Below are 107,426 nucleotides of genomic sequence, written 5' to 3' on the forward strand. Positions count from 1 at the left end.
GGACAAATTCACTTATGTGTATTTAAGTATTCAAAAGATAGGTATTTGTTCCGGTAGCTTGTGACTCAACAAATGTGTTGGATGCATTTGCTGTTTGTTTTGGTTGTGTTTCAGATTATTTTGTGTCCAATAGAAATGAATGGTAAATAATGTACTGTCATTTTGGATCAAAAATCCAAACTTGGAGTATAGAGCCAAAAGAAGAACAAATGCTTCACTGTCCCAGTACGAAGGGCACTGTATATCAGTGGTGGGAAAAGTACCCAATTGTCATACTTGAGTAAAAGTAAAGATACCTAGAAATACTGTGACTCAAGTAAGAGAAAGTCCTCCAGTAAAATACTACTTGAATAAAAGTATAAAAGTATTTGGATTTAAATATACTTAATAAGTATCAAAAGTAAATGTAATTGCAAAAATATACTTAAGTATCAAAAGTAAAAGTATAAATTATTTCAAAGTGCTTATATTAAGCAAACCAGACAGCGCCATTATATTGATATATATATATATAACATATAGCCAGGGGCACACTACATGTAACAGTACTTTTGGGTGTCAGTGAAAATGTATGGAGTAAAAAGTACATTATTTTCTTTAGGAATGTTGTGAAGTAAAAGTTGTCAAAAATATCAACCGTAAAGTACAGATACTACTTAAGTACTTTACACCATTGTTGAATATGCAGCCCCTCATGAGCTACATGTTTCCCATAAGGACATAAACTACGCCCATTAGATGTTCAGCAAATTACTCGTTTTGTCCCGCACCAAACATATTTTTTTTCGGTGACCATTTTTTGATTATTATATTTTTTTCACTGTCGGATCAAGCATAAATCGTATTTTATGGTCAATCTGGCTTCTGTATTGGCCCTACAGCATTTACGGAGATGTGTCCTTTGCAGAAGTCAGGTAAATCATACTTATTGCGACTCGTGGATGTATTTTCAGCATACCCCTATCTATCGTGAAGGAAATTGTCAAGGAAGGGATTTTCTGTTTATACAGGACGTATCGCCTCCACCTACGGTCAAACAATTATCTCAATGCGGAGCTACATGTATATAGAGCCCTCCGCATCATTCGTGGGGTACGACATGTTTACTGTTGCCTTACTGTTGCCTAAAAAAACAAACGGGTGTGGTAGCTCACCAAACTCAACACAGAGATGTATTATGCAATGATTAATAGAACATTGCATTACTGTGCTAATAGATCAGCCTCCACTACATTACTTTGTAATGTCATATTAAGATAGTATGGGTTAAAATACGTGCACTATTTGTATTCTTACTTTATGGGGTTTTCACAAGGCAAATAGTCACAAAATGTCTGTCTTAGCATGTCAAACATCCCAGTGCTTTTCCTATAGATCATTTCCCCACACTCTAGAAGGCTCTGCATGGTTACTGTGATACAGTCTCTGCAGAAGTCAACGCATTCATACTTCTTGCAATTCGTGGAGCAGAGCAGCGCTGTTGTCAAGGAAGTGAGTTTATGTTTATGCAGGACCTCCCGTCCCCACCTAGCGTCACCCACTCATGTCAATGCGGAGCTATTGACAACAATTCACTAGCTTCGATTGCAGTCTGAGACCAATGTGTCCCAGGGGGGAGACTATACATTTTCACCACTAGTTTGCCTTCTCTATCAATAAGATGAGCATTTCAGTGACATGCATTTTGTTCTGGATGTTACATCAGGTTGATAAAGAAAAGCTTATTTGATAGTCACCGTGTCTTTATGATTTTCAAAACGACAGATGAGAATTCAATCTAACCTTGTTCTTCATTAGGGTGGTTGTGGTCCCCAGATACCCAAAGAAGTGAATCCTGAACAAACACCAGATATTTACCCACTCATCTGTCAAGTAAACAAGCCCTCTGTGTTTATAGTTTAATAAAGGCGTGAAAACCTCCACCACCCCATTTTAATAGTAGGAATACAACCGAATTGGCACAGCTATTAAAGCTGTCTGTAACCTTATCTACTGTCTATGGAGCCCTTTCCAACCTGCCCTAATTTTAGCTTTACTCCTACTGTGTCTGAGCTGACCAAGTCATACAACAGTGGAGAGGGTAATGGCAGCAGGTTGTCACCCTTCTAACAGTGGGAAGGGCTGTTTTATAGGCTAGTGCATACAGTATGCGCCGGGTGCTTCACTACACATCAGAGAAAAGGACCATTCTCAGGGAACGGGGTTGTATGTCATTTCCTTTCATGGAAAACATCCCCCTGCTCACAGCTTTCATTCAATGATTTATGCATGTCTAGGACTATACTGGAGGTGATAGTGAGTGCAGCTTTGTTCAATTGGTTTTGTACTGACTTACCATCAATTCTCCATGGTCTTCAGTGCATGTATACATTATAGAGCAACATTTATTATTACATTTGCTGCTTGAAATAACTTGACAATGCATAAATATGCTTGATATCAATCCCTGTGCTAGACGTCGACCCTTGGGCAGGGGAAAAAAAAGAGGGAAAAAAGGCATTGCAAATGAATATCATAAAAAAAGGGTAATTTATTGCTCAGAGAATTTCCTCAACGATGGCTCCATTTCACCAGCCTTGGCTGCAACACTGAGCTAGGTCCTCCAGATGTTGGCTTAATTATCTGTTAATAATCTCACTGTCAGTATGGAGATCCTTAATGCCATGACCGGACACCTAACAGGCTCCTTCACATCGCAGATATTAAGCGATCCATTTAAAACGGTTTCTGGCAACACTAACTCCCACAGGCTCTAGATGAGACATGGGGCAGGTGGTTAGATTTTTCTTGCGGTAAATTGCTTTATTGTTATTGGAAAGGAAAAATATGACAGTGGAGGAAGGAACTGTGTGGCATTGGGTGAGATGAGGTTGGTGGGAGGTTAATGTAGCAGACAAATTACCCTATAAAACCTGGATTGAGATGAATAGCACCAACCAAAGACCAAATTAGATAATGCCAAGTATAAAACCCACATCCCCACCAATAGCAAAATAAACCACTATCTGCTTACACTGACATCTGAGGTAGGACTATACTTAGTGTTGATGAAAAATAATAATTTTATCATAAGTTTAAACATCATGAAAGAGGCCATCCAAAGCGGTTCGGTGATGGACAGAAAGAGAAACCCAGAGGACCCTCATCCATTTCAAAGGACTTCTTGTGATCTGAAAAAGCACATATTTTGGTGTAAACATTTATTGGTTTCAAACTGAAATAAAAATGACTTGCACCAGCACTGAACAGTCTTTCAGAATCCACACATTTTTATCTTTGGAGAGAAATAAAAAGGATATATATATATATCTCGTACCAGTCAAAAGTTATGGTACCAGTCAAAAGTTTGGACACATACTCATTCCAGGGTTTTTCTTAATTTTTTGCTATTTTCTACATAGTAGAATAATAGTGAAGACAAACTATGAAATAACACATGGAATCATGTAACCAAAAAAAGCGAGATTATTCAAAGTAGCCACACTTTGCCTCGACAGCTTTGCACACTCTTGGCATTCTCTCAATCAGCTTCATGAGTTAGGTACCTGGAATGCATTTCAATTAACAGGTGTGCCTTAAGTTAATTTGTGGAATTTCTTTCCCTCTTAATGCGTCTGAGCCAATCAGTTGTGTTGTGACAAGTCAGGGGTAGTATACAGAAGATAACCCTATTTGGTAAAAGACCAAGTCCATATTATGTCAAGAACAGCTCAAATAAGCAAAGAGAAATGACACTCCATTACTTTAAGACATGAAAGTCAGTCAATACAAAACATTTCCTTCAAGTGCAGTCGCAAAAATCATCAAGCGCTATGATGAAACTGGCTCTCATGAGGACCGCCACAGGAAAGGAAGACCCACAGTTACCTCTGCTGCAGGAGATACGTTCACTAGAGTTACCAGCCTCAGAAATTGCAGCACAAATAAATGCGTCAGAATTCAAGTAACAGACATCTCAACATCAACTGTTCAGAGGAGACTGCATGAATCAGGCCTTCATGGTTGAATTGCTGCAAAGAAACCACTACTAAAGGACACCAATAAGAAAAGACTTGCTTGGGCGAAGAAACCCGAACAATGGACATTTGGTCTGGAGTCCAAATGTGAGATTTTTGGTTCCAAATGCCGTGTCTGTGAAACACAAAGTAGGTGAACGAATGAGCTCCACGTGTGGTTCCCACCGTGATGCACGGAGGTGGTGTGATGGTGTGGGGGTGCTTAGCTGGTGACACTGTTGGTGATTTATTTAGAATTCAAGGCACACAACCAGCATGGCTACCACAGCATTCTGCAGCAATACGCCATCCCATCTGGTTTTGTGCTTAATGGAACCATCATTTGTTTTTCAACAGGACAATGACCCAACACACCTCCAGGCTGTGTAAGGGCTAATTGACCAAGGAGAGTGATGGAGTGCTGCATCAGATGACCTGCACTCCACAATCACCCGACCTCAACCCAATTGAGATGGTTTGGGATGAGTTGGACCACAGAGTGAAGGAAAAGCAGCCAACAAGTGCTCAGCATCTGTGGAAACAAACTGTTGGAAAAGCAATCCAGGTGAAGCTCGTTGAGAGAATGCAAAGCTGTCATCAAGGCAAAGGGTGGCTATTTTGAAGAAACTAAAATATATTTTGATTTGTTTAACACTTTTTTGGTTACTACATGATTCCATGTATTATTTCATAGTTTTGATGTCTTCAATATTATTCTACAATGTAGAAAATAGTCAAATAAAATAAAGAAAAACCCTTGAATGAGTAGGTGTCCAAACTTGACGGGTACTGTGTATTCAGTTTAAATGTGCAAACTGTCTCTTTTCCCCAGTGACCCAGTAGGTATATAATTTAAAAAGACCTAATGAAAGATTTTAAACCATTGGCCTTGTAGGAGGAGAGGAGAAAGAGGGAGAACAGTGGTGGAGAGAGGCCATCCAAGCAGAGGATTGCTAAAATATGTAGTTGCAGTGGAGGAGTGTCATTTTTATCTCGACTTTTAAATTAAGTTAAAAACTAGGCGTGTCAAACAAAAGCCTTTCTTTGCTGCACTCATCTGTGCCCGCCTGTGACCAACACATACAGAACATTCACTGTGAAATGACAAGTGATTGAGATATTTAGTTACCAATCCTATATAAATTATTTACAAGGTGCAGGTCTTTTCATTTAACAATAGACTGACTGGGGTGTCATTTTGTGTTTCTTGGAGAATAAATCAGTAGACTCTCAAGAGAAAGGCACAAGAGACCCATTGTGTAGCTAAGGGCGACTCCATGATGTACTGGCCACAATATGGGGCTGGTGGCAGGGTGGCCGATAATCAGCTACCCTGGGGTGTGGGGAGGCTTTGGTTGTGTTAAACGGATCCAGGACAGACACTGCAACTGGGCTGGGGGAATAATAATGAGCTTTGGGTCTGACTCAAGATTAACAACTATAAAACAAATTAAAAAATAAAACAAAAATACAGACTGCCCTTTTGATATGTTCCGGCTGGTTCTCAAAACAGAGAGCAGACGGGTTTATAATATTTGGAACTTCAATAATCATGGTTTTTAAATGTTGGTACACGTTGGATCAGTGTTACGTTTCGCTCTTTTTCATCAAATCGTTAGTAAGAACATTACAAAATACAACACATTCCCCCGAAGCAAGTCTCTAGTGGAAAAACAACCCTTTACAACAAGCCAACTTAATGATTGGGGCTGGGGGGAGTGATGGCAACAGGAAGTGACTGGCGGTGCTGGTGAGGGGTGAAAGGTCAAGCCAGGGGTCCTTAGCGCCCTCGACTGGGAGCTGGCCCTCTCCAGGGGGTGTCTGTGGCCCCTGCTCATAGTGAGTCTGAAGGAGGCTTGGGGGCCATTGTGGTGGAGGAGGGCGTCCTGCGCAGTGTATCCGGAGGGGAACATGGCCAGGATGGTGTAGACGAAGGCTGGGTCAGCAAGGGCTTGGGTGGGGGTCACCGTTAGCCCCCCGACTGCCAATCTCGGAGGCTGTGGTGCTCTGGGAGCCATCCGACTACAGCCCCGGCTCTGGAGAGCTCACCCAGCAGAGAGTCCGCCTCGGTCCTGCTGATCTCTCCCGGCAGGCCAGTCACCTCCAGGACATGCCCACTCACTGTCACAGACAGAGCAGCGAGAGACAGAGCAGCGAGAGGGGGGAGCAAGAGAGAAACTGTCAAAACCAACTTGGAGACAACCTTAGGCCCATGACCTAATTAGTTAACGTAGTACAGACTAACCCTAGCGTCCTTTGCAATCAGTTTTGTTCTATGTACAAATCTGTGGGAATTCAAATCAAAGAAAAATGTAAGATAGATCTAAGAGTGAGATATGAGGGGGTTTTTTTTAGGCTTGGAGGTCCACATCTCTGTCCTCTAACAGACAGAGGGTGTTCCCTACCATTACCTGGATCACCTACACTGAGATCTGTAGACAGAGCTTTCCTTGTCTGCTTCCTCCCTCTGCCCCCTCCACCGCTGTGCCGCATCCCCATGGGTACCTGGGTGCAGAAAGAAGGACAAGAGCATGTTCAGATTACCATCTCTCGCAACTATACTTTCTTTGGACTCCAGCTTAAGGTATCGGAATGATATTGATTCAATTGGAAGACAAATGAGGAACAAAAGAATCAGAGACCAATGTTTGACTTCATCTTTTGTTTTATTTGCACAGTACTAAAGAGATGTTATGTTTCCAGGCTTTGCCAAGCATTTCAGAAGGGTATATCCCCACATAATTCCTCCTATAAACAATAGGTAGCTTCAACTTAAGTGGATGATCTGTCTTGTGTAGACTCACCTGATGGTTGGGGACCATGGGTGGAGCGTGTAGAGGAGGACGGATCTGGGGGTTGTACTGGAGGGTCTGCCCTAGTAACGGGTACCGCGCATCTCCTGGGAAACACAGAGATGACAACACGCTTAGTTTGGCTCAATTTCATTAGGGTTACAATTTTCCATAAAGATGGAGCAACTGAGCTGTCCTCAGGGACCCTGAGCATTCCACACATTTGTTGAATTTAGTATTAGCACACCTGATTCTTCTAGTCAACTAATGACAGCAAGCCCTTGGGATATCATATTCCTATATAATTGGAATAGATTAAATATGTAGAAATATCTGGTTGAAGGTCCCCCAGGACTGGGTAGAAAAACACTGGGTGTCTCCCTCACCTTGCCCTGGCATAAAGGGTCTGGAGAACTGGGGCATCATGGGTACGGAGGCGAGGCCTGGACGGATGCTCTTCACATTGGTTAGGTGGTGTGGGTGGGAGGGAGTTGGCGACTGGGCGGGGGAAGTTGAGGGACTGCCCAGCTGGGGAATGCTCTGTACACAGTTGGAGAGGACAGGGGCGGGTTAGTGGGTGAACACAGACCTCACAGACACCATTACATTTAGTCTCAGGGATACTCCCTTCTTAGAAAATTACAGACCATGGTCACGACTGTCCACGTCATCAAACCAAACCTCATTACTACATTTACACTCAGCATGTGATACTGATAAATATATATTTTTTAATTAAATTGTTTTTGTTTATATATATATTTTTTTTTATCTGCAGGTTCTCGCTGGGTCCCTGCACTCACCTGTGAGGTGTCTAGGGTGGAGAGCTCTGTGGATTTCTGTCCTCTCGTGTGGTCCAGACTGTAGTACTTGCTGTGTTTCCACTGCGGGGGCGAGTGAGGCCGTGGTTGCTGGCCGGGGGGCAACGTCAGCTGCATCATCACCATCCCACCGCCTGGGGGAGGGGGAACGCCTAGGGGGGCACAAAGACACCAAGAACAGACATTAAAATCTCATATTAAATTCAATAAACGTTTATTTATCCCCTCAGGGGCAATTAAAGATTTAATGTGTATAAACATCTTGTCCGCCTGTTAACATGAGAATTCCAGTATGTTCATCCTGTGTGTGTAGCAGGTTTACCTTAAAGATATTTATCAAGTTCAATAGGATCAGCGTATGTCAGTGTGACTTAAATTATTTCCTTGTTTGTATTTCATTAGTGCATTATGAAGAAAAATAAAATGTCCACGTTTGCTGTCTCACCATTAGAATCCTTTGTAATCTATTTGTGTGACATTAAATGAGTGGAGGTTAACATGTTATTAGTAACTAAATTCCATGTTTGAACAAAGTGTTTGTTGATATGCGTATTATTCTTGTCTGGTCGCGACTTTCCAAGGACAGCGCCGACCACTAATACATAATCATATCTAAAACCTTCAGCCGTCAAGCATCCATTTAAAGTTGTTTGCCCAACAATGAAGGGTTAGTGAATTTACTAGACCTGCACTTGGCCTTATTAAAAGAAGAGTTCTGACTGCACTTAGCCTGTCTAATTATTTTTGGCGGGGGTTTAAAAGTAAACAGTGTCTATATAATGCTCTTATCCTGACAGGGTGTAAACCACTGTATATGGCTAACTCATGCATGAAGGAAAAAAGTCTTCAAAGTGTGCCAAAAAAGCTGTACTTGTAATAGAAAACCAGGCAAAATATTAAATCTTTAGGCCCGTCTTGGTGCAATATGATGCAGTTTATTGGGATTTAATTGCAAATGAAGAGGCCACAGAGAAACAAAGTTGACCATAGAGCAGCTTAAGGACCAAAACACAATTCCACATTTGAACAAAATTATAATGGCATTCTCTAACTTTAAAGGACTTATCTAACTCCTTGTAAGCTGTTTCATATGAACATTTTGAATGATGCATCCTGTACACTGTTACCTTTATACACATAGTTTAGGAATGCACTCGTATCTATACTGAACAAAATAATAAACGCAACATGTAACAATTTAAGATTTTACTGAGTTCGTTCATAGAAGGAAATCAGTCAATTGAAATAAATTAGGCCCTAATATATGAATTTCACATAACTGTGCGGGCATCAACCACCAGGCCCAGTCAATCAGAATGAGTTTTCCCCACAAATGGCTTTATTACAAACAAAAGATATCCTCAGCAGAACTTTCCCTCCTCAGATGATCCCGCAGGTGAAGGAGCCGGATGTGGAGGTCTTGGGCTGGCCTGTTTACGTGGTCTGCAGTTGTGCCAGATTCTCTAAAACGACGTTGCGAGGCGGCTTATGGAAGCGAAATGAACATTACATTCTCTGGCAACAGCTTTGGTGGACATTCCTGCCTGCAGTCAGCATGCCAATTGTACACTCCCTCAAAAATGGACACATCTGTGGTATTGTGTTACAAAACTGCACATTTTAGAGTTGCCTTAATGTCCACAACACAAGGTGCACCTGTGTAGCGAGCATGCTGTTTAATCAGCTTCTTGATATGACACACCTGTCAGGTGGATGGATTATCTTGGCAAAGGAGAAATGCTCACTAACAGGGATATAAACAGATTTGTGCACAAAATTTTAGAGACATTTCTGGGATCTTTTATTTCAGCTCATTGAACATGGGACCAACACTTTACATGTTCCGTTTTATTTTGGTTTAGTATATATTCTTGGATGAAGTAGCTTTGATCTTGCCCACTCTGATGTCTGAAAATATTCCTGCATCTCCTTTCGTTTTACTTTTAAATTATTAATTTCTTTGTCAGTGGCACATTCTTCTTGCTGTTCTAACGGCTGCAAAGACAATTATTGCCATATGATGGAAGCCTCCACACACTGTCAATGGAATCCTCACTTTTTTGGATGTAATTTATATGGAGCTGTCTACCTCTCGCATTCATGGAGCTAAAGAAGTCACTTTGAACCAATGGCTTCTTGCCGCTGAAACACTTTGTGATGTGTTGCTTTGAGTTTCTCTTTTCCTATCATTTATTTTGATCCATGTATGTTTATTTAATTTGATACCTTAGGTCCTCGGATGGGATTGGGATGGGGAGAGGGAGGTGTAACTTCATTTTGTATGTATGTATTCATGTTTGCTGACAATTATTATTACTAAATTTAAAAAAAAATTAATCACAAAAAAAAGAAACAGAACGCAACAAAATACATATTTTAATTTGATAGTATTTGCTACAAAAAAAATGAATGGGAATTATTTTTCACTTGGTAATCCCTGCATGTAATTAAAACATTTACCACCTCACTTCTGAACGGAGCAAAATCTAATTTCAGGATTTGAAAGAACATTTCCCTTTCCATTTTAATTAGATATTCAAGGAGAAAAGACAAAAAGAGAGGGAGAGATGGAAAGGAGAGAGAGATGGGGTGACTGACGATGGCTATACTGATTCACAGGGGCTTCGCCACAGAGAGGAAATTCACATTAACTGAAATTAGAACACCCATGAAAGCCCTTACTTTCTTAAGATGGCCATAACTGGGAACAAAGCAGCAGAGGAATTACTTTTTAATTACCAGCCTATATCTGTTCAATAATTAGATCGTTAAGACTTGGAGTGTCATTTCAATTAGCACCTTAACGCTTCACAGCTAACAATCGAGGGGGGGTGGGAGGGAAGGCTGGCAGGGTGTTAAGGCGTCTACATGACTACCTTTCTTTTGTTGTTGCCACGCCGTATAATTATAGCTTTGGCCCTGGGAGATGAGAATGCTGCCTGCCTGTCTGTGCCCCCTCACCCTTTTAGAATCGATTCAATTCCATTTTGAATAGCCAGAGAATTCAGTCTGAAGTAATTTCTCCTGATGACACCTGCCTCTATTAAGTGGGGTTCTAATTCCAGGGTTTGGTGAAAGGTTATTTTAGGCTATTAGACTCCAGTGTTTCACACAGGGGGGATTGGATTGAAGAGAGTATTAAAGCACAAAAAAATAGAGGTAGCAGAAAGGTTTAAAACAGGGTGCGAAGAGAAAGTCGTACAGGGAAGCTAGTGATCTGTTGGTTTTGTTCCAGAGACGACCTATACGGAAGCTAATTTTATTGACAGTGATTGATATTTACTTCCTAGTTGAGACCTGGTTGTAATGGATGCTGTGGCTCAGGCTGGCTCTGTGCTGTGACTGGGCTGTGTACCTGAGCACTGCTGTGCCTGATGGAGGGGCTGCTGGGAGCTGCAGGGGGAGGACGGCCGAGGGAACTGCATCTGCTCTGATCCAGGAGGCGGCAAGAACCCAACAGAGGAGCTGCAGAGAGAGAAACACACACACACTTTTTAAAGCTGAGCAGCAGAGAGGCAAAGCTCTGGCAGCGCTTCACTCAATGTAATCAGAATTTGGCTCATCAGTTTAAAATGGGATAAATTACTGAAGTGGAACACTGTACACAGGGGCATTAGAACTACCACTAATATCCTCAATCAGAAACGAGTAAAGGCTGGGAATCGCTACGGACCTCATTTTCTACCAAATCAAAACAAATCAAAGGCAATCATCATTTTTTACTGTGTCTCCGTAACCGAATTGCGGTTGCAGTGTGCAACTTTGGGTTTTCTGCTTTCCAGGCTCTTCTTTCGCTCATTTCAGTTGTGATTTAATAAGGATAAAAGCAAAGCGAAGGCAGGCAGGAGGCAGGGTGATGCGTCAGCCCAAAGCACAGAGGCAGGCAGCTGCTGCTGGAGACAGTCGGCTCTTCGCTCTGCTCGGCACCCTGAGGAATAGTGTGCGTCTGCACAGCGGACCAGAGGGCTGGCATGAAGGATGGTGTAGAGAGAGCAGCTCACCACATGGGACCAGCAATGTTATATTAAGACTCAGTAGATATCTGGCCTTATAAATCATCTTGAACATGGCCTACTAAAGAAGAGGCCCCATGAGGGGGAGGGAAGAGGGAGGTGAAAAGTGACCCCTTTCTTTGCCATGCATAGCCCAGCGTGAAGCATCACAGAGACGGGCTAGTTATCGGTTAAAACTAAAAACGTCTCACTGTAAAATCAGGAATATATTAATGGTCTGTAATATTGTAATTAGTCTAAATTCAGAGTATTTGAAACATTGGGATTTCCTACTACATGGTGTTTTGTTAAACTGGGAATACATTTAGAACCGGTATTCAACAATATAATGGGTCTACAATAAGTGTAATGGGTATAGGTATTTCCATGTTAAAACAGTGTGGTGATGATGTCCAACCTAATGGTGTTCTGTTGATTGGGTGTGATAACACTGTAGTAGACCTGGACACCAGAGCCAGGCATGGGCCCCTGGTTGGACTGGTTGTGGTTGGGGATGATGATAGGCTGCTGGTATGTCTGCTGTGGCACACCCTGTGAGCCTTGGGGCTGCATGGATACCTGCCAAGACAGACCCAGATTACACATGGTCAACATGGGATGCCAAAAAATATACAAGATCGTTATTGTAAAAGAGAATGGTTCTTAATGACCAAGATACTTGGCTAAATAAAGGATTAAATAAATATACTTTTTTTAACGTCTTAATAATGTTCATCATTGACAATTGTGTTTTGATATTATAGACTTACACTGACTTAGTGTTGGTGAAATACCAAGTACTCACCTGATAAGATGGCATGGAGGGATACTGGACCATCATGCCTTGCATCTGATTTCCCATATTGCTATGCAGGCCACTGACAGTGTTCTGACTCTGTGGCACTCCAATCATACTCTGATAGCTCTGTGGTTGATTTGGCATCACAGTTTGGTAACCTGGAGAAATAAAGAGAGCGAGTTGAAGTTGATACAATCAAAAAGTGGACACAAATGACTTGAGATTCTTAGATTTCAGCAGACTTGCATTGAAATGAAATGCAAAGTTCCTTGGCACAGGACAAGCTGTGTGCTTATTTATTTGAAAAGTGATCAATGAATGAAGTCAACATTAAATTGGCTCGGTGAATAAACAACCTTTAAGAGCCAAAGTAATTTCGATAGGATTTATCCTCCGCTGGTAAGATTATGGGAGACACGAAGAGAGAGAAAAAAACTTTTCATAGAGTACGTTAGAGAAATTATCCTCTTTTTTTCACTGGGTAAAATACATCAGTGTCAAGGTTACCAGAGTGCGTGTAAAGCTCTGAGAACGCCATTGAAAAACCCTCCAAAGCAGGCGCCCCGAGGAGAGGTATGGGGGATGGAGGGGAGAAAACTGCAGGAGGTAAAAAGGAGGAAGGGAGTGAGGTGGGGGCCTGGGCAATTTTCAATTTCTCCTGGCTTTTGGCCAGAGCGACAGCAATCAATTTGGTCCAGATGAGAAGAGAAGTGGGACAAAAGGAATGGATGGCCCCCGGCGGGGAATGAAGGAGAGGCAAGCGACGAGAGAGGCTGGTCGCTATTTTTAGTGCCATTCTCCCACCTCCACTTACAAACTGAGCATGAAGCGAATATAATATTAAACACTCTCTGCTTCGGCTGACTGAGCAGAGGAAGGAGAGGAGAAAGGAGACGCTTTGCACTATGGTACCACCCAGACCCTGAACCTGGACCTAGGGACTCAAAAGGCTTGAATTGCTTGCCTTGCTGCTTGCAGACAGTGTTGCCTGCCTGGTTAAAAAGGCACTGACTGTCAGGCGGCTATAGCAGATAAGATGAAACAGGCACGCCACCCCTCTCCTTGTTACAGCAGATGAGAAAGGCAGCAGAAGCCTCAGTTTAAGTTCAAAAGCTTAATCTTTGCTTACAAGAATAAGGGAAAGGACTAGGCTTTCTCAGATGCCTGGGGAAAGGAGTTTTCAGACGGTACTGGTGTCCTTCAACTCAGATCTACCACAACATTTTTCTTCCTCCCTCTTTTCACCAAAAAACATTTTCCTTCGGCTATATTTGACCACATGTGGAGAAGTATAGTACCTTTTCACAGACAATGTCAAGTTTCTGCTGATATTTTATGATTACAACAATTGCACATATTATGAATATAATACTTTGTCTTCATAATTGCAGTTGAGACTCTTGCACAAGCCTTTTATAGTTAACAGAATCAGCTAATAATGAGCAGTATAATATATGTTAACAGAATCAGATTTTTATTATGAAATAATTGTAGAAGTGGAGCACACAAAAAAGTTGAAGTCTGATGTACAAGTCAAAACCAAAAATGAGGGCACTTTTTATGGCAGGAACATCGAGCATAAAAACAAAAATACACTGAGTCTTCACAAATATTCACGGCGAGAAACATTTAAAGTCTCAGTCAAGTCATAAGGCCTTCTGATTCAATAATCAAGAATACCCAGAAGACAGGAGGGTTTTAACGTGTGAGTTTTACAGCAGTTTGATTGATTGCGTAATCGTTAGTGCTGAGCGATTAACCAACATTTCTGTTATTTTTCATTTTTTAAAACAACTATTGTCCAACATCGGTTCAATTATTTGGATTCCATTTCATTCAGGGTTTTTTTGCGAGCTCAATGCAAATTTTATCACTGCAGATTCTCTAAAGATAAATATTCTATAGTTTAGCGCAGTGTTTCCCAATCCTGGTCCTCGAGTACCCCCAACAGTACACAATTTCGTTGCAACCCTTGACAGACACACCTCATTGAGGGCCTGACTTTTTAAAATTTAACTAGGCAAGTCAGTTATAAGAACAAATTCTTATTTACAATGACGGCCTACCCCGGCCAAACCCCAACCCGGGCGACACTGGGCCAATTGTGCACTGCCCTATGGGACTCCCAATCACGGGCGGTTGTGATACAGCTTGGAATCGAACCAGGGTCTGTAGTGACGCCTCTAGCACTGAGATGCAGTGCCTTAGACCATTGTGCCACTTGGGAGCCTGATGATTAGTTGACAAGTTGAATCAGGTGTGCTTGTCAAGGGTTACAACATGTGTATTGTTGAGGGTACTTGAGGACCAGGGTTGAGAAACACTGGTTTAGCGCAGAAAACATAGCAATTAACTACAATGACCATAATCCAGTGCACGCCTACTTATCTCTACCTGAAAATACATTATCTAACTGATTAATAGTTGGTATTCAGCAGTCAAAAGTATGCCATATTTACTTTGATGAACAAATAAAATAGATATTTTGTCAGACAGCATAGACAGCCACTCTATAGAGATGAGATGACTAGGAATTTAAAAAAGTAATCAAATAAAACAAATGTAATATACACAACTGAAATATTAAATTAAAGTAATGTGAATAAAAGATGGGATTAAGTGATAAGCAGTAATTGTTAGTCACTACCATCATGGGACTTTTAATTGTTTTATTCTGTGTTACAGCATAATGCGGTGTGCTTCTGCTGCCTATCATTAAAAATGTCTACAAAAATTCTATGAACTGAAACCGACCTCAAAAAGCACTGATCGCTCAGCACTACTAGCGGTAGAGTGTGGTTGCCGAACAGTTCTGTCTGAAGAGGTGAGAGTGAGGGGCTGGAAAAGAGACCGGTTCACTGTGAGAATCATAGGCCTCTCAGACAGTGCCCCGGCCCCGTATCCTGAGCCTCTGGTTTTACCACGGAGGGCCAATACCTGGTTCCACCCATGGAGGGTCAAGATCCACCAGTATCCAGGACAGGCCTTTCGGTTATAACCCAGTCTGGAGGACTGATATCCAGGTAGGACACCCATCTAAACACCTGACTTTGGACCCACAGGAATATAAACTTTGACATTTCCCTGCTGGAATTCACCATCATGTGATCATTTCCCCATTTGAAATCCCCATCCTTTTCTCCACTGCCAACCTGCATGACAGATGCATGTACAAAGGCTGGCAGGTAATTAAAACAAAATTCCCCATTTCCTTTTAGAGATCAGATTGGCTTCTGGATTTCAGTGGTGCAGCGGAGCATCTGTTTCTCTAGACAGGCCAGTGAATAATGCCTCAGCGATACACAGTGGGGGGGAGGGAAACAATGCTAATAGTGTATTTGATTGGGAATTGTTATTATGGGGTAAAAGAGTAAGGCAAAACAATGGCCAAAACTGCAGAGAAAAGCATTCCAACACAGTAGTTAGCTTTTCGCTCTGCCCCAGGGGCACTGTCTAATTTCCCCTCTGCAGTTTACTTAAATTAGCCTATTGTGTACCCGCCATAAAAGCAGATAACCGGAGAGAACAAAGTGCTGAGTGTAATAGAAAAGAAGTGTGAAAAGGGAGGGAGGAGCGGTAACAGCAATCTCCCCGCAGCTTGATATAAACTGTATTAAAATAAACACACAAGGAGGTGTGGTATAGAGTATTTTACCCCCCATGTAGATATCTTTAATGCAAACCACTCCACTGATGGTATTACATATATTACACCAGAGAAATAACACACACCTGAAAGTAACACCTGTTTTTAATAGAAGAACTTGGCAGCTGAGATGGATGGTTGAGTTACTGGTTCAGCCTGTGCTAGATACCTACCTGTCTGTTGTGTGGGCGGGGGCATTGGCTGACTCTGTGGGGCGCTGTACTGCACTGTGCCCACAGGCCTGTACTGCTGGTTGGACAGGGGGTACTGGCCTGGTGCACAGTAACATGCTGACATCTGTAGGCAGAGATAGAGCAGTCTAAAATGGCATACCATTAATACCAACACAGCGATCCATCTCTCTGAGGTCTCTGAACATACAGTACAGTACCTCTGCTGGTGTGTGGCATAGTTACCAAGTGCCATTTAAATGCTATTTTAAGTAGAGAGAAAGTATTTATGAACAAATGTATTGTACATAGTAATGATGGAACATTACAATCATGTAGTTGAGGAAACAAAGATACTGGCCAAGCATTGATTAAGATAGTCAGTTAGATGGAACAAAAGTATATTAGTACTAATGTAACAGAATAGTGTAAAATCAGGTTAGGCTCAGATGTACAGAAACTACCTGCTGCATGGGCTGCTGCATGTAGCCCTGTTGCTGCATGACCGGCTGGTTGACAGGCGGAGGGGCGGGGGTGTTGTAGGCCTGGGGGGCAGGGACGGGCTGGACTGGAGGGGCCACCATGTAGCCCTGCTGCTGCGGGGGGGTCTGGAGCACGACGGAGGAGGGGTACATGGCAATGTGGGTGTCCCGACCTGGGCCCTCCCCAGAGGCCTGCCGGGTCAAGCTCATGTGGCTGAAGTGGGCTCCCAGGTTGTTTTGCTGTGGGAGCACACAGAAACGTGTTAAATTGATACATTATATTATTACATGTCTTTTATATATTTATTAATATAATGTGAGTTCAGGAATGGCTCTACTTGAACTACAACAGAACCTTGTATATAATTAATAATATATCATACTTTTATATAGCGATTTTCTGAAACCCAAAGACTTCTATAGAAAACTATAGGCTAGTACTACCGAACTACTACTGCTGGCTCCTTGTGTCGTCACAGTGTTCGCCGAACAGCCTACAGCAATTCAGTTGGATACAGCCAACCATGCAAAGCAAAAATCCGAAGGCCCTAACACTGAATTCCTCCTGACCTGTTTAAGTGTGGTTTGGTTTACTTTACAGGGTGGCGGGTGGTTAGGGACTTTCAGCATTGCTATTCATAGAACATCAAATTCCATCATCTGCTGTGAAATTAATTATTCAAAGCAGCCTTCCACAAATGTAAAAATGTAATTAGTCATTAAGGGATGTTTATTGGTAGAGGGAGGTCAGGAAAGAGGTTAACGGAACACATGATTTGCATCAATGGATGGAGTGTGGTAGAAATACACAACACATGAAAATAAAACTGATTCCATTTAGCATTAATTGGCATATTAAGTCTTACTAAGGGGGAAAAACACTAACCATTAACTAACTGCATTCGATTAGCCTCGAGAAGTAACGCTAAGCAATGCCTGACACTAGTGAATATAAGTTAATTAAAGGAACTTTTGCAAATTTGAAATTCTGTCCTTGTGTGTATTATTTCATGAACATTAGCCTAAATGTTACATTCAGATCTTAATGTGGGCATATAGCAAGAACAGAACATTAGCTCCATTAATTTTGCTGTAGAGAATTTCTATATTTTATTAATCACAGTCATCTATCATATAACTGGAAAATGACCCTATAATATTCCCAATTCGCAGTCTCAGGCACCTACAGTAGCAAACACCAGTTTGGCTCTGTACTAAGTTCACTATGCATTTACAAAAGTTAACAGATTTTTGGGCTCTGTACTAAATTCACTACACATTTACAGATTTTTTAAAACAAGCCATAAGAGGGAAGATGGGATAGAACTCAAATAGGTTGAAGGAAGAGTAAAGAGATGAAAGTCAAGTACCACAGTGTATTGTTGGTTAGGGGAGACGGAGAGCAGCTGAGGTGGGTAAGAGACAGATGAGTACTGGACAGGCTGAGGAGAAGGCTGGAGGGGCCGGACCGGCTGAGGAAGCGATAGAACAGACTGAGAAGAGGAGGAGAGGAAAAGAGGTAGAGGAAAGGAAAAGAGGTAGAGGAAAGGAAAAGAGGTAGAGGAAAGGAAAAGAGGCAGAGGAGAAGAGGAAATGAGGCAGAGGAGGAGAGGAAAGAGGCAGAGGAGAAGAGGAAAAGAGGCAGAGGAGGAGAGGAAAGAGGCAGAGGAGGAGAGGAAAAGAGGCAGAGGAGGAGAGGAAAAGAGGCAGAGGAGAAGAGGAAAAGAGGCAGAGGAGAAGAGGAAAAGAAGCAGAGGAGAAGAGGAAAAGAGGCAGAGGAGAAGAGGAAAAGAGGCAGAGGAGGAGAGGAAAAGAGGTAGAGGAGGAGAGAAAAAGAGGTAGAGGAGGAGAGAAAAAGAGGTAGAGGAGGAGAGAAGAAGAGGTAGAGGAGGAGAGAAAAAGAGGTAGAGGAGGAGAGAAGAAGAGGTAGAGGAGGAGAGAAGAAGAGGTAGAGGAGGAGAGAAGAAGAGGTAGAGAAGAGGCAGAAAAGACAAGAGGTAGATTAAAGGAGAGAAGTAGACGTAGAAGGTGAAGAGGAGGAGAGGTAGGAGGAGAGAAGTACAGGAGAGGAGAAGAGGAGAAGCGTTAGAGGGCAATGGGTTTAGTCAAAGACATTAGGCAGAAGATGCAAACACTGCAAGAGGAGAAAGCATTGCCATCTCATAAACAAAATAATTACAGTAGGGGAAAAGGATATTAGTTTAGTGCTAGCTCCTGGGGAAATACAACTAAACAGTAATGAAGTTAATTAAGACAAAGAGCTAGGTCAATAGATGACCATGGATATGAATATCCTCTATCCTCTACCAAGGTTGACTGGTGGAAATCAATTACAAGACATAAATATGAACACCATGGGACAGCTCTTAGTTCAATATAAATATCCTCCAATTTGCAAACCCCTCATCAGCCTCATCCCCTGTGTCTATAATGATGTCTTTATTAGAAAGGGACATTGCTGCTTCGCGTCATCGGAAAGTCATCCTTGTCTGACCCCTGGGTTGTGCACCCACACTATCAGAGGTCAACTCATTTTCCTGCCCTGGTATTTTCACTAATGAAGCTCAACCCCTCCGGCTCCGTTTTTTTTAAAGGACCTCTCCATGACAGGTTGTGTTGATGGGGATCTTGCTATTAGAGATTGCTATTCCTACCACCGAGGGACTGTATAAATTCTAACGATTACCGTTTGGGCTGTGTGCTGCACCAGGGTCACAGTGTTTAGCCGACACTCTGAACTCAATTCATTTACTCTTGACAGGGGTGGCGACTAAGGAGAACGGCAGGTTGCAAAATTTCCTCAATGAATTACACCGTACGAATGTCAAGCACCGCCATGGTAATGTTTTGAAATGGGGGCCATGTCAATCACCAGGGTGTTTTAGGATGACTGAGTAAGAATTAAACATGTGCATCAGTTGTTTTCCTACTTTCCCTTGCCCTGCTAGGGATTAAACAAACACGTTATGGTTTGTAATGTGTAGATGTTATGAATACGCCGGTGACATCTACATTTTCTCCTAGGCTTCAATTGAATTGAATTACATTTCAAATTAAATTCAGTGCCCTGCTAAAGGGTGTTAGCGGACCTGTGAGAGGACGTGGTTGTGATTGGTGGGCTGGTGTTGGTGGCGGCCAGGAGGGTGTGGAGGAGGGAGCATGGGCTGCTGGGTCCTGCCCTGCTGATTATGATGCTGATGATGTTGATGCTGAGGAGCCATGCTGTGGTTGGGGTTGTACACCACAGCACTGCCATCCGGGTTCACAAAGGGCTGGCCTGTAGGTAGAGAGGAGAGGGGCAGGGCTGAAACACACTAGAAAACCACCAGCACTGGTATCTCTTTTAACACATTAATGATCATAATTTTCAGCATTATAATCAACACGAACCATCTTTTTAAATCACATCAATCATTATTGTCAACATTCTCTTCATCCCTATTGACATTGGCCCCATTATCAACATTAAACATATTCTTCAACGCTTTGATACGAATTTGCCAAATTGCTAGGTATCCAGAAATGTAATTTGGCTAGCATTATCCTTACAGCAGTTGTAGACAGTATAGTGTCCAAAGGGCTTCATTTACATAGCCTATTTCTGAATTCACACAGTGAAGTGAGTAAATATTTATAAGAAATGTGTACCTTTGCATGAGCAGGAAAAAGACGAAGAATATTGTGTGCGGAGGCACCTTGTGTAGAGAGAATATGAAAGAAACATCTAGGATAGATTTCTGCTCTCATTCTTTCCTAGGGCTCATTTCTCCTCTGAATCGCTGGTGAAAAATGCATTGATGGTTCTATGGGGGTTTACTGTGAAATAGGCTGGCTCCGAATGCCGAATATCCTTTTGTGAAGGTATTTTTTAATGCAGAAAGGAGGTTATTGCCACGGAGCAGTGCAGAGACACTCAGCTCCAGTGTATGACTTATATATCACATTACCTGGTAAAATCTTGGGTGTTTATTCCTTACATTTGTATTCTACACACATCTAATGAAGTGCCTGTTGGTAATATACATTATCATAAGGATCACACTTCACAGACATGTTTGCTTTGTGAGCTCTACAGTTACTCATATACTACGAGGATTAGAGAGGGTTTGGCCATGGTCTTATTTTACTAAATCTAATATCGGTGAGTATCTACTATAGTTAGCATTTTTCCTACACATTTGGATTCATAATAAATTGAGAAGAAAATATATAGGCTATACATTTGCACTCTGGGCTCATTTGCCAGTGGTGAGAGGATAGGTTTTCCTCGATTTTTTGCACGTGTGACGCCCACATGGACCTGAAAATAACTCCTCTTGAGTTTTGAACTATCAGGTGGCTAAATTAATTCCTGGGTGCTACACAAGACATTTTCCAAGTCCTTAAGAAAGGTCAATAAGCAATTACACACCCCTGGCTGGCTCTTGAAAAACATATTAGTGCCAGCTCCATATACCCAGGCTTATCAGCCAGACCCATGCATATTTAAGAACTAACCTTCTCTACGTCGGCCGCTGAACGAGCAGACTGAAGAGGAATGCATTATACATCAGAGCGCCGACTTAGACTCTCCAGTTTTTCTATATTCAATAACACCGTACAGTATGGCTCCATTATCCCTTGTCTCAGCAACACTTTAGGGAATTTGTTTTGACCAACGTCGGGAAATATTGATCTTGCGAGCGCGCTATCGTTTTTCAAAGTGCTTCTTCATCTGCGGGCGGCAGAGAGATGGATCCTCATTTGAATGCAAGCCGGCTAAGACAGCGACTCCCGTGTCAAATCTAAATAATTTGAGGAAAGCGATACACATTCTGTCGGTTGGGTTTACTATTTAAAAGGACAATCAAAGCAAGTTCTAATTTTCACCTCCCCCAAAATACTCAGCAGCATCAGAACTCAAATACATCATAAATAATGCATGAAGAAATGCCTTGTGTTCTGCTGTGGCGTTCCACCACCTTGCTTCCAGATACACCCCACACCCGAGATACACCACCCTCCCCAGCTGGCTCCAACATTAAACAACAGTACGCTGTCTGTCTCTCTATGCACCACAAGAAGACAGCAGTCAAGGAATAAGCAGCAAGTTGTGAGAGTTTGTGAGTCGTGTTAGTTTGAATGAGAAGATATCGGTTTGTGAAAGAAACCCAATGGCAGGACACAAGACACATTTTACATCCCCCACGGCAAGCCCCTGTACTGTACAACTAACTTACACCTAACCAACCTGGTCCGATGGTAGGGTTAGAGGGTACCAACCTGTGTGTGGGTTGACCAGGATACTCCCTGGCGGTATCCCTGTGGCTTCCAGGGGAAGCAAATAGTAGCTAGTGTTAGCTGTATTTGCTGGTGGTGGCGGCACCGGGCCGCTCCTGCCTCCCGCCTCATAAGTCACAGTACTACTAGTGCAGGTGGCTGGGTAAGCCACTGGGCAGGGGGGCGCGGCGTGGTTGTGAGGGTGGCCAGCCTGGGTTAGAGCTGGGACGGTGAGGGGCAGCTGGGAGCGAGAGAGCGAACCCGTGGAGGACCCTACACTACTAGAAGACTCTAGGGAACCTAGGGAAGGAAGGAAGGAAGGTAGGAAGGAAGGTAGGAAGGAAGGAAAGCCTTAACCTACAGACACAGCAGAGTTAACACACCATGCTTAGAGTTGTTGTATGGGGATGGACAGGGAGAGTCGTAAGATGCATGCCAAGGGTCAAAGGAGATACTGATGGTATCTACTGGAGGAGAAGCTGCTTGAATTCATTGGGTATTTATATTAGTCTGGCTTAGACAATCACCTATAACTGTATAATGCATCAATGGTTGAGGCCATTGCCATAAAAACCTTTAGTTGACCCAAGTAGAAATCTAATGTTTTTCATTAAGAAATGCACTTCTTTGAAAGGTCAGTTTTGAAATTCCATACCTACACAACCTATGATCTATTCTAATTACCTGTGGGACTGATGCGGTCATAAAATAGAAAGAGGATGATGATATCGTCAGCAGCTCTAAATGACAAGTTAATTAATTTCTTGATTTAACGTCTTCGTTTAGCTATTCACTTTGTGTGTCCAAGCACCACCACCATGTCCATGGTGGGCAGAACAGAACACAACACTTAATGAAACTAATAGATTCTTGAACTGTACATAATTAGATCATTAAGACTGGAATCTAATCACTGTCTGGTAAACAAAATAAAACATGATTGACTAAGACATTCTACTACAATTCTAAAAGAATAAGAAACCACTGATAGCATATTACCATAACATTTGTAGAACTATGGTTCAAAGAAAGGAAGAGAAAATGTATAAACGCTAAAATAATGCGTTGTTGAATTGGCTAGCTACTTCCCCTATTAAAATGACCATTGTATGTTTGAGATGGGGCTCTTCTTTTTTGTGAACGTAATAACCAATGAATTCACACTCCAGATACCAAATGGTAGTAATAAAATGAGAGGAGGAGCGGCAAATGTAATAAGAGGAGAAAGTATGCTAGAAAGGCACACATTAGAAAGCACACTGTCAAAAATGTACACACTGTCAATATGTGAGTGGTATGTTAAGTGCCAGCAAGGTGTGACAATGCACTAAGACCTGCATCAATGTTGCCAAATAGAAAATAAGTGCTCCGTCAATATCTTGATCAAATCAAATGAAGGGGGGGGGGACACACAAAAAGCATCCATTTCACCTGGCAGGAGTCTTCATAGGGAATTTGTCTCTTTAAAGACTAAAAGCATTCAAACCCTTTGACAGAATGATGGGCATTATTCTAGAATCTGCCTTAGGTCATGTCACATGGCTTCTCTGATTGGACGCTCCTCTAATGGACAGGCCGTTTTGACAGGTGCTGCACTGCTGATTGGCCAATATAAAGGTGGAGATTTAGAGTGAAGTGAACTGTGATTGGTGGTTAGTTTGGTTAAACCAGACTGAACACTGCACTCACCATGGAGGGTGGCATTCAGTCTGGTTTAACCAGGCTAGTGGATAGTGGAAGTGGTGGTTATTTCTTTACCAGTCTTAGAGAGGCGACCCATGCTCTTGCTGCTGCCCGAGCTGTCTCCCCTGATGAGGACAGAGATGCCGCTGAAGCTGCTTGCCTTGGTCATGGCTGGCCTCAGGTTACGGTTGGAGCTGTCAGAGTCTGTGCTGCTCCACGGCCGAGGGTCAGAGTACTTGGGTTCGTTCTCAGAGCTGCTCTGGCGACTGTTGGCCGGGCGGCCATCTTTTAACCTGAGGAAGGAGCCATTTTAAACCATTATGGGATTATACATTTATTAGCTATTATAAGAGATAGAAACTGATTAATAGCATAACCATTTCCTAAGCAGAGAGTAAGAGATGGGGAATTTGTCATGGCTATGTTACGGTGAGAGATAATTACCTAAACATTTGCCGCCTTTGCTGTGTGCTGTTACAAGCATCATCCTCCTGTATCCTTTTTTCAAGAGCAAAGCCATCTGGACCCTGTAATAAAATAAGCTCTGTTCGCTACTTGTATTTATTGACTCAAACTCTCATAATCTGCATTGAAAACCTATTAAATTAATATTAAGGGAATTCTATGGGATGGTTCTTACATCTTGAGCAAATATCCTGTCTCTGGCCCTCTGGTACTCCTCCTCTCGTTCCTCTATAGACTTACTCCTCCGGTCGTCCTTCAGCCGCATCCGCATCTAGACACGTCAACACAATGCTTTAGCACTAACATCTGACACATACATCAACTGTCTCCTTTAGCAATTGTTTGTTAGTTAACAGTAACAAAGGGCTAAGGGAATATACTCTAGGAAACACTGAACCAATCACCATTAATACATGATGACTCCTTGCTGTCCCCAGTCCACCTGGCCTTGCTGCTGTTCCAGTTTCAACTGTTCTGCATGCGGTTATGGAACCCTGACCTGTCCACCGGACGTGCTACCTGTCCCAGACCTGCTGTTTTCAACTCTTAATGATCGGCTATGAAAAGCCAACTGACATTTATTCCTGATTATTATTTGACCATGCTGGTCATTTATGAACATTTTGAACATCTTGGCCATGTTCTGTTATAATCTCCACCCGGCACAGCCAGAAGAGGACTGGCCACCCCTCATAGCCTGGTTCCTCTAGGTTTCTTCCTAGGTTTTGGCCTTTCTAGGGAGTTTTTCCCAGCCACCGTGCTTCTACACCTGCATTGCTTGCTGTTTGGGGTTTTAGGCTGGGTTTCTGTACAGCACTTCGAGATATTAGCTGATGTACGAAGGGCTATATAAAATAAACTTGATTTGATTTGAATACCATTTGTCCATTGACTACTGCTTTTACTTTGTGCATGGAGGAAAAACATTCTGAGCTGTGCTAGTAGTGAAGACACCATTAATAACATTTGGCCATTGACTACGCTTGGCGCATCAAGGAAATACACTTTTCAAAATGGGGTTTTGTTTTTTAAAACTTTACTGGCTTTCATGGAGAAAAGCTAATTATTTATTTTCGCATTTTAACTTTCTTTCTTGGAAGCTCATTGATCATAATGAGGACTAGTATTGGGGAGCCTCACATCAAATGACTATCTTACCATGTTTTCATCTTTGTCTGAGCCGGAGTTGTCCCTTTTGAGAATGTASCGCTTTTGGAAGTCGTCAGTTTTGTCATCTTTGATGTGTTCTGAAAACTTTTGATCAGGGCTACAGAGAGAAAGAGAGAGATATGGGGGGGCAGAGAAAAAAATTAATAAAACTTAGAGTTGTAGTACGAATTCGTTCCAAGAAACCTGAGATGTTTACACCATCTCCCTTCCGCCTCAAACGCTGTTGCTCTCCTCCCGACCTACATCACCCAATATTGAAAACGCAGATAATTACGTTTCCCCAAAAACTCATTTCGAGGGCTGCAAAGGAAAATCTCTTTTGCCTTGGCAGAACATTTCTACAGGCTTAGCCATTTGAATTAAGAGTAGGGATGAACATTTAAATTATTGGTTGTGGCAGAGAGGGACGAGAGAGAGATTACTCACATTCTTGTATTGCTAGTTTTGTTGATGATTACAGATTTCCCGGTTTGGTCGACGTTGTGGTCTAGGCCAAAGTAGGCAGCGACGCGGTGCAGCAGCATTCTGTGGTAGGAGGTCATTGGAGGGAACTTTCTCTTCTGGCTTCTGAGGAGGAGGATGAGGAGAGGACAGGGAGGAGAGAGGACAGGGGGAGAGGACAGGAGGTGGGAGAGGACAGGGAGAGAGGAGCATGGAAGAGAGGACAGGGAGAAGAGGATGGGGGGCGAGTACAGGGGACCAAATCAATAATTCAAAGAGGGACTACAGGACAATTAGGAACAGTCGTTCTGTGCAAAACGGTCCAACATAGCCTGGAGTCAAATCTCATTAGTTCTCCCCAGGCAGAGAGAGACATCACACGAAATTATGCATGAGGCTTAATAAATGAACAGAAACAGCTTATTCTGTTGAAATGAACCCCCCCCCCCCAAATCCTCAACAAATCGAGACATAAGAGACTCGTAAATTCAGTTGAAATGCACCCCAAAAAATCTAGACTCAGCTGAACTACTCACTCGTTATTACTGATAAAGTCGAGAATGTCCTGTTCCAACTTCAGCAGCATCATTCTGTCCCTGTGAATATAATGGATTGAATATGGAGAGAATTAGTTTGGAGTCTGTTTAGTCATTTGAGCATCCATCATTACCTCAGGGTGTGAAAAAAACTGCAATTAGTAATCGACTGATGAATATGCCAAGTGTTCAAACCTTTTAGAGAATGAGTCTTTGCTTATTCACCAGTGAAAGAGAACAACAGCTGGGTTTGTGGGAACAAACAAAATATTTTTAAATGACTGGCATGGCTACACACCTGGGGTTGTTTTTCAATGTGTTTACTAAGAATTCATGGATATCGATCCCGGTAGAGTCTGTGTACTCCTGACTGGAATCTGGAGGGGAAAATAGGCATTAAAGAAAAACTTTTTCTATTGTGTCTCCTCATTTCACAGAAACTTCGCAAAAGTTAGGGCATTAATGAGCAAGGAAGATTTTTTTTAATAAAGTAAGCTAAATTTAGAGGACATAAGACCATCCATTGCTTTTTCACTTAATTTTACAGAAATGTTGAAGGTTCATTGAGTGCTGACTGAGAAAGCTGTTATTTTGGTTTATTTTAAATAAACTTTACAACCTGTGAGAAACCTCTGGTTCCAGACAATGTTTACCCACACAGGATGGCTGTGTCCCAAATGGAAACCTATTTCGTATTTAGTGCACTTCTTTGGACCAGGGCCCATAGGGGATGCAGACAATGCCTACCTCTGGACAGCATCTTCCTGGGCATCCTCTCAGTCTTTTCTAGCAGCTTCTCCACACCTTTGTCCTCCTCATCCTTGATGGGTGGCACCTCCTCTTTGTCAAATGACTGGGAGACCTGGATCTCAACTTCCTCCTGCAAAATAAAAGACAACTATTGGAGTCACCTTTTATACTGAAACAAATGGGATAAGGTGATTTCTCTTTCTTAAGGAGCTATCCATCAGGATAATTATGATGACGACCCCCCCAACTTTCCAAATGTACAGATTATGTAGCTAGTGGGGTGGCATGGTAGGAAAGCCCATGTGTACTAAGGGTTATCAGTTTAATGCTATGATCTTGAGCATTCACACCCTACAGAGTAGCTAGAAACAAAGGTTTCCCGCCTACTCTTTCTCTGATTAAGAATCTGGAGCACCCAGAATGGCTTTCATTTAATATTTTGGTCAATACAAAAGTAGAAGTAAAACAAGCACACAACGAGGCCGAGGGACAGCAAATGTTTTTTTAAATGTTTATTTTATTTATTTAAAATGGGGAAATCTGCCATGTTTACATTGGAGAAGAAAGAAATTGCGCCGCCCCTGTAAAAAGTACTAGCCTAGGGGAGTTGCAGCTTGCTAACAACGCTTTGATGCGGCACAGACTGAGTGAAAGCGAGAGAGCGAAGGATGGTGAATAGAGTGGGGGGGGGGGACTCCTGGGAAAGAAAATCTCAATCGCACACCAGTTCAAGGGCATAAATCTGACTGAATGAGTCTTAGAGACACCCTGCCAAGAGTATTCTTTCATGAGGTGGGAGATCATTTGACAAGCATTTGTTTAATTCACTCACACAGTCAGGGAGTTTCCATACTGCTCCTGATTTAGGGTTTTTATACAGTAAACCAGTTAAACGAGACACTATTTCATTCTATGGAATGGGTGGAATGAAAGAAAGTTGGCCTAACACCTAATAAAACAAACGTGTTCTACAGAAGCTTGGATTCAATTAATTCAACAGATTTGAACCCCTGCTGTCAGATTAAAACAAATTATTTTAATAGGCTAATTATAGTATGACCTTTTGGGTCTTAAAAAAAATTCTGATTTCATGTTGAACAAAAAAAATTGAGAATCTAGACCACAGCTAACACGGAACCCAAACCGGCTGCGTGTGTGCGCCATCGTGCGCTATCGTGCATACATTTATTTTGTACCCCTACACCAAACGCGATCACGACACGCAGGTTAAAATATCAAAACAAACTCTGAACCAATGACATTAATTTGGGGACAGGTCGAAAAGTAGTAAACATGTATGGCAATTTAGCTAGTTAGCTTGCACTTGCTAGCTAAATTGTCCTGTTTAGCTAGCTTGCTGTTGCTAGCTAATTTGTCCTGGGATATAAACATTGAGTTGTTATTTTACCTGAAATGCACAAGGTCCTCTACTCCGACAATTAATCCACACATAAAACGGCCAACCGATTCGTTTCTAGTCATCTCTCCTCCTTCCAGGCTTTTTCATCTTTGAACTTAAATGGTGATTGGCATCTACACTTTCATAGTATTACCACGACAACCGGCAAAACATTTAGTCTTTCAATCACCCACGTGATTGAACCAATGGGATGGCATGTGGGTACCTGCATCTATAAACCAATGAAGAGATGGGAGAGGCAGGACTTGCAGCACGATCTGCGTCAAAATAGAAAGGAGTTCTATTTTAGCCCTTGGCCTCGCAGACGCTCGTTGGCGCGCACGAGCAGTGTGGGTGCAATAATTGAATAACATTGATTTCTAAATTTATTTTGCGACACTCGTGCACGCGACGTGTCCGGTCTGGTCAGCATGTAAAGCTAAATATGAATCATGTGGTGAGTGACCTGAAACTAGGTAGATGCTTCAATAGTCACAAATCCTTTCAAGCAACTGGAAACGTCGTGTTATTCAAACAAATTCCTTTCTGAAGCTTTTGTTGGGGGAAAATGCTGTTCTGGAGGCTGAAGATAACCAAAGAGGGGAACAGTTGGTGAGGTGTGGAAACTACAGGAATTTCTTGTGAACCTCTTTCTTGACGTTTCACTATTAAAAGAGATGCACTTGTGGGGTATAAATATGCAATGAAATGATGATTTGACACCAGCTGATGGTTTGGGTAGGAGCAGTGAATTGTCATAGGAGGGGCGTGGGGGATTTGCGGTTTACCTTGTGTTCTCGAGGCAGATCAGTGGTAATAGGGGGAGGAGGAGAGGACTCTTCGCAAACAGCCAGGCTCCGAACTAACTTTAACTTTGAGTTAGACTGGGGATTGGAGTGGTGAGGGTTAAGAAGAGAGTCAGGATGGGTCAAATACGGTGCAGGTAGAGTTTGAAAACACACCACAAACCAAGCGCATGAGGGAGGAGGTATCAGAAGGAAAATTAAAAGGAACACATAATTCCCGTGCAAGCACAGCCCACACTGGCATGGCAACCCAAGCTCAAGACAACACCATGCACACGGTCACCTAGGTTAGATTGACCATTAACTGGTCACTGGTTAGATCACTCGTCATGATTCTGATGCATTAGAATTTTAAATTTGCACTTGAATAACTGAAAACCACAAGCTTAAAAAAAAGTGTAAAAAATATATACTACACAAAATGGGAGGGGGGGGGTGCAGGCAGTGTAAATTAAAAGGGAAAAACAACTCATTGTCAGCTATTAGATGGTGGGGTTCATCAAGCAAACACTGTTACAGACATGCCTCTTGCCACTGTACCTTGGGCCTTTTTCCCATCTGTCCCGGTGTTTGCCGCTGTACGGTAGGCAATGAGACAAAATGGATCACATGAGACAAGGGTCTCATTGTCTGTAAGCCCTGGGATGAGTCCCCTTAATAACAAAATGACTGAGGACAATTACATGTAAAGATGGGAATCTGCTCTTGAAACCATTTATTCCATCTCTACAAAAACAGATCCATTAAATGTTTTTGTAATGAAGAAATGTTAAGATGCAACCTTTTCTTTTTCCTAAATATCCAACAGATTCTAACCTTATTTATAAATGGTTGATGCACAATAACTTTTAAATTTGTAAGTCTAAATAAGTCACTGCAGTAGAGGATTTGAAAAGAAAGCGTTCCTTGCCCTCCATGCTACTCTGAATTCTAGACTTGGAAGAACGGCCGCGGGGAATGGTAAAATAACTGTTCTCTCCTGCACACACATCTAAAACAGCACCTTGTGTGTAGTGAGGCGCCTCGATCTGCAAAGTGGAGGAGACAGATGGCAGTAAAGGCATTTGTTCCGCCTCCTCATCCCCTTAGGGGTGATACAGGAGAAGTTTGTGGATAAACTGGGATTTGAGATCGAGATTATCTGCTTTTCCGCTCTTGCATGGATCTCCTCAGCTGACTGACCACATGGCTCCTGGCCTTTCCATTCCCTTACAGGTATACCCCCCCCCCTTATCCCAACTGCCTTTAGTACTGTACAACCACCTTTACAAGGGGGGCAGCCAGGCTAAGATACAACTGAAATATTGTTAGCCCTATAGGCCCTAATCAAAAATAGTGCACTATATAGTAAATAGGGTGCCATTTCAAATGCAGCTCTCCTCTGACTGCTGTAATACCATATATAACCACCTATACACATGGAGTCAGGTTGAGAGTAGACTTGTGGTGCTGAGATATGAAAAGGGTCAAGGCTTTTCTGAAAGGGGGATAGCATGAGGGAAATGTTACAGCATGAAAGGAGACTAGCCTAGCTGTTCAAATCTTTCACGCACTACCTGTCAGAGGATGGGAGAGAAAAAAACGATATAGGCCGCCTGCCATATAAAACCTCCACATGGTTAACCTTCAAGCGTATGATAACTGAGTAGTGGTTTTGCGGTACACCGCTTCTGCGGGTTCTCACAACTCAATTATCTGACAATTGATTGGTTGTGCTTTGCCAGGGACTCCCCAGGGCCCCTGAGCCTGTGCTGTATCAGAAAGCAATTATTTCTCCCCGCTCTGCTAACCATTACAAAGCCCACCGATACCCCCAACCCTCACACGTCTGTCTCACTAGTCCCCTACCATTTCTCGCTGCATATACCTTTAGTGTAGTCCTCTGGTACATAACCCAACCCCGTCAACTGACATGCCATACTTTGATACGGAAATTGTGTGGGCATGGATGGTTGATTTTGTGGGAAGGGGGGGTTGTGGGCGTTGGTAAAAAATAAAACTGGTACAGGACGGTGTGGGGCCCAAGATGTAAGATAGATACAACCCTGCTCTGTGATGAGATTTACCTGAGTTTCGTTCTTGTCTTGGCAGCAGCTCTCTGGTTGAATCTCGGGTTGGAGCTGGGTTTGAGCTTTGGCCTGTGGCTGGGTCTCTGCCTGCTCCCTGACGTTTGTCTTGGTCGGGCTTGGTTCTTCTCCCCCCGCTGGTGTCGGTGTGGCACTGGCATGGTGGCTCTCCTCCGTCTCCACACCTCTCATAGTGGCGCTAGTCTCCTTTACAGTGACAGTATCAGACATCCTCATTAGAGAAGGCTACTTGGAGCTTCGTCTACCAAGAGCTCGAGACCTAGAGAGCAGAGAGAGATGGACAACACACGACACGGTTGCTTCGGTCAGCCTCAGCCACTGCCTGTCCTCCCCAAGGCTACTGTTTCAGCAGCAGCTATTTGTACTAACAGATCAATGAAGTTTCCTCAATGACAAATGACCCAATATTATAGCCAACTGTGTAATAATGCATCATTGTAAACCCTTAACCTCTGCCCCTTTCCCTACACCCCTCCCTCGATCTAAATTGATGAAAACCGTGTCCCTGAGAGTGTGAGCAGCACCTGGCCCTCAGGAGAGCCCAGCCAGCTTAAAGGTGCTAATGAGAATCAGTGGCTTCTGAAGCGCTTCCATTAACACTTTAGAGGGTGAGATATGCTCTACTCCTGTGTGTGTGACGCTCCTCTACTCACACCGTGGTCCTGCCTGACATTGCGTGTCTGGTGCCAGGGCGGACGTCAGCATGGCCAGATGGTGCAGCGAGCTGTGACTGCTCTGCCTGCCAGGCTGCCTGCCTCGCAGGGAGAAAAGACACGGCGGTTGTGACACTCCCATATGCAGGCCTGTAGACGCTGTAGCTAGCAGCACTGAGGCCTCCAGGGATCCCGATCTTCCTTATCGTGAAAACGGGAGAAGCAATCTCCCTGCGTTATCTCCTATCTGGCAACCTGTCACCACACTGGTATCCTATTCTCTCCCACCCAGTCTCTCTGGCTGTCACTGCCCACTCTACCCTGCCTATCCAGTCTGCCATCTCTAGTCTGAAATGGACTGCCTTTTTAATGCTTTGTCCTGAGACATGGGCTGTGACTGTTACTGCAGAGGCTGTAATGTCTGTAATGCAAGTGATGTCTGATTGTGTGTGTGTGTGTATTTACCGGCTGCGGTGCTTGGCCTGCAGGTCAGTGGTTGCGCCGAAGAGAAGGGCGAGACCCACTGAGGCGGGGTCCCTCTGCGTGCTGTTGCTGTTGGTGTCTGGGTGGTGCTGGACCAGTTGGTGGCTGAGGCTCTGGCTTGTGTGGAGCTGGGTCGTGCTGGAAGCCCTGAGGAAGAGGCCCATGTCCCCGTCACCAGCACTGGGTCCGGCAAGCAACAGCGCTGGCCTCCGACAAGGCTCTCATGCCCCTCAGTGACCTGGGGAGAGAGACAGGTGGAGGGAGGAAGAGAGAGAATGGTTTGTTAGTATGTGTGTTCACTGGTGATTTATGTATTTAAATGTAAACGAAGTTATCACGTGCATACACACCTCACACAGAGTAGTAGTGATACTAAAACAAGCATTTTGAATCAAGTCTATTTGGCTGACCGAACGGCCACTGTCTAGCTGAGAAGACGTGGATTCGTTGCTTCTCTGATTCTTTTCTCTCCTGTGGTTGGAGGCCAAACTGCAGGGCAGGAGGCTGTCACAGAGAGCTAACGTTTCCATCTCTCAGCTCCCTCAGAGCTCCGCCACGCTCTAACCCCGCTAAACTCTGCTCTCTTCTGGGTTAAGAAGCTGTGTGGAGGAAGTCCCAGTCAGAGGGGTCGGCCAGGAGGTCAAGTGGATTTCCAGCTCGCTCCATAATCCAGTTAACAACGGCTCCAACTCACCTCTTAGCTCTACGGAGCCCCAGGTAACCGGGCACTGTGTCACCTCGTAGAGGTTGCCATGGGCACCAAGAAGCATGGTGTCATGGTAGCTAGTTCATCCTAAAATCTGGTCTCTCTCTTCAGTCCAGTTTACTGAACAGTTATCTGATCTGCTCTACACTGGCCAGGATGACTCTGTTGGTGCTTCTCAATTCACATTTTTAGCACAATTGAGCGGTGTAAATACCAGTCCAAATAGAGGCCTGAGATCATTGGGACGTGTTGACTTGAGAATGGCAGGGCACAGCTAAGCAAACACTTGCTGTGTACCTGACTGACAACGTAGCACATTTATCAGGCTAATGGAGGTGGCGCAGAGCTGAAGCAGGGGCTGCTGCATTATTTAATCCTCCGATGGCCTCGCCTGATTGGGATTCATGAGATCTGTAGCCCAGGGCTGGTGGGGGGGCTGTCAGTAGAGAGGACAGGTGTGTGCGCGTGTCTGGTTGGCTTTTAGTCTCACACACACACACACACAGTCACACAAATGCTTGTCAACACACACACCCCCGTCTGTCGGTGTGCGGCAGCCTCCTGTCTGTCAACAGGGCGTGTGGTGTCTGTCACAAGTCCCTCTGCTTCGTCTCTTTCCCCAGGCCTCCTGCTGTCTGGGCTGCCTGCCCTGTGCTTTTTGGGAGTGACAGCCTGCCATAAGCCCTCCGCATCTCAACTATGCGAGCTGCGCTGTGGGGGTCACAGGGACCAGACGTCGGCGAGGGGCTGAACGAGACACTCTGCATATTTTCCCACCTCTTCTCTAGGCGGACTCACACTCAAGGACAATTATGCTTTTAATGCGACCAGACAAGAGCAGTTCTGGAATTCATGAGAGCTCAGTAGTTCACCCCCCCTACCACCCCTCCCGTTTTTTCCGCAGCACATCCAGCGTCAGGAGAGCAAGGACGCCCATGCCTGGCCAACTTTTTCCCTCCCACGCCCCCGCTCTGGAGTGGCCACAGATGGAGGCTCCCCCGGGCTGAGAGAAGGGGTTGGTTGGTGGTGGAGGGCTGGTGGTAGAGAGGAGAGTACAGTACCGTCTCTTCTAATGAGGATCAACCTCCATTACACAAGTTCGTGGTGCGGTGGAACATCTAAGAAGCAGGTCTTTCTTGACCCTGGACATTGAGCCTTGTAGTCACATGACTCTTCAGGAACTTCTGGTCTCAGCTGGAGCACTGACTGGACGTTCCGTAGAATTTTCGGTGTCTGTCCATATGCTTGTGGTTTGTGTTTTCTTATGAATTTATGAGTGCATCATTTCTACGGCAGATGCTCGTTCTCCTCACAAGGTGACTTGGTACACACAAATGCATTTGTGGATGACAGATGGACAATATTACAGAGGCAAAGGGCATTTTTATATTCCTTGGAGACAGAAAAAACGCAAAAGGTCCAATTCATGGAGCTCTCATCTTCCTCCAGGGGCTTTTATTTTGTTACTTTTCCTTCTTTCCTCTTCAGTGGGGGGGGGGGGGGGGTCCGTGTCCACATTTCGCAACTAATTGGCCAGGGTGTTCTATCCGAGCGGATAGCCAGAGCCAGACAGAGACAGCACCGGCCATCTCTTCTCCTCACAGTTGACTCGAGGAATGCTTAGGTGGTTAGGGCTTTACATTGAGCTGCTCAACCAACTGTGGCTGACCAGTGAGCAGAGGGAAAACTAAGAGTACAAATAAGGGTGGAAGTGGCGAGTTTGTGAGTGATTGTAACGTGTGTTTGTGTGTGTGCGTGCCTCTCTCTTTCCGATCGGTCATCCAGTCGGCGAATGGATGTTGGGAGATACAAATGAGATCTGTGTTGGTGTCAACGAGTGACAGCTAAGAGTGGAAAAGGTATTGATTTTGTCAGGCTGGATAAATAAGCTGTTTGCTGCTTCCTCATCCCTGCTGTGTACAAAACAAGAGGCAGGGCAGCATCCCAAATGGCACCTTACTCCTATATAGTGCACTACTTCTGACCAGGGCCTGTCCAAAGTAGTGCACTAATATAGGGAATAGGGTGCCATTTGGGACCCATGCAGGGAGGTGTCCTATTGACTTAAATAGTGAGGAAGCATGGCACGAACATGGGCAGGAGAGGAAAGCGGGAGCAGTCCGCTACGGTCGATCTGCAAGTTGACACCGTAATAAACCAGAGGAGACAAATGGACTGATCTGTCTGTGACAGTCCAATCATGTGTTAACTAACCATACATCATTTTATTTTCCAGAATATAAACTAGGTAAACAATATTTCCTTCTTATGAAAGCATGTGACACACCAAAAATAAATCTACCTTTTATCTGTGGGGAAAGCATTTATGACAATGCAACAAGTACCATTTTTTGGGGTCAAGAATAAAATAGTAAATTTTTATAATTCTGCAAGATTAGAATCCTTTGTGATATTGAAATAAGAACTGAGGGAGATGAAAACTTTAATTAAATTCCTTCCTTTCAACCTTTGTTATCTTTTAAGCACATAGACCTGGAGAGTCTCTTTTTTTTTTTTTTACCACCCACACACAGGGGGATGGCGTCCTTATTAATAATCCCCATCAGCACTGGGTGAACTATTTTTTCATAGCCAATTATATTTACGGATGATTGACAGTTGGCTGGCGTCAGAACGGAATATAAATTGCAAGAGGGGGGGTGCTCTGAAGCCTGACACTACTGTGCCTTAACTACACACACACACATTTAAAACACAAAATTAAAAGACAAATACAATAGTGATGCCAACTCCGTAACTGCCCCTTTTTGCTCTCACCGTGCCCCCTTCCCTTACATACAGCACCATCTGAAATATGTCATTCCCTGGCTTCAGTTTGGAACTGCGCCAAGAAGTACACTGTTCTATTGACGGACTCTAAGATTCCGGTGCATTCAACACTCTGAAGGCTCAAAAGACAGTCCACCTCTAGCCCCAGGGTGCTTTCTTTAATGACGCTCTCAGAGTTAGGGGAGATTTTTTTTAAATGCCCCCGAGGCGGGAGGTTCAACTCTCAGACCCCAGTGGTGCTGTTCATTTCCATCTGCTTAAACACAAAGCCGTGATCAAAAGCAGAGTCTTGCCATCCGAACGTTTTTTTATTGAATGCAGGAATAAAGAAGTCTATATCTATGTCCGAGCCAGGGCTATCAAAAATGAGATGGGAGAATACCCAGTAGTGCGGGGCAATATGGACAAAAATCCATATCACCATCAATGCAATGAAATTATCACGATAACGATACATTGAACGATACGTTTAACATTAATGTGCACCAATTACTTTTTATTATATTACCCTTAAAACTACTACTACTACTTTAAATGTGTCTATCATTGTCCTGTTAGCAATAGCCCATTTTAGCAGACTTATTTTATTTCAAACTTCACATTCCTCTAGTAAAGGCTACTTATCGTTCTTATTGATATCAGTAAAAATGTCCTCGATAAATGGTCGGTATTGATACATTTTGATTGATCGTCCCAGCTCTAATTCACAGTACATCGAGCTACACTAATGACTTCAATAGCAAATCACAATATCCACTATCCATCATCTCATCCAGCAGAGAGAGGAGACATGGTGAATCTCTCACCTGCTGTGTGAGTTTCCTAACAGATGGGCCAGGTGACTTCAGGGCTGCCGTCAGAGGTGAGGCTACCTCTAGCTTCCTTTCAATTACCAATGGGGGAGAAAGAGGAGAAAGAATGAATGAAACATATAAGGGAAGGAAGGATGGATAAGGATCAAAATCCTGTTGCAGTTTTTTCCTTTGCTGGACGGCAGCAGCCGCCACTCAGCACACAAAGGAGCGCTACTTTTCACTAATGAGGACTTCCTGCGGAGGTTAGAGCGCAGTGCGCCGGGCTCCGCTCCCTCCCCGGCTACATCCATATAGCAATTACACCACTTAATTGCCTTCATGAGCCAGATATTCCCCTGCCTTTTGCCCCAATCATAATGCAATTACGCCAGGTTTCTGGGCAATGTTAAACGCCATCTCTGGAGTGCATCTCTGGGGCATTATGGCTTGCAGTAGCACTGGGTCCCGTTATGTTATTAATTTCAATCCCCTCTTAGAGTGAGGCTGGAGGAGACTGAACTGAATCATTAGCCAGACTCTGAAAACGACCCTCGTCACCTCGCTCCGGCCGTCTGGGACTGTGATAGGAGCCAAAGCTCACTGATGGCAAGTGACATTTGGGCTAGGCATCAAATTAGAATCCTTCACTTGTACCCTTCATTAGATGTACGATTAGTAGACATAAAAGGATATGAGTTGAAGACTGGGGGGGAATTGATGAGAATGGCTGATGCAGAGTAGCCGTTAGGTGTGCGGTGCCAGTGGTGGTCTGACGGACTCCATTCCCATCGTAACCTTGTCCCACTTTACCAGAACTCTGATTGCCCCATTTAACAGAAATGAGATGCATAGTATTCAGGGAAACTAAATACAAGTGGCCCCACTCTACCAATTACGACACAGTTCGCACACACTTAGCATAAAAATGATTTGCTAACAGTCCCCTAAGGTATCATATGGGGAAATGGAATAGGTGCAATTACCAGTGAACTATTAGCAAATAAAGCCAAGCTCGTAACGCTATAGAATAATCTATGACAGGGATAATAACCAATTCATCAGCCAGCCAGAGGACGATTGAGGAAACAAACACACCTGGAGACACAGAAATGATCATGAAAATGCTGACAGAGGCACAAGACAAAAACAGCAAAACTCAACACTTCTAAATGGCTTATGAGCTGATTGAGCACTTATTAGCAGAATTGCAAAAATTACAGAAGAAAAATAGGAAGCACACTCCTACCAGACAATGTAATAATATTCAGAGTTGCAAAAGATCTGCATATTCCGCGCCCTATTAGAATCAACAACTTTTCCGGTGTGAAAAAAGCCACCGTGTCACAAATTGACAACGCCATTGAAGGAGAGATGGAGACTGTCTTACTGTTGCATGTATTTCCCTCCTGGTCCAAGCATGGCACAGCGAGTAAGGTTTTAGAGAGGGACTGAGCAGCTTGGGTCCGAGTGCCGTGGTGCTATTCAGCACACACCAAAAGATCTCAGCAGGGGATCAAGCGCACCGCTTCCTTCCCCCTCTCTAACCTAAGGGAAAAAGCCCTTTGGGAAAGAAACAACGTCGCAGCAGCGCAAATAACAATATTTTCAAAGGGGAAGTTAATGGGACTACGACCAAAGACAACCTTGGTGCAAAAAAAATCACAAAGCTCCAGACAGCTAATCATATTCCTCCTTTTCGAACGCAAAGCTTGTGAACTTCTAGAAAAGCCGCAGCATATCCCCGGGAAACTCTGTCTCTCACTGCAAAATGCTGAATACTACAACCACGCTCACAAACAGTCTCAGGTTTATTTCTCTATGTACAAAGACAAGACCCACTTACACAGGGTGCTCATATATTGGACATTGTTCTGGTAGGTACTTGCACCTCTCGAGCGGAGCGTGCACAGCACATATCACTCACCTGCCACATTGTAGCCACCATTATTTCCATTGGTCAGGGGTTTAGTTTCCATAGTACCAGAGGCTGCATTGGCTGTGAAAGTTGCTGCTCGGAGAATTGTCCGAGACAGCCCCCTTCTTCCGCCCTTTCTTTCTTTCTTCCTTTCTTTCTTCCTCTCTTCGCAGCGCTAGCTCGCTCTGTCTGTGCCGGGCTGCCTAAGTGCCAGAGCCCATGGTTGGGTTGAGACTCTCACTCCGAAGCCTCGGAGACAGAGCCAAATCAACGACTGGGCTGTATGATGTCAGAGCCGAGCTCAGCCACTCAGGTGGCTCGGCTGAGCTCGCAGCACGTCACTGGCTAAATTGAGCTCTTTATTAGCGATACAGCCCGAGCCCACGGCGTTGAGAGGAGCCATGGGATGTTTACCTACCTCACCCATCCCTCCCCCTTCATAACCAACTACCCCCCCGCAATAAAATCACAACCCAACCAGAGTGTGTGTGTGGGTGTTTGTGTAGGAGTGAGTGTGTGGGAAAGGTGGGGGTATGTTGGACCACAGTATATGCCTTACAGAGAAATAGTGTAAAGAGGTAGTGCGATGTAAAGAAAGCTTGAGAGAATTCTACTGTCTATGTGTATTTGATTGATTGACTGTAGCAGTCAATTAAGGGGGAAAAACATCTCATTTGAAAAGTTGACCCGTCTCTTCTGCAAGTCTTTTAGTGAACAAAACGTGTTTCTAAAGAGATAGTTACTACAAGATAAAATATTTGATTATTCATTAGTGATGAAGAATTGTTCATCAAGGAATACTTGGCCTAATCAACCAAATAGGACAACATACAGATGCTCAGGCCTACCCATGGCTGCGCCCCTGCCCAGTCATGTGAAATCCAAAGATTAGGGCCTAAGTAATTAATTTAAATTGACATATTTCCTTATATGAACTGTAACGCAGTAAAATCATTGAAATTGTTGCCTATTGCGGTTATATTTTTGTTCAGTATAGTTCTGTGCGAGTGGTGGGGTCGATAAACCAGGCCGATTCTCCAACGTTTAAATCTCCAGTTAGGGAACATCGGTGCCCCCGCACATTGACTCTGTACCGGTACCCCCTGTATATAGCCCAGCTATTGATATTTACTGCTGCTCTTTAACTATTTGTTATTCTTATCTCTTACTTAAAACATTTTGGGGGGGGGGGATTTTCTTAAAACTGCATTGTTGGTTAAGGGCTTGTAAGTAAGCATTTCTGTTGTATTCGGCGCATGTGGCGGCAGATAGCCTAGTGGTTAGAGCGTTGGACTAGTAACCGAAAGGTTGCAAGATTTAATCTGACAAGGTAAAAAAAATATGTTGTTCTGCCCATGAACAAGGCAGTTAACCCACTGTTCCTAGGCCATCATTGAAAATAAGAATTTGTTCTTAACTGACTTGCCTAGTTAAATAAAAGTAAAAATATATTTAAAAATTGGCAAATAAAATTTGATTTGAATATTCCTACCAGCCAAGCAAGACGGAAAGGCAAAACAAAAAAAAGCAGCCGTTTGCAGGGGATTCTGACCAGGCCAAAGAAATAACTAGAGCGATAGTTAAGTTAATAGCTGGGGATATGCGCCCATTCTCGGTGGTTGAGAAGAATAACGGATTTCAGCACCTCGTGAAAGTGCTATAGCTACGTTATTAACTTTGCCCTCTCCAACCCATTTGAGAAAACAGTTAGTACCAGCTCTATTAAGCAAGCTAAAGCCACAGTTGTCAATGAACTGGTCAATCAATCAAATGTATTTATAAAGCCCTTCTTACATCAGCTGATGTCACAAAGTGCTGTACAGAAACACAGCCTAAAACCCCAAACAGCAAGCAATGCAGGTGTAGAAGCACGGTGGCTGGGAAAAACTCCCTAGAAAGGCCAGAACCTAGGAAGAAACCTAGAGAGGAACCAGGCTATGAGGGGTGGCCAGTCCTCTTCTGGCTGTGCCGGGTGGAGATTATAACAGAACATAGCCAAGATGTTCTAATGTTCATAGATGACCAGCAGGGTCAAATAATAATAATCACAATGGTTGTAGGGGGTGCAACAGGTCAGCACCTCAGGAGTAAATGTCAGTTTGATTTTCATAGCCGATCATTCAGAGTATCTCTACCGCTCCTGCTGTCTCTAGAGAGTTGAAAACAGCAGGTATGAGGCAGGTAGCACGTCCGGCGAACAGGTCAGGGTTCCTTAGCCGCAGGCAGAACAGTTGAAACTGGAGCAGCAGCACAAACAGGTGGACTGGGGACAGCAAGGAGTCATCATGCCAGGTAGTCCTGAGGCATGGTCCTAGGGCTCAGGTCCTCTTGAATGGTTGGAGCTTTCCCATCCATGGTGTAAAGACAGTGGGAACAGAACCCGGTTTCAACATTGCAGTCAGTGGCCACTAAGTGATCACTTGACACGGTCAACCGCAGCTGGTGTATGCACCCTGTGTTGCAATTACAACAGATGGAAGGAGCTCAAGGGCTACAGAGATAGCCCATCACATTACCTCGGAGTGGGAAATTAGAAGTACCCTGCTACAGACATCGGTGCGCATGTTTTTCTCTTTGTAAGAAAACATGGCATAGGCCTATACAATGTCTGAGCCATTTTTACATATTGATTTCATACACAGAATCCACTGTCTTTTAGTGTTGCAGATTAATCGTGTTTTCATTTCAGAAAATACAAAGTGTTGGTATTCCTGATTGTGCTCTCATCAGGTATTATATCACTCATGCTCATATATGGAATCAGGAATGCCAAGACTTTGTATTTTCTGAAATAAACAAAAATGAACTACAGTACCAAAACCGAACAGTGACCCCAAAACAACAATACTACTGAACCGTGGGTTTGGTGAACCTTTACATACCTACGAAACAAGTAAAATCTAAATGGTATTGAAATAAACAATGGCATTTCTCTCAAGGATAGGGCACAGGCAGCGAAATCCTTTCTTACCCCTCTGCCATTGATCTACGTGGGGTCCTCACAACTCCCTCGGGCAAACACACCGACACCTAAAAAAACATCCAATAAACAATTACCGCACATGCGTGCGGCACCCTGCCTCTACTGTAAACAAATGTGATTCTCACACCTTCAGAATTATACAGCTCTAGCAGGGAATGAATGCTTACTTCCTCCATCCTCCCCCAATAATATACTACAGATCCCTGTCAAGCAACCATCAGGAGTCTGTGTTCATTAAATGTGTTTACATTATACTGCAACGACGTGGGGAGTTGAGCCCAAAGAGATGGTGTTTGGCAATAACAGACGCTTTGAATGCCTCAGTAAGAAGCAGATGAGAAAGTTGGAGACAATTGGAGGGAGAGGGAAAGTTAGTAAAAAAGAAATGTGACCAAGTGTTTGTTTTTGCAAGCGTTTCCCTGAAACCTTGTCGCATTATCCCTGGCAGGCTCGAGTCCTAGATTAAAACATGTCCCTGGGCGTCCCTGACAATATTCATATTTGATGATAGCTCCTGAAACGATTGAAACTGCAAGTACACACACCTTCCCTAAGCTGTAGGAAAAATATAATTTGACTACGGCTTAAATTATCTTGAAAGATAAATTCTGCTGAAAGAGAGAAGAGGCTACTCCTGTATATCCAACCCAATATACTTTACTCTGTAGTTGAAGAAAACTGCACCCCTGAAACTTGTGCGGACAAAGAATTATTTCAGAGAAATAATGACATAAGGTCTAATTAACTAAATTGGTCAAAGAGACAGTTTTTTTTAAGCATCACACCATTGAGCTGCAAAGTTTCACTGTCACCTCTGGGTGGACGACTATAAGTGAAGGTGCGAGGGATGTGATGGGAGGCAGGCTGGGGATATAGTTGTCGTCGCTCGAGTTCTAGAGCAGGTCTGGTTGGGCGAACTGTGATAAGCTCACAGGGCTAATTGCATACACACCAACAGGCTACACAGTACACACACAAGCTACACACAGGCACACACGCTCACAGCATGGTGCGGTGGTGAAGGAAACATCTAGGCACACAAGTGCTAGTGCCCTCAGCATTTCATACTTCACCAGTGATTGGAAGAAATTGAGTTGCATATCGCAATATTATTTTTGGCAATATTATATTGATACTTTTGACTCAAATGTTTTGCTAGGTAGCATTGACTAGAGCTAGTCGGCTGTACCTGAGGCAAAACTCCGGTATTTTTCATCCTATAGCTTCTTTGTCATCTTTTTAAATAGTGAGTCAACATGTTTTCAGCACTTATTTCCTCATGCTCTCTCGTCTTTCTGTAGCCGACATATAGTGAGCAATATTTTTGTCATATCAAAATCGCAATACATATAGAATCTCAACACACATCGTTTTGGCACCTAAGAATTGTGACATCGTATTGTGAGTATCTGGCAATTCCCAGCCCTTCAGCTGAATAGATTGGTTAACAAAATACCTCTGGAATATATCTGGAAGATAAAATCCACCCGGTGCACTACACACCCCTGGCGAATAAGGTAGTTCCTTTCGCCGCTGTAATTGGAGAATATTCACTCATACTAATTAACTGAATGCATTGCAAAGCAAGCTGGGGTTGGAAATGGATTCAGATTAGGGCTGGCGATATGACCAAAATATCATATTTCTCACGTTTTTGACAGTATTTTATGTTTTTGAATAATAAAAGTTGTACATTTGCTATTCTGATAGTTTTATACTGTTTAATTAAACTTCTACCAAATTTTTTTTTCAGCATTATCAATTTCCTGCACTCATTTCAGATCACACTGCCACGTAGGGCTGGTACAGATGGGCAAAAAATCTAGACCTTATTTTAACTAAATATTGCAATTTGACTTGTGATTTAGAGCAAAACACTTAAGTGAGAACTGTTGGAATCATGGAAATAAAACAATTATTCTAATAAGTGGGCACCACCTAACGTGAGATTAGCATTAGCGTTTTACATAATTTGGCCACAAACTAGCTGTTTATAGACAGTAAGAAACAAAACAAACATTGAAATAAGGTTATAGAAGGTAAAGTAAAAACCTAAACCGGTCCTTGCATCAATACCGGTATATAGTCAAAAATGGTATACCTCCCAGCCCTAATTCCGATTAGCACTGATTTAATTCAAACTGACAAGTGAGGTAGTGGTGGTAGAGACAATGTATTTACAATGAGCAACCAACCCATGAGTGACTAATTCTTGTAGTGCAATTCATCCTGCAGTCAATTTAACATGAGGAACATACAGGTAACTGGCAAATTAAAGGAAACACCAACATAAGTGCCTTAATAGGGCACTAGGCCTCCATGAGCCAGAACAGCATCAATGCACTTTGGCATAAATTCTACAAGTATTTGCAACTCTATTGGAGGGATGGGACACCATTTTTTCAAACAAGAAATTCCCTAATTTTATGTTTTGTTGATGGTGGTGGATGGGGGCAGTCATCCTATGCAGGGATAGCCATGGGAGCCAAATGAATAGCCAAAATAATGGCCTGCTGTAAGGGTGGATGGTAGGCCCCTTACTTAATCTGGTGAGCAAGGAGAGGCAGGAAGCAGACGATCCCGTGCACCGTATTTATTTAAGGCTCTTGGAGCAGGTGCAGGTATTTACAAAATCTATAAATCATCCAACAAGATGGTGGACCAGGCTCAAAGTAAGTAATAAACTGAAACTAGACAAATGAATATAAAGACGGAAGATCAAACAACTCTACAGTAACAGTTGAGATACTATAACCTGTACGATACAGAAATATATATAGAATACTTTTAAAGAGCTGGACTAGAGCAGAAACTCTCCCCCCCATTAGTAATGGAGTGTTCCTTCTTAATGAGCAGACCATGGCCACGCCAAACATTTGTAGAGGCAGATCTCACACACAAAAATGTGTAAGTAATGCTTCAGACTAGCAACATACAGTGGGGAGAACAAGTATTTGATACACTGCCGATTTTGCAGGTTTTCCTACTTACAAAGCATGTAGAGGTCTGTCATTTTTATCATAGGTACACTTCAACTGTGAGAGACGGAATCTAAAACAAAAATCCAGAAAATCACATTGTATGATTTTTAAGTAATTAATTTGCATTTTATTGCATGACATAAGTATTTGATCACCTACCAACCAGTAAGAATTCCAGCTCTCACAGACCTGTTAGTTTTTCTTTAAGAAGCCCTCCTGTTCTCCACTCATTACCTGTATTAACTGCACCTGTTTGAACTCGTTACCTGTATAAAAGACACCTGTCCACACACTCAATCAAAACAGACTCCAACCTCTCCACAATGGCCAAGACCAGAGAGCTGTGTAAGGACATCAGGGATAAAATTGTAGACCTGCACAAGGCTGGGATGGGCTACAGGACAATAGGCAAGCAGCTTGGTGAGAAGGCAACAACTGTTGGCGCAATTATTAGAAAATGGAAGAATCACCCTTGGTCTGGGGCTCCATGCAAGATGCAAGCTCCATGCAAGATCCATGCATGAGGAAGGTGAGGGATCAGCCCAGAACTACACGGCAGGACCTGGTCAACGACCTGCAGAGAGCTGGGACCACAGTCTCAAAGAAAACCATTAGTAACACACAACGCCGTCATGGATTAAAATCCTGCAGCGCACGCAAGGTCCCCTGCTCAAGCCAGCGCATGTCCAGGCCCGTCTGAAGTTTGCCAATGACCATCTGGATGATCCAGAGGAGGAATGGGAGAAGGTCATGTGGTCTGATGAGACAAAAATAGAGCTTTTTGGTCTAAACTCCACTCGCTGTGTTTGGAGGAAGAAGAAGGATGAGTACAACCCCAAGAACACCATCCCAACCGTGAAGCATGGAGGTGGAAACATCCTTCTTTGGGGATGCTTTCTGCAAAGGGACAGGATGACTGCACCATATGTGAGGGCGAATGGATGGGGCCATGTATCGCGAGATCTTGGCCAACAACCTCCTTCCCTCAGTAAGAGCATTGAAGATGGGTCGTGGCTGGGTTCTTCCAGCATGACAACGACCCGAAACACACAGCCAGGGCAACTAAGGAGTGGCTCCGTAAGAAGCATCTCAAGGTCCTGGAGTGGCCTAGCCAGTCTCCAGACCTAACCAATAGAAAATCTTTGAGGGGAGCTGAAAGTCCGTATTGCCCAGCGACAGCCCCGAAACCTGAAGAATCGGAGAAGGTCTGTATGGAGGAGTGGGCCAAAATCCCTGCTGCAGTGTGTGCAAACCTGGTCAAGAACTACAGGAAAGGTATGATCTCTGTAATTGCAAACAAAGGTTTCTGTACCAAATATTAAGTTCTGCTTTTCTGATGTATCAAATACGTATGGTCATGCAATAAAATGCAAATTAATTACTTAAAAATCATACAATGTGATTTTCTGGATTTTTGTTTTAGATTCCGTCTCTCACAGTTGAAGTGTACCTATGATAAAAATGACAGACCTCTACATGCTTTGTAAGTAGGAAAACATGCAAAATCGGCAGTGTATCAAATACTTGTTCTCCCCACTGTAACTAATAAACTTTATCTAATTTAAAGTTTTGAAATGATTCAGACTAGATCAAAACACATGTAACACACTTAACCAAAATGAATGTTTGGTGAGGTGACCAAGCAATTATATCACTGTGTATACTGTGAAATGGGACTAGTGAGGAAGCACAACTAGCTTTCTCACACCTGCCTAATATTTTTATACATGGCTATAAGCATGATGAGATGTTAATCGCTTAATTAACCACATCTGTGTTTAAGTAACTGCTTTCAGCATACTTTGTATCCCTTATTTATTCAAGGGTTTCCATTATAGAGGCCGTTACCTGTACATGTAGCAGTAGCCTATATGAGAAAAATACGGTCTACAAGGCGACGGCTCCGTCACGTATACTCACTCCCTCTCTGGCGCTCGAGGTCACCAGGCTGCTCATTATTACGCACACCTGTCACCATCGTTACGCGCACCAGCGCCTCAGACTCCATCACCTGCCTGATTACATTCCATATATATATATATATATATATATATATATATATATATATATATATAAATAAATAAATCTCCCTTTGGTTTTTTCCCTAGGCGTTATGGTTTCAGTGTTTCATGTCTGTACGCTACTCGTGTTTCTTGTTTTGTTCCTTGTGTTATTTATTATTAACGTCACTCCCTGTACTTGCTTCCCGACTCCCAGCGTACAGGTTACAGGCTCCTTCACTTCGGCTGTGTCTGACAAAGTTACTTGAGGTCAAATCCTTGCTTTCGTTCTTGTTTCTATCAATTCTTTTCAAATCTCATTTGGGAGTGAAACATGGATGGAAGAAGCAAGGACTTGATGCCAGCAAGTAAAGTTTTCAGACACAGCCTTGGAGTTGACCAGAGAGACAATAAGTGGAAGAGATAGACAAAACAAATGCCATTTCTTCATCCAGGCTCCGCCATCTAATTGCCCCTCGCCTTCTTTCTCCCAGATGAAAATTATCCCCCTCTCCGTTATTCAATTAGAAAGAACATATGTCACGGGCAACTCAGCATTGGCAAATTATAACCCTTCTGACCATAAATCAGAAGTAGCGTCACTGCACTGCTAATTACAGACACTCCAGAGGTTCGGAGAGTCAACCACACCGTGCCACCCTACTTCAAAATAATTAATGGACGGACACTATGCACACTCACTGGTTCATCAAGATTATATAATCCCATGGAAAGAACAAGAACATTTGGGGGAAATAAATGGCTGGAAAATTGTGAGTCATTTTTGACAGAGGGTCGCTTATAATGGCCAACAGTAACACAATCACAATGCTTCCTGGACCCCGACCTGTCAACCCATTTCCCAAGATGTTTACAGTGACAACTGGGTGTTTTGAGGTCCAACAAAATAAATGTAATAATATTCAAGCACACACAATCAAAGTGATAGAAACCTCATCTCTCAAATGCCAACCCAACACTTAAATAGCAGACGTCTTGCCTTTTTGTAGTTAATAAATCCAATGTGAAACGTCACTTTGAAAACATCTACAGTCCTATTGATCTGATTGGTTACTGATCTGATTAGTTACTAATAATATAATTTACAATCCCTCAAATTGTGTCCCATATGTGTTTAGACACGGCGACCATTTACGGGAACTTTTTTTGAAAAAGTGACTTGATTGTTCTCCAATTAAAAATCTCTCCCTAATCTCTGAATCACACCTGTAACATCAATAGCTACAGTAGAATATGCATGCTTCGGAGGGAGGGGCAGGTGGCCTACACACACACAGGCAAAGATGTTAGGCTGGTAGTCTATGGAATAAGTTTGAGAGACAGTGAGGGCTTTGTTGCATTTTTTGTGGGACTGAAAAATCCAAGAACGTTAAAGAAAGTTCACTGGTTTCCATGCTTTAAAATAGTAGTGCTGTTCCGGAACATTATAGTCCACTTTCGTTCTCGGTTCTGTTCTTCAAAATAATATATTTTCCAGTTTTCGCTACCGTTCTCTGAACTGGTTCCAACCCCAGTGATTTACATTTTTGGGAATCTGTTTTAAAAAATATTCACATGCATAATAAAGAGATACAAGTTTAAATTAAAATCTGTTTGGGCTTCTTGCAGTCAACAAATTATTTGTATTTATGTTCCGGCCTCCTGACCATGCCCCCAAGAAAAAAAATTGTCCCACAGCTGAATAAAGTCGAGATTACCCTGGGTTATTGGCTGAGCGGGATATATACATTTTTCTTTGATGGTCGTTCCGAGGCAAAATAGCTTGCATTACTTTGCAGTGTTTTACAATGTTAAGAAGAGCATACCTTTTGCCAACCAGACAAGAGTCAGATGCCAATGGCAGGGTTTTTCATGCCTATTTGTACAGTTATAAAACGCATTGTATATCTATTATATTACATTGCTCCCCACAGTGATATGCTGCTGGCCATTATTCTGTACACTTTCACAATGAAAAGCCCAATCAAAAACAGCAAAGGGGTCTCATTGAAGTGACTAGATCAAAATCCTCCCAATTGACGTCAATCCAAATTACACAGGGGAGTGGGTCTTCAACATCAAGCCATTTCAAGTATGAGTTTTGGAATGAGGGGGTTCTTCTAAGCAATAAATGCACTTTAAGTGACTTGGCAGAGCTGAATGCGCTGGCTCAGCTTGGGAAAGGAGAGCAAACGGAGAGGCAGATCTAACAATGTTGTCACACCCACTATTCCCACTGTCTCCTTTTCACAGAGATTTTGAGATTGAGCCATTAACAGATGGTATTCTCAATACAAAGCAGTAAAATCAAATGTTTTATCATTTGACTCCATCCAAAACATTTAATGAGGACAGACCACCAGCCAACTATATTCCTGCCTGCCTTCTGTAGTTTAATAAGCTGTTCTCAGGTCCATTCTTCCACTACCCATGCAATGGATCCACCATCAGATGTGGAGGTTTGTGGCTGGCCTGGTGGTGGAGGTTTGTGGGTTTATGAAAAGGAGGAGAGGAACCGGAAAAGGCGTGTCAGGGAGCCCTAATCTCCCTATAAAAAGGGTTTCAATATTAAACGACTGATAACACCTGCAGGCTATTCAGCACTGCAGTTTTCAGGCACATTGCACTCTGGATTTATGAGTATCAATTTCCACGTTTGGCAAAGATGGTTTCCCGGGAAAAGGGCAGAGAGCGAGAGGGTTCCTGAATAACTGAATGCTGAACAGCAGTCTGTCCAATACGCACTCGACAGCCACCACTATGCACCCAAACTGTAACAAAGGATACTAAAGTAGCCCGTCACTCATGTCTTTCCAGCACTATAGCTGGAAAAACTGAGGGAAAACTAATCTGTCAAATAATTATAGCTTGTCCTATGATTTCACAGTGCAGTTGTCTTTTTGATTCTTTCACATGCAAAAAATAAAAGAGTCCCCGGCATTCAGCTTGGAAACACCTGGCACGGGGCTTGTGAGACAACACTTCCAAACCGCTCGACCAATTCATTTGCATAATAAAGAAAGCGTAATGGCAGCGTTTACTAATTAAGCCTCAAATTGCAATTTGCTCCCAAGAAAGAGGACGATGGAGAAAAAAATAAGAGGGAGGAGATAGAAGTGACAAATGCGTTTATAAATTTTTTTCCCCAAGGACATCCTGCACATTCTAGGAAGACAAAAAAAAAAAAAAAATTCTAATGAGGTCCCTTGGCGTGTAGGGAGAGCCTTCCCGCTCTCCCGCTTTCTCTCCTCCCTCTCTCTCGTTCCCTCTTTCTCCCCCTCTCTAACGTGACAGAGCTACTGTGGACACGGTTCTATCCTTAGAGCAGAGGCAGAAACCAGGGCTGCACAGACACTATAGGTTCTGCATATGTCAGACGGTGACACATCCTCGCACCGTGAAATGCTTGTGCCGAGACGAGAGGACTGGTGGTGGTGGGGGGGCAGCAGTGCGAGCACGTAATGGATTCTGACAGCCCAAACCAACGTTAGCGTACATTAGATTTCCAGTGCGCTCTAGCCAATAGAATAATATTGGTCTAAACTTTGATTGGCTGGGTCAATTCAGGCAGCTCACAAATATTGCATGTCAACAACGGCATACAACTGCAAAGTTGTAAATTGCTTTAAACAATGAAAATTATGTGTTTGCAGAACACAGGTCTGGGGTGGTTTGTGATGGCAAACTTTGATCCTCAAATGACGACCTCTGGTACACATCTATTGATCTGAAGAGCACGGTTTCCTCTGGGCTTTTTATAGGACACCGTGTTTCTTAGCAACCGTTACATCATTGTTGTTTTTTTCTTTACCCAAGCCGGCGGAGCAAAGCCCTAAAATGATTATGCGACTCCAGACAGTTTCCCAAGCCCAGACTTCATAAACAAACACAGCATATTAATGCAGGAGGCGACAGATCACTGCTCACATTTATTGATTCCCAGAGCGGCAGGCAGGCAGTACGAAGCACATATCCAGATTGGCATCTTCACACACACACACACACACACAGTGCAGTGTCAGTCTCCTCCACGGTTGCTTAAGGTAATAATCTCCATGCAACCCCCCCAGTGATTGACCTTTCTATTGAATAGGTATACAGAGCAGCAGAGAATCCTCTCCAGGGAAAGGGCAACAGTGTTTGTAGAGCAATATTAAACCCCTATAAGGACCAGACCGCAACATTTCTCTACATCGCTCCTGCTCTATCCACAATCTGCAAATGTGTGAGAGAAATTGCTAGGGGAGAAAAAACTAATTAGAAACACACGGGACAGATCCGTAGCAATTAGAGGGGAGCTCATCAGCTGTGAACCTCTACTTGCAACAGTGGCTCTGCAGCTCTGCCGTGCACAGATGACAAGGTGAGCTCTCTGCACAACTGACGCTCTGTCTGCCCGCCTGATCTCCCTCTATCCCTTTCTTCCCCGCTCTCTGGCGGCCCTGAGCGTCGGTGGAAAATATGCAGGACTAGGGGCAGGGGCGTGGAAGAAAGAGCGGGTAAGCGGGGTTTCGCCAGGCATATATGTTCTTCCTAGGTCAACCCTCGTCCTACTAGTCGACCTCTACCATGATTTTACAGAACCAGGTGCTGGTGGACCCCCACCTGGCTCGCAGACTGCAGGGAGAGGGGGAGGGAATAGAGGGAGGGAGAAACATCGAAGGGGAGGGTATCGTTCAAGCCCAGACGAAGGACTACCAGACAGCAAAACAAAAATAGATTACCGTCTGGCGAGAGTAAAAGTTTACAAAAACAGGTTTCTCGGGTTTCCACGCTGGCTTTCAGTGCTTTATCGCTTGTATGTTGCACTTGCAAGCTTGCTTACAGGGAACTGAATGCAATAGAAATACCTGACATTGTCCGAGAGATGTCCTCATGCTGTGTAGAATGATATACATCACTAGCCAGCCATCGCAGGTTATTCCATAATTTTGAGGCAATTTAATTGGCTCTGGGACACTTTTCTGACGACGGACAACTCCGGATTTGGAGAGCATTCAAACAATGAGAAAGACTGATCAGAGTCTAATGGCTTAAGAGAGCACTTGGGTCACTGCAAAGGTGGATAGATGAAACTGCCGTCTGCCTGCCTCAAAGGAAAAGCTCCAACAAATCCTGTGTCAGGTATTTCACATTTGGGTGTTTTCCAAATAGGACATTGTGTCTTTTTGGGCAGGAGTACCGGCACCTCAAATTTTCTTCTGCTTGCGCTACTGCACCACCTATAGTAAATTAGCTCAAAATTATTGAGTTCCTGCACACAATATTTGTACCGGTACATATTTCAAGTCAAGCACTGGCCTAGACATGCATACACTATCAAAAATAATTCATAGCAAGTAGTAGGGAGGGAGTGGGACAACGAAAGGTATATACACTACATGACGAAAAATATGGGGACACCTGCTCATTGAACATCTCATTCAAAATTTATTGGCATTAATATGGAGTTGGTTCCCCTTTGCTGCTATAACAGCCTCCACTCTTCTGGGAAGAACATTCCACTAGATCAGTGGTTCCCAAACTTTTTATAGTCCCGTACCCCTTCAAACATTCAACCTCCAGCTGCGTACCCCCTCTAGCACAAGGGTCAGAGCAATTTCAAATGTTGGTTTTTGCCATCATTGTAAGCCTGCCACACACACACTATACAATACATTTATTAAACATAAGAATGAGTGTGAGTTTGTCACTTCCCACGAGCCAGGTTGTGACAAAGCTCTTATAGGACCAGGACACAAATAATAATAATAATCAATAATTATGCTCTTTATATAACCAGCTTACATATAAAACCTTATTTGTTAATCGGAAATGGTGAATAACTCTACACAAGTTAGTGAGAAGGGTACGCTTGAAAGGATGCACATAACTCTACAATGTTGGGTTGTATTGGAGAGTCTCAGTATTAAGTCATTTTCCACACAGTGGAAGGGCTGAGAATCCACTCTCACATAGGTACGTGGTTGCAAAGGGAATCAGTGTATTAACAGCGCGATTTGCCACGGCAGAAAACTCTGAGCGCTATCTGATCCAGAAATCTGTCAGCGGCTTCTGATTAAATAAAAACATTCACAGAACAGCTTGTTGCAATTTTGATGAGGCTCTCTTGTTCAGATATCGGTAAGTGGACTGGAGGCAGGGCATGAAAGGGATAACGAATCCCGTTGTTTGTGTCATCCGTTTCGGGAGAGTACCTGCGTAATTGCGCACCCAGCTCACTCAGGTGCTTCGCTATATCACATTTGACATTGTCCGAAAGCTTGAGTTCATTTGCACACAAATAAATCATACAATGATGGAAAGACCTGTGTGTTGTCCTTGTTAATGCAGACACAAGAGCTCCAACTTCTTAATCATAGCCTCAATTGTGTCCCGCACATTGAATATAGTTGAAGAGTCCCTGTAATCCTAGATTAATATCATTCAGGCGAAAAAAAAATCACCCAGATATGCCAGTCGTGTGAGAAACTCGTCATCATGCAAGCGGTCAGACAAGTGAAAATTATGGTCAGTAAAGAAAACTAAGCTCATCTCTCAATTAAAACAAAATGTGTCAATACTTTGCCCCTTGATAATCAGCGCACTTTTTACCCCCTTTATTCTCCCCAATTTCGTGGTATCCAATTGGTAGTTACAGTCTTGTCTCATTGCTGCAACTCCCGTACGGACTCGGGAGAGGCGAAGGTCGAGAGCCATGCGTCCTCCGAAACACAACCCAACCACACTGCTTCTTGACACAACGCACATCCAACCCGGAAGCCAGCAGCACCAATGTGTCGGAGGAAACAGTACACCTGGCGACCTGGTCAGCGTGCAATGCGCCCGGCCTGCCACAGGAGTTGCGCGATGAGACAAGGATTTCCCTGCCGGCCAAACCCTCCCGAACCCGGACGACGCTGGGCCAATTGTACGTCGCCCCATGGACCTCCCGGTCGCGGCCGGCTGCGACAGAGCCTGGGCTCGAACCCAGAATATCTGGAGGCACAGCTAGCACTGCGACACCCGGGAGGCATCAGCGCACTTCTGTATGTTGTAAAAGCGCTACATGGTCGCTGCCCATATCGTTGCATAGTGCAGAAAATATACGAGAGTTCAGGGGCCTTGCTTTAACCAAGTTAACCATTTTCACTGTAGTGTCCAAAACTTCTTTCAAGCCGTCAGGCATTCACTTGGCAGCAAGAGCCTCTCGGTGGATGCTGCAGTGTACCCAAGTGACGTCGGGAGCAACTGATTGCACGCAAGTTACCACTCCACTATGTCTCCCTGTCATGGCTTTTGCGCCATCAGTACAGATACCAACATAAGCAGCAGCTACGTTTGGCTACATACGGACCGTTAGTGGAATTCCCGCGAGAGAGTAACGGTTAATGTGATTCGATGTTAATTATTTGACTAGGCTACCTGTATGTGACATTGTGTCGTCATTCCGCTGAACACTAGAAGGTTTAATTTTATTTTTGGAGGTGAAACGAGGCTATTCAGGCGAGAGAAAAAAACATGCGGGCTGCTGCAGCATTCTGTGGCACGTTATCCATTTGTCAGCCATTTTTTTCTGTTAATGCAAGTTATTGCTAGTTTGACCACCAGAGGGCATCTTTGAGAAGCATTTGATAGTCTTACGTATTTGGCATTTTGGTATTTTATAAGGATCCCCATTAGCTGTCGCAAAAGCAGCAGCTACTCTTCCTGGGGTCCACACCAAACATAATACAGAATGACATAATACAGAACATCCTTAGACAAGAACAGCTCAAGGATAGAACGACATACATTTTTAAATGGCACACGTAGCCTACATATCAATGCATACACACAAACTATCTAGGTCAAATAGGGGCGAGGTGTTGTGCCACGAGGTGTTGCTTTATCTGTTTTTTGAAATCAGATTTGCCGTTTATTTGAGCAATATGAGATGGAAAGAAGTTCCATGCAGTAAGGGCTCAATATAATACTGTATGTCTTCTTGAATTTGTTTTGGATTTGAAACTATGAAAAGACCCCTGGGGCATATCTGATGGGATAAGTGTGTGTGTCAGAGCTGTGTGTAAATTGACTATGCAAAAAATTTGGGATTTTAAACACATTAATGTTTCTTATAAAAGAAGAAGTGATGCAGTCAGTCTCTCAACTCTTAGCCAAGAGAGACTGGCATACATAGTATTTATATCAGCCCTCTGATTACAATTAAGAGCAAAACGTGCCGCTCTGTTCTGGGCCAGCTCTTTCCTTGCAGCACTGGACCACACGACTGGACAATAATCAAGATAAGACAAAACTAGAGCCTGCAGAACTTGCATTTTGGAGTGTGGTGTCAAAAAAGCAGAGCATCTCAGAATTTGTTCTTAACTGACTTGCCTAGTTAAATAAAAGGTTACACTAAGAGCATAACATTTCTGCAACCTAATTTTCTAATTCTTGTCTAACCAATACCCAAACGAAGATTAAGTGAAAATTTAAAAAAACAGTCCCCATGCTTGCCTCAAGAGCAGAGCGAAACGGTGCTAAAATAGTTGTAGGCTTTTGCTTCTATCCTCAATATGCTCTTTAAATAAATAAGACACACACCATTTTTAACAGCACATTAACTCAACACTTGTGACACTCATTTTGCCTATGGTAGGCCTACAGTATATCGAAAAATATTTTTCCCACCGATGTGACTCTCCGCCAATAATTACATTTAGAGGATTGGATGACTCCAAATTAATATCTATGGGGCATTTTCTGTGAGATATTCTCAGATATTCTCACAGATCCTAAGGGGCTTTTATAAAATTCTAAATGAATTAATAATAATACCTTTGTTTAAAAATTAACAGTATTTCAGAGTTTGTTTTCATTTAACTTAGAGCGAGAAAAAGGCAATTCTTGAACATGGGGTGAGACAGTCGCACTCATTTGTAAATAAAGCCAGTGTGTTATTTAGAATTTTCTATTTATTGAGAAACCTAACTTGATTATTTTGCAGACATCACTTGCTTACAGTGGGGCAAAAAAGTATTTAGTCAGCCAGCAATTGTGCAAGTTCTCCCACTCAAAAAGATGATAGAGGCCTGTAATTTTCATCATTAGGTACACTTCAACTATGACAGACAAAATGAGAAAAAAAAATCATTGAAGATGAAACGTGGRTGGGTCTTTCAGCATGACAATGATCCCAAACACACCGCCCGGGCAACGAAGGAGTGGCTTCGTAAGAAGCATTTCAAGGTCCTGGAGTGGCCTAGCCCGTCTCCAGATCTCAACCCCATAGAAAATCTTTGGAGGGAGTTGAAAGTCCGTGTTGCCCAGCAACAGCCCCAAAACATCACTGCTCTAGAGGAGATCTGCATGGAGGAATGGGCCAAAATACCAGCAACAGTGTGTGAAAACCTTGTGAAGACTTACAGAAAACGTTTGACCTCTGTCATTGCCAACAAAGGGTATATAACAAAGTATTGAGATAAACTTTTGTTATTGACCAAATACTTATTTTCCACCATAATTTGCAAATAAATTCATTAAAAATCCTACAATGTGATTTTCTGGATTTTTTTTTCTCATTTTGTCTGTCATAGTTGAAGTGTACCTATGATGAAAATTACAGGCCTCTCTCATCTTTTTAAGTGGGAGAACTTGCACAATTGGTGGCTGACTAAATACTTTTTTGCCCCACTGTATATTCATGAAGATGATAAAGGCAATCTAATCTGCTAACATCACGGCATGACATCGCTCTAATTACAGTCAGAAGACAGTTGAAGAAACTAGCATGGACTTATGGAAACGCTCGGTAAGAAACAATATATATATTTTTTATTATCAGAACATTAACCGCGTGTTCGCTTGTTTTGTACTGTTCTGTAGTTTCGACCCAATAATTCATCTGACAAACAAAGCATCAACCATGGCCCTTGAGCAATTTGCTCAAAATCGCTACAGAAAAAAAGGAAGAAGATCAAGCAAGCCGAGTCCCAAGCATCCGCTCAAACTCCATGTGTGGGGGGGTAATATCTCGCCAGGGACCAGGCCCATATTTGATTTTTGATGGTAAGTTTGGCTATTTAAAAAGCAAACGGTACATAAAATATTGTAGCATACACCTCACGCACTGTTCCACAATAATTCACTCTTGCCTCCTTTTTCAGGTATCATGGCTTGAGATTTCTTTGAGGAAGAAATCAAGAGATATGCTGGACCCAATGTCAGAGAAGTGTTTCTGGGTACACACGGTTTCTTTCAAGGTAGGATTATAACAATATTTTGTTACGTTTAGGCCTATTACATGTATAGCTATATTATTGTACCTAATTTTGGCTGTTAGGCTAAATGTCTTTTTTTCTTCTCCAAATGCAGACAATGACCCAAAACACACTACCGCCCGGGTTTGCATTGCAAATGAGGGCATAAACTGGGTCAAGATGCCAGCAGAGACAGTAGACCTTTATGTTGTAAAATAAAGGTAAAATAAAATACCTACAACACCTTCGGTAGGCCTACAGTATATACAAAAAATATATCTCTCTCTACATGTACTCATGATTTAAACCCGATCGAACTCGTTTGGCATCAACTGAAAACATTAATTCATAACTCTGCCAAGCCGACGGTCAAAGCCATCAAGATGTGTTGGCTAGAGAAATTGACGATACAACAATGGAACAAATACATTGATCATCTCAGCAAGGTTTTACCTGTGGTTGTGGAGCTGGGTGGAAGTGCGACTAAAATGTAGTTAATTAAACATCTGCATTTGAATGTCTTTTTTCTCGTTATTTTATTTTATTAACGAAAGCATACAGATGTTGAAGAAATACTGTACTGCTGTTTTGAGTTAGAAATGTAACACTTTAGAGTACTTAAGCATCGAATAAATTACCAGTTGAGGGACTTTCACAACAGTAGCCGGGTTATAAAAAGTCTATTGTCCTGCTAATAGGAAACATTTGCATGATGGGCTACACCTGCTACAGTTGTGATGTCTTCACTATTATTCTACAATTAAAAAAATAGTAAACAAAGAAAAATCCTGGAATGAGTAGGTGTGTCCAAACGTTTGACTGGTACTTAATTAATTAGATTAATATCATGGTGTTTCTATTCCATGTAAAATGAAAAACCCTCTGAGTTTCTGTTAGGATGGAACGGAAAATATGGCGCGGTACAACGTGACGGTCAAAAGTACAGTACTGGGCTATTTAGCTAAAGAATTTCTGTGTCGTGCAGACGGGAGACTGGTTGCAATTGTAAGTAGGCCTAATAAAAAAAAATCAATCGTACTTCTATTAGGCTGTTAAGCCTCATAACTGGCTGAGGTAGGCTACGTTATTTTATATAGGTCTAGGCTCCGAAGAAAGACTCCAATTAAGCCCTCTTGTCGTTTGTAAAGTCAAATTAAAATTATTGTTGAAATTATTTGCTCGACTGGTGTAGGTTCTCCCTCTGTTGGTGTGCAACACTTGCATAACAAGTTCGCTATATTTTCAGCACCAGCCACTGTTCACCTCCTATTGATTGCGCTATGGTTGCCGCCAGTTTTTAATTTTTTATTAAACCTGTATTTATTTAACTAGGCAAGTCTGGTAAGAACAAATTCTTATTTAGAATGAAGGCCTACCCCGGCCAAACACGGATAACGCTGGGCCAATTGTGCGCCGCCCTATGGCACTCCCAATCACGGTCGGATGTGATACAGCCTGAATTCAAACCAGGGACTGTAGTAAAGCCTCTTGCACCGAGATGCAGTGCCTTAGATCGCTGCGCCACTCGGGAACCATGACCAATTATGTATGTATGTATGTATGTTTGTATGTATGTATGTATGTATGTATGTATGTATGTATGTATGTATGTATGTATGTATGTATGTATGTATGTATGCATGCAGTGTATAACAAAAATAAAGGGAACACTTAAACAACACAATGTAACTCCAAGTCAATCACACTTCTGTGAAATCAAACTGTCCACTTAGGAAGCAACACTGATTGACAATAAATTCCACATGCTGTTGTGCAAATGGAATAGACAAAAGGTGGAAATTATAGGCAATTAGCAAGACACCCCCAATAAAGGAGTGGTTCTGCAGGTGGTGACCACAGACCACTTCTCAGTTCCTAATGCTTCCTGGCTGATGTTTTGGTCACTTTTGATGCTGGCGGTGCTTTCACTCTAGTGGTAGCATGAGACGGAGTCTACAACCCACACAAGTGGCTCAGGTAGTGCAGCTCATCCAGGATGGCACATCAATGCGAGCTGTGGCAAGAAGGTTTGCTGTGTCTGTCAGCGTAGTGTCCAGAGCATGGAGGCGCTACCAGGAGACAGGCCAGTACATCAGGAGACGTGGAGGAGGCCGTAGGAGGGCAACAACCCAGCAGCAGGACCGCTACCTCTGCCTTTGTGCAAGGAGGAGCAGGAGGAGCACTGCCAGAGCCCTGCAAAATGACCTCCAGCAGGCCACAAATGTGCATGTGTCTGCTCAAACGGTCAGAAACGGACTCCATGAGGGTGGTATGAGGGCCCGACGTCCACAGGTGGGGGTTGTGCTTACCACAGGTGGGGGTTGTGCAGGACGTTTGGCATTTGCCAGAGAACACCAAGATTGGCAAATTCGCCACTGGCGCCCTGTGCTCTTCACAGATGAAAGCAGGTTCACACTAAGCACATGTGACAGACGTGACATGAGTCTGGAGACGCCGTGGAGAACGTTCTGCTGCCTGCAACATCCTCCAGCATGACGGTTTGGCGGTGGGTCAGTCATGGTGTGGGGTGGCATTTCTTTGTGGGGCCGCACAGCCCTCCATGTGCTCGCCAGAGGTAGCCTGACTGCCATTAGGTACCCGAGATGAGATCCTCAGACCCCTTGTGAGACCATATGCTGGTGCGGTTGGCCCTGGGTTCCTCCTAATGCAAGACAATGCTAGACCTCATGTGGCTGGAGTGTCAGGAGTTCCTGCAAGAGGAAGGCATTGATGCTATGGACTGGCCCGCCCGTTCCCCAGACCTGAATCCAATTGAGCACATCTGGTACATCATGTCTCGCTCCATCCACCAACGCCACGTTGCACCACATACTGTCCTGGAGTTGGCGGATGCTTTAGTCCAGGTCTGGGAGGAGATCCCTCAGGAGACCATCCACCACCTCATCAGGAGCATGCCCAGGCGTTGTAGGGAGGTCATACAGGCACGTGGAGGCCACACACACTACTGAGCCTCATTTTGACTTGTTTTAAGAACATTACATCAAAGTTGGATCAGCCTGTAGTGTGGTTTTCCACTTTAATTTTGAGTGTGCCTCCAAATCCAGACCTCCATGGGTTGATAAATTTGATTTCCATTGATAATGTTTGTGTGATTTTGTTGTCAGCACATTCAACTATGTAAAGAAAAAAGTATTTAATAAGAATATTTCATTCATTCAGATCTAGGATGTGTTATTTTAGTGTTCCCTTTATATTTTTGAGCAGTGTATATATATATATATATATATATTTCCCCCTCCCCCAGAACTTTAACCGTGTGTAGGTAGATGTGGAAAGATCGATACAAATTATTTGTTGCAAGTTGGGGGGTTTCACACCTAGCTCGGCTATTAGACAATTCTTTAAGTAAAGGCTGATTTGTAATTCATATATACAGAATAATAAAACAGTACATTCTGCTGGTACTCCGGCAAGTGAACCACTCAGGCGGAGAATGACATGTGGAAGAGTGCAGGAACGAGATGGGAGTAACAATCCAGGCTATTTGCTCTGAGACCGGCATAATAATGTAATGAAACAAGCAGGGAGGAGGTTTTGAACCCTCAACATTCTAGCACGAAGTCCAGCACGCAATCAACTATGCCCAAATGTATTATTTGGGGCTGATTGTAGCTAAAAACACTTTATCAATTGGAACCTTTAACATGTGGAAAGGGGGAAAAGTATTATTCGTTTTTCACAAGCGTAGCAGGATGGGCTATTAGCTGAACAATAGACTATTCAACCTTTACTAAATCAGGTTTCTAGTAAATTGCATTGTTACAATGTGTAATCATTGATGTCCCTTGAGCAGGGGTGGTACACTGTTGACGTGTATAATTGTAATATATACATGCAGACATAGCATCATTCAAAGAATGGAGTTTGATACACCTGGTATTGGAAAAGACTGATAAAAAAAACTTGCTAAATAGCGATTTTCATAAATTAACTTTGACAAAAAAATATGCACAATCGTTTATCTCTACATTAACATACATTAACAATTGTTTTCCTTGACTGGTTATGACGTTATAATTACTTAAATTAGCTTCACTGTAATGTTTTGTCAGTCATCTTTGCTGAAGAAAGTCACAAGGGACGGTTGTCAAATTCGTCATTGGAACCACTCGCTATGATTGGTCATATAAAAACCTTGGGACCCAAATGCATAATGAGAGCTCTAATTCCCCCTTGCGGTGGTCTGGAGTAGAGGTTGACCGATTATAATAATGCATATTATTTAATTTTTTGGCATATTATGCAAGGAGGCCTACAAACCTGACTCAGTTACACCAGCTCTGTCAGGAGGAATGGGCCAAAATTCACCCACCTTATTGTGGGAAGCTTGTGGAAGGCTACCCGAAACGTTTGCCACAAGTTAAACAATTTAAAGGCAGTGCTACCAAATACTAATTGAGTATATGTAAACTTCTGACCCACTGGGAATGTGATGAAAGACATAAAAGCTGAAATAAATCGCTACTATTATTCTGACATTTCACATTCTTAGAATAAAGTGCTGATCCTAACTGACCAAAGACAGGGAATTTTTACTAGGATTAAATGTCAGGAATTTTGAAACTGAGTTTAAATGTATTTGGCTAAGGTGTATGTATACTTCCGACTTCAACTGTATGTGCCATTTAAAAAAGCTAACGTTTAAATTCCTTGCTCAGAACATGAGAACATATGAAAGCTGGTGGTTCCTTTTAACATGGGTCTTCAATATTCACAGTTAATTAGTTTTAGGTTGTAGTTATTATAGGAATTATAGGACTATTTCTCTCTATACCATTTGTATTTCATATACTTATGACTTTTGGATGGGCACTTTAGTATTGCCAGCCTAATCTCGGGAGTTGATTGGCTTGAAGACATAGCAATGCTTGAAGCACAGCGCTGTTTAACCTTTCTAGCGCAGGCGTTCTGCTAGCGGAACCCCTCGACAACATTCCGCTGAAAAGGCAGCGCGGGAAATTCAAAAATATTTTTTTAGAAATATGTAACTTTCACACATTAAGAGCTGCTGGCTAACGCAGTAAAGTGCTGTTTGAATGAATTCTTACGAGCCTGCTGCTGCCTACCACCGCTCAGTCAGACTGCTCAAATCATATACTTAATTATAATAAAAACACAGAAATATAGTAACATCCGGAAACCATCATTTCGAAAACAAAGTTTATTCTTTCAGTGAAATACGGAACCGTTCCGTATTTTATCGAACGGGTGGCAACCCTAAGTCTAAATATTGCTGTTACATTGCACAATATTCAATGTTGTGTCATAATGATGTAAAATTCTGGCAAATGAATTAGTCTTTATTAGGAAGAAATGGCCTTTCAACAGTTCACAACGAGCCAGGCGGCCCAAACTGCTACATATATATACACATACCCGGACTCTGCTTGCACTGAACGCAAGAGAAGTGACACAATATCCCTAGTTAATATTGCCCGCTAACATGAATATCAAAAAATGTATACTTGTGTACTGCTTTTAAGAAAGGCATTGATGTTTATGGTTGTGCTTTTTTCGCAAAAGCGCTTTTATTAAATCATCATCCGTTTGGCGAATTTGAAGTAGGCTGTGATTTGATGATATATTAACAGGCACCGCATTGATTATATGCAACGCAAAGTCAGATTACAGATTGTAATTAAATCGGTCGACCTCTAGTCTGGAGCAATGAGGCATTGACGCTGGGTACCTCTAAATCCCGTGGTGTAAACTCGCAACTTTTAAAAGGAGGAACCACTGTATAGCCCCGTTGGGAAAAAAAATTATGGACCGTTTAATCCCTGACGGGATTGCACATACCCCAATTTGGGAATACCTGCACTAGATGTTGGAACACTGCTGCTGGCCCATTCAGCCACAAGAGCATTCATGACGTTGGGCACTGATGTTGGGCGATTAGGCATGGCTTGCAGTCAGCTTTCCAATTCTTCCCAAAGGTGTTTGACGGGGTTGACGTCAGGGCTCTGTGCAGGCCAGTCAAGTTCTTCCACATCGATCTTTGCAAACCATGTCTGTAGGGATCTTGCTTTGTGCACGGGGGCATCGTCATGCTTAACTTCTCTAGGATAGGGGGCAGCATTTTCACGTTTGGAAGAAAAGCATACCCAAATTCAACTGCCAGCTACACATCCCCAGAAGATAAGATATGCATATTATTAGTAGATTGGATAGAAAACACTCTGAAGTTCCTAAAACTGTTTGAATCATGTCTGTGTATAATAGAACTTATTTAGCATGCGAAACCCCGAGGACAAACCATTCAAATGTAATTTTTTTTGAGGTCACTCTTTTCAATGAGGTTTCATTGGGAATACAGATTTCTAATTGACCTTCTTGCAGTTCCTACCGCTTCCACTGGATGTCAACAGTCTTTAGAAATTGGTTGATGGTTTTTCCTTTGTGTAATGAAGAAGTACAGCCATCTTGAACGAGGGTCACTTGTTGTGTACTGCATGTTAGAGGCGCGTGACCAGAAAACTAGCTACAGTTTGTTTTAATCCTGTATTGAACACAGATCATCCCGTCTTCAATTTATCGATTATTTACGTTAAAAAATACCTAAAGTAGTATTACAAAAGTAGTTTGAAATGTTTTGGCAAAGTTTACAGGTATCTTTTGAGATATTTTGTAGTCACGTTGCTCAAGTTGGAACCGGTGTTTTTCTGGATCAAACGCGCCAAATAAATGGACATTTTGGATATATATCGACGGAATTAATCGAACAAAAAGGACCATTTGTGATGTTTATGGGACATATTGGAGTGCCAACAACAGAAGCTCGTCAAAGGCATGAATTATATTTTTATTTCTGTGTTTTGTGTTTTGTGTCGCGCCTGCAGGGTTGAAATATGCTTCTCTCTCTTTGTTTACTATGGTGCTATCCTCAGATAATAGCATTGTTTGCTTTCGCCGAAAAGCCTATTTGAATTCTGACATGTTGGCTGGATTCACAACCAGTGTAGCTTTAATTTGGTATCTTTCATGTGTGATTTAATGAAAGTTTGATTTTTAATAGTAATTTATTTGAATTTGGCCCTCTGCATTTTGTCTGGCTTTTGGCCAAGTGAGACCGTAGCGACCCGCCTAAACTCAGATTTTTGGATATAAATATGAACTTTACCGAACTAAACATACATGTATTGTGTAACATGAAGTCCTATGAGTGTCATCTGATGAAGATCAAAGGTTAGTGATTAATTTTCTCTATTTCTGCTTTTTGTTACGCCTCTCTTTGGCTGGAAAAATGGCTGTGTTTTTCTGCGGCTATGTACTGACCTAACATAATCGGTTGGTGTTCTTTCGCCGTAAATCCTTTTTGAAATCAGACATGTTGGCTGGATTCACAACAAGTGTAGCTTTAATTTGGTGTCTTTCATGTGTGATTTCATGAAAGGTTTGATTTTATAGTAATTTATTTGAATTTGGCGCTCTGCATTTTTACTGGCTTTTGGCCAAGTGGGACGTTAGTGTCCCACATATCCCAGAGAAGTTAAACAGGAAAGGGCTTTCCTCAAACTGTTGCCACAATGCACAGAATTGTCGAGAATGTCATTGTATACTGTAGTAACTGAGGACAGATGATTTTTACGCACTACATCACTTGCTTGTCCTATTCTGTCAGCTTGTGTGGCCAACCACTTCGCAGCTGATCCGTTGTTGCTCCTAGACGTTGTCACAACTTTTGTAAATATAGTGTACACTGACAATAATAATTTAAAAAACATTTTATTTGGCAGATGCTTTTCAGGTCACTCAAGGACATCTTAAATATAGTGCTGTACAAAAAAATATTTAATTTAGGCCTAGGCTTATGTAATGAATTTGAATAATGCTTGATTATTTACTAGGGAAGATATTTATTTTTTATGTAAAAATAAATTATCCGCTTATCAATTTCAAAATAATGGTTGGTTTTTGTCTAGGGGTGTGACCGTTTAAATAACGTTTGAAAAAATCCTTACAGAAAAAAAATCATTGAGTGATGATTACCAGCATCATAGCATACATAGATGAATCGTTGTGACATGAAATACGAGTGATAGTGTAATCAATGTGTAATAACTATGTAAAAAATGAATGTGACATGCAATCATATTCATGTCCTGATTGGTCAACAACCTTATTTGACACATCAAATAGTGTTATTTGACGTGTATCTTTTTTGACACGCAAAAGATCTAAACGGTGTTCCATAGAAATCCTGGTTGAGAATGAAACGACTGAACAAATGAATAACAAAACAGAATAGCAAGTAAGTAGGAAATAGGTTTTGATTATGTTTTACTGGTAATGGGGACAAACGTAAATGCCAACAAATTAACTTTTTGGTCAGTGTGGTGTGTAACCTTTATTTAACTAGGCAAGTAATTTAAGAAAAAAGATCTTATTTACAATGACGGCCCGGACGACACTGGGCCAATTGTGCGCCCTATTGGACTCCCAATCACAGCTGGATGTGATACAGCCTGGATTCGAACCAGGGACTGTTGTTACACTTCTTGCACTGAGATGCAGTGCCTTAGACCTCTGCATCCATGTGTGTATGTTAACTATTTAACTGTACTAGAATGCTTAAAAAGGCCACTAAAATTTTAAATATTGGTTACCAGTATCGCTTTTATTTGGCAAGGAAAATATCAGATATCGCTATCGTCCAAAAATGTCATATCGGTGCATCACTAGTCTGAATACACTGTATATGAAAATAGGGTATTTACATTGACAGTAAATACATTTTCCTATAACTTTCGAGAATTTAATTTAATATAGAACTTTGCCCTGTGCTTCTTTGCCCATGCACTATAGTTGGACCCTATAGGCTATTGATAATTTAATTGATATCCCACAATACATTCTTGGCGCAGTTGAACTCCCGCGCCCAGCAGAGAATGAAACTCGGCTTGCATTTTGACTCAGTGATTTTGACTAAAGAAATGTTGGTGACCACTGTTCTAGTCTATATAGGCTATGGCTGCCTATTGTGATGTATTACTGTTATATTAGGGCATTATGTCCTAGTCTCAGTCTAATTATAGGCCTATGATTTATTATGTGTAGCCCTATATGAATCACATTTTAAATGCAAGAGTCACTGATTTTATGTAGGCCTACAAGACTATTTGGTCTGTAATGCGAAATCACTTTAGATGGTTAGTTGTGTATGATTGATTACATTAGGGTATAGGGTAGGCTTTTATGATAATTGAGTGATGATTTGAATACCCACATTTTGGCCCACCTACATTTTTGCTGGCTCTGACATCAACAGATTGCTGCCTAAGCCACTGCATTGGAGACGGGAAGACGGGAAGTTGAGATGAAAGCCACATGAAAAAGGTTAAGGTAAACTAGGGATACGGTGCTTTAACTTTTACACAAGGTATTGAAAATTCAGAATTCTGCCATTCACATTTCCATAAAAAAAATCGAAGGGAAAGAAGACCGAGAGAGAGGGATAGGAAAATAAATGGTAAATAAAAATAAGATAAGAAAAAAAAGGCACAGGTTGTCTGTGGAGGAAAGATTGCTACGAGCTACTGTACTACAACAAGATCAGAACAAGGTTGTTCTGAAATGTATGTATACACATACTGTGTCATGGCTGTATTTCAGTTTCATGACAACAGAAAGAGAATAAAAAGTTAGGACTTTATGAGCTTAACAAAAATCACTGACATGTTTTCCTGTCTAAGTGCAGGTACAAGCTCCATTTCTCTTTCCTCTGGGCTTACAGCTCCCTGCAATGCAGCAGTTTCCCTAGGAGAATTAAACTAGCAATAATCCATGCCAAACATTTGAGCTGTACCATTTCCATAAACCATATCAATAAACCAAAAGGGACAAATTAGTCAGCTACTCTATTTGTATGATTAAAGAACGAGTACAAATTAAAAAATACGATTCAATTAGCCAGTCAGTCACACAATGATGATAGGCTAGGCTAGAGCTCAAAAGCAAGGACACTATTCATCAGTCCCTCTGTCCTACAGTCTCATTCCAGAGGGGATGGGAGTTGTCATCCTTCTAGAACCTGGGGCCTTGTTACCTCAGTGCTCCATTCTCATCACAAGGAAGTGTAATTTAGCTGCAGCACCCGTGACTCAGACAGCACCATAGGTGTGGTAAAGAGATAAATCGAACTCAAACAAAATAATGGAAATGCCATGGCAACACCACTCAAGTGTCCCACCGAAGGGGACAAGATTCAGAATCTCCACATTGCCCCCCCATCAAAATTAACCTACATTTAGGCTATTGTTTGTGTATTTATATTATCTATTATGACTGTATGGAAGACTACATTATAAGGCTACTCCTGAACTACTATTTTAGTGTGTGTGCGCTTTCTGGTGCCCGTGACTGCCGTAGTATCACCCAAGTGGGTGCTGCATTTTGGTAGTAGTGAAGAGTAGTTGGCTAGCTACTAATCCATTGGCTAGTATGAAAGTCTAACTTCATCTGACTGAGTTCTACTATGAAGCCACAGATGGCATGGATGGCAATACACAGGGATGACAGCGTGCTGCCTGCTCTCCCCTTTGACCACCTCCTCCATCCTCTGACCTCACTCAAGCAATGAACTTTCTCCACCTTCAGTCTCTTGACTGTCGATCTACCCATGATGATTAATGTTGTTTATTGTTGTTGCTTTACAGCACAGATTTATTTATGTAATGAATAGCGCTACTAAAGTTGAATTACTAATATTTCACACTATTTTGGGGTAAAAATCGGAGTATAATGCTTGTATGGGACGTCAACCCCAATACATGTTTATGTCATCACCAATCAAACATATTACACCACCAATTTCTATATATGCTAGCTATGCTACCAGCTTATACAGATGGGAGTTAGAATTTACCATAAATGTTTTCTAAGCACAAAAAGGCTAATTTGTAAATATTATGCAGCAAAAACAGCCAAATGTATCCCAATTTGATTTTAGTAAGGAAATTGTGGGCCTATTAGAACACAAAAATCATGATGGATTTGAAGAATATCCACTTTGCAAGATCATATTTTTTGTATGTGTGCCAATGACAGTGTCCTTGTTCTTTCCCCCACGGTCTGTGTTCCATTGATCTCTTTATGGCATGCATAGGGACCCAAAGGGCAGCCACCAAACAGATGGGCTAACTCTTGACTTGCAACTTGGCAGCGAACCGTATGTGTCGCAGGTAAACTACTCCATTCAACACCACAGAGCCTGCTTGCCTCGCCCATTATACCACTTAAGGCTTTTCAAAACAACATGATTAGAGAACAGGAAATTTAATGTACTATATACTATGTAAGATAATATATAAAATACATGTTCATCTTCCAGATGATCAGTGGGGGAAGTGAAATGAGGTCATTCACAACATGCAGGTCAATAAAAATGCAGGCTGTATCCCAAAACAACAAGGATAATGCATCCTAAAGTGTGTTTGTTTGAAGTTGGGCAACGCTACCTTATTGCTGTGTTTCCAAACACGAGCTGTGCAAAGCCAGGCAGTTACTCAGGTGGGAGCCTCCTGGGGCCTAATGGAGACTGACGTTTGTTTCTGTTTCTCATTCCGCAGGAGCCCATATGGGCTAAGTCGCAAATGGCACCCTATTCCCTATGTAGTGCACTCCTTTGGACCAGGCCCTGAAGCAAGCAACTCATGCATCACATCCCCTCAGTCCCATTAATATCCCCCTGACAGATACAGGCCAGGGAAAAAGAGACCATTGCCAAACAATACTGAGACTGACATTAGCTGTAATGCAATTAGACAGCCTGACAAACCTCGACCAGAGAACATTACAGTCAGGGACGTAGCCTATCTGGAGGAAGGTGAGACTCATCGGGTGGTTCTTTCTCCTTTCAGTGTTTTTTTTTTCTTCACCTGACAGATAATCATGTTCTCTCGATAAGGCAAGGCATCGTCCTGACCGCATGGCACACGGCAAAGCGGCTGCTCTGTGCTTTGTCCAGCTTCACTTCAGTTGCCACTAGAGAGGACCGACTTATGATCACACGTTTGAACACCTTGTCTTGGTGGAGTGCTTTGCAAATTGGCATAATGCCCTCGAGTAAATGGATGTCCTGGTGGATTAGTGTGTGACCTAACCCTGAGAAACAGGCAGAAACGGTTCAGCAGTTTGACAGTCAGTGAGTGTAGCATTGCTGAAAACCAACATGTATCTATTATGAACCACTCAAAGGCAGACGGGTGTATTAACACGGAGGTGCCGCTGGGCAGCCCTGATTAAAACGAGCCAATAATGTGGTTTGGAAAATTGCAGTAGTTGCAGGACCCGGAGAAGAGAGGAAGATCTTCCCTCAGGTGATCAACTATTTATTGCTTTGGAACATGTGCCATTTCCCATCATGTGTGATATCATTCTGTAACCACGTTTCCACCCACAGTTTTTATGCGAGTAAAGTCATACAGCATTAAAAAATAAATAATGACAGCTGTGATGGAAACAGAACTTGTATTTATATTTTTTGGGGGGGTAAATCAGCTTTAATATTGCAAATAGGATTGTGGCTTCCATCAATGTCATTGTCTGAATCATTTCCAATCCCCCATATACAGTGCATTTGGAAAGTATTCAGACCCCTTGACTTTATCCACATTTTGTTACATTCCAGCCTTATTATATATATATTTTTTTATCATCAATCTACACACAAGACCCTTTACTTTGTTGAAGCACCTTTGGCAGCTTTTAGAGCCTTGAGTCTTCTTGGGTATGACACTTCAAGCTTGGCACAACTGAATTTGGGGAGTTTCTCCCATTCTGCAGATCCTATCAAGCTCTGCCAGGTTGGATGGGAAGTGTTGCTGCACAGCTATTTTCAAGTCTCTCCAGAGATGTTCGATCGGATCAAGTCCGGGCTCGGGCTGGGGCACTCAAGGACATTCAGAGACTTGTCTCGAAGCAAATCCTGCGTTGTCTTGGCTGTGTGCTTAACTTCTTATGGCTGCAGGGGCAGTATTGAGTAGCTTAGATGAAAGGTGCACAGAGGTGCCCATAGTAAACTGCCTGCTCCTCAGTCCCAGTTGCTAATATATGCATATTGTTATTCGTATTGGATAGAAAACACCCTGAAGTTTCTAAAACGGTTTGAATTATGTCTGTGAGTATAACAGAACTCATATGGCAGGCAAAAACCTGAGAAGTTCCACTTCCTGTTTGAATTGTTTCTGAGGTGGCAGATTTTCAACCAAGCTCTCATTGAAATTACAGCGAGATATTGATGAGTTTTCACTTCCTACGGCTTCCACTAGATGTCAACAGTCAATAGAACTTTGTCTGATGACTAATGTGAAGGGGGGCCGAAGGAGACAGGAATGAGTAATCACTGCCACGAGCTGACCATGCTTTCACATGCGCCATCACATGAGGACCTCCGTTCCACCGCTCTTCTGAAGTCAATCTAATTCTCCGGTTGGAACGTTATTCAAGATGTATGTTAACAACATTCTAAAGATTGATTCAGTACATAATTTGACATGTTTCTACTGACTGTTAAGGAACTTTTGGACATATCGTCAAGTTATAGTGGATGCGCTTTGTGACTTTGTAATTGTTTACCGCTAACCAAAGTAGCTAATTGGACATAAATAACGGACATTATCGAACAAATGAAGCATTTATTGTGGACCTGGGATTCCGAGGACTGCATTCTGATGAAGTTCATCAAAGGTAAGGAAATATTTATCATGTATTTTCTGGTTTCTGTTGACCCCAACATGGCGGCTAATTGGCTATTGTTCTGAGCTCCGTCTCAGATTATTGCATGATTTGCTTTTTCCGTAAAGTTTTTTTGAAATCTGATACAGCGGTTGCATTAAGGAGAGGTATATCTATAATTCCATGTGTATAACTTGTATTATCATCTACATTTATGATGAGTATTTCTGTTGAAACGATGTGGCTATGCAAAATTACTTGATGTTTTTGGAACTAGTGAATGTAACGCGCCAATGTAAACTCAGATTTTTTGTTATAAATATGACCTTTATCAAACAAAACATGCATGTATTGTGTAACATGAAGTCCTATGAGTGTCATCTGATGAAGATAATCAAAGGTTAGTGATTAATTTTCTCTCTATTTCTGCTTTTTGTGAAAGCTATTTTTCGCTGGAAAAATGGCTGTGCTGAAAAGCATATTTGAAATCGGACACTTTGGTGGGATTAACAACAAGATTACCTTTAAAATGATATAAGACACATGTATGTTTGAGGAATTTTAATTATGAGATTTCTGTTATTTGAATTTGGCGCCCTGCACTTTCACTGGCTGCCGGTAGCGGGATGCAGCCATAAGAAGTTTTAAGGTCGTTGTCCTATTGGAAGGTGCTCTGGAGCAGGTTTTCACCAAGGATCTCTCTGTACTTTGCTCTGTTCATCTTTCCCTCGATCCGGACTAGCCCCTACTGCTGAAAAACATCCCCACAGCATGATGCTGCCACCCCCATGCTTGACCGTAGGGATGGTGCCAGGTTTCCTCCAGACGTGACGCTTGACATTCAGGCCAAAAAGTTCAATCTTGGTTTTATCAGACCGGAGAATCATGATTCTCATGGTCTGAGAGTCTTTAGGTGATTTTTTTTCAAACTCAGTGGGCTGCACTATTGGTTAGAGCCTGTAAGTAAGCATTTCACTGTAAGGTCAACACCTGAAGTATTCGGCGCACGTGACAAATATACTTTGATTTGATTTGTGCCTTTACTGAGGAGTGGTTTCCATCTGGCCACTCTACCTTAAAGGCCTAATTGGTGGAGTGCTGCAGAGATGGTTGTCCTTCTGGAAGGTTCTCCCATCTCCAAAGGAACTCTGGAGCTATGTAAGAGTGACCTTTGAGTTCTTGTTCACATCCCTGACCAAGGCCCTTCTCCCCAGATAGCTCAGTTTGGCCGGGCGGCCAGCTCTAGGAAGAATCATGGTGGTTCCAAGCTTCTTATGGAGGTCACTTTGTTCTTGGGCCTTCAATGCTGCAGAAATGTTTTGGTACCCTTCCCCAGATCTGTGCCTCGACACAATCCTGTCTCAGAGCTTTACAGACAATTCCTTTGACCTCATGGCTTGGTTTTTGCTCTGACATGCACTGTCAACAGTGGGACCTTATATAGACATGGGTGTGCCTTTCCAAATCATGTCCAATCAATTGAATTTAACACAGGTGGACTCCAATAAAGTTGTAGAAACATCTGAAGGATAAGAAATGGAAACAGGATGCACCGGAGCTCACCTGAGCTCAATTTTAAGTCTCATAGCAAACCGTTCTGAATACGTATGTAAATCGGGTATTTCTGTTTAATACATTTGCAAAAATGTTTAAAAAACGGTTTTCGCTTCGTCATTATGGGGTATTGTGAGTAAATTGATTATTTAATACATTTTAGAACAAAGCTGTAATGTAACAAAATGTGGAAGGGGTATACTTTCCGAATGCACTATATTTTTCGTAAATATCTATATTTTTTATATATTTTCCTTTATTATTTTCCCCTAACCCTACCACCACTCCCCTAATTGGTGTAAACTAAATGGCCCAAAAACACTTAAGCTTCTACTTCCAGCTAATACATAATATACACATTTTACAGACACAGTATATTTTATAATAGTTATCTTTTGTTTGTTTTTAGTTCCATCGTTCAGCTACTCTCAACCCCTCCGATCAATCTCTGAACACCCCCCATTTCTATTTGCCATATATTTTGTGCATTTGACATTGTGGGTTCTTTTTGTGTCTGTAAAATTAATTATGCAAGAAATGGCAGTGGAAATGCTTTTAAGCTCAAATATTGATATAATAACCATCAATCGAAGTAAAGTTGGAGTCAAGCGATGATATGGTGTGCGGTCCTCCCACTACGAATCGTAAAACTATGCAGTTTATTAGGCTACAGAAAAAATAAGTTATTAAGTGCACAGTGATTGCGTCGCAGCGCTGAGGCGCCACAACAGCCTCATGTTCTAATCTAGCCGGCCGTGACCGGGAGCACCATAGGGCAGCGCACAATTGGCCCAGCGTCGTACGGGTTAGGGAAATGTTTGGGGGGCGGTTTCTTGGCTCATAGCGCTCTAGCGAATCCTTGTTGCGGGCTGGGGGGGGGGGGCCCTGCAAGCTGACTTTGGTTGTCAGTTGAACAGTGTTTTCCTCCACACCAGTGGTGTGGCTGGCTTCCAGGTAAAGCAAGCAGTGTGTTAACTTCTTATGGCTGGGCGCGCTATTTTCACGTTCGGATGAAAAGCGTGCCCAGAGTAAACTGCCTGCTCTCAGGCCCAGAAGCTAAGATATGCATATTATTAGTAGATTTGGATAGAAAACACTCTGAATTTTCTAAAACTGTTTGACTGATGTCTGTGAGTATAACAGAACTCATATGGCAGGCAAAACCCTGAGAAAAAATCCACCAGGAAGTGGGAAATCTGAGGTTTGTAGATTTTCAAGTATATGCCTATCAAGACAGTGTAAATTTGGTCTGATTGCACTTCCTACGGCTTCCACTAGATGTCAACAGTCTTTAAACCTTGTTTCAGGATTCTACTGTGAAGGGGGAGCGAATAAGAGCTGTTTGACTAAGGGGTCTGGCAGAATGCCATGAGCTAGTCACGCGTGCGGCGTGAAAGCAAGCTGCGTTCCCTTTCATTCCTAAAGACAAAAGGAATTGTAGTTTATGATAAAAACATCAAAAATTTGAATCTATACATCTTTTGACATGTTTCTACGACTGTAAATGGAACTGTTTTGACTTTTCGCCTGGACTAAGTGCCTGCGCCATGGGAATTTGGATTTGTGAACTAAACGCGCGAACAAAAAGGAGGTATTTGGACATAATTATGGACTTTATCGAACAAAACAAACATTTTTGTGGAACTGGGATTCCTGGAGTGCATTCCGATGAAGATCAAGGTAAGTGAATATTTATAATGCTATTTCTGACTTCTGTTGACTCCACAACATGGCGGGTATCTGTATGGCTTGTTTTGGTGGCTGAGCGCTGTACTCAGATTATTCCATGGTGTGCTTTCGCTGTAAAGCTTTTTTGAAATATGACACAGCGGTTGCATTAAGGAGAAGTATATCTTTAAGAAGCAGCGCAGATTGCAGATCATGTTTCGGAGGATGTATGACTCGACCTTCGCCTCTCGACCTGTGACCCATGACTCGACCTTCGACCCTGTTAGGGAGTTGCAGCAACGAGACAAGATCATAACTACCAACTGGATATCACAAAATTGAGGTAGACAAAAGGGGGTAAAATTCACCCCCATCAAAATAAGTGCACAGCTTGATGCTCTTTTCAAATAAATATTGAGGGTCTTATTCTGGTCACATGATGATCGATGCTTGACTACAAACAATATATACACTACAGTTCAAAAGTTTGGGGTCACTTAAGAAATGTCCTTGTTTTTGAAAGAAAACCATTTTTTTTGTTCACAAAAATTACATCAAATTGATCAGAAATACAGTGTAGACATTGTTAATGTTGTAAATGAAACTGCTGATTTTTATGGAATATGTACATATGCGTACAGAGGCATATGAGAGGCCATTATCAGCAACCATTACTCCTGTGTTCCAATGGCACGCTGTGTTAGCTAATCCAAGGTTATCATTTTAAAAGGCTAATTGATCATTAGAAAACACATTCGCTATTATGTTAGCACAGCTGACATACAACCACCGTGTCTTTGTGAGACGCAGAGCAGGTGAACGAATGATCTCCGCATGTGTGGTTCCTACCGTGAAGCATGGAGGTGTGATGGTGTGCTTCACTGGTGATACTGTCAGTGATTTATTTAGAATTCAAGGCACACTTAACCAGCATGGCTACCACAGCATTCAGCAGCGATACACCATCCCATCTGGTTTGCGCTTAGTGGGACTATCATTTGTTTTTCAGCAGGACAATGATCCAACACACCTCCAGGCTGGGTAAGGGCTATTTGACCAAGAAGAGTGATGGAGTGCTGCATCAGATGATCTGGCCTCCACAATCACCCGACCTCAACCCAATTGAGATGGTTTTGGATGAGTTGGCCACCAGAGTGAAGGAAAAGCAGCCAAAAAGTGCTCAGCATATGTGGGAACTCCTTCAAGACTGTTGGAAAAGCATTCCAGGTGAAGCTGGTTGAGAGAATGCCAAGTGTAAAAAGCTATCATCAAGGCAAAGTGTGGCTACTTTGAAGAATCTCAACTATAAAGTAGAGGTCGACCGATTAATCAGGGCCAATTTCAAGTTTTCATAACAATCGGAAATCGGTAATTTTACACCTTTATTTAACTAGGCAAGTCAGTTAAGAACAAATTCTTATTTTCAATGACGGCCTAGGAACGGTGGGTTAACTTCTTATGGCTGCAATCCCGTTAACGGGATGATATGACAACAGCCAGTGAAAGTGCAGGGCGCCAAATTCAAACAACAGAAATCTCATAATTAAAATTCCTCAAACATGCATGTATTTTATACCATTTTAAAGGTAATCTTGTTGTTAATCCCACCAAAGTCTCCAATTTCAAATAGGCTTTACAGCGAAAGCACCACAAACGATTATGTTAGGTCACCGCAAAATCAGACAAACATTCATTTTTCCAGCCAAAGACAGGAGTCACAAAAAGCAGAAAGAGATCAAATGAATCACTAACCTTTGATGATCTTCATCAGATGACAGTCATAGGACTTCATGTTACACAATACATATATGTTTTGTTCGATAACGTTCATATTTATATCCAAAAACCTCAGTTTACATTGGTGCCATGTTCAGAAATGCCTCAAATATCCAGAGAAATTGCAGAGCCACATCAAATAACATAAATACTCATTATTGATGAAAGATACATGTTTTACATAGAATTAAAGATACACTTGTTCTTAATGCAACCGCTGTGTCAGATTTCAAAAGCTTTACGGCAAAAGCACAATATTCAATACAGTAATCCCTCGTTTATCGCGGGGGTTACGTTCCGAAAATGACCCGCGATAAGTGAAATCCGCGAAATAGAAAACTTTTTTTTTTTTTACAATTAGCAACTATTACATGTATACAAATACAGTGACTCACGTGTAGGCCGTTTCACTGCTCTTCAGACTGGGCCGCTGCATCCTGACTGCGCTCTGCAGTGTTCTCTTCTTCTGAAGCCCGCGATGCAGGTGTGTTTGTTCGGGAGAAGAACATAGTGATAGGCAGCTGTTGTCGCTCTTTTTTCTTCTTTGCAAAAAGATCCTTGTACACCGACATGCCACCATCGATTACGTTGGAGAACTGTAATGAACGGCTCATCAAAGGGTCCCATTCCTCAGCTACTCGCTTAAGTTCAGTGGCCATTCGCACCATGGTTGCTAAGCGACCAAGCGTTAGTCCTTCCTTCCTTCCTGGCCAACTTAATGTAAATTTGCCAAGCTGTTTTATGTACGTACACATAACTGCACGAGACGACAAAATGATAGCACAATTCGTAGCATGTTTTGATACAAGAAGCGGGAGTGAGTTTTTAGCGAATCAGAATGCAGAGCACAATGCACCAAAAAAAAAAAAAAAATGCATTATGAAAATCCGCGAAATAGCGAATCCGCGATAAGTGAACCGCGAAGTGGCGAGGGATCACTGTAATCTGAGAACAGCGTTCAGCCACAAAAGGAAGCCATACAGTCAACAAAACTCATAAAAAGCATTATAAATCTTCACTTACCTTTGCTGATCTTCATCGGAATGCACTCCCAGGACTCCCACAAGAAATGTTTGTTTTGTTCGGTAATGTCCATCATTTATGTCCAAATAGCTATTTTTGTTAGCGTGTTTGGTAAACAAATCCAAAGTCAAGAAGCGCGTTCACTAAAAGCAGACGAAATGTCAAAAAGTTCCATAACAGTCAGTAGAAACATGTCAAACGATGTATTGAATCAATCMTTAGAATGTTTTTAACATAAATCTTCAGTAACGTTCCAACCGGAGAATTACATTGACTTCAGATGTGTGATGGAACAGAGCTCCCTCTCATGTGAATGCGCATGGTCAGGTCATGATAGACCTGACTAATTCCTGTCTCCTTCGGCCCCACTTCACAGTAGAGGCATCAGACAAGGTTCTACAGACTGTTGACATCTAMTGGAAGCCGTAGGAAGTGCAAACTCATCCATATCCCACTGTGTATTCAATAGGGTCTTGGTTGAAAATTGACCAACCTCAGAATTCCCACTTCCTGTTTGGATTTTTTCTCAGGTTTTTGCCTGCCATATGAGTTCTGTTATACTCACAGACATCATTCAAACAGTTTTAGAAACTTCAGAGTGTTTTCTATCCAATATGAATAATAATATGCATATATTAGCAACTGGGACTGAGGAGCAGGCAGTTTACTATGGGCAACTCTGTGCACCTTTCACCCAAGCTACTCAATACTGCCCCTGCAGCCATAAGAAGTTAACTGCCTTGTTCAGGGGCAGAACGACAGATTATTACCTTGTCAGCTCAGCAATTCAATCTTGCAACCTTACGGTTAACTAGTCCAACGCTCTAACCACCTGCCTCACGAGGAGCCCGCCTGTTACGCGAATGCAGTATAAAAAACAATCAGTCAATCAATCATAATCACTAGTTATAAATACACATGGTTGATGATATTACTAGTTTATCTAGCGTGTCCTGCGTTGCATATAATCGATGCAGTGCGCATTCGCGAAAAAGAACTGTCATTGCTCCAACGTGTACCTAACRATAAACATCAATGCCTTTCTTAAAATCAATACACAGAAGTATATATTTTTAAACCTGCATATTTAGCTAAAAGAAATCCAGGTTAGCAGGCAATACTAACCAGGTGAAATTGTGTCACTTCTCTTGCGTTCATTGCACGCAGAGTCAGGGTATATGCAACAGTTTGGCCCGCCTGGCTCATTGCGAACTAATTTGCCAGAATTTTTCATAATTATGACATAACATTGAAGGTTGTGCAATGTAACAGGAATATTTAGACTGATGGATGCCACCCGTTAGACAAAATACGGAACGGTTCCGTATTTCAATGAAAGAATAAATGTTTTGTTTTCGAGATGATATTTTCCGGATTCGACCATATTAATGACCTACGGCTCGTATTTCTGTGTATTATTATGTTTTAATTAAGTATATAATTTGATAGAGCAGTCTGACTGAGCGATGGTGGGCATCAGCAGGCTCGTAAGCGTTCATTCAAACAGCACTTTCGTGCGTTTTGCCAGCAGCTCTGCGGTTTATGAATTCAAGCCTATCAACTCCCGAGATTAGGCTGGTGTAACCGATGTGAAATGGCTAGCTAGTTAGCGGGGTGCGCGCTAATAGCGTTTCAAACGTCACTCGCTCTGAGACTTGGAGTAGTTGTTCCCCTTGCTCTGCATGGGTAACACTGCTTCGAGGGTGGCTGTTGTCGATGTGTTCCTGGTTCGAGCCCAGGTAGTGGCGAGGAGAGGGATGGAAGCTATACTGTTTTACTGGCAATAGTAAAGTGCCTATAAGAACATCTAATAGTCAAAGGTATATGAAATACAAATCGTATAGAGAGAAATAGTCCTATAATTCCTATAATAACTACAACCTAAAACTTCTTACCTGGGAATATTGAAGACTCATGTTAAAAGGAACCACCAGCTTTCATATGTTCTCATGTTCTGAGCAAGGAACTTAAAAGTTAGCTTTCTTACATGGCACATATTGCACTTTTACTTTCTTCTCGAACACTTTGTTTTTACATTATTTAAACCAAATTGAACATGTTTCATTTTATTTGAGGCTAAATTGATTTTATTGGTGTATTATATTAAGTTAAAATAAGTGTTCATTCAGTATTGTTGTAATTGTCATTATTACAAATACAATTATTATTTTTTAATTGGCATCGGCTTTTTTTGGTCCTCCAATAATCAGTATCGGCATTGGAAAATCATAATCGGTCGACCTCTACTATAAAATATGTTTTGTTTTTGGTTACTATATGATTCCATGTGTTAATTCATAGTTATCATGTCTACACTATTATTTTACAATGTAGAAAATAGTAAAAAAATAAAGGAAAACCCTTGAATGAATAGGTGTGTCCAAACTTTTGACTGGTACAGTATATCCATAAAAATTATACCAGCCGATACTTTATTTTGACTGGTTGAGAAGCACTACCTCCCTGTCTGTCTGGTCCCGACACCTTAATCACTATGGGACAGCTGGAGATGGAATTTGAATATTGAAACAATGTTGCAAATGTCAGAGACAGACAGCAAGGTTTATAAAAATCTCCTCTGTTGAAAACTAGATGTTAGTCTAAGAGAAATGTGATATAATGTCTAGATGCTTTTTATAGTGGAGATCAAGTTTAGAACGTGCCTGGTTGGGCTGATGAGATAGTGGATTACGCAGTCTGATGGAACAGAGTAAATAGGCATTTTAACTTCATAGATTTAGCCGGTGGTAACTTGTTGAATAGACACCGGCTGGAATGCAGTTTTAACAAGAATTTAAGCTTTCAACCGATATAAGACACTTGTATGTACCTAAATGTTTAATATCCATAATTGTATGATTATTTGATTGCACGCCCTCCAGTTTCACTCAAAGTTGAGCATTCAGGATTAGACCCACCCGTTGTATAATGTGCTTTATAAACTGGGTGATTTGAGCCCTGAATTCTGATTGGCTGACAGCCGTGGTACATCAGACCATATACCATCAGTATGAAGCATTTATTTATTTTTCTATCTAATTACGTTGGTAACCAGTTTATAATAGCAATAAGACACCTTGGATACCAAGGCTAAGGGCTGTATCAAGGCACTCCGCAGTGCATAAAAACAGCCCTTAGCTGTGGTATAAAATGGTCATATACCACACCCCCTTTGATAAACTAGGCATCTTAGTCTTCAGAATGATAGTTGTATCATGGTATTCTAACTCAATTGGTTAATGCCATGATTAAAACTGGTTTCATGAGAATCACCCAGTCAATGTTGCATGTGCATAAACTCGGCTAGCACCGCAAGCTCTCCGCAAAAACATGAAAGTTACACTTAGCTATCTTTCAACGCAATACAAAATCCAACCTCACAGGCTAGCTTGCGCGAGTCAGTTTCAAAGAGCATGAACTTGTTAAAAATGAACTTTGCTAGCAACTCGACCAAGTCACATCTACCTCGACTGTTTTATTCATTTACAGTATTACTGCATGCAACTAGCTAGCTAGTTAACTAACTCGTTAGGCCATTGTGCACTGACACTAGCAAGAAGAATGTGCAAACTGGTGACTAGCTACCTAACCTAGTCACCTAACGTTACCGCCCCCTTGCCTTAGCGCCACAGAACGCGATTATGGCAGGCCTCACATGGTTAGCGAGCATTTGCTAGCCACATAGCTAGCTAACTACTTCTGTAAAATAACAGTTAAGTTAGCTGACTAAGTTACAAAGGTTAGGCACCAGTTTAACAAAATCCATATATGTATGTATACTTAAAAAAAAAAGAATAATAACGACTATGCTCGCATGACACGTGCTTACAAAAAACTTGTCAGGGAGAATCCCTTGTTTTTATTCGTCAGGTTAGCTAGATAACGTTAGCTATAATTAGCTAGTCTTTCAGCTAGGCCAAAGCTTCGTCAACATTGCCTTTCTCGCCATTGGAAGCCGTTTAGCTAGCTAACTTGGCTGCGCTAATTACGTTCATAGAATATTCAAGAAAATAGTTAACGTTACATTTATAAACCATTAAATTGTCCTTACCGGCTGCGTTAGGTTGTTAGTTAGCGGTGTGTATATTTATGTTTCTATTTCCAGTCAGTCGGCAACATGAGGGGGAGGCAGCGCGTCTGCAACTGACTGACAGATAGGGGGAGGTTGCCTAATCAGACAGACTATGATCCAAATTATTGTTATAGTCAAACAAACCTCTGCCAGAATGTTGAATAACATTTAATTTGAATGTACTCTACCCTACCGGTTGGTATTTCAGGTGGGCAACATTTGAAACAAAATATCCACATGAAAGTATTATTTACCCGACTTTTTAGAGTGCCAGTAGTGCAATTGAAATTTCACCTGGCACATGCGCAAAACCACGTGAACACCTGCAAGACTTCGTTGGTTTGCATTCATTGCGCGCATGTGCTTCTGTCTTGTACACGTACATTAGGTCATGAGCAAATACATCTTGATTGCCATAGACAGATACCTTTTTTTATCGGTTTAAAGGTCCAATGCAGCCGTTTTTTTCTCAATATCAAATAATTGTTCGGTGACAATTAAGTACCTTGCTGTGATTGTTTTCAATTAAAATGGTCAAAAATAAATTTCTCAAGTAAGGATTTTGCTGGGAATGGTCTGAGTGGGGAGGGGAAAACTGAAAACTAGCTGTTATTGGCACAGAGGTTTGGAATTCACTTTTTTATTGGTCTATAAACAATTTTACCGTATGGTGATGTCACCAGGGAGGCCAAAACCATCCCACCAAAAGAGGCTGACATTTCAGGCGGTCTTTTCAAACAGCTCTTACACTATAAGGGCATCATAATTTTCACAATTTCACAGTATTATTTCAACCTCATAGTCTGGAAAAATATATAAAATACAGGAAAGTCACATTTTGACTGCACTGGGCCTTTAATACTACTGTGCTGTGGATATTTTTGTCTCAGATTTCAACCAGCTGAAGGATCAACCCCATGGAAAATCGGCAGAGTACTTTCAAATATAATTGTATTCAACAGCCGGACAGAAAATGGATGTTTAGGTTTCTTTTAAATTTGCCATGATGTACACAATGGAAGGCATTGCCACATTTGGGACTGGTGGGATGCAGAGTGGAACAAATGAATGACACTGAATCTTGTCCTATCACTAACTAGCTAGCTACAAGGTGTGGGGGAAAAAAGAAAACTATTATAAATTGATGCTGTCATGAGAGAAGTCAATTATTTGAAACTTTTTTATTGAAAAAGTAACTAGTCAGTTGCTCTCTGGAATCTATGGAGAGGCAGCCATGCTGAAGTCAGATAGTCATTGTAAGGTGAGTGCAGTCAAGAGCAGGCCGGGGAGAAGATGCCAAGAATTAAAACCATCCAGGTAAAATCTGTGTGTGTGTTTTTCTATCATTTAAATTGTTTTTAAATTACGGATAAAATGTAATGTTTTTCATACAGATAATGAAAAGTATAACGCAGTATTTTGACAGGACAGGTGGTGGCAAGCATTTGGACAATTTGAGAAGAGTACGCATACTTTAATTTCACATATCCTTAGATTACTTCCTTTGTGAAACGCGAAAACTTTTGAAAAACATTTTACATCTGTTCTAGCCAGGGCTGTTTTCAGGGTTACAGATAAAAGACAAGTTTCTTCAAAGTTAGCCTCAGCTGATTCTAATTCCTGTGGGGTTGTAAGTCTGCCCAGGGACACAGTAGGTATCCCAAATGGCACCCTATTCCCTATGCAATAGTTTTGACCGGGGCATTGGTCAAAAGTAAGGTACTATAAAGGGTATAGGGTGCCCTTTGGAACAAACTGAGTTGGTGGATTGAAATCAATTCCCTGGGATGCACAGTCGCTTCTTTGGTTAGGTCAGTCAGTCAATTGAGGGAGCAACATGGGACACAAGGGCCTGCATTCCAATGGTCTTCTTTTTTCCCTGCTGGCTTCTCAGTGCGTTAGTAAAGATCAGGTTAGCTAAAGCCTAGCAAAGGGTATCGATTTGAGGCTGAGCACTCAGACAATGCCCTTCCTTACAGCAAATTTGTTGATGTCCTCTCTGACTTTACCTTCTGAGCCAATAAAATAATCCAATGTTTTATTGAGTGCCTGGATACTAGTGATCTTCAAATGTACAGTATATTCATGATAAACAAGAGCAAATACATAAATAACCCAGCTTTAGAGCACCACTCATTGCTCTTGCCCGTGACTCTTTTCAACCTAAAATGTTCCTCTTCAGACAATGGCACAAGCTCTTCAAACCTCAACATACCCCCAAACAAAGCAATACACAAACAAGTGAACTTTTAAGCACCTTGTTATGTGCTGAATACAGTATGCTCATATTCAATCAACCAGTTTATCCACCCCTCTTTCTCCCCCTCTCTCTCCCTCTTTCCATGTACATAGAAAATGGAAGTACATGGAAGTATTCAGACCCCTCTACTTTTCCCACATTTTGTTACGTTACACTTATTCTAAAATTTACTAAATAATTTTTTCCCCCTCATCAATCTACACACACACTTCCCCACAAGTGTTTATAATTGTTTGCAAATTTATAAAAAAATAAACAGAAATATTACATTTACATACAGTACCAGTCAAAAGTTGACACACCTACTCATTCCATTCTACATTGTAGAATAATAGTGAAGACATCAAAACTATGAAATAACATATGGAATCATGTACTAACCAAAAAAAGTGTTCAACAAATCAAAATATAAGTAGCCACCCTTTGCCTTGATGAGGAACTCTGGAGCTTGTTCCCCGATTGCTCCGCTTGGCCGAGCGGCCAGCTCTAGGAAGAGCCTTGGTGATTCCAAACTTTTTCCATTTAAGGATGATGGAGGCCACTGTGTTCTTGGGGACCTTCAATGCTGCAGACATTTTTTGGTACGCTTCCCCAGATCTGTGCATCGACAAAATCCAGTCTCGGCGCTCTACGGACAATTCCTTCAACCTCATGGCTTGGTTTTTGCTCTGACTGTCAACTGTGGGACCTTATATAGACTTGGGTGTGCCTTTCCAAATCATGTCCAATCAATTGAATTTACCACAGGTGGACTCCAATCAAGTTGTAGAAACATCTCAAGGATGATCAATGGAAACAGGGGAGGCAGGTAGCCTAGTGGTTAGAGTGTTGGGCCAGTAACCGAAAGGTTGCTGGATCGAATCCCTGAGCTGACAAGGTAAAAATCTGTCATTCTGCTCCTGAACAAGGCAGTTAACCCATTGTTCCCTGGTAAGCTGTGATTGTAAATAAGAATTTGTTCTTAACTGACCTGCCTAGTTTAAAAAAAAACAGGATGCACCTGATCTCAATTTCAAGTCTAAATACTTATTTAAAAAAGGTATTTCTGTTTTTATTTTTAGTACATTTGTCAACAAATTTTTTTTTAATCTATTTTCGCTTTGATGAGTTTGTTTTTTAAAGTCCATTTTAGAATAAGGCTGTAAGGTAACACAATGTGGAAAAAGGGAAGGGGTCTGAATATTTTCCATATGCACTGTATCTTTATTTACCTGCATAATATCTCTCTGTTTGTCGCTGTTTGATTCCGTACCTCCGTACCTTCAGGCTCTGATCAGGCCCTACACCCAAACAAGGGCACTGCGTTCATCCACCTCTGGCCTGCTCGCCTCCCTACCTCTGAGGAAGTACAGCTCCCGCTCAGCCCAGTCAAAACTGTTCGCTGCTCTGGCACCCCAATGGTGGAACAAACTCCCCCACGACGCCAGGACAGCGGAATCAATCACCACCTTCCGGAGACACCTGAAACCCCACCTCTTTAAGGAATACCTAGGATAGGATAAAGTAATCCTTCTAACCCCCCCCCCTTAGAGTTAGATGCACTATTGTAAAGTGGTTGTTCCACTGGACATCATAAGGTGAATGCACCAACTTGTAAGTCGCTCTGGATAAGAGCGTCTGCTAAATGACTTAAATGTAAATGTTAAATGTAAATATGTGGGGAATTGCTTGTAAACCTCCATGGCGTCAATGCAGCAGAGAGAATGGCCAGGTTCAGGTAAAGCAAACCCTCTCCCTGTAGCCCCAGACTGATTGATACTTTACAGAAGCCAGTTACTGACGTTCATGTTGCCTACTTCTGTGAAGTGACAGGTTTTCTGATACCCTGTTATCTTTACATAACTGCTGTGTGGGAGGACAGGCAGCGTTCATCAAGAGGAGGGCCAGTGCCACAGCCCTGCATATGCAGCTGAGAAAGGAGAGCTCTGTTTGGAACTGTTGAGATGTGTAGGCAGGCACCCTCAAACTGGAATCTGGCTTACTGAGGGGAGAACTAAAAATGAAATTATGTAAAACACTCCAATAAACTCATAAGACAAACCGGGAATAGAAATGGACTCTATGACTTTGAATAAACAAAGTGGGGTTTAATTTGCAATCAAAAAGGATATTATGGAGTAGTTATGCATTTTCAATCTTTGCTGTATGGTTCATGAAGAACATTCCTGCCGGTAATATACTGTAGTTTTAGCAAACAATCTTATATTTAGGAGATTTAATTAGACTGAGAACATTTATGAATTAAGATTATGAATTACATAATGCTCAACTGGTGAAAAGTGAGATATAGCCATGGCCTATAAAGATGCAATTTTAAATATTGTCTAATGTTGACATTAATATCAGTAAATATCAATTAATATTTTCCCTTTGAAAGATAAGCTACTATTGTAATTAACCAACCAACAGAGGACAGGATCAGAATTACAATTAAGGTATTGTTGCCTCAATGCAAGATAGCTGAAGATTGTATTCTATATTGGCCATTCAGTGAGAAATCCCTTTAGTGGCCAGAACAATACAGTCCTCAACAAGACGTGACAGCTTTTGGCTTATCTCCCTGGCCCATGTTGATGGCTGTGCTGGCTGGCTTTACAGCTGCAGACCAATAGACTGACTCCCCAGGTGCATGCGGAGGTTATTTCCCCCTGATCCTCCACTGACAGTGCAAATCCACAGCTGTGTCCCAAATGGCACACCATTCACTATATAGTGCACTACTTTTGACTCGGGCTCTATGGACCCTGCTCAAAGTTGTGCACTACATTGGGAATAGGGTGCCATTTGGAACTCACACTATGTCGAGGCAGCAGGCAGTGTCCCTCGGATCTTACAACAAAACCAGACAGAGCGGATTTCGGATGCTCCATCTCCTTAAATATGGCTGCTCCCTGGGGGGTTTTGTGTCACATTTTGCAGCGTTTTTACTGTGGATAGAGTGTAACCCTCCTCACCACTCTCCGACCTGGTTATTAATCTGTAAATTGATCGCAAACCCTCTTTCCCTGGGAGGTGTTTGCCGCTGTCTCCCTGGTTTAAATTGGGGGGTATAGGCTTTAGCCCTGCTCTTATTTAGCCCAACTTTAGCCTGGTATAATGGAGCAATCTGCTCCCCTCTGAATATCCACCACCAACCCCCAGATGGGCTCTTGCCATAGTATTCATTGCTGTATTGGCTCCCTGAGACTACACTTTACTGGCCAGTTGACCCTGCCTCATTCATATTTATCCCAGTGTTGATGGGCTCCTATATCATCCGTATTGCCTGAGTGGTTTCGATTTTATTTTTCTCCAGGGCAGTTAGACCTTAACTTAAAGTTATTTTTTTTCTTCCGAATTCAGGAAAATAAGGTGTTTCATTGAAGTATTGAGATTGCATTTATGCTGCGGTTGATGATCCATTTAGTCTGAATGATGCCTGCACATTCGTGTGGGTTTGCTGAGGTTTTGTTGCTCATGCTAATCGGCATCACTCCTGCACATTTTAATCATCATTATTGGAACTAGTTGTATGACAGGTTGTATCTGAAAACACACAGTGGCATTCATGGCAAACCATGTTAAAAGGATTTGCTAGAAAATGCATCAGATGATGATGCCAAGCTGTGTTGGGCCTTTGGGAAAGTCAGATCTGAACAGTGCGTGCGTCATACCATATGAAGAAAAAGAGCAACAGCCTAGCATTAAGGAGAGGAAAAAACATCCAGAAAATGTTTTATAATTGTAAGATTGTTTTTTTGAAGACCCCCCATGGGCGAGGAAGAGTTTGAGGAAGAAGAGTGAGGTGGCTCTGCTTTGTGGTAAGTGAGTGAGTGAGTGAGTGAGTGAGTGAGTAAGTGAGTGAGTGAGTGAGTGAGTGAGTGAGTGAGTGAGTGAGTGAGAGAGTGAGTGAGTGAGTGAGTGAGTGAGTGAGTGAGTGGGAGTAAGGGAGTTGAGCGGTGGTGTGTGTGTATGAGCTCCACTTCAAGCCCTGCTCTGACTCACCCCAGTGGGTGAGGGCCAGGAGAACATAGGACACCCACGCCCTCAGCCCACACTCCCCACAGCTCAGCACTCTACTGCTACTGCCCTGGAAGCTGAAGAACACAGAGGGAGGGGGAGGACAGAGATGAAGAAAATAAGAAATACATATTTCCTTTTAAACTATTAATAGTCCACAGTCATCAATGTTATGTATGTGTTCCTTCTGATGCTGTGGGGATCATAGGTGCGTGGGTAAAGTACCAGACCTAAACTGCAGATTATTAGTGGACACTAACTGAAAGGAGCGGTCTTTGAAATAAACATCAGGGTCTGAAATAGACAAGGGTGTCCTGGCCATGAAAAAACTTTGGCTGATGATGAAGGTCTTTCTTCCTGTTATATCATACACCTGAAGAAAAAAAGCCTAAAGGAAAAGTTCTAAGAAAAGTACGTTGTGGCTTGCAAGTGACCTCCACCTCCTAGTCTGCTCGCTTTGCCGGTTCTTCTGCATTGTAATCTGAGGCACAACAGTCAAACAGATGAGATCCACCTTTGTGATTTGCGATCTGTGTTTTGAAACTTGCTGGCTGTCACCATACTCACCCCCCTCATCCCCCTGACAGATTACAATCTCAGCCCCAACTGGATACAATTTAACTGTGTGGAGAAGCTGTGCCAGGGAATTGGAAATGACATTTCCAGTAATATTGCCTTACCCCAGCCCGCTTTCATCCTACCAGCACACCAGGAACACAAGTGGATGTTGGCTTTCATGTGGCAGAGATTTTTCTTTTCCAGAGATAGGCCTATGGCAAACCAGCTTCCCAGGGGGTCTGTATTGGAAGGCAATTACAGGAGGGAGAGAAGTCCCCAATACTGTGTTATTTGGCCTTTTACCCTACTGTAGGCTACCTGAATGAGACTATAGTTTCTTGTCCCAGGTACAGAGGCGGTGGCGCACATTTGTTTCTGCATATACCAACGCCACACAAACAAGGTCTACAGAAGCTACATGTTTCTGATCTTTGGCTTTTTACCCTACCTACAGTGGGGAGAACAAGTATTTGATACACTGCCGATTTTGCAGGTTTTCCTACTTACAAAGCATGTAGAGGTCTGTAATTTTTATCATAGGTACAAACTTCCGACTATGAGAGACGGAATCTAAAAACAAAAATCCAGAAAATCACATTGTATGATTTTTAAGTAATATTTAGCATTTTATTGCATGACATAAGTATTTGATACATCAGAAAAGCAGAAACTTAATATTTGGTAGAGAACCTTTTGTTTGCAATTACAGAGATAATACGTTTCCTGTAGTTCTTGACTAGGTTTGCACACACTGCAGCAGGGATTTTGGCCCACTCCTCCCTACAGATCTTCTCCGATCCTTCAGGTTTCGGGGCTGTCGCTGGGCAATAAGGACTTTCAGCTTCCTCCAAAGATTTTCTATTGGTTCAGGTCTGGAAGACTGGTAGACCACTCCAGGACCTTGAGATGCTTCTTACGGAGCCACTCCTTAGTTGCCCTGGCTGTGTGTTTCGGGTCGTTGGTCATGCTGGAAGACCCAGCCACGACCCATCTTCAATGCTCTTACTGAGGGAAGGAGGGTTGTTGGCCAAGTCTCGCGATACATGGCCCATCCATCTCCCCTCAATACGGTGCAGTCGTCCTGTCCCTTTGCAGAAAAGCAGCCCCAAAGAATGATGTTTCCACCTCCATGCTTCACGGTTGGGATGGGTTCTTGGGGTTGTACTCATACTTCTTCTTCCTCCAAACACGGCGAGTGGAGTTAGACCAAAAAGCTCTATTTTTGTCTCATCGACACAATGACCTTCTCCCATTCCTCCTCTGGATCATCCAGATGGTCATTGGCAAACTTCAGAAGGCCTGGACATGCACTGGCTTAAGCAGGGGGACCTGGCGTGCGCTGCAGGATTTTAATCCATGACGGCGTAGTGTGTTACTAATGGTTTTCTTTGAGACTGTGGTCCCAGCTCTCTTCAGGTCATTGACCAGGTCCTGCCGTGTAGTTCTGGGCTGATCCTCACCTTCCTCATGAATCATTGATGCCCCACGAGGTGATATCTTGCATGGAGCCCCAGTCCGAGGGTGATTGACCGTCATCTTGAACATCTTCCATTTTCTAATAATTGCGCCAAACAGTTGTTGCCTTCTCACCAAGCTGCTTGCCTATTGTCCTGTAGCTCGTCCCAGCCTTGTGCAGGTCTACAATTTATTCCCTGATGTCCTTACACAGCTCTCTGGTCTTGGCCATTGTGGAGAGGTTGGAGTCTGTTTGATTGAGCGTGTGGACAGGTGTCTTTTATACAGGTAACGAGCTCAAACAGGTGCAGTTAATACAGGTAATGAGTGGAGAACAGGAGGGCTTCTTAAAGAAAAACTAACAGGTCTGTGAGAGCTGGAATTCTTACTGGTTGGTAGGTGATCAAATACTTATGTCATGCAATAAAATGCAAATTAATTACTTAAAAATCATACAATGTGATTTTCTGGATTTTTGTTTTAGATTCCGTCTCTCACAGTTGAAGTGTAACTATGATAAAAATTACAGACCTCTACATGCTTTGTAAGTAGGAAAACCTGCAAAATCGGCAGTGTATCAAATACTTGTTCTCCCCACTGTATATAAGGCTACCTTCTTGTCCCAGGCACAAAGGCAAAGAGGCACACACTCGTTTCTACTTCTTCCAACAAACAGGACCGACAGTAGCTACATGTTTCAGACACCTTTCTCCACTCCAACAAATATTAACCAGCACAAACAAAGCTGGTAATAAGACCACTGTAACAAGCATGACATGAGGCGTCATTGAACCTGAAAGGAACAAGGAAGTGGAGGTAATGCACAGCTGTGTTCACAGTAAAGATAAAGTTACATTTGTGAAGGCCAAGGCAGGTGGAAATTGAGGCGCGGCAGGCGGCAATTATGGATGAGCATTCAAATGCAACATTTTGTCTAGCTCCTCACACCACAAGGTAATGAAATGCACACTGAATGCAAATTGGTGCACGCTGCATTCACAAAATCATCTGTGGTTAGCGTGGTAATGCATGCAGATCACGTACCCAGTAGGGGATGCGAGGGGAGGGGAGGGGAGGGGAGGGAGGGTCAGTAACAATTAAGGCAGATAATTAACCCATGTCGCAAGCTGAAGTTGCCGTGGCATTGATGGCTATCTTTGTTACGAGAGCTAATGGATTGTAACGTTTCACGTTAAGACATCAAGACGGCCCCTCATCATACATCAGACAAAAATGTGTGCGTGATGAATTGTGTGTTTATCTTATTTCCCCTGTCCTTGTTCCCTGTCAGGCCTGTCACAGCGGTGCACCAAATCCTATGTAAAAGGCTAATAAAGAAGCAAAGACTGGCACCAGGGGCGGACCACAGTTGATGCTGGTGCCACTTTTCATTTAGCATCATTACTCAGCAGCCAACTACTAAAGCACTCTGTCTCTTACAGAGCTCTGTATCAGAAGGAATAAGAGATACAGTTTAAAGCCATAAATACACCACAGGAATTCATCATGTATCTTCCCTTCTTCAATAGGGCATGGATCATGATAAACTGTCACGTTCTGACCAGAGTTCTTGTGTGTTGTGCTTGTTTTAGTGTTGGTCAGGACGTGAGCTGGGTGGGCATTCTATGTTGTGTGTCTGTTTGTCGTTTCTATGTTTGGCCTAATATGGTTCTCAATCAGAGGCAGATGTTTTGTGTTGTCTCTGATTGGGAATCATATATAGGTGCTTGTTTTGTGTTGGGATTGTGGGTGGTTGTTTCCTGTCTCTGTGTTTTCTCTGCACCAGATAGGGCTGTATCGGTAAGCCACTTTTGTTATTTTGTAAGGTGTTCACAGTTTTGTCTTGTTTATTAAAATCATGTTGAACACGAGCTACGCTGCGTCTTGGTCGATCCCTGCTACACCTCTCTTCAGACGAAGAGGAGGAAGGCTGCCGTTACAGAACCACCCACCAATCTCGGAACAAGCAGCGTAGCAACGGGCAGCAGCGGCAGCAGCAGCGGGACCAGGAGAAATGGCTTGGGAGGACGTGTTGGATGGAAAGGTTGCTACACATGGGAGGAGATCCGGCTGGTAAGGATCGCCTTCCATGGGAACATGGGAAGGTGGAGGCAGCTAGGAGAGCGAAAGCAGCTGAGAAGGGAACCGGTGTTATGAGGGAACAGGTAAGGTTGGGCAGGCTCGGTGCTCAAGGGAGCCAGTACGCCTGCACAGTCCGGTCTATCCGGCGCACTCCCGCCCCAGCCCAGTACCACCAGTGCCTACACCAGGCTTCCAGTGTGTCTCCAGAACTCTGTTCCTCCTCACGCACTCTCCTGTGGTGCGTGTCTCCAGCCCAGTACCTCCAGTTCCGGACCACGACCAAGCCTCCTGTGCGTCTCCAGAGCCCTGTACGCACTGTTCCTTCTCCCCACTCGCCCTGAGGCGCGTGCCCTCAGCCCGGTACCACCATGCCGGTACCACGCCCAGCCTATAGTGCGCCTCGAGAGTCCAGTGTGCCCTGTTCCTGCTCCCGCACTAGCCTTGAGGTGCGTGTCTCCAGTCGGTACACCAGTTCGGCACACGCACCAGGCCTACTGTGCGCCTCAGCAGGTCAGAGTCGGCCGTCTGTCCAACGCGCCTGCACTGCTCGTCTGCCAACGCAGCCTGCGCTGCCCGTCTGCCAGCGCCGTCTGAGCTGCCTGTCTGCCCAGCGCATCTGAGCCATCCGTCTGCCCAGCGCCGTCTGAGCTGCCTGCCTGCCAGCGCCGTCTGAGCTGCCTGCCTGCCCAGCGCGTCTGAGCTGCCTGCCTGCCAGCGTCTGAGCTGCCTGCCTGCCCAGCGCCATTGAGCCATCCGTCTGCCCGGCATCTGAGCCATCCGTCTGCCCAGCGCATCTGAGCGCCCGTCTGCCCCGAGCCGTCAGCCGCGCCGTCTGCCCGAGCCGTCAGAGCACGCCCGTCTGTCCGAGCCATTAGAGCCGCCGTCTGTCCGACTTAAGCGCGTCTGTCACGAGCCATTAGAGCGCCCGTTGTCCGAGCCATTAGAGCGTCCTCAGTCAGGAGCCGCTAGAGCCGTCCGTCAGTAGGAGCCGCTGAAGCCGTCCGTCAGTCAGGAGCCGCTAGAGCGTCTGTCAGTCAGGAGCTGCCAGAGCCGCCAGCCAGTCAGGAGCGCCAGCCAGTCACGAGCCGCCTTCCAGTCACGAGCCGCCTCCAGTCACGAGCGCTCTCAGTCACGACGCCTCCGCACGAGCCGCCTCTCAGTCAGAGCGCGCTCCAGTCTCGAGCCGCCTCCAGTCCGAGCCGCCTAGTCACGAGCCGCCCTTCAGTCACGAGCTGCCTTTCAGCCGGAGCTGCTTTTCAGCCCGGAGCTGCCCTCAGTCCGGAGCTGCCCTTCAGTCAGAGCTGCCCTCTGTCCTGAGCTCTCTCTGTCCTGAGCTACCTCTCTGGCCTGAGCTGTCTCCTCAATCTAGTGGGGACCTTGGTGAAGATTCTAGGCCAAGGTCGGGGCGAGGTCGCCACTCAAAGGACGCTAAGGAGGGGACTAAGACAGTGGTGGAGTGGTGTCCTCGTCCAGCGCGGAGCCGCCACCGGACAGATGCCCACCCAGACCCTCCCTAGAGTTTTAAGGGGTGCGTTCGGAGTCCGCACCTCAGGAGGGGGTACTGTCACGTTCTGACCAGAGTTCTTGTGTGTTGTGCTTGTTTTAGTGTTGTCAGGACGTGAGCTGGGTGGGCATTCTATGTTTGTGTGTCTTGTTTGTCCGTTTCTATGTTTGGCCTAATATGGTTCTCATCAGAGGCAGATGTTTTGTGTTGTCTCTGATTGGGAATCATATATAGGTGGCTTGTTTTGTGTTGGGGATTGTGGGTGGTTGTTTCTGTCTCTGTGTTTTCTCTGCACCAGATAGGGCTGTATGGTAAGCCACTTTTGTTATTTTGTAAGGTGTTCACAGTTTTGTCTTGTTTATTAAAACATGTTGAACACGAGCTACGCTGCGTCTTGGTCCGATCCTGCTACACCTCCTCTAAGACGGAGGAGGAAGGCTGCCGTTACAAAAACAAACAGAACCAAGAGCATATACAGAAACTGATTTGTATCATCTGACCAAGGAATACTGCAGAAGAAAATCTGAAACTCTGAAAATATATAATATGAAATATGACATTTTGGACCTGAAAAGAAGCTGGGGAATTAATTATACCCCTTTAATAAATTCTCTATTCAGAGGAGGCACGATTATCTTGTATAGTTCAATTATGTCATTGTCACCAGATGGGATCCTCTGTCGTCCTTTCGGGGATGCTTGTGCTCCAGGCCCTTGTGGGTTTGGAAGATAACATTTAGGAGTTCTGCATGTTGCTGTCAGGCAACCTTCACCTAGGATGCCGTGCTGTTTGGAGCGTGAGCCCCTGAGTAGACACAGATGATTAATGCTCGGCGAGGCAGGAGGCACCTGACTGAGTCTTATCCATTGTGTGTGGAGGCAGGCCAAGAGGGAGCCCCAGCAATTAAAAAAGGACACCACTGCCTATGATGATGTTACTCAAATAGCTTCAACTAACTTCAAATAAACCCCAGTGTCTGCGATAGATAGGCCTAATCAGGGTAGTTTTCTTATTCCTCAAATCAGCACTAATGCCAGTTGTGTCTGGGACTTTTCGGCTTTGTTTATAAAGGCGACACAATTCTGATATTTTTTTTTCAGTAGTCTTTTAAATAATCAGATCACCTCTGAAAAGATCTGATGTGATTGGTCAAAAGACCAATTAGTGGTAAAAAATATCAGAATTGGGCTGCCTGTCTAAACGCAGCCTTAGAGACACAATTGGTGAATAAGAGGATAATAAAATAGACCGTCGTTATAACCTAGACAACAGAAGTCAACAACACCATCAGCGTCGATTTGCACAGATCTGCCAGATACATAATTGCAGCGCTGTAAGGGGGAAAATATAGGGTTAGAAACAAATAATGATGAAAATGATCATCTATAGTTTGCAGAGAGATTTTCATGAATGGCAAAGTGTTAATTAGATACCCCCGGCCTCAAACTGTTGGAGCCAAGCATCACATTATACATCCATTCGCAGATGGGTCTTTGATGAGCAATCAGGTCAGATATTTCAATTGACGCACGTATCTCATGGTGTATTCAAAGTGTTAATTGTTACACTGAAGAGGAAGTGATAATTAAGAGATCTCTTGCTTTTCTTAATGGTGTCAGGATGCAACCGAGAGAGGAGGGAAAAAGGGATGGGGGTGTTTCAAAGAAAACAATTCTTATCATCATTTGTTTGGAGATGAGTTGAGAACATGCCCAGCAGCCCACTGTTATGTCTGTCTCTGACTGCTGTTTAGGAGTTTGTGTTTGGTAGAGGCATTGTCAGAAGGTTGGCTGGACCTTTCTTAAAGCTGCAATATGTCACTTTTTTGGCGAGCTGACCAAATTCACATAGAAATGTGTGTTATAGATCTGTCATTCTCATTGAAAGCAAGTCTAAGAAACGGTAGGTATGTTCTATGTGCGCTATTTCAATGCTTCCGTTCTTAAGTTTTGTTTTTGTGTCTTTTACTTTTGATTTTGTACACCAGCTTCAAATAGCCGAAAATACAATACTTTTGGTTATGGAAAATATGTTTCACATCGATGGTACAATGATTCTTTACACTACGCTTGTTTGTTTTGTCACATAAACTAAAATCAAGCGAACTATTAGAATTTTAGCAACCAGGAAATGGCGGAGCGATTTCTACATATTGCATCTAGATCACTTCACTTCTCCCTTTTTGTTTACAAAGCTTTTCTGCAGAAGCTTCCAACATATCTCACTTCTCCATAAAAATAAGGGGCACCAAACCCCCTCACAGGGTTGGATAACTCTTGAGGTCCCTATTTTCTCTACTACCAACCTAGGTAAATCAGCCTTTAGTTTTAATGCCCCTCCCACCCCATCCCTGGTGCCAATAGGGCAGTTTAGAACACTGATGAGGGATGAATTCAAATCAAATCAAAACAAATGTATATTTGTCACATGCACCAAATACAACAGGTGTAGTAGACCTTACAGTGAAATGCTTACTTACAAGTCCTTAACCAACAATGCAGTTTTAAGAAAAATACCACACAAAATTGTTTTTACAAATAATGTTTTGTTTTTATTTATATTTTGTACTTATTTTTTATTTTAATAATTCACTGAGGTTTGCAAGTGTTTTGGTTGATTGTGGTGCTTTATTAGGGTTGTTGAGATGTTGTGTGCCTGTATCTGCTGTATCCTGTAGTTAATACAATTATTTCTGTTTTATTGATTTATTTAATAATCATGTTGTGAGTTGTTTGTAATCAGGGCACCATCTGGGCACCATTGTTTTTGAGGCTGGAGTTGGTAATAAACTGTAACGTCTGCTTCCAACTCACACTCTCAAACACATAGATCCCCTGAACGCAGCTCACTCTCCAGATCCCAATCACCTGAATTCTGATTCTACTGTTCACACAGCTGTATGTCATTTACACACCCTATTTAGTTCAGTTCTTTGCACCCTATCATTGTGAGGTATTGTTTGTTTTGATACACATTTCTATTCGGAGTGCTGGTTTTCCCGTATTAGTCCTCCTGTGTATCATCGTTTGGCCTGCATCAATAACGACACCTTTTTGCCTATTCCCTGCCTGTACTTTTGCCTATTGGATTTCCTGTTACCAACCTCTTGCCTGATCTCCTGGAGTACGTTACTAGCCTTTTCCCTGCCTGTACTGTTGCCTTTTTGGACCCTCTGTGTATGACCTTCTGCCTGCCCCTGGACCCAGCTACCTGCCTCCTCCTGTGGTCCTGTACAAATAAACACCTGCTGCGCCCTGCGCTTGAAACCAGCTATCTGTCTCCCATCGTATTCATTACAGAAACTTCTGTCGTTTTCTCATTAGGTTCATATGGATTATCGTCAAATTGCATGCCTGCGTCATACAGGCCGGTATTTCTGAGTTAATTTAGTTGTTACGTCCCACACTGACCGAATACGTTTCAATTGTTAGAATTATATGTTGAAAATGAAGCAAGAAATTCCATCCCAAATTAGACTTGAAGACACGTCCTCAGCTGTCAACTTTTGTAGCTGATCAATTTATATCAGTTTCTGCAGTCTTTAATGATGAGCAAGTGTCAGTGGAGTTGGCTGTCATATGTTAATAATCATTCCTTCACAGGCCCACATTCTGTAGATGTCCTGCTGTTGTTTGTTTGATTAATTTTGGAGGCGTCGCTCGCCTCTGAGGAAACCATAGAAGCACTGCATCCAGAAATAGTTTAACGCAACCCAGGCCTAATCTGGTCTCAATCCAAACTGATTCCTCCTCATTTGACAGGTTGCCGTATTCTCTGTAATTAAGTAAAATCATTCATTAATATTCGCTCTCCATCAGAGTGTGAGTCTCATGAACGTGGACGTGTTCAGCTGCCAGCGGTGTCTTCTTCCATTACCTCATAAAGATCCCTGAAAAGTACAGCGTCTTGGAAGTTTAAGCGCCATCATGGACATATTGTGTCGACAATACAGCTCCTGCTCTTCCTAACTTTCTTCTTCTTGCAATTTATTGCTCATTGCTTTTCAAAAATGTTGTTCTGACGTTTGGCTTGAAACACTCTTATTTTGTCAATCCCACCACATTGTAGAGGACAAATCATTTGAGAAGACATTTGACTTTGTTCTCATACACTGACTTTATCAATATTGATCAATATACATCTGAACGGTGGTGGTGGAAGGACCCATCTCTTGGAAAATTGTCCTGGGGCTCTTGTGAGGAATGGGAAACTAAACACGCTTGAACTTATCCTTTGCAGAAAAAACTGTACTGTATCGAATTCCACAGGAGCGGGAAAGCATAAAGAATCAGAAAGAAACAGCTTCCCAGGGACAGAGTAAAAATGGTCATGTTAGTTTTAAGTAAAGATCAAGAACAAGTGATTCTCGTTAATGAGTATCTGAAATGTCGGGGGATTGGCAGAGGGTACACGAGCAAGGTGACATTTATTCTCTCATACTTAATAGCTCTAGTAACATAGCCATCCTTGACTCCTGTCTCCTTCTCTCTGTCATTTAATTAACCTTTGCACAGATTCAAATGTTATCCGGTGTTATCTGAAAGCAGAGGGTGCAAAGAACAGCTTCTCGCTGAGTTTTAAGCCTATATGAAGTGAGACGTTCGGTTCGCCACAATCTATTCCCTGCACACTAGGGATACCGGTATAATATGTGCTTTGATATTCGAAGGAATTATCATTGGGCGATGAAAAGGAGAGTGAACAGGTTGGCTGGTCTGTCTTTTCAGAAGCCAGCTGATTAGCATGGCAGCCCTGTGACAAATCACTGGGGCTAGATTAAACAACTCAGCTGCTGATCGTAAGGCCACTGCCTGTTGTTTCTGTCCTGCTCCCATCGCGTGGTCTATGCAACACTGGCACATCTGAATGGGCCAATTGTCATCATAATGTGTGGGAAGAAAGTCCCACAGCATAGGAGGAAAATCAATGCAACAATGCTTGGTTGTCATGCTGTGAACTACACATTCAAATCCGAAACTGAACTATATTATTTTTATCATTCAGGAATTCATACTGTTATCTGAAAAGATCCATCCACATAATTAAAGTTTTTAATTGTAATTTAACCTTTATTTAACTAGGCAAGTCAGTTAAGAACAAATTCTTATTTTACAATGACGGCCTACCCCGGCCAAACCCTCCCCTAACCCGGACAATCCTGGGCCAATTGTGTGCCGCCCTATGGGGCTCCCGATCACGGCCGGTTGTGATACAGCCCGGGATCGAACCAGGGTCTGTAGTGACGCCTCTAGCACTGAGATGCAGTGCTTTAGACCGCTGCGCAACTCGGGAGCCTCCAAATGACAAGTTGACAAGCTGATAAGATGACAAGTTATCCAGCCAATTTTCAAACTTACAAGAAAACCCTTTATTTCTGTGTCATAACGCATTTGTTACACATCTGTAATACAATACCCCATATCGGCTTGTGTGTCCGAAGGAGTTTCAATACCGAAGGGTGTAACAAACCCTCATCCAACTGATTTTTTTTATTAGAACATTTCATTTTTCTACCATGTTTACCACCCATGAGAGAGGATGGCAGAGGCTACGGTAGAGATGATTCGGCTCCAGGATTCACAGGCCTATAAAGTGGGTTTATTGTGATTTGTGAGCTCCACATCTCCTGATATCATGATTGCCAGGATGTGCCTGGGAATAGACAGACCAGGTGGATGTGACGGAAGCAATTTAGGCTAGTGAAACCATACAGCTACTGTAACTGCTTGCATTGTACTAACCATAATTGGCAATAAGGTGAGGGCTGATACCGCACCATCTCTTGTACCTCATCATTGTCCTTCCCTTCCCTGCGACTGATGGCTATAAGCTATAAGCTTGGGTTGTCAGGGAGCAAAAACAGAATCGGCTCTGAAACCGCTGACACTCAGGTTTATAAAAGATTGATGTGATGCCTCCCAGCCCTGCACACTTTCTGTGTTGTTTGTCGGCAAGGAAACAACCAGGTACAATCCCCATGTGATATCTGGCATGCTGAATGTTTTATGACTCCGGAGTGCATCGGGACAGAGGTGCTGCGACGTTTGGCTACTTCAGGAAATTGTCTTGTGTTGCCCCATGGGACGAAAAGGGAATCATGAAAGAGATGCCAGAAAAAGACAAGAGATAGCAGCCACTTCTGCGTTTCTTCTGTTTCTCAATTTCTGTGACACAAAAGCTTGCTTGCACATTGACTCTGTACCGGTACCACCTGTATGTAGCCTCGTTACTGTTATTTTATTGTGTTACTTTACATGTTTTACTTTAGTTTAACTCTATTTCTTGAACTGCATTGTTGGTTAAGGGCTCATAAGTAAGCATTTCACGGTAAGGTCTACACCTGTTGTATTCGGCGCATATGACAAATACAATTTGATTTGAACAACAGTAGCCTACTGTCTCACACTTATTCATTTTTAAGATGTTAACAATTGGACCCCTGCTAACAATGAATGATTCATAACTATAACAAATGTTTCTATACATTGACATAACCAATTCATATAGTTCATGACAGGAATATAACAGAAATAATTGTCATAATGTTTCATTCAAAAGTGGGAAAATGCTGTTGGGAAGTTATTTTGTCAAGTTTTGGTGGACTGTCTGTCCTGAAATAGCAAAGAACAGTAAATATGTGACAAGTTCCTTTGTTCACGAGAGGATGAATTTATGTTGCTAAAGAAAGATTCTCACAAATGAAGGAGTTCTTGTTGTTCTGGCAGTAAACCGTCCCTGAGAATTCCAGCAGCACCAGTTTAGGTGGACCTGTGTTGCTGCCATGGTAACATTTAGAATACATCTCTGATGTTGCCTGCCAGGCAGTATGCATGCATGTTATTTATATTGTATGTCTCCATACCTTATGTTAAACTATTAACCTCTTCCAAGAACAGGATGTTTTTCTCCTTCAAGAGAAAATAAAAACATTAAACATGTCAATTACACACAATGAGATTTTAAAGAACCCCCACTGTGCATCGCACGCCACCTACGTATGCGCAAAGAAATTATCTTAATCATTGGAAGTAAATTCAACATTTTATTGACTCAATTTAGTTTGTACAGAAATATGTGTATCTCTTTGTTACGTCACCTGAAGACTAACTCTCTACTTAAAGTTGTGTATAGAGAGCTTTACTCATACTAAGTGTTCTTGCTGTGAAAATGTGAATAATCTTTGCTTATTTAAAATAGTCACAAGCTACCCTGTTAGTCTCTTTATCAGGATATATTGTGCATCCAAGATTGTCATCGTTGTGTTCCTTTTGATTATTAACTTTAATACCCATCTTTTTTCCTAATCATTTGATGTTTGAGTTGACTTCTACTGACGAGCTGTCACTTTTTGAAACAAACATAGCAACCATAATTAATAACAAGCAAGAGTCTATCTGTCAAAGACACCATTCACAGTGTTGTTGTTTTTCTCTCACATTTATTGGTTATGCTTCTTGCTACACGCTCTTTTTTCCTAATTAACAGCGCATATGTTATAGCTTTAATTACAACAACAAAAAAGGCACATACACAACAACAAAATCTAAAGTATAATGTTACTTGATTACCATAAGCTGTGCTATGGTGTGTGGGATACTTCTCGAGTTCTCATTCGGAACGTTCACAATCAAATGATCATGTACAAATTAAGACAATCTCACACCTTAAAAGTGTTCACAGACTGTTTAAATGAACTCCCACACTAAGCTGAGGTGAGAAGAACAGCTCTGAGAATAGCTCCGGCTTTGTCAGATTGCCTTATGTTTGACTTTATTTCCACCAAACTTTTATATTTTATGAGCACATATATTCGTTTAACCTTTACCCTCCTACTGCAATGTCACAATCTAGAGAGGTGTTCATGGGCTTTTACAGTATGATTTAAAAAAAATGCTATGTACTTACATATGGTTTTTCAAAATCATTTAAACATGTTGCATGGTAGGATCCTATAGGACCAAAACAAGCCATTTTGTGACCAAATTTTTATTTAGTTTGTCATTTTTTCAGAAGGGGGGTTACAGGTACGTGTGAACTGAGTAGACAAAACATTAGGAACACCTTCCTAATATTGAGTTGCACTCCCTTTTGCCCTCAAAACAGCCTCAATTCATCGTGGTGTGTAGTCTACAAGGTGTCGAAAGAGTGCTGGCCTATGTTGATGCCAATGCTTCCCACAGTTGTGTCAAGTTGGCTAGATGTCCTTTGGGTGGTGGACCATTATTGATTCACACGGGAAACTGTGGTTGTCGAACATCTCATTCCAAAGTCATGTGCATTAATATGGAATTGGTACCCCCTTTGCTACTATAACAGCCTCCACTCTTCTGGGAAGGCTTTCCACTAGATGTTGGAACATTGCAGCAGGGACTTGGTTCCGTTCAGCCACGAGCATTAGTGTGGTCAGGCACTGATGTTGGGTGATTAGGCCTGGCTTGCAGTCGGCATTCCAATTCATCCCAAAGGTGTTCGATGGAGTTGAGGTCAGGGCTCTGTGCAGGCCAGTCAAGTTCTTCCACACCAATCTCGACAAATAATTTCTGTATGGACCGCGCTTTGTGCACAGGGGCATTGTCATGCTGAAACAGAAAAGGGCCTTCCCCAAACTTTTGCCACAAAGTTGGAAGCACAGAATCATCTATAATGTCATTGTAAGCTGTAGCATTAAGATTTCCCTTAACTGGAACCTGAACCATGAAAAACAGCTCCAGGCCATTATTACTCCTCCACCAAACTTTACATTTGGGGCAGCATTGGGGCAGGTAGCGATCTCCTGGCATCCACCTAACCCATTATTCATCACTCCAGAGAATGTGTTTCCACTTATTCAGAGTCTAATGGCGGCGAGCTTCACACCACTCCAGCCGACGCTTGGCATTGCGCATTGTGATCTTAGGCTTGTGTGTGGCTGTTGGGCCATGGAAACCCATTTCTTGAAGCTCCCGATGAACAGTTCCTGTGCTGACGTTGCTTCCAGAGGCAGTTTGGAACTCAGTAGTGAGTGTTGCAACCCGAGGACAGATGATTTTTACGCGCTACATGCTTCAGCACTCAGCATTCCCGTTCTGTGAGCTTGTGTGGTCTACCACTTTGCGGCTGAGCCGTTGTTGCACTTAGACGTTTGCACTTCACAATAACAGCACTTATAATTGACCTGGGAAGCTATAGCAGGGCAGAAATTTGACGAACTGACTTGTTGGAAAGGTGGCATCCTATGACGGTGCCTCATTGAAAGTCACTGAGTTCTTCAGTAAGGCCATTCTACTGCCAATGTTTGTCTATGAAGATTGCATTGCTGTGTGCTCGATTTTATACACCTGTCAGCAACGGGTGTGGCTGAAATAGCCAAATCCACTCATTTGAAGGGATGTCCACATACTTTTGTAAATATAGTATATCTCTATGACTATCACCCCCACTTATAGATGTTGGAGTGTCTAATAGAGCTGTAATACTAGTGACAGGCAGTGGGTATGTGTGGTGATGCTGGGATCCTTTGATGAGTGCAATCAGGTCTCTCTGTTCTGCACGTGGGCAACACAAAAGTAGCGTCTCAGTAATTGCTAGTTATTAAAGCTGATAATCAGCCCCGGTGTGCAATGAAGTATAATGACCATCGTTGATGGACCTATCTCTGAGGATGTGAAAAGCCCTCATGCAGACGTACAGTATGGGGGTGAAAACATAGGGAGTGCGGTCGTGTGAGAATTAAACTTCAAACCGTTTCTCAGAACCACAACGACTGTTGTGATCGACTGTCATTTACTCAACAAGTGGGGACTTCAGTGGGGTCTTCAGAGATGGAGTACTGCATTAGGGAAATTACCTCTTTACTTTGTTATTCCAAATTATATTCCATATAGAAATTCTAGTGCTGTAAGACATACAGTGCCTTCGGAAAGTATTCAGATCCCATGACATTTTCCACATTTTGTTACGTTTCAGCCTTATTCTAAATTTGATTAAATAGTTTTTCACATCATCAATAAACACAATATACCCCATAATGACAAATCAAAAACAGTTTTTTAGAAATGTTTGCTAATTTATAAAATACAAATAACTGAAATATCACATTTGCATAAGTTTTCAGACCCTTTACTCAGTACATTGATGAAGCACATTTTGCAGCGATTACAGCCTTGAGTCTTCTTGGGTATGTCGTGACTATACTTTCATTCATCTGATGACTGTTAGTTATTGAATCAACTAACTATGTGTAATTGTTACCCAATTTAAATGAATCATGTAACAATCAACTCATTAGTAATTTGCGGCACCACGAGAGCGGTTGTTTAAAGAGTTACCATCTCCTGAATTAAACTCCAAAGGTCTTTACCTATCACATCCATAAAACTGTCAAAGCATTAATCATAACTTCTTATCATATCATCATTTTGAACAGTCGTAACCTCCTGCAACTGCAAAATCCACCTTACTGATAATTCAGTACTACACAAATTGGTTTATTTACAAATGTATTTATTTACTAGCTAACTAAATGATAACACAGGATAGCATACACACTTAATACATTAGGAAAAGGTCCCAAGCGGACTGACACAAAATGGTGGCTTTTTACACAACGACATAGAGAGAAAAGAGAGAGAGAGACACTTATCATTGATACATTTTAAAAACTATTCTCACAGTAATCATATACTTTGCACATGAACCACCGTCCGTTAGGAGTAAGAAATCATTCATGTATTTACATGTGAATGCCTTCGTTCACCGTTTATCTCTGTCGGAACCAGCCATCCTTAGGAAGGGTGATGGGTCTTTTAGCGGCATGCGTGTAAGGCTCTGATTGTCCGAAAGGGTCCAGAACCATCTCTTCTACTGTTGTTCACTCTGGACGATGCTCCTGTCGTGGAAATTCTTACACAGGGACACTCAAAGTCAATCTTAAATGAATCATTGTTTATTGTCAGCGCTGGAGAGGTTCCAACCAACTCAATGCACCATAGTACAGATGTTAATCAGGAGCTCTGCCTGGCTGTCCCAGCAGTTGTCTTATATACAGCTATACACAGACAAGTTATATTTGCATGATTTAGCATCATTAATGAATCATTACCGTTTTGTTTCATTTGTGTGACAGACCAATACTGGTTCATAACATGTGACAGACCAATACCTCACAAGGCTTCTTCTCTCTAAACTGAGACCATGAAACTGAGATATCTTTCGTTCGTTCTCAAAACAAGGTCTGGGCGTACTGCCAAATTGCAGCTAAGCTACTGATAGTGAGGATTTGGGGAGTCAATCACATGCATGAACACAGACATTGATTTACAGAACAGCACATGAATAGAACACAGACATGAGTTATAAGAAAAACATAAACATTAAAATTCCCATTACACTCATTTGAAGATAGGCTAGCCAGCCATGCTGATGGTTCCCATGGGGTGATGAGAGTAGTGTACTACGGTGATTTGAGAAGAGTAGTACAGTGGTCCCACTTAAATTTAGTTTTCAACATGCTTATCTTGGGACAGCTAATCCGCTGTACCAGTGATTGTCTGAGAGGGGAGTTTTCTACAAATCGTGTTGGTATTCAGGGTTCAAACCTCTTTGTACATGAGCTGCAACTCCCCGTCTTTCCTGGTCTAAATGTTAATTTATTTACGAATCCTTTTATGCACTCTGGTAGAAGGGGACGGTTCCGTCAGGCTGACACACTCTCTGACCTCACTCGGGAAACAAAGCACATTCCTCTAAACAGGGTGTGAACTGTCAACCCCCCAGCAGCTCCCTCCTCCCCTCTGTGGGTGAGAGAGGGTCTTTTTACTGTCATCCATTGCCAAGCTGATCTGACCCATTCGCATTCTCACAGGACAGTCATGACAGGTATGACACTTGGCACACCTGTATTTGGGGAGTTTCTCCCATTCTCCCACTCTGCAGATCCTCTCAAGCTGTGTCAGGTTGGATGGGGAGCATTGCTGCACAGCTATTTTCAGGCCTCTCCAGAGATGTTCGAGCAGGTTCAAATCTGGGCTCTGACTGGGCCTCTCAAGGGCATTCAGAGACTTGTCCTGAAGCCACTCCTGTGTTGTCTTCGCTGTGTGCTTAGGGTCATTGTCCTGTTGAAAGGTGAACCGTCGCCCCCACAGTCTGAGGATCTCTCTGTCTTTGCTCTGTTCATCTTTGCCTCGATCCTGATTAGTCTCTCAGTCCCTGCTGCTGAAAAACATCCCCATGGCATGATGCTGCCACTACCATGCTTCACCGAAGGGATGGTGCAAGGTTTTCTCCAGACATGACACTTGGCATTCAAGCCAAAGAGTTTGATCTTGGTTTCATCAGACCAGAGAATCTTGTTTCTCATGGTCTGAGAGTCTTTAGGTGCCTTTTGGCAAACTCCATGTGTGCTGTCATGTGCCTTTTACTGAGTAGTGGCTTCCATCTGGCCGTTCTACCATAAAGGCCTGATTGGTGGAGTGCTGCAGAGATGGTTGTCCTTCTGGAAGGTTCTCCCAGCTCCACAGAGGAACTCTAGAGCTCTGTCAGAGTGACCATCGGGTTCTTGGTCACCTCCCTGACCAAGGCCCTTCTCCCCCGATTGCTCAGTTTGGCCAGGCGGCCAGCTCTAGGAAGAGTCCTGGTGGTTCCAAACTTCTTCCGTTTAAACATGATGGACTGGGGGTCCTCCAGAGTGGCGCAGAGGTCTAAGGCACTGCATCGCACAGCTTGAAGCGTCACTACAGACCCGGGTTTGATCCCAGGCTGTGGCACAGCCAGCCGTGACTGGGAGACCCATGAGGAGGCACAAAATTGGCCCAGCGTCATCCAGGTTAGGGGAGGGTTTGGCCGTCCGGGATTGTCTTGTCCCATCTTGCTCAAGCGGGTCAGGCGCCTTCAAGCTGACTTCGGTCGCCAGCTGAATGGTGTTTTCTCTGACACATTGGTGCGGCTAGCTTCCGGGTTTAGCGGGCAGTGTGTCAAGAAGCATTGCGGCTTGGCAGGGTCGTGTTTCGGAGGACACATGGCGCTCGACCTTCGCCTCTCCTGAGTCCGTAGGGGAGTTGCAGTGATGAGACAAGACTCAGTACGACAAAAGAATGATGGAGGCCACTGTGTTCTTGGGGACCTTCAATGCTGCAGAATTCTGTTGGTACCTTTCCCCAGATCTGTGCCTTGACACAATCTTGTCTTGGAGCTCTACGTACAATTCCTTCGATTTCATGGCTTGGATTTTACTCTGGCATGCACTGTCAGCTGTGGGACCTTTATAGACAGGTGTGTGCCTTTCCAAATCATGTCCAATCAATTGAATATACCACAGTTGGACTCCAATCAAATTGTATAAACATCTCAAGGATAGTCAATAGAAACAGGATGCACCTGAGCTCAAAGTCTCTTAGCAAAGGTTCTGAATACTTATGTATATAAGGTATTTCATTTTTTTGGCAAAAATGTCTAAAAACTTGTTTTCGCTTTGTCATTATGGGGTATTGTGTGTAGATTGCTGAGGATTTGTATTTATTTAATCCATTTTAGATTAAGGCTGTAATGTAACTGTCACGTTGTGTATGTAGGTGGCAGGGAAGTCAAGCGCAGGAGAATTAAACTTGGTATAAATGGAGTATTTGAATAACTTAAAACATAAACTCCAAAACCAAAGTCTATAATAAAATAAATGTCGGTACAAGAACCTGTCGCACACCAATCCATAAAACATGAACATAACAATAAACAATCTCTGACAAGGACATGAGGGGAAACAGAGGGTTAAATACACAACAATTAATGAATGGGATTGGAACCAGGTGTGTAAGAAGACCAGACAAAACCAATGGAAAATGAAACATAGATCAATGATGGCTAGAAGACCGGTGACGTCGATCGCCGAGCACCGCCCGAAACAAGGAGAGGCATTGACTTCGGCAGAAGTTGTGACAGTAACAAATTGTGGGAAAAGTCAAGGAGTTTGAATACTTTCTGAAGGCACTTTTTTATGTAGACATCCACACACAGATGAAGCTGAAAATGCTTATATGTCTCTAGGAATGGTATGTTTTATTCCTCTCAGAAAGGAGAGAAAAATAACCAGTCTGATTGATTGGAGTTTGGACACACCTACTCATTCAAGGGTTTTTTCATTATTGTTTGTATATTCTACATTGTAGAATAATAGTAAAGACATCAAAACTATGAATTAACACATATAGAATCATGTAGTAACCAGAAAAGTGTTAAACAAATCAAAATATATTTTATATTTGACATTCTTCAAAGTAGCCACCCTTTGCCTTGATGACAGCTTTGCACACTCTTGGCATTCTCTCAGCCAGATTCATGAGGTAGTCACCTGGAATGCATTTCAATTAACAGGTGTGCGTTGTTAAAAGTTAATTTGTGGAATTTCTTTCCTTAATGCGTTATTTAAAAAAAATATCGGCATTATCTTTATGTGTACTTTATATCTGGTTTAAGTTAAGTTTACACCAAAAATGGTTTATCATCCCAAATTATTATTTTTATTTTTATTATTTTTATTATATAGTATACAGTACAAGTCAAAAGTTTGGACACACATACTCATTATATATATATATATTCTGGCATCCTCCAAGTTACCAACTAGTGAATAAATGATAGCTGGGAAGGTAAAGAACTTGAAAGGAACTTTGTTTCATGGGGATGCTATTTGAAAGTTCCTCTGTGGTTGCTGAAATTGTAGGAACGGTTTTAGGCAAGTGCAGACTATAACGCTACACTTAAAGTGGAAATGTAAGATTTTGCCACTGTTACCATAAACAATCCATATTAATTCTGTGTGATTTGAATAGCATGTACATTCAATTCAGTTTGAAAGATGTAAATTGTGTGCTGTCACCTGTACTAGGGATTGATACAATCTCACCAGGGATGTCAGTAGGTGTCACGCCCTGACCTTAGAGATCCTTTTTATGTCTCTATTTTGGTTGGTTAGGGCGTGAGTTGGGGT

At 42.6% G+C, this 107,426-nt stretch overlaps 1 protein-coding gene and 1 long non-coding RNA gene across 3 annotated transcripts; both read right to left on the reverse strand.

Annotated features, from left to right (window-relative positions):
* Positions 1-1,884: 1,884 nt before the first annotated feature.
* On the reverse strand, positions 1,885-32,502 carry LOC111976510 (R3H domain-containing protein 1). The gene is given in 26 exon segments (XM_024005409.3): positions 1,885-5,970; positions 5,973-6,116; positions 6,407-6,500; positions 6,800-6,894; positions 7,174-7,327; positions 7,591-7,760; positions 10,964-11,073; positions 12,019-12,179; positions 12,406-12,557; positions 16,219-16,342; positions 16,680-16,937; positions 18,068-18,190; positions 19,787-19,974; positions 21,960-22,256; positions 23,715-23,932; positions 24,084-24,166; positions 24,280-24,375; positions 25,263-25,371; positions 25,701-25,841; positions 26,252-26,311; positions 26,550-26,628; positions 26,999-27,131; positions 29,189-29,284; positions 29,747-29,782; positions 31,273-31,479; positions 32,412-32,502. Coding segments are annotated over 25 exon segments (3,681 nt in total). The 5' UTR covers positions 31,465-31,479; positions 32,412-32,502; the 3' UTR covers positions 1,885-5,602.
* An 80-nt stretch (positions 32,503-32,582) lies between these two features.
* LOC139029029 (uncharacterized) lies at positions 32,583-80,694 on the reverse strand. Of its 2 annotated transcripts, none has more exons than XR_011481247.1 (3): positions 80,589-80,694; positions 36,732-36,807; positions 32,583-32,667 (listed from the first exon to the last, which is right to left on the reverse strand). It is a non-coding gene; the product is annotated as an uncharacterized lncRNA (long non-coding RNA). The 2 variants fall into 2 exon arrangements; XR_011481246.1 differs by lacking the exon at positions 80,589-80,694 and adding an exon at positions 38,644-39,063.
* Positions 80,695-107,426: the final 26,732 nt, after the last annotated feature.

This window comes from Salvelinus sp. IW2-2015, linkage group LG2 (genome assembly GCF_002910315.2).
Source record: "Salvelinus sp. IW2-2015 linkage group LG2, ASM291031v2, whole genome shotgun sequence".
NCBI classification, from domain to species: Eukaryota; Metazoa; Chordata; class Actinopteri; order Salmoniformes; family Salmonidae; genus Salvelinus; species Salvelinus sp. IW2-2015.